The 140,641-nt window shown below is 56.9% G+C and overlaps 1 protein-coding gene across 1 annotated transcript; it reads left to right on the top strand.

Moving 5' to 3' along the window:
• The first annotated feature begins 44,031 nt into the window (after positions 1 to 44,031).
• On the top strand, positions 44,032 to 139,957 carry SDK2 (sidekick cell adhesion molecule 2). Its single transcript, XM_045569978.1, has 43 exons — positions 44,032 to 44,121; positions 53,272 to 53,419; positions 59,266 to 59,399; positions 66,021 to 66,132; positions 67,332 to 67,522; positions 67,662 to 67,745; positions 69,177 to 69,371; positions 70,637 to 70,753; positions 72,253 to 72,420; positions 73,373 to 73,475; positions 78,394 to 78,570; positions 78,920 to 79,056; positions 79,987 to 80,134; positions 81,875 to 82,015; positions 84,066 to 84,247; positions 84,803 to 84,918; positions 93,043 to 93,238; positions 93,395 to 93,493; positions 93,908 to 94,099; positions 95,465 to 95,586; positions 96,319 to 96,428; positions 96,558 to 96,708; positions 98,962 to 99,199; positions 99,932 to 100,047; positions 100,690 to 100,879; positions 102,277 to 102,375; positions 103,269 to 103,463; positions 104,506 to 104,707; positions 105,618 to 105,721; positions 106,217 to 106,287; positions 107,732 to 107,867; positions 109,447 to 109,503; positions 110,845 to 110,946; positions 111,106 to 111,221; positions 114,364 to 114,550; positions 116,781 to 116,918; positions 119,328 to 119,489; positions 122,094 to 122,219; positions 126,226 to 126,390; positions 128,039 to 128,179; positions 128,457 to 128,595; positions 130,011 to 130,137; positions 139,283 to 139,957. The coding sequence occupies exons 1-43, from the start codon at positions 44,079 to 44,081 to the stop codon at positions 139,634 to 139,636; spliced, it is 6,231 nt and encodes a 2,076-aa protein (XP_045425934.1). The 5' UTR covers positions 44,032 to 44,078; the 3' UTR covers positions 139,637 to 139,957.
• Positions 139,958 to 140,641: the final 684 nt, after the last annotated feature.

Raw genomic sequence — 140,641 nt, 5'->3', positions numbered from 1 at the left:
GCCTCTTCCTGCTGCCGTGTTGTGTTTGGAAAGTGATGAATTTCAACACCAGCTAATTAGTCTCTAATTAGCAAGTGGAGTGTAAACAATCACAACAGATGGGGGAGAAAAGGCATTAGCAATAATGACCCTTCTTTGGGGGCAGAGTCTCAAAGAGAGGCACTTCCTTGGAGGAGCGGAGGGCAGGCTGGAGGGGCCTGCTGGTGACAGGGAACCCGGCGGGGGCTGCGGGGAAGGTGCTGTTGGGTGCCCACGTGGGCTCCCCAGCTTGCTAGGGGGGAAGGGCTGTTTTTGGAAAGCCTCACTGGCACATCTGTGGCTGGGTGTGGCCCAAGTGGCAGTGCAGAGCATCTTGGAAAGTGAGTCTTGTAGGTGGAGAGGACCAACCCCCACCCGGCCCAGGGATAAGGCAGTGGGCTGTAGTGATGCCCTGGAGCTAGGGAGTGTCCCCTCGGGGGCCTCGGAGCCTGTGTCCAGGGACTTGGGGAATCCCAGGCTGTGTGCACTCTTGCTGAGACACAAATCCGCGTCACTGGCCACTGCCCAACGACCAGACAGGCTGCCAGGGGATGTGCTCACCTGCCCCGGGGATGTCCTCCCTCTGGGCTTGGCAGCCTGGCTCTGAACCCAGGCCAAGCCACTGTGCCAGTCGGCCCCAGGGCCCCGAGCGCGCCCTGGCTCCACGCCTGCCTCGACCTTGGCTGCAGGACCGGGGTGCGGAGGAACAGGACAGGGGTGAGGTTACTGGCACATCTCCGTGGATGCGCACCCATCAAAGGGCACCGACGGGACTTCCACGGGCCTTGCTTGGGGGAACGTGCTCTGCTCGTGTCCTGTAGGGGCACAAGGGCTCCGAGAAGGGCGGGAGTGGGAGGCTCCAAGACAGGGAGGCAGCCGGAGCGGAACAGGGAGACGGCAGCTACACGGGGAGAGAGGCACTTTGATGTTTATACTCATCTTTATTAAATGTCTTTATTAAGCGTCTGCCTGGCAAACCGCTGTGCTGAGGGCCATGGGAGAGTTCCCTGATCTGTCCCCTGCCCCCGGGAAGCCTGTGACTGAAGACAGGCCCGGGTAACCACCCTCTCGGGGCTGTGGCCATGGTGGCCAAGGGTCTCACACGACCCTTCCTTCCTCACGGCCACGTGACACAGCCTGGCCCCAGACCCATCTCTGCTGGGACGAGAGCTCCCGCTCCCTGTTTCCTGGGACAGTCGCCCCCTTCGTGGCTGCCACGCAGGCCTAATTAACAGGCCTGTTTGTCTCATCAGCCCGCAGTCAGCGTGGGGAAGGAGGGCATTTCATTGTCTGGCAACGTTATCACAGCCCTGGCAACTTGTTAGCTAAATCAGTCGCATCCGCCCTGGCTCCTAGAGGAAGCAGCGTCTCTCTGAAGGACGGTGCTCTCAGCTGCCACCTGACTCGGGGGCCTGGGGGACAGCCAGCAGCCTTGCTTTGCAGCCCAGGCCTCCTGTTTGGAGAAGGAGTGATTGGATTTCACGCTAGGCCTAGGGTAGAGAGTAGGGATATTCACTCAGCACACACGTAGGGAGGCCTCCTACCTGACAGGCACAAGGCAAGGCCCTGGGGCACGGGGACAGGTAGATATGGACCTCGATCACATCTGGACCAGGCTTTCTCAGCCTCAGCACTGGTGACATTTGGGGCCGGGTCGTGCTTTGAGGTGGGGGCCTGTCCTGTGCACTGTAGGATGTTGAGCAACACCCCAGCCTCTACCCACCCGATGCTACTAACATCCCCTCCCCCAGCTGTGACAGCCACAAACCTCTCCAGACACTGCCAGGGGTCCCCTGGGAAGGGCGGGGGTACAGAGTCAGCCCCCTGAGAACTGCTGGTCTCCAGAGAGAGACAAGTGCATACAGAGAGCATTGTGATGTGACACGATGGGGATTCGAATGCACCGGCAGAGGCAGGAGCCTCGGCCACGGCGGGGCTGGATTGGCAGCGTCGGGGAGGTGGGTGCACAGGAGGGAAGGCCCGGGGGGCGAGGGGGTGTGATTTGGGAGGAAATCACAAGTTGTCAAGTTCTTCCATTTAACCAACATTTCCAGAACCTCCACCGTGTGTCTGGTTCAGTGACAATAGGGGCCATGTACTCCCCATTAAGGAGCATTGTCCTGTCTGCAGTGGGTGGCACTGAAGGTGGCATCTGGATCAGAGATGAAAGGACATGGGGGAGGGGGCTTGCCAGTTTAAGGAATACTTAGGAGGTAAACCCAGCAGGACTAATTTGTTAGCTCAAAAAAAAAAAAATTATTGAATGCCGGTCATGGACCAGACACGGTGTTAAGTCCTGGAGCTGGAGCAGGCAGCACAGCATCGCGGCCCAGGTGAGTGGTGGTGGAGGTGGGGAAGGGAGGAGAGATCAGGGACGGCCACCGTTGTGTCTGGCTCGGATGACTGGCTGAGCAAGACTACTAGCCCTACTAGAGAATTAGGGAAACTTCACAAATTTGCAGCGACCTGAGCTCAGCTTTGGATATTTTAAACTTTTGAGCATCCCGGAGGTCATCAAAGTACAGTTGACTTATTCAGGCAAGAAATCAGGGTTAAAGATCCTGGAGGCATTAGCATCCAAGCGATAGCTAAACCTAGAAAGGAAAAGTGACTGTTCTCTCTGAGAGAAGTTTCCAGGAATGGAAAGGATCAGAGCAGATCGCTGGAAACGCCAACGTCTCAGAACCCGGCAGGCAGGGCAGGCGGGGAGGGAGGAGCGGCAGGACCCAGAGAAGGTGATGGAACCCGGGTGGGAGTGCTCCTTCCTGGAGGGAGTTATGGGCAGAGTCGGACGCCCAGAGAGGTGCTGTGAGCCTCCGTGGGGCAGGTGGCTAGAAGGAATTGGATGCCCTTTAGGACACTCCTCGGGGCACCTTCCCCGCGGGTCCTGTACAGTCCTGCCAGCCGTGCCTGTGCCGCAGGGCTGATGTGTCCCGGGCTCCCCGCTCTGCTGTGTGTTTGCCCAACTGCCGAGCAGCTCCTGCATCTCCTCCGGGTGCCTGCGAGCTCCTCGAGGGCAGAGGTTTCCTTCTTGCTCACCACGATAGCTCCTGGCACAGGGCAGATGCTCAGAAAGCATTTGCAGAGTGAGTGACTTGAGCTTTGAAGGAATGAAGGAATGAATGAATGAACGAATGAAATGCATACTCTGCGTCATGGCTGAGGGCAGAGAGCATTTGCCCAGGATGGAATCAGGGGACTGGAAATCTAGGGGCCAAAGTGGGGGGCCTCCTGGGTAGATGGGGATGGAGGAGCCCATGGAAAGAGAGCGGCACGTTCTAGGAGGGGAAGGGGGCCTGCGGGGCATTTGTAGAGGAGGCCCTGGACCCAATGTGGGTCCGAGAAGGGGCGGCGGAGGAAGGGCAGGGAGCACGGCTGCCCCCCCCCCCGCCTCCGCGGGCTGCACTGGGAGCCTCCCGTCCCCGCTTCCCCCCTCCACCTTCCCTTCCCATTCATCCTTCTGACAATCTCACATGGGGCTTTTTTGGGCCACATGTTTTATCCCTTGTCACCAGCCAAGCAGCCCTATTATATTAATTTATTGTCCTTTCTGGTAACTTGTAGCCTTCCTGTAAACTCTCCCTTCCCAAGCTGGCTTTGTCCACTGCCAAACCCCAGCCCGGCCCGCCCTCCTGCCCCCAACGCCTGGGTCTGGCTGGAGTTAGCCAAGGTCTCCTGGGACCTCCTGGCCTTCACCCCTCCAGGGCTGCTTGTGCGGCCCTCCCTCTGCCTGTGCCAGCTCCCCTGGAGAGCCTGTCTTGGTCTCACACAGCCAGTGACAAGACCCTTACTTCTCCTGGCTTCTTGACTCAGATGCCATCTCGCTTACTCATCTGTGCCCTGGGGAGGGGTGGGCAGAGATGAGCCCCATTGTGACCTAAGCGGAACCAGGCCCAGAGGAGTGGCCCGGCTGCCCAGGGCCACGCAGGGCCCAGGGGAGGTGGGTCTGTGCACAGCCACCCACAGCCTCACCTGTGACGTGCGTGCTGGTTTGGCCTCTGCTGGGGGCCTGGGCCTGGCCCTTCCCGGGAAACTCGAGGCCCGTGGGAACAGTGTGCCCACCGCAGAGATGGAACTCGTGTTCCTGCCTCTCCGAGTCTCCCGTATGGCTGGGGACGGAGCACCCAGAGACGGCTGCATTGCCTTCCCAGCCTGCTCCGTGCAGTACTGTGTAAGGAGTTGGGCTCTGGAAACCCACAGCCCCATGTTCCAGTCCCAGAGCCCACACTGACCGTCGGCGTGACCTGGGCTAAGTCACTTCATGCCTTTGAGCATCAGTTTCCTCATCAGTGCAGTGGGCTCAGGGATCACACACAGAGCACAGAGCTGTCCGGCCCTACGCAGGGGGCCTCTGGCTGAGAGCCCTTCTGCAGCCACACCCGAGGGGAGGGGGACAGTGAGCGTGTGACTGTCACTCTCTTTGGATGGGGTGTCCTGCCAGGGAAAAGGGTGGCACAAGCAGCCATGAACACCAAACATTCCTTCCGCCCCCATCCCCAGCCCCCCAGGGAGGGGCGAGGGCTTTGGCTCTGGGAAGGAGACGACCAGATTGAAGGGCAGTGCGCTCGGGGGTGGGGGCCACGCTGCTCTCCTTCCCAGAAAGCGCCGGCTCCCGGGGAAGGGATTGGAGAGGGCCTGTCGGGGCGCAGGGCCATCAGTCACACCGTGCCTCCTGCCAGCCTGCCAGTCCCACTGCCGCAGGGCCCTGCCGAGCAGGACGCCGTCAGTCACGTCAGCTGAGCTCGGGCCCAACTGCGGAGCAGCTGCCACGGCGTGGCTGGGGGGCGGGGAGGGCACGCGGGGGCCGGCGTGGAGAAGCGTCAGAGGGCCCCGGACACGAGGAAACCCCTTTAATGTATTCCTTCGCTCGATGTTTATTGAGTTCCTGCTTCATGCAGGATTAGGGACTGAAGGGATTAGAAACCAGATTAGGGACTAAAGGTGTAGAATGACCCCCATGGAGTTCCACGGAGAGAAATGGGACTTACTGTGGAGACAGAGGGACACGGTTGATCAGAGGGGTGGAGGTCCAGAACCCCTTCCTAAAATGGGAGGGGAGAGAGAGAGACGGTGGCCCTGAACTCAGCCCAGGAGGGACAGTGGGCTGCCAGGCCTGTGGGGTCTCTGCTGCCCACCAGAGCCAGCAAAAGAGGCCAGGAGGGTGGTCAGGGCGGGACTGGAGTCTAGCGTCCCAGGGTGGACAAGGGACTGGTTCCCTCTACCTCGGGCACTGCCCCCAGTGGGTGACACCAGGATACAAGGGGGACCCCTTGGCCCCTGCGAGTGACTGGGGAGGGGCTGCGAGCAGCACGGCGTGAGCCCGTGGGCAGGCGTGTGCGGGCCTCTGTGTGTAATCCAGCTTGTAAATTGCTCGGGGACTGTGACTGCAGAAAGGGCCGTGGAGCCGCATGGTGTTATTATTTATGACAAAGCGCAGAGGTGCCTGCCGGAGACTGGAATGGGCTGAGCGCTGCGTGCAGGATGGACGGCAAATTGAACTCCAATTTTCTGCTCGGCAGTCTTTGTTACACACCACAAAGCGCCGGTACACCGGGTCACCAGCCTGATGAATGTCTGTTCTTCTTCCGCGGCGACGGGTTCCGTCTCTCAGCCTCTGCGCCAAGAGCGACTCACGCTTTGCTCTTCCCTCCCCCCGGCCCAGCCACGGGGACTCCTTTCCTGGGATCCAAACACAGCCCTGACCCAAGGGGAGGTCAGAGGCCTTGCACGGAGGCAGGGGTGGGCGGCCCTGGGTTGGAAACCCGTGTGACCTGGCCCCTCTCTCCCCTGAGCTTCAGATGACAGCAGTAGGAGGGCAGTGGCCGTAAGGCGCCCCGAGTGATTGGGAGGATTAAATGAGTAAACATGAGGCGCTCAGCATGGAGCAGGCCTCAGCAAATACCTCCCTTGCTTTTTCCTTCTCCCCGGGCCGAGCTACCCGGCCCTGACACCAGGGAAGGGGAAGTGGAGAGAAGCCCCTGAAACCGGGTGGAAAGCCCCCATCTGGGGTGGGGAGGCCAAGCCCCTAGAGGCACCAGCTGTCCAGCCCAGCCCTCTGCCTTCAGTGTGAGGAATCCACGCTGGTGTTGAGTCCGAGCCACCCCCCTAACCCCCGTCTTCCCCCCCACTTCTGTCTCTCCCTCCTCTTAGGAGATGGCCCTGCTCCCAGGGTGGCCAAGGAGAGCAATGGCGGTGTCCCCTGCGAAGCAGGCCAGCCCAGCCAGAGCTCTGGGACTGCTGTGCATTCCTCACTGCACAGCCTTCTGTGCCCTGTGTCTGGTGGCACCACTGTTGGCCAAGGGGGTAGACACTGGCGACCCCCAGGCTGTGGGTTCTCAGATGCATCCCCCGGGCCTATGCACCTTTGCTCTGGGCTCCCCCAGGCCTGTGGGAGGCTGACGTCTGTCTGTCACTAGAGTCCCCAAGCTTGGGGCATGGGCTGAGGAGTGGTACCCATGTGGTGGAGGGAGCTCACCTGCGAGGAACCTTCAAGAGCATCACCCGGAACAGTGACAAGGGTAAGGGAGGGCCCAGTCTCCACGGAGCCCCCTGGGCCTGGCCAGGCAGCTGACCCCCAAAGCCGACCTTTATCGATTTCCCAGGGTCTCAGCTCTCAGCAGTGAAACAGAGAACTGCTCCAAGCGTGCCGTCTGCCTCGGGGTCACCGAGGGGAAGAGCACTGTGGTCCGTGCGCATAATGAAGTTTCTTGGGAGGAATTCCAGGAGTTGGTGAAAATTTTATTATCGGCGCTTTTATAGCTCGAATGAATCTGAATACACTAAAATGATCATAGCACCATCAGGCACAAACATTCTAATCAATGGTGTAAGTTTAATCTCTGGGCCCTCCAGCTGAAATGTGAGAAAGGGCTGCCTTCCCCTCTGTTAATTGCGGAATAAACCCACTGGAAATGAGAACCATCTTTCTTCCACGCACGGCTGGGGCCGCTTTGGCGTTACTTACCTGTGCGCTGCCAGCGGGAGGCCGTGGCTGTGAGTCGGCTTTGCGGAGGTTACGCCAAGCACAGATGAGCGCGTGGGCTCCTTCTCTGGGCTGGGCACCCGGCTAAGCACGTGCCCGTCTCACCAGGCCCGTGAGGCCGGCTCTACCAGTCCCGGTTTCCAGGAGAGGAGACAGGTGCAGCGGAGTTACGGAGAGCTGCCCAGGGTCACATGGCTAGTGAGTGGCAGAGTCCCCTGGATTTGAGCCCAGGGGGTCCATGCCAGGCCCAGTGGTCATCCCCACACACAGCCACCCAGATCCTGCGGCGTCAGAGCTGGACAGGAGCGTAGAGACCCCCCTGGATGGTCAGTCCCCAGGAGAGGAAGGACCTGGCTGGGGTCCACGGCAAGTTTGTTTGTCCACTTTTTCATCTCTGGGGCTGGGGAGAGGAGGGAGCCCCAGTCTACCATCCGGGGATGACATACTGTCGTGGGAGTCACCACACAGACTGTGAGACAGGTGACCTCAGGAGTCGAGGGACAGGAGGGAGGACGTCAGGGACAGGACGGAGGACGTCAGGAACAGTGTTACAGGGGACGTGGCATTTGAGCTGTGAAGGGCTGCTGGACAGGAGCCAGGATGGATCAAACGCCTACGTTTTCCCCACCAGCAAGGAAAGAAAGGGCACGAGCAAAGGCCCTGGGGCATGGCGGATATGGCACGTCTGGGAAGGACCATCCAGCAAGGCAGGACGCGGGCTCCAGACTCACGTCCCAGTGCTGTGGGTCCCTGCCATGCTGGCTTCTGTGGGATGATGGACAGAAGGTTCCGTAAGGCCCCGTGTGAGTTTCCCAGGGCCGCCCTAACAAAGTACTTCCAACTGGTGGCTTTAACCAACAGAGACTTATTCTCTCACAGTTCTGGAGGTGCGAAGTCTGAAATCGAGGTGACAGCAGGGCCACGCTCCCTCTGAAGGCTCTAGCAGAGCCTCCCTCCTGCCTCTTCCCACCCCAGGTGGCTGCCATGGCTTGTAGCTGCATCTCTGCCTCTGTCTTCCCACAGCCGTCTTCTCCTCACCTGTCTCTGTCTCTGTTTCTTCTCCTCTTGTAGAGACACCGGTCACATAAGGCCCACCCACTTCAGTATGACCTCAGCTTAACTAATTACATCTGTAACGACTCTGTTTCCAAATAAGGTCACGTTCTGAGGTCCCAGGGAGAACATGAATCTGGGGGGACACTATTCAACCCAGTGCAGACATCATTGAGTCTTATCCCAGATGTGACACTAGTGACATCCCTTGACTTCTATGCTGGGCTTTATTGTCACTCATTCGCCACATAGTTCCTGAGCATCTCCTCTGTCCCAGGCCCTGTGCCCAGTGCCAGGGCTGTGGAGAAACAGGAGGCATCGGCCTGGACCTTCCAGCATCCGTGTGATTTGTTCTTCCCTTCTCTGTGACTTTTTGGCCGGACATACAATGGGCCGCGTCCCGGGGAGGCTGGGTGGAAACTCGGGCACATACCCTCCTTCCCGGCTGGGCCCCGCCACCCGGCTCATGAGTCCCCAGGGCCATGTCGAGGCTCAGTTGCGCTGCCCGCCCTGGTGGCCAGCCGCCCCTAATCAGATTAGATGTGTATTCAAACAAATTGATGATCCGTTCCATTAGATGCTTTTCGAACACGCTTTTCTGAGCAAGAAATCCATTCGGCGGCAGCAGCTGTGGGGGCCGTGGCATAATTCATTGCACCCTCCCAGGCCCCGAGTCGGAAGGAGCCTGGCTCCTGAAGGTCACGGGCGGAGGACCAGATTAAGGAGGGCGAGAGCCTTCCTTGCTGGCTAATGAAGCACTTGGCATGCAGGCGGGGCCGTGCGGGGCCTGGCATCTGCCAGGAGATGGGGAGCTAGGGGAGGGGCATAAGTTAGCATCTCATTAGTGGGAGCAGCAACAGCAGGGGGGACTCCATGGGGAGGGGCTGGGGTGCCGTGGGGCCCTGGCCGGGGGGGGCAGGAGCAGTGGGCCGTGCCAGGCATGGAGGTGGGAGGGATGGGGAGCATCGGGGAGCAGCTGGAGGTGCCTCTGAGCCCCACAGCACCCTGTTCCTGAGCCCCCTGCCCGGGGTTTTGCATCCCTTCCTGCGGCTCCAGCCGTCTCTACCCCAGTCCTGAGACTTTGCTCGAGACCTTACGAGCCATCCTGGGCAGAACCCGGTTTTTGAGCCAGCGTGGAGTGGCCGTGAGGGAGAAGAACTCATAAGTCTCAGATGTGGAACATTCAGGAGTCTGTGAGCTCCTTCAGGGGACGGTTCTGAGAAGCAGGAAAGGGGTGGGACGATCAAAACCACCCACCCCCATCCCCTCATCTCTTCCCATGTGGTCACCCCCAAAGGGGCATCCCTGAGGCACCGAGCTCCTTGGCTGTGGCTTCACACCCATTAGCTCGTTCAGCTTAGATCCTCCCGGCAGCCTCTGGGGCAGGGGTTTTGCTCTGTTGCACCCATGAAAGGAGAGGTGAGGCCTGGGAGGTGAATTTGCTGGAGGGCAAACTTGAGTTAGCATAGGAAAGGGATTTATTCCCAATTTATCTTCTCCCACTGGGACCTTCAAGCCAGATTCCTGGAAGAGGTGGCTCCTGGGGGCTTACATGGTGAGCAGAGCTGTGGGGTAGGGTCCCCAGCGCAGCCTCTTCTGCCCAAAAAGCCCCCAAGGCTCTGGCCTCTGCCTCATTCTACTTGGCACCTCATGCCCGCATCTGTTCGTCTGCCCTACTGTTTACGTCCTTCATCTTCAGGCTTCTTTCCCTGCAGCTTGTTAGCTTAGCCCTCTGGAACCCTCTGGAACTCTCTGGAACATTCACCCACCCCCACCGGGCGGACCAGTCTCTCCTTGGGATGTTCTGCGGCCGTTATCCTTCCAGCTAATTCCCAGCCAGGCCACCTGTTTCACCCTCACCCCCGGGGTCATTGCAAGCTGGAGTAGGAATGCAGCATGACCTCTGCTCGTGACTTCAACACCAGTGCCCCGAGAGAGGCCTCCGACCTCGGTGGACGTCCCCCATCCCTCACCCGCCACCTGTGGTGCTCCAGGTCGGGGTGTGAAGGGTGAGGCAGCTTCGGGAAGTCCTGTGTCAGCAACAGAAAGATCTGGGGCTCTGGAATCCACCAGATCTGGGTCTATATCTGGATGGCAGAATCCAATTACAGGGCCTTTCTGAGTGTCAGTCTTCTCATATGTCAAATGGGGACAATGACAGTACTTTCCTTGACAAGTGCTCGTGACTCTTAACTGAGATGATGGATGTCAAGTGGATGGATGTCAACATTTCTATATCAGGAAAATTAGCTCTTGGCCCACGATATAGAAAGTTCCATGAATAGTATGGAATAACGGTGGCAGCAGGAATAGAAGTTCGGGGAGAAGTGAGGTTTGGTGACAGCCCTGAGCCCCTGCTGCTCTGACGCAGGGTCCGTCCTGCTTGGGTCTGTGGACAGCCAGGTCTAGGGAGCTGGGCTTCCAGGCACCTGTTAAGAGGCCGTGGTGATCAACCGGGACAAAGGGGACAGGGCCGAGACTAGGAGGTGGCAGGAGAAGAGTTTGCAGGTCTCAGAACCCCAGGCTCCCACCTCGTTCCCAAGCATTCCAGGGAAGCTCGGATGACCCAGCCATTGCTGTGAGCCTGGAGAGGTACCACTAAGAGAGAAAGGCTCGTGGATGTTTCAGAGCCGGGAGGGAGTTTGTCCAGGCTCCGTACCCCTTTGCGCTTGCTCTGGAGGCCAGACGGACGTCTTTTGGCCAGGAGGTGGCTGGCGGAGGCCTTCACCTTGGCTTTCTTCTGCCGCCGGCTGGCCGGCACTCCCAGCAGGCACGGCTGGCTCCATGGGAGGTGCGGTTCCCAGGGCTGGGCTGGCTGGGAGGAGGTGGAGGGACCCCGGCCATGCTGGAGAAAGATGACATTATTTTGCAGGGGGCTGCAGGGAGGGGAAAAGTTGAAGTTGAGATTAGCGTCTGTATGGGGCCATGTAGCTGGAGCCCAAGGGTGACAATGGGGGTATTCAGTGGGAGTATCAAGGGGAAATGGCAACCAGTGGCCCCTTGACCTGGATGGGAAATGAGAAGGAAGCCCTGGGCTGCGGCCTTCTGCCTGCCTCTTCATTCAAGGGGCTCAGGCTGTGGTAGTCAGGGACCTCCAGCCATGTGACATCCTGGAGTCACACACATAGGGCCTGTCCTTTCCCCTGTCCCCAGCAGGGCTGTCCCATGACTGCTCACCCTGCACACTTACATACATGGATGCACATATCTGGTCATAAATGAGTAATTAATACCTGTGGTCTATAATACAGAAGTTACACAAAGTGGCAAGGTAACCCCCCCTGCCCCACCCGAGTCCCCCGACACCCAGTTCTCCCCAGAGCGTCACCGGACCAGTTTTTCACATAGCCACTAAAAGAGCCTCTGCCTATACAAGCAAATAGAAGAAAAAACCTTCTACATAAATGGCAGGAGATTATCCCTCCCCGCCCCAGTCTGTACCTCGCTTTTGTCACTTACCAGTAGTTCTCAAAGACTGTTCCAGCACCACCTACTGCAGAGAATTCTATTGTTTGGAGGCACGGTCATTTCTTTAACCGGTGCCCTCTTGGTGCACATTCGGGTCGTTTCCGAGCTTTTGCTGCTGCAAGCCGTGAGGTTCTGAAGTGCTGTCATTTCGCACATGCACAGTGCGTCTGTGCAGGGCAGATCCCTCGAAGAGCTGGTGAATTGGAGGATGTGTGCATTTCAGCTCTGATGGAATCGCTGAATCGCTCTCCGTAGACCACGCCACAGCCCCGCAGCGCTGCGTGCGAGCGTGCCCGTCTCTCCACGGATTGGCCGGCCCGAGCACCGCACACCTCGGCTGATGTGATGGGGGAGAAATGGTACCTTACAGGGTTTTAGTTTGCCTTTCTCCCGGCGTGAGGCTGAGCGTCTTTGTACGCGTTCCAGAGTCATTTGTGACTCTTTTCTGGGAACTTCATATCCTTTGCCCATTTTTCTATCGGTTTGTTAATCTTTTTCTTATTGATTTGTGGGAACATTTTTATATCAGGAAAATTAGCCCTTTGCCCGTGATAAGAGTTACAAGTATCTTCCCCCGGTCCGCGGTTTGTCACTCCTTTTTGTTTACAAGGCTTTTTTTCTCCCCCAAAGCGGAATTTTTATGTAGTGGAAGGTATCAATCTGTTCTATGACCTTCTGGAGTTTGTAGAGTACTTAGAAAGTACTTGGCAAGTACTTTGCCTCGCCAAGATTGTATATTTTTGAATCTCTGAGATTTTTTTTTCTAGTTCTTTTAGAATTTCATTTTTCATGTTTAAAACATTGATCCATCTAGCATTTATTTTTGAGGTAGAATCTCAAGAAGAGATTCAACTTTATTTTTTATCCCCAAATGGCTCCCTAGCTGTTCCAAAACCATTTGTTGAATAATTGGTCTTTTATCCACTGATTTGAAATTCTACTTTCATCATACATTAAATATCCTCATATGTATTTGGGTCTATTTGTAGACTTCTAGACTATTCCTTCATCAATCTATTTGCACAAGAATACATGTTTTAACTATTGCAGCTTTTTAATATAGTTCAGTGTCTGTCCATGCTTGTCTCCCATTTGCCACTCTTTTTCAGAATTTTCTTTTTTTTTTAATGTTAACTTTAGGATCAACTTTTGTAATACTTAAAAAATCTTCTGTGTGTTTTTGAAGTGAAGAGAAATTTAAGAGAATTACATCTTCATAATGTTTATTCTTTCTATCCAAAATCCTCCTCCATTCTCAGTTATTCCCTTCCCACTGAGAGCGTGGCTAACAGGACTATCATGTACAGTTGCACAGGTTGTATACTGCACCATTCTGGGACTAAGGCTGAAGGGAGCTGCTGACCCCTGCCAATATGATATGAGTTCTTCTCTCTGGGCTAGTCTGCCCATCTGCATAATATGATCAATAGTAATAATGGCCACGCTTCCTATAGCATGTGTCAGGCTCTGCTCTAAGCACTATATATTTATTAATTTATTTAATCTTCACAGCAAACATATCCCCAATTCACAGCTAAGGAAACTGGGGTGCAAAAAAGTTAAGTGATTTTTCCCCGGGTCAATCAATGATTTGTGTTACCCTCCTATGCATTCACAGCACAAAAATCTGTCCCCGCACACACACACACACACACACACACACACACACACTCACAGATATGTCTACACACACAGATATAACAGACCCGCAGACACACATACTTGAACACATAGACATGCATACACAGATGTGTGTAGACATATTGACGTTCCCAGATACGTGGACACAGCCACAGACACACATGCACACACATATGAACACTCACAGACACATACACACACTATTATCCCACCAGCATCCTGTCCCCTCGTGTGCCCTTCCTCCTACACGACCCTGGGTACTGCCTCCCTCCAGGGTCCCCTGCATCCAGAGGGTAGGGGGCCTTTGGGGAGGGGGTGACCCCACCCCAGGGGCTTGGGGTGAGGAGCCTGTGAGCATAACATGGGATGAGGGATGCGGAGCACCCACCCAGGGCCCGGGACCCCGCAGAGCCTCGGGGAACGGTCTCCCTCCCTCTCCTCCTCCTTGGAGCCATTATCTCCGGCAGCCACCAGAATCAACCCATCCGAGCAAAAGTCATTCGGCTGCAGGCTGGCGCCCCTGGGGGGGCCTGGGAATGAACTGGCAAACGCAGACCTGGGAGCAAATTGCCCAGTGAGCAGGTTCGCAGAGGCGTGTGTGCGCTCTCGCGTGTGCACGCGTGTGCTTCGCAGACGCACACACCGCCCGCCCCCGCTGACGGCTCTGGCTCTGAGTCAGCCCCACATCGAAGGGATTTAATCACTCGGGGGCTGGGAACGTTATTGTTTTAAAACAAACGAGTGATGACAGCAACGAACAGAGGGTTTTTAAAAACGCGATTCAAAGGGCTCTTGAAAGCTGCTGGAGAATATGAATGCGCCTTTGAAGTGAGAATGTGCCCATTTGTTAAGCTGAGAGCAGAGCTGGCTGCCTGGCAGGCAGCTGGCGGGAGTCCTTTTCCTCGGCAAATGGGTGCCCACCACCCTCCCTGCCATCTGGCCAGAGGTGGGCCAGGGCCCCAGAGGCACAAGCGCCCCTAGGAGGGACCAAGGGCTGGTGGTCACTCCACCGAGTCCCCACTCTAAAAGAAGCGCCTTCTCCACCCGTTTTCAGACCGTGTGTTCGCCTGGCGGCTGTTAAGAGCGGTGGAAGGATGAGCGTGAGAAATGCGCGACTGGAAACATCCACTGTCAGACAGGGAGACGCAGGGAGCGGTCGGGGTGGGGCCTTTTGCTGCACTTGCCCCCAGCCATCATCAGCCCACCCTCGGGTTAGCCCCCACCGTGAGGGTTGGTAGCAGGGGTGAGGGTTCAAGGAAGACCCCCCCAAAACCATCCCACGTTATACATTCATAAGGGTGAGCCCTTGGGCTGGGCGGTGGGGCAAGGCTTGGGGGCGCCCTGCAGCAGAGCCCCTGATGGGCCCCGCACGTACACTGCGGCTTCTGCTGAGCTGTAAGTCTGTGCTTGAGCCCAGAGAGAGGCCTGGAAACAAACGCTGAGCTTGTCCAACGACCACGTTCGCCTGGCGGCCCACTTCGGGTGTAGGAGGGGCCTTGCGCTCCCTGCCCCGGCTGGGGCCAGCCTGAGTCCACTCCCTCCTCCTCTTAAGTCACCCCTCCCACGCTCTACCTCTTCTTCCTCTGGTTTAGTCCATTTCTTAGGCCGCAAGAAGGATCTGGTGGTGTCCCACCCACTGGGCTCATGGAGGAAAGTTGGCTCAGGGACACCCACACTTCAGCATGCAGGAAAGGAATGACCATTTGCAGGACATCTACTTGGGGCCAGGCACAGGGCCAGCATTTTCACCATCACTGTCTCCTCCAATGCGTAGACGTGCAGGGAGCTATTGCTCTCTCTGAAATGTGGGTTATGATCCCCTCTAGTCGTGGGATTGCCATGAGGATTAAATGAGCCTGTGGTAGAGCCCCTAGAACAGCCCAGAACACAGCAAGTAAGTGCTATATAGTCTCTGTCAATGTTGTCACCAGATAGATGCTGGCTCCCACCTCCCAGCCCCACCCAACCCCAAAAAGGCAGGTGCCTCAATGTTGGGCTTGAGCCCCTCCCTCTCTTCGCCATCCTCTGTCAGCTGCCTTGTCCACTTTCCCTCCCCGAGTCTCTCCCACTGGCCAGGAGGGCAGAAGCCTCCACTCCGTCCTTTCCATCTGAAGCAGTTAGTCTGAGCATCTCTTGAAGTCCAGGGCCGAGGCTCATTGTCCCTGTCGAGGGGCCTCATTGTCCCTGTCAAGGAAATCGTGGGGGAGGGGGTCTGGTCTGCCGGGCTGAGCGAGGTCACAGGGTTGGGGGGACTCTGCTGGGAGGTGTAGCAACCTCTCGGCCCCACACCCACAGCCTGAACATCGGTGCTTCCCCTCTCCGGGCAGCTGACCTGGGGTGTGAACCGGCAGGTGGCGGCAGGCTGGCTCGGGACAGAAGGATCCAGCAGCCGGGCAATGGCGGGGCCCACTGGCTGGACTCTGTGCTTGAGGCCTTTGAGGGGCTCACCCAGCCTCGGGCAGCAGAACTCAGGAGACCCCCATCCTCTGTGGCTTGTGTCAACCAGGCGCCTCCCTGTTATCCTTGTGAAATGTGTGTTCCCTTTGGCTGGAGCACAGTACGAGCCCTTCCTGGCTTTGGCCCCGGAGGGAGAAACCTGGGAGCAAAGAGGATGGAATGGACAGGATCCCGAGCGGGAAGGGATGGAAGGCGGCAGCAGGTCTGTGAGCCTGGCGTGGTCTTGAGGGGGGCAGCAAGGCTCTGCTGGGTGCGCGTAGAACTCACTCTGAAGACCAAGCCTCGGAGTCAGACCGACCCAAGTTCAGGTGCCTCCCAGCCAGGTGACCTTGGGCAGGTTACCTGGCTACACCTGCTCCGTCTGCCCAGGAGCCTCAGGGTTCTACATGAGCTGGGGCATGTAGGTGAGCAAGTGATAACCGGTGGCTTTGTTTCCCGCAGATGACGTGTCCCCGTATTTCAAGACGGAGCCCGTGCGGACGCAGGTGCACCTGGAAGGGAACCGCCTGGTGCTCACCTGCATGGCCGAGGGCAGCTGGCCGCTGGAGTTCAAGTGGCTCCACAACAACAGGGAGCTGACCAAGTTCTCCCTGGAGTACAGGTAAACTGCGCCTCCCTCCCTCCCGGCCGCCAGGGCCGCTGCCCTGCAGAACCTGAGGGCCTGGTGTTTGTGTGACAGTGCAGGGGCGGGGCTGGGCCTCTGGCTCCCACTCCAGTGCTCCTGGGTGGCGTGGGCAGCCCCACCCTGCTGATCCCAGGAGAAGAGCAGGGAGACAGAATAGGGTCTCGGCCAGAGAGGCTCTGGGGCCAGCAGGGTGGGCCTGAAGCAGCCCGGCCTCCCTCCCTCCTGCTCTTATCCTCCCATCTCTGCCTTTTTTATTGGCTCCAACCCTGTGGCTGGTGATTAATTCCCGGGCCTGATGTGCATAATCGGTTTTGTTGGGGAAACAAGATTGTCTTGCCCTGGGGATGTTGATACAAATCTGCCACCAGGGACAGGAATGCAAATGAGGGGAGGGGGGTTAATTGCTTGAGATTCGGTCCTTCCCACAGACCACATCCTTTGGGATGTATGAAGGCCAGAGTTTGGGGTGACCCCCACCCCCAGGGTCTTTCTGCCTGGACTGGCTGGTGTAGTGTGGCCCCGTTGGCGGAAGAGAGCCCAGGGCAGGAGGACCACCCGTCCCTCCTGCAGATCGTGAAAGACCTGGATCAGGGAGCCAGAGGCCCTCCAGGGCCGGCCACTGTCAGCCTTGGGCTCCCCAGAAAGCCCACAAGGGGACCAGAGGGGCCTTCCTGGGCAGTCCCTGTGACGGTTTTCAGCCAGGGGCCCAGAGCTGTTCCTGACTGCCACCTGCTCCCCTCAACCCCGCCAGCCCAGGGTGCATGCGGATGGATCTCATGAGTACAAGTGGTGCCAGGGCTCCCGGCCCACCCTTGACTTCTCCTGGCAGGGAGCTGGAGGCAGGATCCAGGAGGAGGAGAGTCAGTTCTTTCTCTGGTTCAGAGCCGCTCTTCTGGGGCCCTGGCACTGCTAGGACACGAGGGCAGGTGTAATCAGAAGCAGGTTCCAGCTCAGCTGAAGGATCAGACTTGCCCAGCAATGGAATGGGTGACCTCTTGTCCCTGGTGGCATTCAGGTAGCAGTCAGGGTCCAGCTGTTGGTGATGATCATTGGTAATGACCAAGAATGTATTATAGGGTAGACGTTAGGATGTGCAGTCTATAATTATCTCATTGGATCCAGCCAGCAACCCTATGAGTAGTTTCAGTTAGTTCCTCCACTTTACAGATTAGCAAACTGAGGCTAAACAAATCACCCAAGGTCAGATTGTTGAGCTGGGCCTCAAACAAAAGTTGTCTACCTTCAGAGCTGGAATTTTTTACTGTCTACCACACTGCCTCTCGCTGAGGAAGGATTGCAGCAATTGCTTCCTTAATGTGTATCCTAAGAGATCTAAGTGCGTTCTGCAAATTCTAGAAAACAAAGCAGTGGGGAGAATGCAAATATTCCATTTTATAGTTGTGTTGGGTGGAAGTTATTCGGGGGAAATAAATGAGCTTGCACTTGGAAATTCATCCCTTTTCTTGGGAAACTCCTCGCCCCAAGAGTGTTGGCTCGTATGGCATGGTGACAGTACTGTGCCTAAATGCAGATCTGATCAGGATTTTCCTCTGATCAAACACTTGCTGTGCCCACAGGGTAATGTCTGTACTCCTTAGTACGACCTTAGAACTCTTCCAGGTCTGTTTCAATCTGGGCTAACACATGCCCACCAAACCAGACCATTATGGGTCTCAGGATAGTTCCCTGCCCATTCCCTCTTCTTTGCCTTTGTCCAAAGTGTCCCAACCCCTCCAGATGGACTATTGCCCCTTTTAGAACTTTCTCTCTCCTGCAAGGCCCAGCTCAGATGCCTTCTCTTTTAGAAATCTTTTCCTGGTAGTACATGTGTCCTCAATCTCTGTGTCTGCCCCTCCACCACCCCCCCACAAACACACACACTTCTCTCTCTCCTCTGTCCTTTGTGAATGTCCCTAACACATCCCCTGACACCTTGGCTTCTCACCATTTACATAGGACACTGCAAGTACACCACAGAACTGAAATCAGAGCTTCCAGAACCTTGGGACCCCAGGACTTAGAACCAAGAACTTGATACTGCCAAGCCCTCTTCCTGCCAGGCTGCCCAGCTGTGCCCACCTCTGGGTTCATACTTCATTCTTGTAGTGAGTGACACTGAGAAGTTCAGGGATCACAGGCTGCAGCTGCCATATTGCAGAGTAGAAGGAACTTCCCTGGAAGTTTCACTTAGTGGTCCCAGGGAAGAATTCTGATTGGCCCAGCTCACATCATCCCTGACCAATCACAGTGGGCAGTAGCATGGAGCACCCCAATTGGCCTGGCCTGTGTCACGTGTCTGCTTCAGGGCATAGGGCACACATTTGGCAGCCTCCACACTAAAGCTACGTGGTAGGGAAGGAGGGCAAGAGCTTTTAGCAGAAGGGGAAAAGGGAGGTGGGCAGATAGGAGCCATGTGTGTCCACAACACCACCCTTGTCCCCATTAAGGGCCTGGAGCATAGCAGATACTTCCTCTCTTGCTTTTCCTTCTTTCTTTCTTTTTAATTTTGAAAAGTTTGAAATCTTAGAAAAATTGTGAATATTATACCACAAACAATTGTTGACATTTTGCTCATTGGCAAGCTCTCGCTCTCTCCGTACACATATATACACAGGTACTTTTTTCACTGAGCTATTTAAGAATTTGTTGTAGACCTGTCATTTCACTCCTAAGTGACATTTCCTAGGAACAAGGCACTCACCTACAGAAACAGAACACAATTTTCACACTCGGGAAATTTCACATTGATACGATACTGCTGTCTAATGCACAGCCCATGTTCCTATCTCTCCATCCTTTCCAGTGGACATTTATTTGTCCCAATGTCCTTTATGGCCACTTTTGTTGTTGTTTGCTACAAGATCTAATCAGGGACCACACATTGCTTTAGTTGTCATGACTCTTTATACGCCTTAAATCTAGAACTATTCCTCATTGCTTTTCTTTTCTTTCATGGCATTGATATTTTTGGGAGTCCAACCAGTTTTGCAGAATTGCCCTCAGTGTGGATTTGTCCAGTTATGTCCTCATGATGAGACTCACATTAAGCCTTTTGGCAACAGTACTCTGTAGGTGTGTGTCCTTCTTGATGCTTCCTACTAGAAGGCACCTGACCACAGTTTGCCCCATTTTGGGTGGTGTTAGATTTGATCATCTGGTCAACGTGAATCTACCAGCTTTCCCCACTGTCAAGATATCGTCTTCCCTTTGTAACTGAGGGTTTCCTACGGAGTGATCGCTGGGAACTGCGAGAATATTCTCCTTCCCAGAAGTCTCCCACCCAGTGGTTTAGTACCCATGGATGAGTCTTACCTAAATCAGTTGGTACCGTGGTGGCTGTGATAAGGAGATTGTCTATCATTTCTTTTACTTACATTAGTTGGCGTTCTTTTGTAAAGAGCTTTCCCTTCTCACCCCCTTTAAAATAATTTAACATCAGTGTCAACTCATGGATTGTATTTTGTATTCGGTGTGTTTTAATCTATCCATGTCATTGTTCACCTCAATGCGCATATTAACCCAAATTTGGCCAAGGGAGCTCCTTCAAGCTAGACCGTGGGTCCCTGTGACGTGTCCCCATTAGATTCTGAGCACTTCCTTGTTTGGGGCTCAACAGAATGTTCCAGGTTCCCCTTTTACATCAGTGCATACGGAAAATCACATTACACAGGAGGTCGGCCAGCTGGGCATCCTGCGGCCGTCTGGCCACCGCTTGATGCTGAGGACTTCCCAGTCTTTTACAAACCCCAGGCTCTGAGCAGGGTGATAATATCCAATTTCAGGCAGGAAAATGGCTAAATTTACTCAACAAGTTGATAGAAAATAAGATTAGAAGTGCTGCCGTAAATTTAACTATGTCTCCAAAGGCAGGAAAGTTTACATTTATGTCCGGTCTCTGAGAGTCTTTGTTCTTGGAGGGATCTGTCACTAAATGGGTCTGGGGTGTGTGTGTGTGTGTGTGTGTGTGTGTGTGTGTGTGTGTGTGTGTGTCTGGGTGGCAGCTGCATGAAGGCCAGCCTGTGCATCCTTCTGAGTACCTGTAACTACGGCACAAGTGTGCGGGTCCCTGTCCATCACTGGGGTCAGAGAGGAGAGAGGAGACTTTGGAGAGGACCCACCTCAGTACGATCACACCCCTGCTAGCTCTGTGACCTTGGGCAGAATTAGCTACCCTGGATGTATTTTCTCTTCTTGGAATCGGGTGCAGTAGTACCTACCTTCGAGGGTTATTGTAAGGATCACCTGAGATTCTATGGGTCAAGCCCTGTCCCTCATGCAGTAGACCTAAAAGTAATGGTGCTTGTTAGGATGATTCGACGTGTCTGTCTCAGTAGAATCGTGCGATGAATCTGAGAACAAACCCACCAGAAGTCCCGTGTGCAGATGAGCCTGTCTCCTCCAAGAGGTCACCTGGGGCTCTGTTCTCCCCTGCCAGTGACAGTGCCATGGCGCAGGACCCCTTCCAGAACTCCTCTTTGGCAAGTTCTATGAGAGGCCCTTGTTGGTGACAAATCTTCACCCATTTTGAAACTGGCCTTGAATTTCCAATTTGAGAAGTAACGTGGCTATAGCAGTTGAGGGGGCGTTAAGTCTAGGGTACAAAGCAAAACCTGACTCTAAAGAAGTAAGATCCTTTTCCTCATGTGAGCTGCCCCTGCCTGGGAGACCTTCCCCAGGGTCTGGGCACTGGTTCCATGGCCGGTCCCTACCCTGGAATAGATGTGCAGCTTTGCAAAGTGACTACCAGGGGGTAGGGGGCACGGAGGCTGAACACAGCACTCAGTGATGTATTGGATCTAACGTGTCTGTTAGAATTTGCGTGGGAGTGTGTGATTCCCCATGGCCATGTGTACAGTTTAACAGTATGAGCCTGTCTGTGCGGAGCACATAGGTGTGTTTGTGCAACTTGTCGACCATGTGGCGTGGCAACGCACGTAACAGCCCCCTGTGTGGCTGCTGGAGCCTCCCCCTCCACTTAGCTCCCCTCCCCGCCTGGGCCGTCTCCCCAGGTTGAACCTGCTCAGCCTCAGTTTACGTCCATTTCACCAGCAAAAGGGCCGTGTGGCTGGGGACGACCGCACCAGCTCTAGAAAACAACAGGACGGGTGGCCACGGAGCAGGAGGGAGGGAGGAAGGATGGAGGATGGACAGTACCACCCGTCCTGTGACCATGCTCTGGCGAAGTCATCGACCAGATGATTTTGTCCTGCCTTGGTAATACCTCCTGGCAGAATTATTCTCACACTTCAAATCAAATAGACAAAAAAAAGGTGAGGGAGGTAGATGCCACACACACACACACACACACACACACACACTCACTCTCTCTCTCTCTCTCTCTCTCTCTCTCTCTCTCTCTCTCTCTCTCTCTCTCTCTCTCTCCCCTGCACCGCCAGGCACGCACACCCCCAAAGGAGAACTAATGTTTATCGAGGCTCACCCGCTGCCGGTACTTTACATACATCATCCCACAACCACACTGCCAGGCGACTGTTATTACCCTCATTTTGCAGACGAGGAACCTGAAGCTCAGAGACGTTCTGGAATCTTTGCCTGGGGTCATGCAGAGAGCAGAGCCAGAGGTCCGTGTTATCTTTCTGCACAGACACTCACAGGTCCCACCTGGGCCTCGCTGTCCCTGCGCCTCACCACTGTGGGTGGTTCTGCCCCAAGGGGCGGGAAGGCGGGGCCCCTCCCAGGAGGGGTGGAGAGGAGCAGGTGTGTGCGTCTGGCCGGCCCCAGGCCAACGTCCTTGCAGGAGAGCTGGTGTCGGGAACTGCACAGGCTCGGCCTCCGGCCGCTGGATAAGAAAGTCCGCCTGAGACAGAGAGCATGTGATGGCCATGGCGGGGGGGCTCAGGCAGGGGACACACGCAGAGCCGCTGGCCACCTTTGAAACTCCTCAGAGGAGAAGATGAAGAGAAATCCCCGAGGCCAGCTGCTTTGTCCCTCCCCCTCTGGCCCTCTCTCTGCCAGCCCCCTTAGAAGTGAGCGCAGGCGGCAGAGGCCGAGGGCCTTCCCCGCGGGCACTGGAGCACACGCCGGGCGGGTGCCAGCAGCCAAGCCGAGCTCTTCCTGGCAGCAGTTCCAGGAGCTTGGTGCTGTTATCATCTCTGCTTCATAGCTAGAATCACAGCTCAGACAGGTTCAGCAACTCGCCCGAGGTCACACAGCCAGTACCTGGGAGACGCAGGACACTGAACTGAATGGATACGATGAGAGAAGGGGGTGCTCCCAGCAGAGACCCCGGCACCAGTGGGTCTCCACACAGATCAGACCAGACACTGGGTGCTGGTGACGCAGCCCCATGAGTGTGTAAGCACAATCGAATAACCAGGCAAGTGTTGATGGACTCTCGTTCACGTATGTGCTTTGCAGGCAATGTACGAGTCAGGAAGTTCCCACTGGGGAAGCTGAGACCTAGGGAATGAGCAGAGGCAGCCAGGTCGGAGGTGCGAGAGGGGGATGCTGAGGGCGTGGTGTGCACCCTGGGCCAGAGGAGCTGGAAGAAGGTCGGCGTGGCCAAGGCAGTGGCAGGGCGCAGGCGCCAGATCCAGTGGGGACTTGCAGGCCATCTTAGGGACCTGCATTTTCTGCCAAACGCTACGTGGAGCCCTTGAATGGTTTTTTCCAGGGAAAGGACCCGGTCAGATGCACGTGTTTCAAATCTTCCCTCAGGAAGCTGGGCGGCGGGTGGCCTGGGGGAGGCCAGCTAGGAGCCGTGTGGGTCGGTCATGGTGGGAGGGAGGGACGAGTCTGAGACACGTTTAGGAGGGAGAGTCGGCAGGACTGACCAGATGGTCAGCTGGCCGTGGGGCAGAGGCAGGTGTTGAGGCACTTGATGAAGGAAACCCTGGCAGAGAGGAGCTTTCTGCGGAGATGCTGTGCTCAGTGTCAGATGCTGGGTGAGACGTGCAGGCAGAGATGTCCAACAGGCAAGTTGAGGAAAAGCCTGAAGATACTAACTTAGGAGTCACCTATGTCAACGTGATAAGACGAGAGAACAGATACAGCATCAGAGGAAAGGGCTCTGAGGTCCCAGCAGCTCATGATAAGGAGAGAAAACCAGCCCAGCAGAGCACAGCCAAGAGCTTGGAGGGAGGAGGGAGAGCTGGAGACCACAGTGCCACAGAAGGACCACATGGTCAACCGTGTCGGCCACTGCTGGATGCTACAACTGTCAGCTAGATTTAGGGACGTTGACATCTGGGGGCCTTCAGGAGGTGGGGATGGGGCAAGTGAGGGAGGGGTGAGTGGAGGGATCCTTAGAGGAAAATAGGATTAAAGAATGAGGACAGGGAGGAGCACAATGGGATGAGCCAGCTGCCCTGGAAGTAGGGGGACAGTGGCCCAAGAAGGCAGAGGTTGGACCTGGAATGCCAGGAAGAAAGTTCTGGGCTGCATCCCGCAGGCCATGGGCAGTCTTCCAAGGACTCTGTGTAACCTGGTCCTACCCCTGTCTCCAGCCTCCTCCCTCACCAGCTCCCTTCATAAAGGGCAGAGTGACTAGTTCACCGACAGTCTCTCTGTCTAATGCCTGCGCATGCCTGTGCTCACCTCCCTTCCACCTGTGCTGTCCCGACACCTGCTGCCTGACAAACCCTCGCTCATCCTCCAAACCCAGCACCAGCAGCCCCAGTGCGATTCCCAGTCCTGTCTCTGACTCACTGTGCACCTCTGAGCAAATTACTTAACCCCAGCCTCAGTTGCCTAGTCTTTAAAATGGGAATAATGAGACGTAGCTACCTCCCTGGGTGGCTGTGTATGTCACTCGAGACCAAGCGCATGGAAGAGTGTCTAGTCATTGTTTGCTCTATAGATGGACAGGGTGATCTGAGAGCCACCCAGGAAATGACACCGGCCCCCGCCCACCTTCCTCCTCCCAGCAGGACAGGCTCCCCCACCTCATTCTTCCTGGCGGCTGTCTCGTTCCTGCCCGCCCGGGAAGTCAGACCCCAGCCACCTGGGACCAGCCTCTTTGGAGAGTTACTCCAGTCCAGCCGTGAGTTTGGACATCTTGTCTGAGAATTGAAGGCTGATGGTGAGAAAACTGAAGTGCAGGAATTAGTTATGATGGGCATAAATTGAATTTTAATAGAGATGTACGTGGCATGGAGCCAGTGTACTCAGGCAGAGGGAAGGTAGTAATTAAAAGTTAATGAGTTTAGAAATGTCGTAATCCTCAGGGAGGGATGGGGAGGTGGGCTGGGAGGAGGAGGAGGCTGTCCTTCCCCTGACCCGAGGCGGGCTCCTCCCACTCGCGAGGATCCAGGGAAGCTCGCGAGGCCCAGGAGGAAGACAGCCACTAGCGTGGGGCTTCTCAGCCCAGGCACTATGGACATCAGGGAATGGAAAATTCTTTGTTGGAGGTGGGGACTGTCCTGTGCATTGTAAGGTGTAGCGGCAGCCCTGACCTCTAGATGCCAATAGATGCCCCCTCTGGATGTGACAACCAAAAATGTCCCCAGGCTTTGCCAGATGTGCCCTGGGGCAGCAGCACCCTCTGCTGAGAATAGTGTCCTACTGTGAGGCACTGGCATCCCCACGATTCTCCCAGCTGGAGACAGAGCACCCTCCGTGCCTAGGGGTCCTGCCGTGCTGGGGTCAGGGGCTGGCTTGGTGTGGGCACAGACGCCTGGCATGGGAGGAGGGCAGGACAGAGCCGACTGGCCACCCTGCAGTCCCTGCTGGGGGTCCCTCCAGCCCCTCTGCTTTTCATAGCAATGCAGGAGACGGCGTTTCCTGTGGCACAGGGTTGCCTTCCTCAGTGCTGCGTCTGCTCCTTGGTGGGGGGGCGGGCAGGGCAGGTGTAACATCCCCATTGCACAGAGAAGTCCAGGCTCAGGGAGACCGACAGCCTGGCCCGAGACCATTCTCCCAGGAGCACAGGAGGCCTGCCCAGCTCCCAGAAATGTAAACAATTCACTCCGGGCAGTGCTGCTCAAAGCACAGAGGTTTGGGCTGCTGGCAGAGGAGAACATGGGACCGTGGTTATGGATCCTGGTTACCCATGGCGCGCTCCACCTGGTCCCCAAAGATGCCCAGAAACACCGCCTAACATGGGCCTGCGGCCCCGTGCTGCCACCAGGCCCACCCACGCTGGGGCAGGGCCTCCTCCTGATCCAGGACAGGCTTTTCCTGACTCGAGGGGAGCGGGAGAGGCGGCAGGAGAGCCCCTGAGGGTCAGGTCCAGGCAGGTGGGGGACAGTGAGTGACACGACCATCTCGTTGTGCCTCCGGCTGGCCATGTTGCAGTAATTGTGTCAATTAAGTCTAATAAGTTCAAAGTGCAAGGGGAAAAGGGAAAAAAGAAGCAAGAGTCTCTAAAACCCTGCCTGGCTCAGTTTCCATAGCAACCTGTTTCCTCACACGCTCCGTGGTGGGTGCTGGCTTGGGGAGGAAGGGGCCCCCCACTCCCGAGGAAGCTGGAGATGGGTGGTGGGTGTCACCTCGCTGGGCCCAAGCTAAGGACGGCAGTCAGGGGAGGGGGCACAAGATCGGGAGTCCAAGGGCCTTGAGAGAGTCACACGGCCACGGAATGGCTCCACTGGCACCTGGGCCAAGCCCCCCGTCTTACCACTGGGACACCATGGCTCAGAGTAGAAGTGACATTCCCAGGGACAGGGCACAAGTTAAATTCAAACCCAGGCCCCCTGAGTCCCCTCCCAGTGCTGCTTGGACCCCAGCAGCATTCTGGCATGATGAAAAGCAGAGACACCAAGATCCAGTTTGATTTGGTGGCATTTCCTTGATCAGGCTGGGCACCTGGGGACACAGGAGGGACTCACTGTGTTGGGGTGAGGGGCCCTGCCAGGTCTGGCCCCCCAGAACAGAGGCTCTGGCCTTACCTCTCTCTCCCCTCTGATGTGCTGAGTTCCCTCGGTGTCCCTGCGTGTTTGCAGGATAATGCCAGGGCCTCACCGAGGGTGGGTGCGGGAGACATTTCCATGAAGCGTGGGCTCCCTCTGAAGCTGGGGCAGGTAGGGAGGTGCTGCTGTCTCAAAGGCATCCGTGTGCCCATGCACAGCTCCGCACATCCATCACAGCAAGGTCTGCCGGGGGTGCCCAGCGCCACCCCAGCACCCAGCCATGCACAATGTCCTTCACTGGTGTTAGCACATCTGGGAAGTCCACAAAGCGGCTGTCATGCTTCCCTTTTTATAGATGCAGAAACTGAGGACCAGAGAGGTAAAGTGGCATGTCCAGGGTCACACTGCAAATTAAGGTGGAGCTACGGATGTGGACCCGCCACCCTGTGTGCGGAACAGTCTGGAACGCACAGGTGTGCAAAACAGTCTCGAACGCACAGGTGTGCGCCCCCAGTCGCACCCCCGCTTCTCCCCCCCCCCATCTCCTCCAACTAGCAGCGACTGATGCATTTTCCACGGCCAATCTCGGCAGCCCCTGGACGGCGGCATCATCCGCTCAGACTCCCTAGTGTGCGGCGCAGAACATGCAAATGAAGCGCTCGCTGCCGCCTGTAGTGAAAGGCTCCCGGGGAAAGCTCTTCTCTGGTGAACTGAGGCTACTTATTTCCACCACGAGGAAGTTTAACATGCAAATTAGGAAGGGTTCGATCATTCATCACCTGGAATTGACATATTTGACTGTGGCCCAAATCCCTGGTAACCAGTGCACGTGGATGGGCGTGGGGCGTGCGCGGCCCGGCCCGGGCGGAGGCCTCTATCAGAGGCACATATGTTTTTTATCGGGGATATTTCAGTGCATGGAAATGAGGTGTTCATTCTTCTCCCCACACAGCTGGGCTGGAGACCCCGGCTAGCCCTGAGAATCCCCCTCCCCTCGCCCCCTCCCAGGTCTTCCTGCGCCCGCCTTGGCGCCCAGCCAGGGCACAGAAACTAATTAGATCTTGACTCAGCTATGCGCTCAGGCAGGCAAATGGTCTAGACAGATGCCTGGGGAGTTGGTAATGACCCTGCTTCCTGGGGGCTGCCTCTGTGCCTGCCGAGCCCCTCTCAGGCCCGTTCAGGGATTTCTCAGCGTGGGAAGGCTCAGGTGTCTTTGTCCCCGCAAGAGGAGTCCCTGCAGTGGCCCCCTTTTCTGCCCTGATTTGTAGGGCAGCTGGGGTTTCTGGGACTCTGAACTTCCCAACTCCCAGGGTTCCCCAAGTCCCCAGGGGTGGCAGACACTCCTGGGGTTTCGGCTCTAACTACCAGCCCCTGGGGGCTGGGAGATGCCGGAGTGTTCCCCAGCTCAGGGTGAGCAGGGAGCACGGGTGGGGGGCTGGGCACTGGTGGGCCCCAGGGGGCTGGAGGAAGAAGAGGCTGTGCTAGCTGCAGAATGGGGACAGTGGCCAGGAAAGACAGTCTCCCCAGAGGAGATGGGGCACAGGCCCTGGAGGCCAACCCAGGGCACGTCTAGAGGCCCCGGCCACTGGCAGCTACTCTTGGCCTTTGACCTCAGGGAATGTACAGACCACAGGAGCGTGCCCAGCCTGGCCCTGGCCCCGGCCTCTGGTCAGCTACCTGTTGCTACACAGAAAACCACCCAACACTTAGTGACTTAAACAACTACGGCTTATTATTTCTCTGCTGGTCTCTCCTGGGCTCCCTCATGGAGTTCTGTTCTGGAAGTCAGCACGGGCTGGGCTCAGCAGGGAAGGCCGGGGCGCTCATCTCTCTCTTCACGTGGCTTCTCTTCCTTCTTGGCATGGTGGTCTCGGGCTGTGATCTGAGAAGGCAGAACAGACGTCCACGCTGCAAGGCCCCTGAGGCCTGGGATTCGGAGTGGTCCACCTTCTGTTGGCGAAAGCAAGTCACAAAGCCAGCCCCGATTCCGGGAGGAGGGGAATGGACTCCACATCCTGACCGAGTCACTGCAGAACCTCGGGGCCCAGTCGGTCCCTCGCCTCCACCCAGATCTGGCCTGTGCCAGCGGCCTGCATAGATTCCCTTTTGCAGATGACGGGTCCCCCAGGCTTCATTAGCGCAGCTCTGGTCTGATTCTCCTACGACAAGGTGTCTCTGAAGTCAGCTGCAAGGGTGGCTGCGGAAAGCCCAGAGGGAAAGGGCAGGGTTGGAGCCGAGTCGTGCAGGGCGAGGACCAGGAAGGTCAGAGCTGGGAGGATGACTCGGGCCCAGCTGCCCAGGGTCTGAGCAGATACTCAGAAGCTCTGGGACCTGGGCTCCCGGCAGCCTCCATCACAGCTCCTGACACCTGGTGCTGAAAGTCCCCAGGTTGGCTAGATGAGGGGGATTGGGCCGGTGTCAGGGGGCTATTAGGGGGGCTGAGAGCAATGCTCCCTCCCCCCGGGACAGATGAATAAGCAAATATTAATAACACTAATAATAGGAGCGGCAGCTGGCTCTCGTAGAGTGCTTGTTACGGCCTATGCCAGGCACACTACATGTATTATCTCACTTAATCCTCACAGACCTTCAGGTAGGGGCTATAGCAGGGTGGTTAAGAGCACAAAATCCAGAGGCAACGTACTGGGGTTCTGACACTCACTGGCTGTGTGATCGTGGGCAAGTGACTTAACAGCTCTGTGCCTTGGTTTCCTTATTTTCTCCTGCCAAATTTGGATATAATTAATTCTGACCTCAGAGGGTAATTAATGAGGAGTAAATGCATCATCACATGTAAAGCACTTGGAACAGTGCTTGCTTGGCCCGGATTCGTAGCTATTGTTATTGCCTCTATTTTATAGATGAGGAAATGGAAGCACAGAGACCTTAGGCAACTTGCCCAAGGTCACACAGCAAGAGAAATACATAATCAAAAACCTTCTTTCTCCACCTGCACCCACCAACTCTCCAAGGAGAGCTCCTTTGGCAGAGCAAAGCGGAGTGGTTTGACTTGGGACCCCTTCGTGCTGTGTGTTAGCGGGGTGCTCTCCAGCCAGGCAGGTGGTCGGCCCGCCCAGGCTTGGCGAACACCCGCCGTGTGTTAGGCAAAGCGTCAGGTACCGACGGTGCCGCAAGAACATGCAGAGCTCGCAGCTGCACTAGGAAGTGAGACAGGCCGCTGGGAAAGTCAGGGCACAACCGGAGGGAGCAGGGAAGCTCCCTGGGGTGGTGAGAGAACGTGCAGGTCTCACTCCTGGTTCTCAGGAGCGGAGGAAGGCCCAGGACGGCACTGCAGCAGGTCCACTGGGAACTGATCAAAACCAGGGCCACGTGGCAGGCTCTCATGACACAATTAAATTCATTCTGTGTATAAAACTGTCGTACGTATTCTTTTGATGTTAAAAAATGTTTTTTAAAAAGATGATGAAATGTGCGTGACAGATTTTTTGGTTTTGTTGTTTCATGTCTTTGTTGGCCAGATTACAGTTAGCTACCCTCCCTACGTTGGCATGGATGTAGGTGGTGTAGACACAGACACAGGTATAGACACAGGTCCCAGAGAGAACTCAGCCACGCCTGAAGCCTCTGCCCAGGACAGGGCGTCTCATCACCCACCTCCCACCCGGCCAGGGCTGCCAGCAGCGGGCACTGCAGGGGGGCCAGGGAGGCCTCTGCCCAGCTGCCCTCGACCTGCCAGGCAAGTTGCAGGGAGCCTCTGGGAGCCTGTGGTTCATCCTCCAGCCTTATCAACATTCGTTAAGCCTGAAACACCTGGCCTAGGAAAATCAGAGGCCTGTTGCAAACCAGAGAGTGAGACTCAGCTGGGCGGGAAGCTCAGGCCGCTGGGCAGAGCTTGGCAGGGTTCATACCATCACAGCTAAGTGCCCACCTGGGACTGCCCCTCTAAGTTAATGCTTCCAGTGCACCGTTGGTACCCAGAGCCTAACACAGAGCCAGGCACACTGTGGGCGCTGCACTCCAGCGATGACTGCATGATTAATAACAATGGGAAACTACATAAAAACACATTGCTTGAGTGCTTCCCGAAGTCGGGCACCACGCTAAGCACTTTGCAGTCAGTTCTGCTATAATGAGATACACACATTCCTAAAAATCACCACGCTATGCAAAATCATGCCGTAAAAACCACAGGGCTTATGGGGAAAATGGGGTGAGGGGAACAGCGCTCAAAAACTTCATTAGTGATACATTAAAAAAGAGGGGAACCTAATAAAGACGGTTGCACATTTTACACGTTAAACGGTTAAGATGCATAAATACAATACACATGGCACTTTGCCTTGGAAGAGGCCTGAGGTTTGCTTGTGGAAGTGGGCGTTGGAAGGATTGCAGCTCGTGAGTTCTTGTTAAGTGGTAGAAGGAAGGTTGTTTGAAATTGAAAAGGAAGTTTAACACCAGCTGTGGGTGGGTAACACGTGCAGTGAACTGAGGACCCTGGAGACGTGTGCGTTTTTTGCATAACTGTGCCTCTCGGTTCAGCTGGGCGCAGTTTCTGAATTTACTCACGTTTCTTGCCGCCAAAATCGGGCACAGCAAATGCAAACTTCACAGATGCTCACGTGGTTCTCCAATGTATCATTCGCACTGGAACAAATGCGTGTTTTCAAAACAAGCGTTGTAGTGAGGTGCCTGAGCTTGTATTTTCCGTCAAGCAGCCACTCTACTGTCGCCCAGCACGCAGACGGAGTGGCCGAGGTTTAACAAGGTTCCTTCCCTCGTCTGAGGCCACGTGCTCTGGGGGTGTCTGAGTGGGAACCAGAGCAGAGGGCTGTCTCACCGACTCTTTGGGGCTATGATCAGCCTCTTCATCATCTCACAAATGGGGAAACTGAGGACTGGCGAGGCAGCACCCTGCCCCTGCCACCACCTGGGACCGTTTCCCGTCTGACGCCCTCATTCCAGCCTCCCTGTCTTCACTCCCACTAGCCTGCTGCTCCGCTGCTCGCAGGCCCTGCACACACCGCAAACTTCGGTGTCCGATACATCACCCGGGAACGTCTTAAATGCAGATTCTGACCAGCAGGGCTGGGGCAGGGCCCGAGATTCTGCGTTTTTCTGACCCACTCCCGGGTGACGCCCAGGCCCCTGGTCCTCACACCACGCTGCAAGCAGCAAGGCTGTGGGAAACCCCCCGCCGTCAGCTCCCTGCTGGGTGGACTTGCTGCCCCGGACGATAGACCCGGCCATCAGCATTTCAGCCTCCCTTTGCCGGTGCCTTTGGGCCCCTGGCATTGGGGCCCCTCTGTCACAGCTTCCTAGAAGGACCCCAGCCTTGGGTCAGCCCAGCTTTCAACCCACGTCCCTCCCTCTGTAAGGCTCTTGAGCCCTGCTGCAAAAAACCAGCCACCTGTGTCAACGGCACCTGTGCAGAGTGGAGGAACTGACCTCACCTGGCCTGAGCGTGGCTTCCCCCTCTGTCACTCGTTCCCTGCAGCTGCGGTTTGGAACCTCCAGCCCCCCCAGCCCTGCCCTCACTGCCCCCTTCCCCGAGGAACTGGAAGCCGCTGTAAGGAACTCCTCCTCCCACTTCCTGCCTCCCTGCCCGGTGAGCCATGCCCCCCAGGCCTCCCCTCCCGCCAGGGACGCTTGCTCCGCCTGGCACAGGTCCCCGGCCCCCAGCCCTCAAGAGCTGGCTCCATCGCTGGCCCCTCTCTTGACTTCTCCTTCTACCAGCTCCCCTCCTCCCACGTCTCAACGTGCCCCAGTCTCGCATCTTTGAAACCCAAAGTCCCTCCTACCGACCTCCCTCTGCCCCACGTTCCTGCTCTAGCCACGATCCATTCTTTTCTTTTTAGCCCGAGGCCTTGCATTCCACCCACCCCCCCCTTCCCCCTCCTCTCCTCAGCCAGCAGTGTCCCCTGAAACTGCCCCGCCCCAAGCCATCAGGTGCCCCCTCGTGCCAGCATCGGTGGCACCGTTCCCCCTCCCCCAGCCCCTTGGCACACTCTCAGGCCTACCCTCTCTGCCCAGGTCTGTGGCAAAGACCGATCGGCCTCCAGCCCTTTGGCCTCTGCTGGCGGCAGTCCCTGCAGGCGGAGTGGGCTCTGTGCAAGTGTGAACCTGCCCGCCTCCCCCGGGGCTGGCAAGCGTCCTCTGGGAGGGGCGGGGTGGCGAGTGTGCCCGGCCTCACACTGTCCAGTCCGCTCTGCCCTGCCAGCACAATGGCAGCCGCGGACGGCACGCCAGCCAGCGGGCGTGGCTGTGTTCCAGGAGCACTGTATGGATGCCAGAATTTGAATTTCATATAATTTTCACCTGTCATGAAACGTTACTCTTCTTTGGATTTTGCTCAACAATTTAAAAATGTAAAAACTATTCTCGATACACCTGTTATGAAGATGTGGCCCGTGGGCTGTAGTTTGCCAACCTCTGTTTTGTATCCCTGCGTAATACCCTCAGCCTATTCCTGCCGTCCTAGGAGAAAGCCCGAACTCCTTAGCCTGGCCCCCCAAAGCCCCGTGGGGACTGGCCGGGCCATGGGTCCCGTCTCTCCCCTGGCCAGGCTCCTTCTCTGGCCAGCGCCACACTCAGGGTCCCCGACATCTCTCTGACATCCACCGTCATGCCCAGCACCCCTCATCCTCCCTTGCCTTCCCCTCCGGACCTACCTTGGACAGCACTTCGTCCCCAAAGCCTGCCCGCTCCCCCAGCCCCAGTTGGCACCTGTGCTTACCTGAGCCCTGCCACCCTGCCTGCACAAGTGCACCCCCAAGTCCCACCTGCCCCCAGTCTCCCAGCCACACTGGGGTCCCAGCCTTAGCCTGAGAACGTTCTTCGTGGTCCCGCCACAGTTAGGCCGCTTGGTTTCTTGAGGCCTGATTTCCACGCAGCCTCTTCATCAGCCTGTTTTGATTTGGTTTTTTCTGATCCCCCTTGGTATGAAAAGAATCATAAAGAATTTCAGTGGGGTGCCGGGAGCCGGGGACACAGGCGCCCTCCTGCGTCCTGGAGTGAGCCGGAGGGCGTGGGAGAAATCCTAGGGCGTGATTATAACCCGAGTGTGAGCAGATGCTCTTCTCGTCGTGTTTTTCTGTTTTCTTGGGGATTTTTTGGTTTTGGGTTTTTTTTTTTTTTAAATAATAACAACACCCCACTCAAATCTCAGGATCTCTTTTTTCTTTCTCAGTCGTCTACACTGACACCTGAGCCTTAACCCCTTGCACGCTGAACGGGGTGTGTCTTCCCTGCGCCTCATTCCTTTCTGCCCATGGTATTAGTGTGTTCCGTCCTGCATTGCTGCTCGCTTTGCAGAGCGACCCACGCTCCCTTCTCTCGTCCCAACCAGGCAGCGGTTCCCTCCGAGGGGCTGAGACGCAGCTCCCAGGGCCAGGCAAGGTCCGGGCAGCTCCCTGGAGGAGTTGCTTTCTGGGGAGCGAGGCAGAAGCAAGCAGAGGAGAAGACCTACCCCGGAGCGGTCCCAAGGGCCCCAGGACAGGTCAGGGGGCCGGCGTGGGGTAAGGACACCCCACGAGCCTGAAATGGAATCTTGCTTTGCTGCCTCGTAGCTGAGTGACCTTGGGCAACAAGCTCGACCTCTCTGAGCCCAGGTCCCCTAGTTATAAAATGGGGAGAGGAGTCCCTGCCCCCTGCAGTTACATGGGAGTAAACCAGATCATGTATGTCAGGTGTTTGGCCCAGAACCTGAGGCTGCTGTGGTGTTTGTTACGGGAGGAGGGTCCCGCCCTGCCCCTTTTCCATGAGGAGCGAGCGCTCTCTCGGCCTCCCAGCCCTGCCCTGCCCTCCTCTCACCCGGCTGCCCACGCAGCTCCCTCCCCTGCTGTCTCAGCCAGCCAGACTCTGTGGGCATCTCGGGGCTGATGGATAACAGTTTAATGAAGTCCTTGTCCTTGTTCATTGAGAGCAGTTAATTGGCCCGAAGGTCACAGGTCTGACAGACACCCTCCTCCAGCCAACCCAAGCCAGGGCTGTCACAGTCAGCGGCCCCCGGCTCGATAGCACAGCCAGCCAGCCCTCACATTGACCACGGGACCTAGATCAATGACAGCAACGGGGGCTCTTCCGGCAAAGCAGGAGACTCAGGGGCGGCAGGAGGCCCTGGCATCTCCTCCACTTCCGTGCGGAGCTGACCACCCCATAACAGGTGGTCATGCAAGCCCACCGCTGTGTCTCCCCTGAGCAGCTTTCAGGCACGTCTGCATCCAGCCAGCTCAGCCCTGCTACTGCCGGATTCCCCAGGGTCTGCAGAGAGTGCCTGGCGCCCACCCCTACCCCACTCCACCCCCACCCTACTCCTCCACCCCCACCCCACTCCTCCACCCCCCACTTTGTCAGCGTCAGCGAGAGTTTCCCGGCTCTACTGCTGACCGGAGTCCACCGGGGCGTGTTCGTTTCCTATGGCTGCTGTAACAAAGTACCACACACTTAGTGACTTAAACAATGCAAACAGCTCTCTTAGAGTCCTAAAGGTCGGAAGTCCTAAAGTTAAGGTGCCGCAGGACTGCATTTCTTCTGGAAACTCCAGGCAAGAACTATCTCCTTGTCTTCTTCAACGTCTAGACGCCACCTGTATCCCTTGGCTTGTGGCCCCCTCCTGTCTCCCTCTTGAAAGGCCCCTGCGATTACCTGGAGCCCACCTGGTTAATCCAGGATAATCTCCCATCTCGAGATCCTTATTCACGGCTGTGGAATCGCTGTCACCTTGCGAGTTAGTTTCCTGTTGGGGCCGTCACAAAGTACCACAAACAGGGGTGCAACAGAAAGCTATTCTACCACAGTTCTCAAGGCCAAAAGCCTGAAATCAAGGTGTCAGGAGGGCCATGCCCCCTCCGAAGTCTCTGGGGGGAGGTCTGTTCCAGGCCTGTCTCCCGGCTTCTGGGGTCGCTGGCCATCCTTGGTGCTCCTGGGCTTGGAGACACGTCATGCCAGTCTCTGCCTCTGTCATCACATGGCCTCTCCCTGTGTCTCTGTCTCTTATAAGGACATCAGTCTTACTGGACTAAGGCGCCTGTGAATGACCTCATCTTAACTTGGTCATATCTGCTAAGACCCTATTTCCAACAAGGTCACATTCACAGGAACCAGGTGTCAGGACTTCAGCATATCTCTTTGGGGACACAGTTCCACTCGCAACACCCTGTAAGGTAACACACTCACAGGCTTTGGGGGTTAGGTCGTGGACATCTCTCAGGGGTGTTATTTGGCTGCCCACAGTGACTATTTCACCCGCTCGTCTAGAAGATGTTCGCTGGGCAAGCATTGCTCTAGGTGTGGTGTGGGGGTGTGGGGTAGTGTACAGACAGGGCCTCAGGGACACACGTGCAAGTAAATAAGACATTAAATTAAATTGTGAGAAATGCAGCAGGTCATGCAGGAGAGGATGATGGGGGGCCCCGGGGGGATTCGAGACAGGCTCCTGGAGGAGCCGTCTTGGCTGACAGCAGAGAGGGAGCCTGTGGGCTGAGGGGCAGCACTTGGAGAGATGAGGAGCAGCTTGTCTCTGTCAGAAACTACCAGAAGTTTGGCAGAGCCAAGGGTGAGGTGACTGGGGGCTCTGCACTTCCTAGAGGTGGGGTGTTCGTGGGCCCCCGATGCCCGGCCGGGTCCCTGCCTGCATCAGGGACCCGAGCAAGTCCTGGCTGCCCCCGAACCTCCCTTCCTCATCTGTATCTCGATGGTGGTCCCAGCGCTCTCAAAGGTCAGCCCCGCATGCTGTGAGTCGAGGCATGAATAGATGACTGGAAAGAGCCTGATGTCTTTGACTAGCATCACTTATGCCCCGTGTTCTATAGTCAGTGCACTAGCCAGAGTTCTCCGGAGAAGCAGAACCCGTAGGAGATGTGTGTGTGTGTGTGTGTGTGTGTGTGTGTGTGTGTGTGTGCAGTTTATCATGGGACTTCCTGTGGTTATGATGTAGTCCGAGTAGTCTCATGAAGTACCATCATGAAGCCGGGGACCCAGGACAGCCAGGGGTGTAATTCAGCCTGAGCCAAAGGCCTGAGAAGGAGGGAGGCCACCCGTGTAATTCCCCGAGTCCAAAGGCCCAAGAACTAGGGGCTCTGACGTCCAAGGGCAGGAGAAGATGGACGTCTCATCGAAGGCAGAGCAGACTCCTCCTCCCTCCACCCTTTTGTTCTCTCCGAGCCCTCGGTGGATGGGACGGTGCTCGTGTGGGTGGGTGATCTTCTTCACTCCATCCACGGCGTAGATGCTCATCTCTTCTGGAAACACCTGCACAGACACACCTGGAAATAATCCTTTACTGGCTGTCTGGGCACCCCTGAGCCCACTCAGCACAGAGTCCCAGGTCTCTCCCACCTGTCCACTGCGGGGACTACCCTGCACCCTGCAGTCCTCTAGGCGCTGGGGGGATCCCACTGTGCCCAAGTCCCCACACCTCCGACGACCACCGTGTCCTTTACTATCCAAATGTCCATATCTTCTGTGAGGGGACAAGTTCAGGGCCCTCCCCAGCCTTCCAAGGGTTCTGGAAAACTGTGCTTCCCTTGCCCGGGCTCACCTGCCAGCTCCCCAGTCCTCTACTCCAGAGCCAATTCCAGATCTTCCCTGGACCCCTCCCCTCTCGAGGCTGCCACCCCCTCCCGGCCAGGCGCAGAGCATCCTTCCCCAAGCACCATCCGCAGAAGCCAGAAGCCGGTTGTGCCTGTCACAGACTCTCACCGAAGATGTGGGAGGGGAATTACAGCACAGGACGGAAACCGCTTAAAATAGAAGAGCAGAAATCACTGCTCCCGCCTTGCCCTGCCAGTCCTCACCGCAGGGTGTATCCGAGTGCTCCTGGGCGGGTTGATGCCACTCCGCAGGCTCCCCTGCTTCCTGTGCACCAGGGCTTTCACCTCCCGGCTCTCTCTGCCTGTCTCTGTCTGTGTCTCTCTCTGTCTCCCTCTCTCTTTCCCTCTCCCTGTCTCTGTCTGTGTCTCTCTCATTCTCATTCTCACCCCCAGGAGTTCCGCAGGATCCTTGGGGCTGCTGCCAGAGGAGGTGCAGCATCCCGGTGACGTTATACCCATCAGCTTGGCTCTCAGCGCCTCCCATCCCTGAGCCCCTGTCCATAATCAGAAAACCCACCACAGGGCTGGCCTGAGCCGTCCAGCTCCTTCTCCCTGGGCCGCTGCTGTTACCAGACTGGCTGCTACTTGGCAATAGCTTTTGATTAACGTGGCCCAGATCAAATCCTCAGGCCCTACTCAGAAATACTTGTTTCTCTCCATCATCAACAGTTTCTCCCTGCAAAGGGGGGAGAGGGTAGACAGCAATACTGCCCTTCTTCAAAGTGAACCCCAGGAATAAGAGACCCCAAACCATCAGGCACATATCCATATCGATGTTCATGCTCTCTACGTGCTAGAATGTCCCAATATGCTAGGTACTTATTAGCTGTGTGGCTTCGGGTAAGTTACTTACTCTCTTTGGGCCCTAGTTTTGTCATCTGTAAACTGAGGTTTCATTTTGTATTTTTTTAAGAGACAGGGTTTCGGTCTGTCACCAGGCTGGAGTGCAGTGGCACAATCATAGCTCTCTGCAGCCTCAAACTTCTGGGCTCAAGCGATCCTCCTGCCTCGGCTTCCCAAGTAGCTGGAACTACAGGTGCCTGCCACCACACCCAGCTAACTTTTTAATTTGTTGTAGAGACAAAATCTTGCTATGTTGTCCAGGCTGGTCTCAAACTCCTATTCTCAAGTGATCCTCCCACCTTGGCCTCCCGAAGTACTGGGATTATAGGCCTGAGCCACCACACCTTAAACTGAGGTTTACATTAGCACTGCCTCCTACAGTATTGTGAAGATTAAATGAGTTGATATATGTTAAAGCCCTTAGAGCAGTGATATCTCTTATAATAATAATAGCTATTATTATGTTAATTGCAGAGTGATACCTTATTAATATCTACCACCTGGTGCATATTCTTTTCCCTTTTAATCACCCTGGACAGAGTTTTGCCTTCTTTCCTGAAGAATCTTTGCAAAAGCAAACCCACAGTGTGGAGTCAGTCCATTTCTAGCGGGCCACCAGCCTTGTGTCCAGTTCTTTGAGCACCGCCTGCGTCTCCCTGCCGTGGGAACAGGCTCGGTGTGTGCTCACAAGTGTCTGAGGACACACACGTGCACGCATGGGTATGCACATGCCCCGGCACTGCTGCCTGTCTCCTGCCTGTTGCCCAAAAGCCCACGGGAAGAGGGAAGGAATCCTGGGTCTTCTAATTCAGTTGCCCACGCTTTCCCTGGAACCTGTGTCAGCCTTGGCTGTCTGCAGTGACATCTGCAGGCGGCGGACACAGAGAGTTCCTGCTGACCCTGCAGCAGACATGGTGACCCAGCTGCCTGCTCTCCCTGACCACATTTACTCAAGGAGAGAAGAGCTAGTGGGAGCATGTGTGTGCACAAGTGCATGTTCATGTGGGTATGTGTACACACGTGTGTGCAGGAGTGTGCATATGTGTGCGTTTGCACAGGTAGGTTGCATGAGTGTGCATGTGTGTGCATAGCAATGTGTGCATGAACATGCATGTGCACATGGGTAGGAGCGCATGAGTGTGCTCTGTGTGTGTACACAAGTGTGCATGTGTGCACGTACGCACTCACCCGTCCTGCGTGTTAGCATCGCCACGTGCATCTCCAGGCGTCTGATTTATTAACGAGGACAATACAAGGAGAGTGTGCCTATTATTTCTGGTGTCCACATCAGCTCCTGACAGCTTCGTGGAATTGAAATATCTTATTTAATGCGAGTAAGAATCATTTTAAATATCAACTGTGACACTCAAGGACTCGAACCAAAAAGGGCATTGTGTGTTTCCCCGTGTGCCGGAGAAGATGCCACATCTGTTAGGCAGTTATTTTCTCCCCTGCTCTTCTCTTGTCTCTAAAAATGCAATTATCCATCCCGGCTCTTCCTCCCACGGTCGCCTTGTGCCCTCCACCCCAAGCCCAACTCGTCATCTCGGAAGAGTGGAAGGAGCCTCGGGGTCCTGCCGGATTAAAATCAGGACGCTCTGTGCCTGGGATAACAAGAACGGGTGCAGGTTCTTGTCGTGTCTTGTTCGCCTCCCTCTTTCTGCCCCGGCCCCAAGCCAGCCCCTAAGGCCCTCTCTGCACCGCCTGCTCCTTTTGACCACATAATGGGGAGAAAGCAAAGCTCCATCCATCCAGAAGATTCTTCCATACTCTGCACCTGTCAAAAAGCCCAAGGAAGCTCTATGTGCAACTATGGAAAGATCTCCAAGATATACTGTCACCTGCACAAAGCAAGGAGCAGAACGGTGCATCCAGGAGGCCGTGTGTCTCTTGTTTATAAAAGGGAAGGGTTATAAATTTGGATTTGCTGGCATTTACATAAAAAAATTTGAAAAGATACTCAAGAAACTATTAACAATGGTTTCCTGCCTCCATGTGCTGGGGCGTCAGGGATGACAGACCAGCTGGACAACAAGATCTTTGCTCTGTAGTTTTTCTTTCATTCTTTGAATTTTGAATCATGCGAATACAGTTGCTGTAATAAATAATAAATTAATAAGTAAGCAGTCGTTTGCGGGGACCCGGGGTAGGTGGATCCAGGTGTGCGCCAGCTCCCAGAGGCCACACCCCCATGGCTCTTGCTCACTGGGTGGAGAGTGAGGTTGCAGTCGCCCGGAAGAGGCTCTGCTGTGCACCAGCACTGCTCCTCAGCCTGGAGCAGCCCGGCTCGGGCCTTTGCGCCTTGCGGAGGCAAACAAGGTGGTCGGGAGGTTAGAGGCTGGAAGCTGAGGAATGTGCCAGGCAGGGGACTCTGTGGTCCCCTGGTGCTTGGCATGGAGTCCTTAAAGGAGCCCTACTCAAGGGCGAGGGCTCCTGCCACGCCCTCTTTGTCCTCCTCTCTGAGCCTACCTACCTCTGGGGAGCAGTACCTTCTGCTCCCCAGTTTGTCCCCTCATTTGACAAGCGTCTGTACAGCACCTGCCACATGCCAGGCATTTATATCCAAGGCCTCTTGGAACGCTCACATCAGAGTTGGCCGTCATTGTCCCCATTTTACAGATGGGGAAACTGAGGCTTGCAAGGTTCCATAATTCGCCCAGGCCATCCTCCTGAGAAAGAGCAGAAGTGAGAGTCAAGCCCAAATCTCCCCGACGTGGAAGTCTTGGTGCTTTCTCCAAAGCCACGTTTCCTCGTGGGTGGATGGGGTGTGGGCCATGCTGCACGGGTCCTCCCTCCTCCAGAAGCCACTTCATCCGCCCTCCCTGACGGGGCTGGACTCAGCCAGTTCCCCGCTGGCTGGGCTGGCAGCCACGGGTGGGAGGGGCGGGCAGAGCTGCGGCTGAGTGTGTCCTGGCGGTCCAGGAGGGAGCAGGATGGAGATAATGAGTGCTGTTACTGTCATTATCAGGGATGCTTACAGAGCGCTGGATGTGCAAACCGAGATGCTGGCCAAATGCCTCTTCCACCCGCCTGGGAGGCGGAGAGACAAGAGCTGCAATTTGGGTGGAGTGAAGTGGGCTTCCCTGGTAGGAAAGGCAGTGGGCGGAACTGTTACTTTAAATAATGTTGCCTACAAGCCAGAAATAGGTCTCCCAGGCAGGGAGCACCGAGAGGCAGCCCGGGGAGCAGGCGGCAGGAGGAGCGAGAGAGGGCCTGCTCCCCGCACTGCCGGGCCAGGGGGCACCTGCTCTCAACCACAGCGGGGGACAGAACGGAGGCCTCCCTGCCCGCCGGCCTTCCTCATGGCCCTGGTTGGAGCCTGGGGGTTCTTGGCTGAAACAAATGGACATAGAGACTTCTGCAGAAATTGACTTTTATTAAAGTTTAAATTTCACCACACTTCACTGACATCAGCAAACAAATCCAGATCCAATGAGTCCCCGGTGCCTTTTTTTATAATGTACACTTAAATTATATGCACAAAGTGCATTTTTTTATTTTATTTTTAAAATAAAAGCAATATATGCATACGATAAAGAAAATTCTAATGGCATAGACAGACATAAAATCAAAAAGTAGCAGTTTCCCTCCCTCCCCATCCTGGATACCTCTCCCCAAAGAGAGATAACACGTGCTAGAGTATCCAACTCGGAAAATTTTTATGCACATATCGGGGTGTTTGTGTGATTATGAGTGTGTGTTTGCACATGTGTATTTATATACACACATACACAGAGAAATATATCAATATTTCAATTTACCCAAATGGTGTCACACAATCGTATCATAACACTATTCTTTGATATTTTTTTTTGGCAACAAACTTAAATTTTTTTTATTGGTTCAACTTGCATGATCCAAAACATTAAACTAAGGGTTTGGTAGCCTGTATCAATGAACAGCAGTGGATAAGAATACATTATCATTGTTGTCCCTAACGGTCAACTCTGATATTGTTTAGCATCTTGCTACCTCATGTTTTTATTCACAAAACTCCCCTCTGCTCCCAAGCTTTGATTTCTTTTCCAAGCTCTGTGTATCTCTGAGACCTTCCTCCTCCGTCCCATACAGGTGTTCTCCATTCATTCCGCGGCTGTGGCGTCATTTATTGATCCAATTCCATTTTGATGGGCATTTAGATTGCTTCCAGTTTTTGTCTATCTCTGCAATTAGAAGCAATGCTACAGTGAACATCCTTGTACATATTTTTTGGCACACAGTTGCAAGTACGCCTAAAAGGCTGGATCCCAGGAGTGCCACCTCTGGGTCACAGAGCTTGCATATTCTAATTTCGATAGATTTTGTCCCGAAGGCTGGACCCTTTCACGGTACCACCAACAAACCTTTCCTTCCCCCTCACTCTTGCCAGCACTGGATTTGACCATACCTGAAACTCCTTGACAGTGTGATAGGCAAACCTCATCTTGTCGTTTTGGTCTTAGTTTCTTTTGTTACGGCAGACATTGAACATCCTCCCGTGACTTTATCAGCCAATTCTATTTATTTTCCTCTTTCTGGTGCTTTTTAGTAATATCTGATTCCATTTCCAGAGGTAGCGGGCTTTGCCCACCCCACTCTCCTTCCAAATCCTCTCTTGGGTCAGCCCATCGCTTTAGAGACCCAGACAGTTTCCCCAGAGCGGCCTCCCCTCACCTCGGGAGAGACAGGGCGGCCGGCAGGAGGCAGTGCCGCCAAGGGGGTGAGGCCGAGGTCAAACAGGAGCAGAGATTTGCCAGGGCTCGGGCACTCACTGTGTCTCCCGTCATCATGCTGTGCACAGCAGCAAAAGACAGATAAGAGCTGCAGCTGGTGGCAGAGATAAGAGGCTCTGGCATCCAGAAGGTTCTGGGTGATGGGGCAGAGTCAGAGTCAGGCCTGTGCAGCCCAGGACGGAAGCTGGGGCCCTTTGGGGTGTGATCACAGTGTGGAACCGCTTCATGGCCAGGCTGGGAGTCAGAAAGGCTCTAGGGGACCCTGGCCCTGCTTCGTACTATGTGGGAAGCTGTACATCAGTGACAAGATATTTCTGGAGTTTACCTTGCCCACCTCTTCGGTGGGGTCCGTGTGGAGATTAAGTCAGAGGCTCTCAGAAGCTGACCCAGGACAGTCTGCAGCAGTCCCCGTGAAAGGAGAAAATCAGGCTAAGGCGGTGGGCTTTGCATAAAATTTAAGTTTAAAAATTTGCCGAAATTGCCTTTATGCTGAGATTAGGTTTCTGTTTTCTCAGAAATGTCCTTTTAAAATAAGATGCTGACCACTTCTATTTATTTTTCTCTTTCTAGCACTTTTTAATATGATCCTTTGTGTGCATGTGTGTGTGTGTATGTGCGTGTGTGTGTTGTTGCATGATTGTCTGTTTGCTTTCTGGTTGGCTGGTTTTAATAATCTTGGCAAAGGAAAAAGTTGAGAGTCTTGTGTCGCCATTTTTTTAAGTGTTACTGGTCCATGGTATCCAATATGTGGAAATTTCTGTGCGGAGAGAAGACATGTTGGAAAAGTACTGTAGTGTCTGATGCAGAGATGGTGCTCAGAAAGAGAGCGCTGTCGTTTCTCCATTGGGAAGATGATGATGATGATGGTGATGATGGTTAGGCCCTGGCCAGAGCTCGTGTAAGACAAAACTGGCAACTCCTGGGGATAAGGCTGCCCCATGCCAGGGTCGGTATGTTGTTGGCATATCCCAGGGGCAGGCGGCAATGAACTTGTCCACCAAGTCAGTTGGGCAAACCCCAGGACGCCCAAGGACTGTGGAGAGGTATCTCAGGCACAAACCCCTTGTTCCTCTGAGGGCCCTGCTGGACTCTTGCCTGGGGACGGGAAAGGTGACCACTGAGGGAGAACCAGCGGACTAGCCCTGGCCCCAGCGCCTCCACCCAGGCCCCCCCTCTCACTGCCCTGCCTCTGGGCCAGGTGAGCACACCACATACCTGCTCTCCAGCTGCCTGCCCTGGACACTGCACTCTGCTGCTCTTTGGGGAACAGGTGTTCCGGGAGCGGCTCCCGAGGGGCCGGCTGGGAGCAGTGCATCCTGCCCACACCGACAGGCCACCGCCTGGCTCACTCAGAAGGCCCTGCCTCCCCCTCAAGCTGCGTGGAGCTGTCTGTGATTCTAAGGAAGGAATGATGCTGAGCACTTGGGGAAACACGTAAATTTCCCTGCCTCTGTCACCTCCGTCCGTTTCAATTAATATTTACAGCACAGTCCTGTGCAAGGCCTAAAAACAAAGCCCCCACGTTTCTCGGTCACGTGAGTCACAGGCAGGGGAGGACAGCAGTGTCTGGCAGAGCCGACACGGCCCCGGGAGGCCAGGCCACGGCAGGGTCAAGGACTCGGACACAGCACCTCTGTCCCTGGGAAAGTGAGGCCACTTCCTGTGTGGCTGAGCAAAGGCCTCGTTGCCTTTGGGAGGGACCCTCCTATTGAGAAGGATCTTTCTGTGACCCCGTGACACGGCCAGAGAGTGAGGAGTTCTCTGGTGCCTGGCGACCCCTGACCTCTGAACCCAGTCTGACCTCTGCCCCCTGCAGCTGCCTGCCTTGCTCACCGGCTGTCTCGTCTGTCCCCCAGATACATGATCACCAGCCTGGACCGCACGCACGCTGGCTTCTACCGCTGCATCGTGCGTAACCGGATGGGGGCCCTGCTGCAGCGGCAGACCGAGGTCCAGGTGGCCTGTGAGTATGACGGGGGCCCGGGCAGGGGGCGGGTGTGAAGCAGGAGAGGGCCCGCAGGGTCCACACTCTGGGTACAGCCAGATCCGGCCACGGCGTCCACACCCGCTGGGTGCCCAGGGGGCCCTTCCCACCTGTCTGGCCAACATCCGCATTTTATAGTTGGTAGAACCAAGGCCCAGAGAGGCTGTGGGCGCTCTCCAAGGTCACACAGCAGACAAATGCCATGAGTACCTGCTGGCCTCATGACTCCATGAAACAGAGAGTTAAGGGCTCCATGGTGCTCTGCATCCCCCATGAGGGTGACCTTTTTGGTGCCCTTTAAATGGGACCAGCTGACTCATTTTTCAAAAGGGAGCCTTGCCACCTGCCTTGACACCTCCTCTGGGGTCTGCCTCACACTTGGGGAGGGGGGTATTGAGAACGGCCACCCTGAACCTCTCCACTCTTCTCCGCAGACTTCCCAGGGCCCCCACGGCCTTTACTGTTCTAACTTGCCCAGCCCTGGGATGACAACAGCCTGGGGGTCCCCATGATCTTCAGGGGGTGCTGGGGGTGCCTCACAGTGGGTACTGCAGCTGCAAGGGGGAGAAGAGGATGGTGAAGGGGCATTCCCAGAAGGGCTGGTGGCAGAGAGTAAAGTGGGGGACCCTCACTGGGGCCATGAGGGTCACAGCCACCAACCCCAGCAGATCCTCCTCCGATAAGGAAGGGAGGGCATCTGCAGAAGGACCCGGGGCGTCTCAGGGACCAGGGTCTGAGAGCGCCCACTGACACCTTCCCCACGGCCCAGTGTCCCTTCTCAGCCCTGTCCCCTTCCTGCAATCCCTGCCCCCTTCCTGCAATCCCTGCCGTCTGCTAGAAATGAGGCTCGTTGTGGGCTATTTCATTCTGGGTTTTCTCAGGGGGATAAGTCCGAGGTTGCTCCATGGCACGTGGGAATGTGGGGATCCTTAGAGAACCCTGAGTTTTGTTTTATTACAAAAGGACACCCTGTCATCTGGAGCCCTCAGGGCACACCTCTGAGTTGGGGTAGGAGAGAGCTTGCTACTGGAAGAGAAATGCAGTGAGAAATCTAAAAGAAAATCTCAAGTGAGGCAAGGAGTGTTTATAATAATTATGGAAAACAACCATAATCAAAAGTGGAGGACGGGTTGTCCCCATAAATCAGCACTAACGGCAACTCAACTTACTCCAAGGAGCAGAAAAGCCCTGAATTAAAATGATGGATTCCAGGCAGCTGTCAGCGGCTGCAGGACTCCCTCAGAGCTTCCTTCAGCCAGCGCCAAGAGTCCGGGGGCCGGGGGCTGGGGCTGGGGCTCTCAGCAGACTGCATGCGTGTGTGTGTGTGTGTGTGTGTGTGTGTGTGTGTGTGTGTGTGTGTGTGTGTGTGCAAGGGGCTGTGCAAGTGTGCGCGTCCGGGTCGGTCTGCCCTTTGTTCACGTGTGTCTGGGAGAGAATGAGTGTGGGTGTGCAGTTTGTGCACGTGGATATTCGTGTGTGTGCACGCATGCATGTGTACTCGCATGTACATGTGCTCGCATGTGTATCTGGGTCTGTCTGCCTCTCACCTGCGTGTTTGAAAAAACCGACACCCACCCGACCTGTGTTGTAAGTATGTGTGTGAGTGTGTGCAGATGTGTGCCCATGCATTGTGTATGTCCATGTGTGTGCAAGAGAGTATGTGCGGGTGTGTGCATATGCATGTATTGGCTATGTGTATGGATGTGCGTGTCTGGGTTGTTCTGCCTCTTTGCTCACCTGTGTGCAGGAGGGAACACACATGTGTGTGTGTATGTGCACGTGTGTGTGCAATTGGAAATACCATCCAGAGCACCATTTAGTCCAGGTTGTGGGGCAGGGGGTGAAGGGGTCTGTTCCAAGCTTACAGGAAAACAGTAGGAACCTTCTGGAGTTGAGGTAACAGCTCCTGGGTCGGCTCTGCTGACCAAAAGAAAGGAAGGCAGGTCAGTGTCCGCGTGGCTGTGACAGGGACTCACGAGCCCTAGACTCACCACTTCTCCTGCCACCTTGTACACACGCCTTCCCACATACACGCAGGCCCGGCGTGGAGGGCACTGCCTGGAAACCAGGCCAGACCCACAGTGTCCTCCTGCCCCAAGCTGGGGGAGGAGTGCGACCAGGCCTGTATCAGGGTGAGCAAGGGGCCCCGATGGTGGGCAGAAGGCCTTGGATAAGGACCCTGGCGCATGGGCACTTCCAAATCCCTCCGGCTCCGCCCCCCGGCTACGTCTGCCTCTAGGGTGGGAGGGCGTGTCCCAGGCTCCAGAGCCGGTTCTCCAAGGGGATCCTGGAGCCGGGCTGGCCCCACCCCAGCCCCCAGCCCCCTTCCCAAAGAAGGGCCATGAGTCGGGTTCTAATGAGAAATTAATAAGGCAGCTGTGCTAACAACTAATGATAATGGCAAAGTCGTTAGAAAAGGATCCTTTACATGCTTTTAATTACAGCAATTAAGGGGAAGTCAATAAAACATCTCCCCCTCCCCAGCCCTTCCTGCCCCTACCCCGGGAGTCTCTTTATATTTTTTAAGTCCCCATAAATTTCTGGCCTTCGGCAAGCGGGATATAGGGTGCGGAGTGTTGGGAGAGCCTTGCAGAGGGGACAGACTCCCTGGGCCAGCGTCTTCCCGCATCCAGGTCCTGCGGGCATCTCTGTGCTCCCCTCACCTGGGCAAGGCCACCCGCCCCAGCCCTCCTCCGTGCGGCTCAGACTTGGAACCGCCAACCCCAGCACCAAACCCACGCACCTGCCGCAGGGCCCGGGAGGCTGGCGGGCTTTCCTCCCACCAGGCAGCTTGGCTGCCACTCATACAAAATGGAACTCAAGGAGATGGAGCCCATCGTCACATAGGCTGGGGTTGATGCCTGAAATGCCACCCATAGGCCTATTTTTCTTACCTCTCAATCCAAGGTGTCAGTGTTGAATGTGGAAGGTTTAGGGGCCATGCGGCAGTTAAAGATAACACTATTGTGTCTTTCTGGAGCACTGATTTAACCTGAATATTGAAATCCCTCGTGAAACGACTATTATTTGTCACGTCCCCTACACGCCGAGCTCTGTTCCGGGTAGTGAGGACACAGCAGGGCACAAAACCCAGACACACGTCCCTGCCCGAGAGGAAAGCAGCAGGAGACACAACAGTTAAAAAGTGAACATATAATATAATATGTAACGTATAAGGCCCATGAAGAAAAATTAAGTGTTATAAAGAGAAAGGAAGGCAGGTGAGAGGGATGCAGGGGTCTTACTGGACACGGCGGTGGAGGGTGTTTGCTCAGAGCTGAGGTTGAGCAGAGTCTCAAAGGAAGCTGGGGAGACAGAGGGCAGCTCATTCCGGGCCAGGGAGCAGCCAGTGCAAAGGCCCTGAGGTGAACTTGGGTGTCTGTCTGAGGCCAGGTAGCTGGAGCAGAGAGTGGAAGGAGGTGAGGTGGAGGGAGCTTGGGGACAAATGGCAGCATTCTGAGCTGTGGTCAGCGCTTTGGATGTTACGCAGAACAAGACAGAAGTCATGGACGGGTGAGGGCAGAGGCATGTTGGGACCTGGTTGCAGGGAGGAGCCTCGTTTCCGTGATACACAAACACATAAAACCACGATGAAATACCATCCCGTGCCCTCCAGGTTAGCAAAAACCAAAGAGTCTAACAAGACCGGGTGTTGGCGGAAACTCACATTGCTGCTGGTAGGGGTGTAAATTGACACAAATTTGGAAAACAGCTTGGCATTATTATTAAAATTAACATGTGCACACCCTACACCGGCAATTCCATTTTTAGGCACGTACCCTAGAGCTCTCTTAGCCACGTGCGCGGTAGCACTGTGCTATTATGATCCGCAGAATTCCAGGCAGCCGTGAAAATGACTCAACTAAGTGCGAGGATCTGAGTAGAGCTCCAAGAAACAATGTTGCATAAAAAAACAAATCACAGAAGACTACAGATTACATGCAGAATAATCCCAGGTATAAAGGGTTTAAAAACAGACTAAATTTACCGTAAAGGACGCATGGACATGTAAGGAAACTTGAAACAGTGGCACCATTGCCACAGTATGCGGGACAGAAATGACCTCTGGGGGGAGGGGTGTGAGTGCAGAGGGGCATGGGGGAGGGGGACAAGGTGTGGTTAGTGTTCTAGTCCTTAAGCTGGTGGTGGGTACAGGAGTGTTGATTTTGTTCTTCTTTTTTAAACTATACATATAATTGTATTTGCTCTTTTGTATGCATGACATATTTCATGATTTTAAAGTGTTTTTTAAATAAATACATAAAAGCAATGAATATATTCTGAAGTGGAAGGCATACTTTACACGGCCTTTTAGGATATGACAAATTCATCAGGAATAATTTTTAGGCCACATCCAGCGGTGCCCCAGGCCCCCTTCTTTGTTCTTGGAGGAATTTATTGGGAAAGTCAGATCAGCTCTGCAGGGCAGGCCGTGGTGTATTGGCAAGCACGTGCTTTAGGGAGTGCGTGCAGTGAACCCTTAGCTCCTCCCACCTTCGGAGGGATGAGTTTTCCCCGGGGAGCCTGGACCCCCCCGTCTCGGTCACTAGGGCCTCCTTTCCTCTGGCCTGTGCTCCTGCGCTGTCTGGCTGATGCAGTTTAGTACATACATGGCTGTGTGTGTGGCACATGTATGTATACATACATACACATACATGGCGTGCTCGGGCTAAGGGCTCCTTGAGCAGAGCCAGGAAGCACGTTTGAGAAAGTAGACTGGAGAGAATGGGAGGGCCTGGGGGCCTGAGAGCCACGGTGAGGTGGGGACGTTGTGGGAGGGAGCAGAGAAGGAAAGGGTCAAGTGCAGAACTTGGACTGAGGCCAGCTGTGCGCTTCCTGCCTCCATCCATCCCACCATGCAAGCACACGTACCTACATGCCTCCATCCATCCCACCATGCAAGCACACGTACCTACATGCCACCAGCCATCCCACCATGCAAGCACACACACCTACATGCCACCAGCCATCCCACCACCCAAACATATATAACCTACATGCCACCAGCCATCCCACCACCCAAACATATATAACCTACATGCCACCAGCCATCCCACCACCCAAACATATATAACCTACATGCCACCAGCCATCCCACCACCCAAACATACATACCTATATGCAACCAGCCATCCCACCACCCAAACATATATAACCTACATGCCACCAGCCATCCCACCACCCAAACATACATACCTATATGCAACTAGCCATCCCACCATGCAAGCACACGTACCTACATGCCAGCAGCCATCCCACCACCCAAACATATATACCTACATGCAACCAGCCATCCCACCACCCAAACATATATAACCTACATACAACCAGCCATCCCACCACCCAAACATACACACCTACATGCCACCAGCATCCCACCACCCAAACATATATAACCTACATACAACCAGCCATCCCACCACCCAAACATACATACCTACATACAACCAGCCATCCCACCACCCAAACATACATACCTATATGCAACCAGCCATCCCACCACCCAAACATACAAATAAATATACATCCATCCATCCCTTCCTCCATCCATCCATGCCTCCATCTCTTCCTCTATTCACCCATCCATCCTTCCATTCATCCAACCATCCATCCCTCCATTTATCCATCCAAACATCCGTCCATCTACTGAACAAACCCACAACCCTACCCCATTAGCCTTCTTTTATTTCCTCTGACTACTCCTTCTCCCCGCACCGGCCTTCACACAGCTCCGTCCCTCCAGACCATAACACCCCCGCTCACAGCCCTAGCTGACACCCACTGTGCCTGCATGTCTCAGCTCGACAGAAGCCTCACCCACCTCCCAGTCCCGAGTAGGTCCTCCTGCTCCTGCCCTCATGAAGAGCCCTGTTCCTTCCTTTCCAACAGCTGTCACAGTAGGTCACTGGACGTTTGCGTGTGGGGTGGTTTGCTTATGCCTGTCTCGCTGACCAGACTAGAAGCTCCAAGAGGACAGGGACCAGGTCTTCCTTCAGTGCCCACCACAGAGTCTGCCCGGCCCAAAGAGGAGCTCAGGAAGGAGACGCTGAATGACGGCACTGGGGGATTTAGAGAGAAACTCCTGTGTGCAGAGCGTGGGGCCAGGTGTCTTGTAAGATTTGCTCAGGAATATAACTGCCTCTCCCACCGTCTATTAGAAGAAGATAAAGGATGTGCGTGCAGAATGTTTATGCAGGATGTGAGTCACGGAAGAGGCGGGAGGAAACGCAAAGGCAGGGTGGGCGTGAAGGCTGCCCTGGCCTGGCCTGACTGCATACTGTTAGATAAGCCCCTCTGTCTCCACGAGCCTTCATTTCCTCACCAACAAAATGGAGTTAATAAAACTAGAGAGAGGAGAAAGAAACACTATTACCATAAAATTGATTTAAATTGTTCAAATATATCTTCTGAGTTCTGTGAAAAGTTTTTTTAAATAGATAAAATTATTTTAAGAACTGAAATCAATGTGATTCATTGATGTAATTTTTTATAGACAGAGCCGAGTAATAGAAATTTTAAAACAACCGCAAGTGTATATTTGTTAAAATGGAGCCTGTCATGTTATTGTGAGGATTAAATGAGGTAATGCATGTGACGTCTACCTAGAAAGAAACTTGGCGTAGGGCGAGTGCTCAACAAGTCTTTGTTTTTTAATTCTATCTGCATGGTTTGGGGTAATAGCAGTTGAGGAGGTGATATTTAAACTAAACTGTGAAAAATGTATAGGATTCTAATATTTTAATACCACAAATATTAGATATATTTTTTAGCACTTTTACATACTCTTCCAGTTTCCATGGCTGTGTAACAAATTACCTCAAAATAAAATGGTGCACTGGAGTCATTTATTAGGCTCACAGATTCTGTGATCATGGAATCCAGAAAGGATACAGCAGGGACAGCTGTTCTGTGCACAGAGCCTCTGCTCTGTGATGACTGAGGCCTCAGCTGGGAGACTCCAAGGCTGGGGCTGAGGTCATCTGAGGGCCCATGTGTTTGTTCCCATGTCTAATGTTGATGCTGGCTGTGGTCTGGGGACCTCGGTTCCTCTCCGTGTGGGCTGTTCCCGTGTCTGCTCGGCTTAGATTGAGCTTCCTCACAACATGGCGGCTGGGTGTGCAAGGGTGAGTGCAAGCCAGGGAGAAGCTGTATTCTTTTGATGACCCAGCGTCGAAAGTCACATAGCGTCACTTCCAGCACATTCTATGGGTGGAGCAGTCACAAGCTCCCTGGATTCAAGGGGAGGGGACATAGGGCCCACTGCTCAGTGACAGCAGTGCCGATCACACTGTAAAAAAAGCAGGTGGGATGGTAGCAGAATATCAATGCAGCCGTCTTTGGAGGGATACAGCCTGACACACACATATTGTCTCATGAAATCCTGCATACAACCCATGAGAGAGGTACTCTTCTTAACTTCCTTGTACGGAAGAAGGAATTAGAGCTCAACAAAGTCAAAAGGTTTACCCAAGGTCATTGTTGCTGTAAGTAACGAACTAGGATTTGAACTCAGGTTTCAAAGACTCTAAGGCGATACCATCACACTCACGCTGCCTGCTAAGTTTAGAACAAGGAGCTAACAGCAGATTTGGTTTTCTGAGACACTTAACTAACTGTATCCTTCCAGGATGCTGTAGAATCATGGTGCATTGGTGACTCACGGCTTGTTCTGCTGTCATTCCAGGCAAGGGCCCAGCAGACGTAGGCCCTGAGCGGGCAGGCGGGTGTGAGTCACTCAGGGTGGCAGGATGTGGTGTGGGCATCCAGGCAAGAAAGGCTGGTTGGGGTCAGATTGGGGAGGGGCCTGGAATCCAGGCAGGAGAGTTTAGGCTCTCCCGGGGCAATGGGGAGACACCAGAGGCTCCGGGCAGGGCAGCCTGTGGTCAGGAAAGCTGCCCGAGAACAGGTGTCGGAGGGGAGGGAGGGGATCCGGTGCAGGAGATGTGCTGGAGGTCTGTGCAGCTGGGGTGAGGGGCAGCTTATTGGCAGGGCCTGAGGGGACAGAGGGGCCTCTGTAAATGACAGGGACAGTCCAGAGGAAGAGCAGAAGGACTTTGTGGGGGACACAGAAGGGAAGTACCTCCAAAGATTCTGAGGATTTGGGCTTAGGTGATTGGGGGTGGGAAGGGGCGCTACTAACAGAACTACAGATGCAAGAAGCAGCTCACGCCTAAAATCCCAGCACTGTGGGAGGCCGATGCAGGAGGATCACTTGAGGACAGAAGCTCAAGACCAGCCTGAGCAACATAGTGAGATCCCATTTCCACAAAATAAAAAAAATGAGCCAGACATCATAGTGCGCACCTATGGTCCCAGCTACTCAGGAGGCTGAGGCAGGAGGATCGCTTGAGCCCAGGAGTTTGAGGTTGCAGTGAGTGATGATGACACCACTGCACTCCAGCCCAGGTGACAGAGCGAGACCCTGTCTCAAAAAAAAAGAAGCTTGGCAGGGAAGTGACAGAGGACACTCCTGGCAGAAACGCCCAACGAACTGTTGGAAATTGGGTCTCAGAGCTGAGAGCAGAGCCCGAGCAGGAGACGTGAGCGTCATTTACACTGAGACCGTTAGGTTGGGCAAGGCCACCAAGGCAGCAGAACCTGCGGGTCCAGAGCATGAATCGGGGACTCCGAGCCAGGTGTGCTGAAGCAGGGCCTTCCCGTGCCCAGGGGAGGAGGGGAGGTGGGGCCCCGCTGGGGGATTGCCAAGGCCCAGGGCATCCTGAGACCCACCCGAGAATAAGAACCATGGGGCGGCTGGGCAGCGAGGAAGCTAAGGCCTGTGAGTCAGGGTCTGAAAGCTCACCGCATGCAGGGCCGGCAGGCCAGGTGCGGGCGCATCCTAGGACGGGTTGGAGGATGGCTGAGGTGGGGTGGTCGGAAGCCTTGGGGGTGCACCTCCCATCAGCATTTTTTATCTCTGCAGTTGATTCTGACACACAGTCCTTTGGACATGGACACACTTTACTTGCTATAACGCCTGTTCTGATCCACTTCCGAGCGAGGTGTCCCCCTTCCCCACGGTCATCCTCTCTGCCCCGAATGTTCCTTCTGCAGCCACCATTCCGTTCCTGAGGCTGACCTTGAGGCTGACCTCCAGCCCTGACCCCTGCCTGTGCTCTCTCCCTGCAGACATGGGCAGCTTTGAGGAGGGCGAGAAGCACCAGAGCGTGTCCCACGGGGAGGCAGCGGTCATCCGCGCCCCGCGCATCGCCAGCTTCCCCCGGCCGCAGGTGACCTGGTTCCGGGACGGCCGCAAGATCCCGCCCAGCAGCCGCATGTGAGTGCCCACTCTGCGAGTCGGGAGGGGGCCTCCCTGGGGGAAGAGGTGTGGGGCCAGATAAAGTCCCCCAAATTCATAAGAGGGCCCTTCCTGCAGAAGCCTCCATCAGCCTTTCTGGGACATAGCCGGATGGGGGACTTCCCAGGGTGGCGACCGAAGCCTGGTTGACAGAGGGGCTCTCTTGTCTGCGAGGGCTTGGGACCTGCCACCCACACTCAGTCCCCGTCTGGGGAATCCCAGGGCGTTGCCTCCACACTCAGCTGGAGAATAAATCTGCTTCCCAGAGCACTTCAAACCCACACAGGCACATACAAAGGCACCGTCACCATGGCTACAGGCCCAGGACTCAGGCCAGCAGTGCCAGGGGACATGGAAGGTGCTGGCACCTCCCGGGCAGCCAGGCGGCCCTGGCGTCTCCCTGGCCGGGCGTGTGCTGGCTGGGAGGGCTGTGTGTGTCTTGGCTGCAGGGAGGAGGTGTGGCTGGGGACATCCTGGGGCAGGGAAACACACGGTCCTTTCAGTGTTCACAAGGACCCCTCTGTGTGCCCCCCGGGGTCACTGTGGCAGCCAATACCCCACACCTCTCAGAAGGCAAGGGGCGAAGCATTTCCTCCCGGGATACACCCACCTGCCCCTCCCTCCTGAGCCCCCTGGGTCGGGAGCCAGCCCGGGCTTTCCTCCCGACTCCCGCCCCCCCTGCTCTCAGAAGACCACCTTCTCCTGACCCACTCGGGCTGCCTGTAGGCCGGACGGAGCAGTCCTGGTCTCTGTGAAGAGTGGAGGAGTAGATGCACAGTTCTTGCCTGTGGGGAACATTAAGTCTGGCAAAAAAATGTGTAACGACAACAAGGTAATAATAGCACAGTAATAATAGCAGCTGCCGTTTATTGAGTGGCTGCTCTGTCCTGCAGACTGCGCCAGGCACGCTCGCCTCCCCTCCCCTCTGGGACAGCTGTGTGCCACGAGGGAGGAGATGCTCTCAATCTCGTTCTCTTTCCTGTCCCCAGAGCACCTGCTGAAAAAGTGGTTGTTGAATGAATGACCTCACAATAACCCTGTGAGATGGCTGGTTTTATCCCCATTTGGCAAAGTGAGGCTCCCAAATGTTTAACTCCTTTGCCAAATCCTACACAGCTGGTAGGTGGGAGAGCTGATTCCCAACCTGCCAACGCCAGAGTCAGAGGCTTTGATTCTTGTTTACGGGAAAAACACCTGAGAACAGGCACACAGACATGATGAAGTGATTGTACTCGTGCAGAAATTAGTCCTGGTACAGAGACTCTCAACCTGGCTACCTGTTGAAATCATGTCGGAGTTTTGAAATATACTGATCTCTGGGTTCTATCCTAAGGCACTCTGTTTTAATTGAAATAGGGTAGAATTTGGGCATCAGAGGTTTTAAAAGCTCCCCAGGCTATTCCAATGCACAGCCAGAGTTGAGAACCACTGTCCTGGTGTGCATCGGTCATCTACGGCCACAGCAATGCTGCATAACAAAACGTCTCCATAGCTTAAAGCCATAAGCACTGATTTTTCTTATGAGTCTGTTTCAGCTGGGCTTGCCTGGGTGTTTATCTGGTCTGGGCTGGCTCTCACTGTCTGGGGCTGGCTGGCCATTGGCTGATCCAGACAGGCCTCGTGCTGGGTGACTGGGGTGATCGCTGTGCTCCACTTGCCCCATCCTCCTACCAGCTAGACCTAGCACATCCTCTCGGCAACTGCACAGGAGCAGGAGAGGAAACAGAAACACATATTTTTCAAGCTTCTGCTAACATCCCATTGGCCAAAGACGTGGCAGAACTCAGAATCACGAGACAGGGAAATAGCCTCCACCCGTTGCGTGAGAGGCCCTGCAAAGCCACATGGCAAAGGGTGTGGACGCAGAGCGGGGTGAAGAACTGAAGGAGCGCCCGAGGTGAACAGGTGGGCTCAGGCTGTGTGAGTCATACCGTGCCCCCTTAGGCCTAAGTAAGGTTCAATAAAAACAGCAGAGAATGGTTAACCTTAAACATGGGTATTGAGATTATGTCGTAGAAGCGGAATGCTCTACCACACAGGTGCTGGGACAGGTAGACAAGTCCTAGCACCCTCCTAGCTCCCTTGCTGAAGTTATCTCATGCCCTGTTGCAAGCCAGTCAATTGGTAGTGCCTGGAACACTGTGTTGAGAAGGATTCTGAGTCCCTGTCCAGACTCATGAGAAAGAGCACCATGATCGATTGGCAGTGCTGCCACGGCTGCAGGCTGGGGCATACTGGCACTCATCTCCCACATTTGTGGGCTTTCCCTAGCCCACTCTCATCACCCCTTTCCTAACACCTTTCCGCTTCTCTTCTCATTCCCAGCCTCTGTCCTCACCCTCTTGTCATTCCCAACACCCTCCGGCACCAGGCACCAGGACAGCACAACCCTGGCCCGCACAGTCGTACCCCTTCCCGGCCACACACCCCACTCCCTGCCCACCACCACAACACTCCTGCCAGATACGCGATAAAGCACGGTGGTGGTTTTATCTCGGCAATTACAGCAGATTAATATGCATAGCTGAGTGCAAAGGGCCGCTGGAAGCGAAGTCCCTGGTGTGTGCGTGTCACAGATACGTATCTGACGAGCAAACTGGGCTAGAGGGGTGCGCGGGGCAGGAAGGCCCGCTATCTACCAGGGCTGCTCTCACTGCCGGGCGGGGCGGGATTAGCAGCTCGGGGCTCATTGTTGAAAAGGAGACAAGATTCCTCATAGAGATGCATGCTGGGGGCTTTGTACACATTCTAGGATGATTTATTTTATTTGTAATTAAATTATACTTGGGGCCTGTGGAACCAAGGAAGCAGGGCTGCAGGTGGAATGGGGTGGGGTGGGGCCAAGCAGAGGGTTGCCAGGGCCTGGTCAGGGAACCGGGTGCGGCTGAGACACAGAGCCCTGGCTCTGCCTGGGAAGTGAGCCCTCCTGGCCACGCCACCCCAAGAATTCCCCCTCCACGTCTTTCAGTGCGAGGCGCAGCTGGGGTGCAGCAGGCCGGGAGCCCTGCTGAGTGCCAGAAACAGCCGTGTGCACTTAGGCAGTGACGTAGGGTATTGTTCCCCTGCAGAGGGGGACACCCAGCAACCATCCCTAACCACCCGATGGGGTCACAGGGAGGGCAGGTCACGGCCTGTCTCCTCCTGCCCCATTCTGCATGGGGAACACGAACCCAGGCCCTGTGGGTCCCCGTCCAGGTGCTGCTCTGCAGGAGCTGATTAAGCTGTGCTGGCCGCGATAGCAGATAGACCCCAACCCTCAGTGACTGAACACTGCAGCAGTGGATTTCTTGTCCATTTCAAGTCCTGCCCCCTCCACACAGCACTGAGGGGCCCTGGCTGATGGGGGCACAGGCCTTGCACGTTGTCCCGCTCTGACAGAGGGAGAGCAAGGACGTGAGGCTCGTGCAGGAGGTGCTCACGGCCCCGGCCCGGAAGGGTGCACATTCCCTCCTCCCTGTCCCTCCAGCCTCGCTGCCCCAGCGTGGCCCTGGCTCCCCTGTGGCTTCCCCTCTACAGAAGGGGAGCCTGAGCTGCGGTGGGCACTGGGCCACCTGCCAGCTCGAGACGCCACTCCACCTGGGACGGGCTGTCTCAGCCACAGCCCGCTTGATGTTTGGGGCCTGATCACGCTCCCCTGCAGGGTGCAGGGTGCTCACTTAGCCCCAGCCCTGGACTTTACTGCTAGCTGTTAGTAGCATCCTCACAGCTGAGGTGACCAAAAGTTGTCTAGACCATTGTCAAATGTCCCCTGGAGGGCAAACTCACCCCTGGTTGAGAACCACTGACCTAGAAGGATCAACCATGATACAGCCACAGTATCACGTTAAAGGGGAGATTGGGGGTGAGGAGCATTCCCGGTCAAGGAGAGAAGAAAGTGGAGGTGGGGCCTTCCTCAAGGGGCCAGAAGGGGCCCAGGACAGGCAGGTGACCTGGAACATGGGCCACACCGTGCCCAGGGAGCCCAGCAGAGGCTCCTTCAACCTGCTCCCCTGTGCCATGGCAGCGCCGTGGTCCCCGTGCGCTGCCACCCACGGGGTGCCCCTCGGTGCTGAAGCTGGCCGTGTGCCAGGGCAGGGTTGGGGGATGGTCAGCCGGGTGCAGGGCTGCCTCGGGCCAAACAGGGAAACAGAATCAGAATCCCTCGCCCTCGGGGCTGGAGGAAACCCCAGCGAAATTCCCCTTCCACCCTCTCGCGGGTGAGGAAACCGCAGCCCACCACGGAGGAGGCTGCTCGCCCCATTCCAGAGCTGACCCCTGACCTGCCAGAGCCCTGCCTAGGGGGACCCACAGCCCAGCCTCCCCCCATCCCTTGGCCACCCCCACGTGCTAAGGACGAGGGTCCCTGCAGGAGACTCCCACATGAAGAAATGGTCACTATCCCTGTCCCATTTTGCAGCTTTTAGAATATTTTAGCTGCCTTTGCCCCCGACCTTCTATCTCCTCCTTAGCTGGAAGTTAAAAGAACTCTCCTGAAAAACAAAAAACTGGACGTGATTAGGGTGCCCAGGGGTCGCGGGCGGACGGCTTGCCTTCCTGCTTCCCAGAGCCCCGCGGACGGTGTATGTGTCTCGTGTCTCTCGTGTGTGAGGCACCAAAACCAGAGCGGGGAACAAGCCAGCGCGGCCGGGCTGGGGGAGAGCGGGCTGGAGAAGCGTTAGCGGGATGTTTATTTGAGAGCCTGTTTAAAACTCTGAGACATTCACCTAATGGGAAAATTTGAAAAGAATTCAACTGGATTTGTCCTTGTTAAACTAACATTAAGGATGTTTAACAGCTGTCTCGGGCACATCACATTAAAATCTGGAGATAGACTTGACAAACTAATGGTTTTGTTTGTCATCGGGAGAGTGGGGGGAGGAGGGGACAGGCAGAGCCGGCATGGGCGACGCTCTTGGAGCCGTTGCACCCGCATTCGGTGGGGCGCCCAGCTTCCTGCTCAGACAAGCCCGTTCTCCCTCCCGGGTGACCCGGCCTGTGTGATGGGATGCCAGCAAGGGGACCGGCTGGGACAAAGGCCCGTCCCTCCACCTACCAGGCACCGGCCCACTTTGTCTCCTCGCCAGCCCGACTGGGCCCACACTGGTGACGGTGTCGGAAGTGGAAACCGACACCGGGAGGGGGGACTGGAGGGAGACAGGCCCCCAGAAGTCCGTGTCGTGACCTTTGAATCGATCTAAGCAAGTTTAGGGTTAGGGTTGGGGGACCGATTCTGGGATGGCCCCACTCATTTCTGTATCCATTGCCACCCATTCATTCATTCACCGTCATTCATTCCTTCCTTCTGAGAACGTTTCTTCGATGTCTGGACACTCATGACACAGCCAGAGGTGACCACACACAGCCATGGAGGCAGGACATGGCAAGGGCAGAACTCCGAGGGGTGCGTGGCAGGCTCCTGGCACAGCCTTGGCGTAGGGCTGGGGAAGCCTCGCGTGGACAGTCTCGACCTCTGCGAGTGAGCGAGCTATACTTGGGCCTGGCTGGCAATGTCAGCATCACGTTGGGGACTCCCTGCAAACTGAACGTGGTGACAATGTAGGCCAGGGTGGGGAGCCCTCGGCCTCAAGGCCACTTGTGGCCCTCCAGATGCCCAAGTGTGGCCCCTTGACGAAACCCGAACTTCATTTAAATCCTTCATTAAAAGGACTTGTTTTGTAAGATTTGGATCCAGTCAAAAGGCTGCACTGAAGGAGAGCAGTAGGAGGCTGGGAGGAGGTGTGGGCAGGCCGAGGGGCTCCGGGACTGGGGAGGGGTGGGCAGGCCACCCGCCCTGGGTCCCTGTTCCCCTCGGGCCCCTGTCAGAGGAATCCTCTTCCTCTTCCCAGAGCCATCACGCTGGAGAACACCCTTGTCATCCTGTCAACCGTGGCTCCCGACGCCGGCCGCTACTACGTGCAGGCTGTTAACGACAAGAACGGCGATAACAAGACCAGCCAGCCCATCACTCTCGCCGTGGAGAGTAAGTAAGCGGCAGGGCCTGGCACCCGTCACCGAGCGGGCCATTAAATCTCGGGAATGGTGCTCCAGGGGGCTATCGGGAAGACGGAGCGGCAGGCGATGGGGGGCGGGAGGCAGGGGCCCTCCCAGGGCAGAGAGGACGAGGAGGGGCTGAGCCTGGAACCCACGACAGGTCTGCGGTCCTGCATCGGGAGAGGGGCGCTTGGCATGACTGTTGGCAGGGCCACCGGAGACCGAGGGCTGGGACAGAGCGAGAGCCTGTGCGTGGTGGGTTCCAACCACCCCGGGTGCTCAGGTGCCGACCGGGAGAGCACCGGGGTGATGGGGAGACGGAAGCTTGTTGTTAAAGAAATACACTAACTGCCTCTACGCGGCTGACACATAAAAAGCGCCGTCTCTACTCAGAGCCAGGCGGTCCCCACTAATGGGAACACCGTCCCTCCTCTGCCTAAAAGTGCCCCCCGCCCATCCTTGGACACCCCCAGCTCCCCCGGGAGAGGGAGGCAAATCTCTCCCCAGGAGAACTCGGGGCCCCGTGAGACTCACATGAAGGGGTGACTCCTCGAGTATGCTGTGACAAAGAGACATTTGTCCAGCTAAGACTTAAGCCAGATTCCTCTGCAGTGATGAGATGCTGGGATGTCCCCCCACCACGGCCCGGTTCTCCCTGCCGGACTAGACCCTCCCCCCACGCTCCATCCCTGAGACAGAGAAGGTGGGGCGGGGGGCCCGGGAGGGAGCCCAGAGCGTCCTGCAGCAGCTGAGCTGCCGCTCGAGCTGGGGGAGCCAGATGTTCACGTCCCTCCACAGCTGTACAACGCCCGCTCCCAAAGCAAGTCTCATTTACCATCCCTGATCGCGCTGGTAGGCGATCGTCAGCGGCAAGATGAGGGTGCGGACAGCATGGGGACTTCCTGTGCCCCTCCTCTGATCCCAGCCTCTGTCTGCCAGTGCCTGGAAGGCAGCCTCTGTCCAGCCTCTGTCTGCTAGCTGGCCCCAGGGGGGCGGCAGGGCCCTTCTGCCCCTCTCCGTCCACCCAAGCCTCACCCACTCATCTGCTTCTCCTGCCCCGATACCCCGGCTCCTGCTCTCACGTGGTGATTTGTACAGAATTGAGAGCAGAATCCGCTGATTTTTAGCTCGTTTCTCTTCCCGAGAGTGACTGCACTTCACAACCCTGTTCCTCTCCCTGACACGAGTCCCCCAGCCCGCCTGCCTGCCAGCCAACCTGTGAGAGCAGGTGCCACTGCACCCACCCTCGCCTCCTTCCCCTCGCCCCTCCCTCTCTTCCCCCTCTGCACCCCTCCCCCCACCCCTCGTGCCCTTCTGAAGTGGGGAAGGAAGGAGCAAGCCCAGTGACCCCAGGAGTTGCCCTCCGCTCAGGGTGACCCTGATGACCTCACCCCGACTGTCACAGCTCCTGGAAACTCCATACCCAGGTGGTCACCCCACACCTGGAGGTGGCACTGTCCCATGGAAATAGAATGTGAGCCAGAGAAGGAATGTTAAGTTTTCCAGTAGCCCCATTTTTTACAAAGTAAAAAGAAACAGATGACATTCATTTTATTAATATATTTTATTTGACCCAACGTAACCAAAATATTATCATTTTAATATACAATCAGTGTAAAAAATATTAATGGAGTATCTTACATTTTTTTCTTTTTTTTTTTTTTGCATACTAAGTCTTTGAAATCCTGTGTATTTCACACTTACTGTACATCTCAATCCGGATGTTAAATTTTCTTCTGAAATACGTGATCTGTATCTAGATTTCATAAAATTTATAGCTGAAAAGGTAGAGTCTTGTACGCAAGTTGTTCCGCACATACTTAAAGGTGTTCTAATAACTGAATTGGGGATCCATTCTTAATTAAATGTAAATTAGCTAAAATTAAATGACACTAAATCAAAGGGGCAGCAGCCACAGTCCATGAGCACAGCAGGCACGTGTGGCCCATGGCCTGATGTTGTGAGGGGAGGGGCGTGGCTAACACCCCTGCCCCACCACTCTGTGGCCCAGGAGAGTCACGTGGTCCCTAAGCCTCAGTTTCCTCATCTGTAGAGGGATGCCGAGGTGATTCACGGAGAATGGCTCACGGTAGATGTCCCTTGTGGCTTTTATGCAAAGCTTCCAGGGGCAGCAGGATCCAGCTTGGTCCCCATGTGGGGAGCGCCCTGTGCTCCCTCCCACCCCGGGGCCCCGTCCGTGGCAGGAGCTCCCAGGGAAGGTGCCCCCCCTTTGCTCGGGCTTGCCTGGGATTTTCATAGCTTGACCTTTGGGGCCCCGTTCGCCCCAGTATCCCACTGGGGCTGGAGCAAGCTTCACTCACCCTGTGCTGGCTTCAGTTCAGCCATGGCAGGGAGCGGCTGAGTCACCTGAGTGGCCTCCTCCCAGGCCCCAGATCTTGGCCACCGGCTCAGGCAGGGCTGCCAGTCCTAGGGGCCACCCGTAGGCATGAGCTGGGTAGAGACAGTGTCCCCCAACCCCTCCCTGCTGGCTGCAGACTCTTTTATTCTAGGCCATCCTGTCTTTTCCAACTTCAGGGACTGTCCCTGCTTGAGCCTCTGTCCAGGGCATGGGTTTAATGAGGCTGTGTCCTGTGTTTGGTGCCTGAGCCTGGTCGGGCTGCCCCCACCCTGGCCGGTCACCAAGCGACCTGGTGAGAGCAGGAGACCCCTGAGCACTGTGCTCCCCAGCAGAGCACTCCTGACTGTAGGCGTGTCCTGTGGAGGGAGGGTCCATGCCGCCTCCGGCCGTCTCTGCCATCCTCCGTCTACCCCAAGCTGTCCCTTCTGCCTCCAGCTCACACCAGCAACCCGTTCCGTCAGCGCCCCCGTCTCCCTCCCCCACTGCCCTCTCCGTCTTCAAACCCGGATCTGGATCCACCGGCTGCCCTGCCCCCTGGATGCCCAGCTCTGCTGGCCCCATGCCAGGCAGCCCCTGTTCCCTGAGCATCCAGGACCTGCCGCCACACTCTCTGTCCCCTGAGGTTCTCCCTGCCGCCGTCACTTCTTCCTCCCCCCGAAGTGATCAGGCCCCCGGTCTAGTTCTCGGCCCTCGGTTCTCCCCCGTTCCCCTGGCTCCCCGGATCTCGCCAGCCTCCTGCTCTTCTCACCTGGTGCCCCTGCCCGCAAGGCTGCAGGTCCCCGTCACCAGCGGGCCCCCGCCTCGCATGTCCTGCCACCATCTCTCCCTCAGCGAGACAGAATCCAAACTCCCCTCCCTTCTTTGAAAGCCAGTTCCCCTTGGGCTCCTCTTTTTCTCCTACACCATCTCCAAACCGTCGTCACCTTCTGTCTCCCTCCAGCCCTAGACTGGCCCCACGCCCCATTGATTGTCCTCCGATCTGACCTCCGTTCCCACTGTACCCACCTGGGGCGACTTCCAGCCCAAAGCCGGACTTACAGATCCTCTGCAATCTGGCCCTGACCTAACCTCTCCCAGTGGAAGTGGGTTTCCTCTCACGTACCAGCTCTGGTCTATGGTATGCACTGTGTTAAGAAAGATTCTGAGGACACATCTGGGCTCAGCCAGGAAAAGGCTTGTCACCAATCAGCCCTTTCTCCTGGAAGGGGCAGCATGTGGCCAGGACCCATCGCCTCTGCCCAGCGGATGTCCTCCCTTGTCCATCCTAGTGCTCTGCGGGCCCCACGGCATGGCACCCACACCCTCACCACGTAGTGCTCCCATTGTGCAAGCCCTTCCTCCTCTCACTCCGCTGAGTCTGGCATCTGCCAGGAAGCCGTCCCCACACCCAGTCCTGGGAAGTGCCTGAGGCCTTGCCTGGCCCCTGGAGGGCTTAACCTTGGCGTCCCTTCCCTCGGTCACGAGGCCCCTGTGGCCTGTCACCCCCCCCCCCAGTGGCCTCTGGTTCATCACCTGGTCTGGGGATGGTGGGGAGAGCTCACCCCCGCACAGGCAGACAAATCCCCAGGAGGAGAGATTGTCATTTATTGAGCACCTACTGTGTGCCGGGCACTCTGCACTCCCCCAGGCCAGCTTAGCCACCCCCACCTGGACCCTCCCTCCCAGCACCATCACAGGCATCTTTAATTCCTCAAGCCCATCAGCACTGACCTGACGTCCTCCCGGAAGGCGCTCTCTGTGAGGACAGACCCCTGCCACCGCTCCCAGCGGGGACTCTCCAGTACCCAGCCTGGCACGGGCCAAGCACTCACGCAGGAAAGACTTGCTGAGCCGGGGCTGAACTCACACAGCCCCGAGAGGTCGTGATTTTTAATCCCGTTTTGCCATTGACAAGACTGAGAATCAGGAATGAAGTGACCAGGACACCTGGGGCAGAGCCAGGCTTTGAACCCAGGCCTTCCTGACCCCTCAGGCCCCTGTAGCACCCCTGCCCTGGGCCCTGCAGGCTCCCGCCTGGGCCTGGGCATGTGTTCCGGTCCCTTGCTGGCTGTCAGCCGCCATCCATCCCTCCCGGAGCCAGCGAGCCGCCCGAGCCCGGGGCAGCCCTCGTATTTCTAACCCGGAGCTCACCTTCCCGAGGGCTCTCTGTTTACCTGGCCGTGCCGGGCAGCGCTCCGGCTCGGGCTCTAACTGTCTGTCTCCTCCGTATGCCCCATTAATCTGGGCCGCGGTACCTGCGCGCCCCGCATGTAATAAACAACTTAGAGCACACTTTTATGGATTCAGCTATATCAGCAGCTTTCAATCCGATCGCTCTTTATGGCACCTACATGAGGCTTTTATATTGTTGCAATTATTTTGCTTTATATGCTTCCTTTCTTTCCCCTTCATTTTACTTTATTTTTCACATTTTATTCCCATTCTTCCCGGGCCTTTTCCAGCAGGGCCTGGAGTCAAGGCAGGAAAACCAGCCTGGATGCTGACTGAGGGGGTCCAGAATTCCCTCTCCCCACCCCATAAAGGATGTCCCATCACTCTCACTCCTGGGCCCTGCATGTCCTTGTGGCCTGCGACCTCCAGAACCTTCTGGAAGGGTGCCAACAGGACAGATTTGTCGTGAGAGTAAAAGCCCTCGGAGGTTGTATTTTCAGGAGCCGTGGAACAGGTGCTCAGACAATATTGGAGTTTCTGCCAATACTGGACCTACGCTGACCCGCCAAGATAAAAACCTGGCCACTTCTTAAAGATCTCAGAAAGTATAAAAGGAAATGCCACCACCTCTATTAGAAGAGTTTGGGGTGTTTGTTTTGTTTTCTTTTCTCTCCTCTTTTCTCTTCTCTTTTCTTTTCTTTTCTATTCTATTTTTCAATAAAACCCACTCGTGGGAAGTTCTTATTAGCTTTGGTCATTGATCTTGGGAGCTGTATGATGGCAACTCTAGTCCCACTCACTCGTCCACTTAACACCTGTCCGTGAGCACCTACTATGAGCCAGACGTTGTTCGCGGTGACCGTCTGCGTCAGCTCGGGCTGCCGTAACGGTGCCACAGGCTGGGGGGCTTGAGCCGCAGACGGTTAGGATCTCACAGTTCTGGAGGCTGGAAGTCCGAGGTCAGGGCTCCTGCACGGGCGGGTCCCTTCCTGGCCTACACACGGCTGCCGTCACTGTGTGCCCACGTTGCAAAGAGAGAGAGCAAGCTCTGGTCTCTTCTTCTTCTTCTAAGGACACTAATCTTATTAAGGGAGGCCCCTCCTCCGGCCCCGTCACGATGTCATTTAAACCTAACGGCCCTCCCCCAAAACCCCCCTCCTAATACCATCACGTTGGGGGTCGGGGCTCCCACATGTGAATTAGGGTGGGGGGTACAATTCAGTCCGCAGCGAAGGCCCATGAGGTTCCTGCCTCAGGGACTGTGGCGGTCTCCTAGTGCCACCGTAACCAAGGACCACCCAGTGGGCAGCGGATTAAACAGGAGTTTATTCTCTCACGGTTCTGGAAGCCGGAAGGCTGAGATCAGGGTGTGGGCTGGCCACACTGTCTCTGAAGGTTCTGCAGGGGACACTTCCTCGCCTCTTCCTGGCTTCCGGTGTTGCTGGCCGTCCGTGGCATCTCGTGGCCTGTAGACACATCACTCCAGTCCCGTCTTCCCGCGGCCCCCAGCTGTGGGTCTGTGTCTAGATTTCCCTCTTCTTATAAGGACACCAGTCCTATTGGATCCAGCGCCCACCCCGATCCTTGCGACCTCACCTTAACTGATGACATCTACATCACCTTCTTTGCAAGTGAAGGTCACACGTGCAGCTGCCGTGTAGACTTGAATTTGTGGGGTGGGAAGGACATTATTCAACCTGGCGCGGAGAGTCTGTCCTGGGAGAGGGGGCAGACGGTGAAGAACTGAACCAGCACAGTAGACCAGGCGGAGGGAAGGATTTGGAAGAGAACAGGACAGGACGGGGTGGTGACGGAGGGACGACGTGGCTGCCTTACAGGAGGTGTGGCGTGGCCGTCGGGGTCAGCAGTGTGTCCAGTGGGCTCTCCCTGGACACTCGTGTGGCGACTCGTCAGCAGAGGAAGAGGAGGGATCAGATGGTCCCGGGGTCAGCGTCTGGAGGTTCAGCTCTGGCGCTGCCCCGTGGCCACCTGCTCCACTCCATGAGGTCAAAGGTCTCCCGTGGCATCAGCCTCTAATGGGGCCGGGCAGGAATGGGGTTTCTGACCTCTGCACCCAGCTAACATCTGACCTTTCCCCAGATGTCGGGGGGCCTGCAGACCCCATCGCGCCCACCATCATCATCCCTCCCAAGAACACCAGCGTGGTGGCTGGGACCTCGGAGGTGACCATGGAGTGTGTGGCCAATGCCAGGTGGGTGGTGTGCCCCACCCCAGCTTCCATCTCTCCTAACTCCGCTGCTGCCCCCGACTGTGGGCTTCAAGGAGAGCAGCCGCAATCCAGAAAGGGCAGGACGCCGTGTCACATGAGGACACGTGGAAGGGGAGGAGGGACGGCAGAGGGTGGCTGTACACAGCAGGGCTGGCTCCTGCTCTGCGCCCCTGGAGGCCGGGCCCTGGTGAGAGTTCCGGGCAAGCAGATGTCAGCCCGGGACCTCTGGGGCCCGGGGAACAGCCCAGAGGGGGACAGGCAGCCTCTCAAAGCAGAGCCCTGTGTGCACGCGAGTGTGCAAGAGGGAGTGTGCGAGGGGGTGAGAGTATGGGCCTGGCAGGAGGGACGACCTGGGGTCAGGCCCACTGCGGCCCCTTCCCAGCCGTGTGCAGCCCTCACCTGTCCCACACAGGAAACAGTTAAACGATCCCTGAGCTCCCTGTGCAGGCACGGGGCACAGCGCCTTCCCAGACAACCTCCTGTCTCCCAACAACCACGTGGCATATGTGTCACCCCAAAGCCCCGAGAGGGCAGGCAGCCCACAGCAGAGTCGAAACGCAGCTGGCCGCCCTGAGGCCCATGCTCACTGCCGTGCCTGGCCTCGGTCCCCTCATCTGGGAAATGGGAACGAGCTGAGCACCAGCCTCCCTGTAAGGCGTGTAGCGCTGACCCCAGCCTGAGCTGGCACTAAGTGCTCAGCAAAGGCAAACTGATGTGACAGGTGGAGAGCTGCCCAACTTCATTCAAGCCAGTGTTTCCAAACTTACATGACCACGGACCCTGTTCCACGGGACCCCGCTGGACACCCTGTGGAACCAGCACAGGCCCACTTTGGAAGAGCCGTCCTCTGGGGTCCCCCCGGTGCTGCACAGACATGCCTGGCAGACCAAACCTCAGGGGTTTGGGGGTGCAGAGGTTGGGAATGCAGGGAAGTCTCTCACTGCTGAGCCGAGTTGTCCCCCTACAGCCGGCCCTGTTCCAAGCGCTGCGCTTGCTTTAATGCCTCCGTCTTCACACCCACCCGGTGGGCAGGCACAGCCGCGTCCATTTTCCAGATGAGGACACCGAGGCCCCGAGATCGTGCATCTAGAAAGTGGCCGGGAGCCGTGCAACTCCAGGCGGGCCCTCGGGCCTCCGGAAGTCCCTGCGGCTGAACACCCACCTCCCCTTGCCCCCTGCAGGCCCCTGATCAAGCTGCACATCATTTGGAAGAAGGACGGGGTGCCGCTGTCAGGCGGCATCAGCGACTACAACCGCCGGCTGACCATCCCCAACCCCACGGGCAGCGACGCCGGCTACTATGCGTGCGAGGCCGTCCTGCGCAGCAGCAGCGTCCCCGCCGTGGTCCGGGGAGCCTACCTCTCTGTGTTGGGTGAGGCACGGCGGGGCTCCTGGGGCCCCCCTGAGGGTTAGGGGCGGCTCAGCTAGCGGCCTGCTTAAGGGTGGCCCCCACAGTGGCCGGATCAAAAGGAGCGTGGCTCTGATCCCCTCCCCGGCCCTTCCTCCTGCAGAGCCGCCTCAGTTTGTCAAGGAGCCAGAGAGACACGTCACCGCGGAGATGGAGAAGGTGGTGGACATCCCCTGTCGGGCCAAAGGTAAGGCCGGCGGGGCACAGAGATGCCAGGCCTTCAGCCTCCCCCGTCCCTGCCGCAGACATTTCTAAACCCCACCCCGTTCTCAAAGCCGCACCGCCCGGCAGAGTCCGTCTGCCTGAGAGCGGGCACCGGGACCCAAACCGGCCAAATCACCATCATCTCCGCCTGGAAATCAGCCCTTGCGTTACCATAACTTGAGGGGTACAAATGAACCCAAAGCACTGTAATTTCAGGGCAGGTGACAGACCCAAACTGCCCATAATGTGAGAGTGTAGACAGTGCCACATTACTGTAATGCCAGCACCAGCGGGCGCCGGGCGCATCTCACCAAGATGTGCCTCTTGAGCTCAGCCTGCTTCCCGGCCATTTTGCACCGTCCCCTCCGACCGCTCCCCCCACTAACCTCCCCTCGTCGGAGCCGCTGAGGAATTTCTACTTTCCCGTCCCCACCCTCCCTCCATCGGATTCGGCTGAGCCCAGAGGCAGCCCCCGCCGGGTGAGATCCAGTGATGGAGGAGCCAGGGCAGAGGGGCAAGTGCAGCTCTGCGGGGGGAGCAGCGTGGAGGGGACACTGATGACCCCCCTCCTGAGACTCTGCAAGGGGAAGGCAAAGATCATTCACTCCTGCCACAAATACTCTTGGAGGCTTCCCGCGTGCCGACACTGCTCTCGGGGGGGGGGGAGAGACAGAGTGAACCAACCGCATGGGCAAATCCCTGCTCGCAGAACTCAGATTCTCGGGAGGGAGGCGGGCAGGACGATAAACAAGTAAAGAGACCTTATTTCATGTCATCGGGAACGCCACGGGTTGGAAGATGCCCCATTATTTTATGTACCACTAGGAAAGAAAAAAGGCTGCCAATTAGATTATGACACGCTGTCGATGGGAAGACATGTCCTGATCCCCGAGACGTGGCGGCATGAAGGGGAGTGGGGGGGGGGGGCGGGTGAAACACGGTGCCGTAGAATGGCGGGGTGGGAGAGGGCTGGGCAGGGAAGGCAGCAGCCTGGGGGGCACAGAGCCACCGTGCTGCTTTGGACAGGGTGTGGCGGACTTCTCAGGGGACGTGACTTTGGAGCAGCCCCCAGAGAGACCAAGGGGAGGCCCCGGAGGGCAGCGTGCCCGGCCAAGGGCATGGGAGCCCCCGGTCACCTCTACGTGCAGTGGGCTTGGGAAACCGTCCCCACTCGGAGGTTCCCAGAGCTCTGCTAAACACTGCAGTAGGTAGTAAGAAATTAGTTTGTCCAATCCAGAATTGCATGCTAAACTGACCCTGGCGGCACCTCTTAGAAGGTTCTAGAGGCCCAGACACACCAGGCATCCCCTCGCAGACTTCCCGCCCCAGCCTTCGCCCTTCACCTGAGCACCCCTCCCGGGTGGTGAGGGAGGGAGGCAGGAGGCGCTGACAGTGGCCCGCGTCTCACCCACAGGTGTGCCGCCGCCCTCCATCACCTGGTACAAAGACGCGGCCGTGGTGGAGGTGGAGAAGCTGACCCGCTTCCGGCAGCGCGGCGACGGCAGCCTGCAGATCAGCGGCCTGGTGCCCGACGACACCGGCATGTTCCAGTGCTTTGCCCGCAACGCCGCTGGCGAGGTGCAAACCTCCACCTACCTGGCCGTCACCAGTAAGTCGGGCCTTCCCTGTCCTGCCCCTGAGCCCTGCTTGCCCAGGACGTGGCTTTCCTGCAAGCCAAGGGACCTTCTGAGAATAGCACGCTCCCTTATGCCGACACGGGATCCCTGGTGACCGTCCCTTGTGCAGCAGCTGGGTGGCACCAGCCGGTCATGCCTACTGCTTGCCCTGAGTCCAGAGCTGAGGGGGCATCTCTAGTCCCTAGAAGTCCTCCCCAGTGTCCTGGAGCCCAGGATGGCTCACTGGCTCTTTGAGAAAAGGACCTGTGAAGCCACAGGTTCCAGCTCTGGCCTCTCACCTGCCCCTGGGGTCCCAGCCAGGGCTGAAGCGACCCTGTCCCAGGCGAGAGGACCTGTTCCCGTTTCCAAAGAAGAGAACCAGCGGTTTTAACTTAGTTCCCCCGCTGGCAAAATCCTTTCCCCTCTTGGAGTCTCTGTTGAGGGTTGGAAAAGCTGCTTCGTGGAGCTGTTTTAGCAATCAGAGGACAGTGAGTGGCCACACTCAAAAGCGCACAGCTCTGTGCAAGTGCAGAGTGCCCGTGTCTCGCACCAGCAGCAAAAGACCGTTCCAGGGCCTCCTCCAGCCCTGCCGGCTTCACACCCAGACCCCCAGAGGCCCCAGACCCCCAGAGGCCCCAGACCAGGCAGCCGCGGGGCACAGGGAGCTGGGTCTGCCCCAAGGGGGCTACTAGGAGCTGCCATCTTGCTTCTGGCTTCTGAATGCAAGTGTCTCCCCCTGCTCCCGCGCCCATCTGGCGAGATCCTTCCTGGAGCGCTGGGGTTAGGGAAGGGGCAGAACAAGGAGGTTGTGCTGACAGCTGAAGAGTCACAACCCAAGCAGGCCGAGGGGAGGTCTCCGGGGCTCTTAGAAAGGGGTGAAGTCCCCCTGTTGGCCACAACTGTTTCTCTTTTAAGAAGCCAGAGCCTTCATTTCATGTTCCCTTCAAGGATGAATCCACTTACCTTGTCGTGGAGGATTGAGCTGCCCTCTGGGGTCCTCTGTTTCCCCCACATGGTGGCCTGAGAATCAAAGCAGGGTGGGGACTGGAGTCACCTGGGTCCTTCCGTAGGGCAGGTGATGGGGGGAGCCCTCGTGGGCCCTCAGGGCTCCTCCCAATATGGGGCCCCGGCGGGCCGCCTGCATCCTCACCCACAGCGGGCCCCACACCACAGCAGGGGGAAGAGGAGGGCCTGGCCCTCTGGCTGGGGGGGCTTCACCTGGGGTTTGGCTAAGAAGTTCCACTGTCTCTGTTTGCAGGCATCGCCCCCAACATCACCAGGGGCCCCCTGGACAGCACAGTGATCGACGGCATGTCAGTGGTGCTGGCATGTGAGACCTCAGGAGCACCCCGGCCGGCCATCACTTGGCAGAAAGGTAGATGAGACAAACCTTCAGAAGGTGTGGCCATGCGACAGTCTAGGACAGCCTTCAGAACTAGGTTCTGGAGCTAGCCAGGTTGGGTTCCCCGTGTACAGTTGTGAAGGTTGTAGACTGCACAACCCAAGAGAGCATCTTTCACGTCACAATATGCACTACATCCTGGGCTCAAGGGCCAGCTCTACCTCTTCCAAGACCTGTGACCTGGAGTGAGTCAATAACTCACTCCAGGTCTCAGGTTCCCCATCCGTAAACTGAGAACAGGAATGTGTGTACCTCGGGGTGCTGTGAAGACTGGGCAATAGTGTGCATGCAAGGGTCCTGCACTGTGCTGGGATGCCGTAGGTGTTTGATGACTGATACTGTTCCGGAGGTGGTGGTTGTCAGTGCAGGTAGGAGACTGTCCCTCCTCCCCAGGCAGCTTAGCAAAGCCCAAGCTGACTACCTGAGTCCGTGTGCTTTCCTCTTCCCTCTGTGCTCTGCACTCGCCCTCACAACTCTCCCGTGCACATGCACACATGTGTGCACACATCAGTCCCACACCTGCAAGCCCCTGCTCAGGTGTGCCTTAGCCACAGGACTGCCCTCCCCTCATCCTCTCCCTACTCCACATCCCCCACCTTCGCACACACTCGATCACATACCACTCACCTCGCTCCTCGCTCGCTGCCTGTCTCCCCACAGAGCCCGGGGCTTCCGTCTTGCTCACTGCCATCTCCCCGGGGCCTGGAACAGAGCTTGGCACACAGCAGGTGCTCAGCAAATATGTGTGGAAATAACGTAGGCACACCCAGGCACACCCACCTGACACACGCACTAGTTCCAGGTGCCTGCACACATGTGCGAATGGACACGCTCAATCCCCAGGTGCACACGTAGAGATGCCCCTCTACAGAGGGGGATTCTCTTTAAAATAAAGTCACAGAAACCTACACTCTTGGGCTCACTCCTGCAGGTGCTCAATCATGCGCTCTCTCCCTCTCTGTCTCTGGCCGGGACCCTCCCAGGCCGGGCACGAGGCCTCCCTGGGTCCCGCTGCAGAAGGATGTCTGCCCTGACCAGGGCTGTTGGCAGAGGACACCCGCGTCCCTCCCCACCCCACCCCCATCACTTCCCGCCGCTCCCTTGAAGGTGACTCTCCGGAAGCATCCTGCCGCAGATGCCCGTTGTCACCTTGTCAGAGCTGTCCCTCCCCACCCAGGTGCCAGCTGCCTCCAAGGGCCGTGCCAGGCTGCAGTGCTCGGCCGTCTCTGGTGAAGGGCAGACAGCATGGGGGCTGGAGAAGCATCAGGGGACCTGGGCTCCAGGCCCGTCTGAGACCCTGTGACCTTGTGTCCATCCCCAAGCCAGAAACCCCGCTGGGCCTCGGTCCCCACCCCAGCCCCACCGCAGCCTGCCCCCCTCGCCTTCGGGCATTTCCAGGGGCAGCCAGCCAGGGGAGGGGCGAGACACGCCCTGGGGGGCTGCAGGCTGAGCCCCACCCCTGTCGCCCTCAGGGGAGCGCATCCTGGCCAGTGGCTCCGTCCAGCTGCCGCGCTTCACGCCCCTGGAGTCGGGCAGTCTGCTCATCAGCCCCACGCACATCTCCGACGCGGGCACCTACACCTGCTTGGCGACCAACTCCCGGGGGGTCGACGAGGCCTCGGCAGACCTGGTCGTTTGGGGTGAGTGTGCAGAGCCGGGGGGCTTTGCACGCCCGTGCGTGAGTGCGTGCAGCCCGGCAGGTGCCGAGGACACAGGGCGCCTACGGGCACATTCACACCGCCAGCGTCTCCACACCGTGCGTCTGCCCCAGTCAGGGCTCGTCTCATCCGAGGGACAGTGACAAACTAATTCAGGCTGGGGACCAGGAAGGTGAAGGTTCTGCCAACGCTGCCACATGAGCAAGAGCTTGCTCCACGCTTGGCTGAGTCAAGAGAACATTGAGGTTACAGGAAAGCTGTCTCCATATATTTTAGGACAGAAATTGGCAAAATTTTTCAGTAAAGGGCCAGAGAGTAAATATTTTAGGCTCTGTGGGCCAGACAGTCTCTGTCACAATTTCTCAACTAACTTCCGTCGTATCTCTAGAAAGCGGGCACAGACGGTACGTCATCCAATGGGTGTGCTGCGTTCCAGGAAGGGTTTATTTACGCAAACAGGCCACCTGCCGGGTTTGGCCCCCCCGCCCTGCTATAAGGGAACTTCTCCAGCCCCCTCCAACCTGGGACCCACACCCAGCACACACACACCTGCGGGCCACCCCTCTGGGCTGAGCCCAGGGGCGGGGGTGGCTGGCGGGCCAAGCCCTGGGCTGGAAACCCGAAGACCCTGTTTTCACCCTGGCTGGCCCCCCGATTACTGGGAATATGGCCCTGACCGTCCTCAGACGTCTGGGTTTGTGACAGCAACATTACATGAGCCCAGAATGCGAACACACCTTCCAAGGACTAGAGGACCAGGGAGCACATGGTTCTTTTTAACTGTTCTGGGCCCTTCACTGCTCTGCCTTCCTCCGCCCGGAGTCCAGCCCCGAAGCCCAGATCCCCTGCAGACGTCCTTCCCACACGCCTGCAGCACGCGTGTTGCCCTGGAACCCACCCCTGCTCACCACCACCTCCACGGTGTCTTTTCCAGCCCGGACCCGGATCACCAGGCCTCCCCAGGACCAGAGTGTCATCAAGGGCACGCAGGCCTCCATGGTGTGCGGGGTGACCCACGACCCCCGAGTGACCATCAGGTACACACTCTGACTCTAAGCAAGCGGGAGGGGGACGGGGGAGGGGAAGGTCATCGCTGGGAAGTGTCAGTACCAGGGAGGTGAGTGTCACCCGTGGGGCCAGGCCTCACCTAGGGGGACCATTTGCAGGGCTGAGTGCAGGGCTGGGAGGCAGGGGGTGCAGAATTGACACCTGGGAGCCGGGCTACCTGGAACTGAGTCAGGGCAGAGTGCAAGTGGGGGGCAGGGGGGAAGAGACAGGAAGGGACGAAGAATGGGGAAGGGCGGGGACGGTGAGAGGCAGGTAGGTTGGTGAGAGGTGAGGAGTGGCTCCCTCTGGGCATCTCCCACGCCAAGGCTTAGGCCCTCCGGCCACCAAGTGGGCCGCAGAGGGGTCTGGGCAAGCATACATGGCATCAGCCAGAGGGGGGACCTGGGGGTGACCCTCCAAGACAGCCACGTGAGGGAAAAGTGTCCAAACCGAGCTCACCCCACCCCGCCCCCATCCACCACGGGGAAGCCGGGACTTGGCCTCCAGGGAGCTCAGTCCCGCTGGGGAAGCCACTGGAAAGACTGGGAGGAGCAGCCAAGAAAGACATAGAAGCCCAGGCCCCTCCCAAGCTTCAGAGGGGGACTCCTGGCCCACCCTCCCAAGTCCCACCCCCTCAGGCTTCGGGAACTAAAACCCGAGGAGGAAATTGTCCCTGCAGTCCCTTCCTCGAGCTCCAGAATGCTCAGGGAAAATGCAACTGCGTGCTTAGAAATAAGCCTTCCCTACGTGTGGCTTCTCCACGTTATGAGCAACATCACGGTGGGAGCGACTGGCCTCGCTCTGGGAGGCAGCTGCGTCCTGGGGCGCCATCTGGTGGCCACTGGGCAGATGACAGCCCATGCAGCCACACCGAATGAGACCCCCGGAGCCCGGCCTGGCCCAAGGGCTCTAGACTTGGCCACCCGACCCTCAGAGAACACATCGCCCACCCCAGTGTGACAGACACCTCATGAGCATTGAATGTTGACCCTTTAGACATTCATCTTGTGGTGCTAGCACACGTGCAAACTATGAGCCTCGAAATCGCGTAGATGTAGTTAGAACATTGTCAGATAATCAGGAATTTGCTTTTCTGGGTTTAATAGATTTTTCTAAAAGTAAATTTACACCAACTGTGAAAGGGTCCACATAGAATGCCGCTGTGCGTCTCAGACCCGTACATTATGTAGTAGCTATACTTTCATTAATTGAAAAACTCTATAACAAAAAGCTATATTAATTCAGTAACACTTTAAATCGGTATTTTGTTTGTAAAAATGCCATCTACTTATATCTGGGAAATACTTGTATGTTTTATTCATTCTCTAAGCAATTATTGATGTGCAAAGGGATTCAGGGGTCTCTTGCAATGCACCTGCAGACCCACTCTTTAGGAACACCCAAAGACCTGCAGGTGGGGAATCTCTGTTCCAGTTCACTGGAGGGGTCCTCACCTAAGTGCAATTAACCATCTAGGACAATCGTTTCACAAGGGGGTGGGCTGGGCGTGGTGGCTCACTCCTGTAATGCTAGTACTCTGGGAGGCCGAAGCATGGAGGATCACTTCAAGTCAGGAGTTCGAGACCAGCCTGAGCAAGAGTGAGACGCCCCCCCCCCCACCCTCCGGCCCCACTGCCCCGTCTCCCCTAAAAATAGAAAAAAAAATTTAGCCAGGCAACTAAAAATGGAGAAAATTAGCTGGGCGTGGTGGCACATGCCTGTAGTCCCAGCTACTTGGGAGGCTGAGGCAGGAGGATCACTTAAGCCCAGGAGTTTGAGGTTGCTGTGAGCTAAGCTGATGCCATGGCACTCTAGCAGGGCAGCAGAGTGAGACTCTGTCTCAAAAGGAAAAAAAAAAAAAGATGGGGAGGGCAGAATTAGTCCCTCATCTCCCAAATTGGCAAAATCTATTGTCAAGGCCACCCGTACATCTCCCACCCCAGTCTGTCTTCCTTGGACTGTGGGGCAGGGGCTTCCCTGCTACCCTCCACCTTCTTGAGGTCAATGTTGGGGGTGGGGGGGCCCAGACCGCAGCATTTTTTAAAAACTCCACAGGTGATTCTAACGTATCACCAGGATTGAAAGCCCCTGTTCTAGGTGCAGAACACAACAGGGTTCCCTGAGCAGACAGACTAGGAAGGATCCAAACAACCAAATCAAACTACAGCTGTGGCCACTTAATCCTGAGTTCCATGTTCTCAGAGTAGAGCCAGGGTCCCGGGGTAAGGGCCTGGGCAGGTGCAGGCTGCCAGCACAAAAAACCTCCAAAACTGTTCTAGAAGAAAACAATTTTATGTGGTATCTGAGCCCAGATTTAGACCAAGTCTGAACAATCCACTTTTAGCCATTATTAATATTAATAAAAATTTTTATTTTTTCTTATTATACAACTAATCCATTCCATTTTAGGAGAAACACAGAAAATGCAAATAAGCAAAAAAAATGAGAGAAGAAGAAAAGTAGAATTACCTATTCCCCTCAATTAGAGACAGTCAGTAATCATATCTGGGTGCCATTTTAAACTAGAAACATGCTGTTTCTTCATCTGTATTTCCCTTAAGAACCTCTTGTGACAGTCTTCTCCCCATGTCAATAAATATTTTTGTATAACTAAAATCACATGATTATTCAGTAGTGCATTATATGGATATAACATGATTTATGTTACCAATCCCATGTTGCTGGATATTTGGATTATTTCTAAATTTTTGATAATATTTAGAAACATCATTATGAATGTCCTCATAACTAAATATTTTTGCACATCTTTTATATCCTGAGGACTATCTATTATTACTTAAAGCCGAGAAGACCCCTAAAAATCACTCATCAATATTGTTTAACAGCCAGTTACATAATTGCAGATTATTTTGGAAAATTTCTGCCCTATCTGAGTTGAATGGACTCATGACTGCTCAATTCTGTGTCTGTAGCGCAAAAGCAGCCACAGACAATACAGAAACAAATGGGCATGTCTGTGTGCCAATAAAACTTTATTTACACAAACAGGCAACAGGCCATAGTTGGGTGACCCCACCATAGGCTAGCCCACATTCTGGATTTGACTCGTTACTTTCTCATGGTGTTGTTAACTTGTTCTTCTATCCCCCATATTTCTAATCAGATTGAAGTAACTGCTAGTTAGACTCAAGTTCAGGTGTTTTGGTACAAATACTTCACAGGCAATGATATATACCCCCTAAGCAGGGAATGTCTGCTCGCCACAGGTTGCTGCTTACGTGGGAATTATTCTCTGCAACTAGATTTGCTTTGAAGTAAAATTCTGCCTGTCCTGTGAATGCCGGCGAGACTGATTCTTTCCTAGATAAACAGATGACTTGAAGGTCATTACTGTTGTTGATTTGTCAATAGGTATTAAAAGCCTTAAAAATTAACTCAGCAACTTCACTGCTGAGAATCTGTCTGTGAGGAAGTGTTTGGAATGCGTGTAAACATTGTGCCGTAAGGATGCTCAAAAACATTGTGCCGTAAGGATGCTCATCACGGCATTAACTATAATATCAGAAAACAAGGAGCTGAATCAGACATCCAACACTATGGGATCATTTAAATTACAGAGCAACCCAAGTGAAGCAGCTTGCATCCGATAAAAAACCCTAGCATGGAAATGTCACATTAAAAAGAGTTTAGGATATTTTATTGAGGGGGGAAAGCAGCTTTAAAAACAGGGTGGATGGATTGCTAGGTATCATTCGTGAAAATATACTGTATCATTGACAATATATAACGATGGCCAATGTTTATGAGCCTCTTACCATTGTTCGAGCACCACGGGAAATGGCCCATAAGACCCTTACAGCGAGGCTCTGAGGCGGGTGGTGTTGCAGGTAAGGAAACTGAGGCACCGCGGAGTTGAGTAAACTCACCCAGGATCCCAGAGTGGATGAGGGCAGAGCCAGCATTTGACCAGAGTAGCACAGCAGCACCCTGCACCCCTGGCAAGGGAGAAGGGTCTGGAAGCTGTGTGCTCAGATGTTAATCATGGTTCCCCATTATTGGAAAACTTTTGAGTTTTCTTTTCATTTTCCTTTTTTTCCCCCCTTATCTGTACTTTCTACCATTCTGTTTGTTCTTTCAAACCTTAGGTTAAAAACATGACAGACTCACTCTCCCTAGCAAGCTTACATTCTCCAAACCCAGACAGTTCCAGGAGCCGGCACTCAGGCCCACGGCCCTGTCCCTGGTTCACTGGGGTTATGTGCAATCATCTCGGTCACCCCTGTGCTGAGAACCAGGGGGGCAGGGTGGCATCCTACCCACGAGAGCTGGCATTCCCAGCACGTTGACGACAGCCATCACGGTTGTATTTCCTCAAGAACAATGCCAGAGCAGATATTTCTTATTGTCAGGCGCTGGAGTGTGTGTAATTTCTCAAGTCCCCTTCGTACTGACTGACCGAAGCTAAAGTGATTTTTTGGACACTAAAGTCAATTTGTCACAGTGATGCATCGATCTAATGATTTCTCTCATAAAACTAATTCCGCAATGTAGTCTGTGTGGAAATTTTAATTCTTTTTCCAGCTGTAATCTTTTAACCTCGTTGGAAGAATACCTTTTGCTGGCTCTTTCGTGCTGGCTGCTTCGAGGGGGCCTCTGGCCAAAAGCAACACGCTTTGACCAACCTGAACGGCAGGTGTAAATGGCCATTAATGACTTAATGTGTGACTGTCCTGGAGCAGGAACGACGGGCGTCCAGGCTGCTCCGACTTGCTCAGCCCTCCCCAGTCTGCGTTTGCTGCCCAGCCAAGGCCAGCCCCAGACAGCCACTGTGGCCTGGGCCCTCCCCCTGCCTGCCTTCGTACTGTCCTCTCAGGACCAGGTTTGGGCTGAGCCCAGCCCCGGGAGCCGTCCCTGTGTGTCTTTCCTTACTGTGCTTCTTACTCTCAGACACGTCTGGGAGAAGGACGGGGCCGCTCTGGGCATGGAGAACAATCCCCGCATCCGCCTGGACAAGAACGGCTCCCTGCACGTCTCGCAGACGTGGTCGGGGGACATTGGCACGTACACCTGCCGGGTGATCTCGGCTGGAGGCAACGACTCTCGCAGCGCCCACCTGCGAGTCAGGTGAGGGCGGCCCTCCCCGGCCCAGGGCGAAGGAGGCGCCGGCAACAGTGGCCACGGGAAGGCTCAGAGCCAACCGCTTCCCTTTAGTCGGGCCACCAGCCTCGTGTGTCCTAGACCTGTTCACCCTCTCAAGAGCCGGGGGCTGGGGACGGGGTCTGGGGATGGCTTTCGATAGGTGGGCTCCAATTCCAGAGAGAAGAATCTCCAGGTAGTGGCCCGAAGGCCGAGTTTTGTGTCTCAGCACAAGGTGTCTCGGACTTGCACAGCCCACACGGCCTGAGTCCCCAGTGCCCCTGTCACCTGCCTGGGGACCACACAGGGCAGCCCTGCCACTGTCTCTCTCCTCCAGGCAACTGCCCCACGCCCCTGAGCACCCGGTGGCCACGCTCAGCGCCGTGGAGCGGCGAGCCATCAACCTGACATGGGCCAAGCCCTTCGACGGCAACAGCCCCCTGATCCGCTACGTCCTGGAGATGTCGGAGAACAGTAAGGTCCCCGCCACCCCCTGCACCCCCACCGCAGCCCAGACTGAGGGGTCAGCCCGGGGCCACGTCCTAGCTCCCATTTCCTGGGCCTGGGCGTTTGGCAAACCCTTCCCCCAGCAGCCGCGGCTGCCTCTCCTGTCAGAGCAACGCTGGCATCTGCCTGTCAGGGCCGTGGGACAGCCGAGCGAGATGACCCAGGAGAGCGTGAGCTGCTGCTCAGGGCCTGGCACGGCAGGAGCCTCGAAGAAATGGGCTGATTTTTTTGTTTGTTTTTTGGTTTGTTTGGTTTTGTTTTTTCATTCTCCAAGTCCCCTAGTAGGGAACTCCAAACTTAGCGGGCATAATTGAACAGTGTTTTTTTTCTTTTTGAGACAGAGTCTCGCTCTGTCGCCCTGGCTAGAGTGCAGTGGCATCATGATAGCTCACTGCAACCTCACACTCCTGCCTCAGCCTCCCGAGAAGCTGGGACTACAGGGTGTTCCACGATGCCCAGCTAATTTTTCTATTTTTAGTAGAGACGGGGTCTCACTCTTGCTCGGGCTGGTCTTGAACTCCTGAGCTCCAGCAATCCTCCTGCCTCAGCCTCCCAGAGCGCTAGGATTACAGGCGTGAGCCACCACGCCCTGAATAGTGTTTTAAACAGTTTGCATGGACCTCGTCAATTTTTGGGGAGGGGGAGACAACTGCGTCTCACTTTCCATGAGCTCTTGCATCCTCCCAGCACCCTCCCCCGGCCGCCCCCCCCCCCCCCGACTACGTAGCTGATGGGACCTAGAAGATGACAGTGGTGGGCCTGTGCTGGACCTAGCCGGGGAGGTCCTCTCGCCAGCCCAAGCAAGGCTGGACCCCTGCTGGGAACGGGGCATCAGAAGCATGCACTATCCCCCACACACACATAAGATGCCCACTTCTGCCCCCCCCATCCCTGCAGATGCCCCCTGGACTGTGCTCCTGGCCAGTGTGGACCCTGAAGCTACCTCAGTGACTGTCAAGGGGTTGGTTCCCGCACGTTCCTATCAGTTCCGTCTTTGTGCCGTCAACGATGTCGGGAAAGGACAGTTCAGCAAGGACACAGAGAGGTGAGGGGGCGTCACTCTTCCAGGGGCATCTCCGTGGCTCCAGCCGGGGGAGGGGGCTACAGCCAAGCCAACGCGGCGGGCCCCCAGCTAGGTTTCAGCCAGGGAAGGGGAGTGACAATCCCAGATCTCAGGGCTGTTGCAAAGAGGAAGTGAGACGATGCCTGCAGAGCACCGTGGCGCCCAATACACGCTAACCCCGTGAGCCGTGCGGGTTCAAAGCCTTCCCTCATTCTGCTCTGCCGCCCCGTGGGCTGCCACGGTTGTTAAGTGGCCGCAGAGTTCCAGAGGGACGCCAGATCCACACGCATCTCCATACCCAGTGCCTCGCACAATGCCAGACTCTGTTAGGGTTCCAGCAAAGCTTTTTTTAAAATGATGGAAATTGAATAAAAACAGCAGGTGGCCCCTCTCCGAACATCATGCAGAATACTCATTTGTGTAGAAGGCAAATTCCATCCATCTCAGCCCGGTCGAACAGGCAGCCGCCTCTACTGGGAAAAAAGACGTGGGAGAGATCAGAATGGCTGTGACACACGGCACAGGTGCCAAAGCTGTGCTCTTTAAGAACACCCTTGGGTGCGTGCGGAGAGGCCCCTGGCTTAAGTCCATCACTGTGGTTTTGCCACAGTTCCAATAAGTGCAGGTCTCTGGCTTTCACGAGGGTGACGCCACTGGGGTCAAGGCACTCTCACCAGAGGGAACAGTGACAGGTGGCAGCCCCGTGTGGAAAGCAGGCACAGGGGAATTAAGTTGCTCACCGTGGGTTGAGCACCCCCTGTGTGCCAGGCCGCGTCTGGACCCCTGGAGGTGGTGCCGGGACTGCACAGACATAGCCTAGACCTTCTGGAGGCTCAAAGTCGCAACAACAGAGACTGCCGTGGGGGGGAAGCCGCCCTGTGACTTGTCCCGCCCTGTGACTTGTCCCGCCCCGCGCTGCCCCGGGCAACACTGATCCCTCTTCCTGGGGGATCTTCATCCTAACAGCCCTCAGTTATCAAGAAAAAGGCTAAACCACCCTCACTTCCACCTTTAAGAAAACGTGGCAGTGCGTGGCGTGTTTTGGAAAACTATCCATCAGAAAGCAAAAACATAAAAATAAACAAAAAGGGGAAGACATCCATCAAAAATAATTAACTTTTGTTTTTAATGGATACATGTCAGTGATGTGAAAAATACACTTGGGCAGAACACTGCGTTCTCTAGCTATGCCAGAGGAAGAAATGTCACAGCGCTGGGCTTCCGGAGGCGGGTGGGTGTCCTTGGCTGCCTCACCCCACGCCATGCCCAGCCCACCCCGGCCGGGGCCCGGCAGGTCAGCAGAGGAGGCTTCATTAAGGTGCACCGCCAGCGGGCAGCTGGGATGTGACCGTTTAACACTCCAGCTTCTAAAATACTTGTACACTCATGACCTCGTCAGCCCAACAAGCGGCTTCTTTGATAAATGGGAAACTGAGGCCCACATCCCTTGGTTGCACCAAAAATACACACGCGTGGTGTTTTATAGTGTTTTTAAAAGACCCCTCTATATGTTGTATCATTTGAGCCTCAGCCAGTCTTGTAAGGCAGGCAAGTAGATCTTTATTTAATTCTTTTACAGAAACAAGCTCAGAGAGGCTAAGTGACTTGCCCCAAAACACACAGCAATTGTGCAGAATTATCAAGGGACTGGGCAGGGCCCATATCCCATTAGACTCCTGCATTTGCCCCCGAGACTAAGAGCACTGGTGTTTTCTGATCCAGGGTCTCCCTCCCTGAGGAACCCCCCACGGCCCCTCCACAGAATGTCATCGCCAGCGGCCGGACCAACCAGTCCATCATGATCCAGTGGCAGCCGCCTCCTGAGAGCCACCAGAATGGACTCCTCAAGGGCTACATCATCAGGTAGGTATCCACCCTGGGGACAGGAGCCCAGAGCCAAGGGGAAAGGGGTGGGGGAAGATTGGGACTGAATTGGAGAACAGTGCAGGTCCACGGCAGGCCCTTCTCCATCTAACAAGAACCAGGCAACAAGAAGTGCCTACACTGTGGTAGGAAGGAGTTAGGTTAGACACCTAGAAGAACTTCCAGCCGCGAGAGCCTTGGAGGCCAGCAGGAAAGGTTGAGAGAGGAGCTACCACATGGTCACCTAAGGCCACGTGGAAGGACAAGTCTGCCGTATGTCAGAGCTGACGTAGGCAAAGATCTACAGGGAGACGGGAGAAGAGAGAGGTAACTATCGCAGGGCCAGTCACCTGGGAAGTGGAGAATATTCCACCGCAGGCCAGATTTCTCTCAAGATGAACCGTGGGTGGAGAAAGTAATTAGCCAAGAATTGATTGAAAAATGACAGTTCTTTCTTCGGTTCTTACTGGAAGTAAAGCCCAGTTATATAGACTTTTACCTTTATGCTTAACTGAGGACTACGTACTAGCAACCTAAAAGAGAGTTGTTAAGGGTCACTAAACTGTGGTATTCAAGAATTCAAATTTGCGTGTTATTCCAAGTTTCTGAGACTTCTCATCAATATTCTGGATTCTGGCTGCTGCTTGTTCCTGCATGTGTACATCTGCTTCACCCGTACATGTCCTACATGTGTACATGTCCTGCACACACACATCTCCTGCACACGTACATCTCCCAGCATGGGAATTCCGCAAATGTGGAAGGCGCTACTGTTGATTGGACCACTCCATCGTCTGCTAATTTTGTTGTGGGTTTTTGGTTAAGCCTGAAGGGTGGTGATTCTCCAAGCATGGTCCCCAGACCAACAGCATTGGCATAATCTGGGAACTGGTCAGAAGTCCAAATTCTCAAGTCTCATCCAAGACCTACTAGACTAGAAACTTTGGGTCAGGGATGAGCCCAGCAATCTGTGTTTTTAAAAAGCCTCCAGGAGATTCTGATGCATCCTAAGGTTTAGAGAACTACTGCCATGGAGTATTGTAATGCCCCAGAATTTGGGGCCCCTAATTTTCCAATAATTAGACTCAAAGGTGTATGTGCATTGTGGTTCCCATGTGGTTTCCCATCCTCCTGTGTGTTTGCTTGTACAGATCCCACTTCTTTAGTATCACGAGTTCTTTTTTCCAGTGGGGGTAGAAATGGCAGAGTAGGTACCTCCAGGTGTTTCTCTCCACCTACATGAGTGACAGTCAGAGAGAGAGCCGCTGTCCTGGAGGGAGAAAGAGAATAGCCCAGGCTTTGGGGACTGATGTCCTGTCAATGACCTCAAAGGCTGAGACCTGTGAGATCTGCCATGGGGCTCTCAGCATCCCTGGGTAGCCCGCCCACCCTGTCCACCTCCCCCATCAAAAGGAATAGTCCAGACACATCCTCTGCACCTGTGCTGTCTTGTAAGGTAACCAGTAGTCACCTATGGCTATTCAAACTGCAGCCGACCCTTGAACAACATGGGGGTTAGGGGTACTGACTCCTTGTGCAGTTGAAAATCTCTGAATAACTTCTGACTCCCTAAAAACTTAACTATTAATAGCCAACTGTTGACCGGAAGCCTTACCAATGACCTAAACAGTTGATTAACTCATATATTTTATATATTTTATGCATTCATGGCCTACTTTTTTCTTAACTTTTGCACTATGTCTAGGCTATGTAGTTTGTCTGCAATTTTTTCAAATTGTCAGAAATCTCCAAAGACATTTTCCAATATATTTATTGAAAAAAATTCACGTATCGGTGGACCTGTGCAGTTGAAACCAATGTTGTTTGCGGGTTGACTGTATTTAAAAATATACCAAACTCAAATTTAGCTCTCCAGTTGCACTAAGCACATTGCAAGGGCTCAATGGCCTCGTGTGCTAGTGGCTACCCCCGTGGGCAGCACAGAGGTGGGCCATTCCCACTGTCACAGAAAGCTCTGCTCCAGGCAGTCCCCCGGGCACGAGGCGGAGCAAGCTGACCCCAGTCCACTGCGCCCCTGCCTCTTCCCCAGATACTGCCTGGCCGGGCTGCCTGTTGGGTACCAGTTTAAGAACATCACGGACGCTGATGTCAACAACCTGCTGCTGGAGGATCTCATCATCTGGACCAACTACGAGATCGAGGTGGCCGCCTACAACAGCGCGGGCCTGGGCGTGTACAGCAGCCAGGTCACAGAGTGGACGCTGCAGGGAGGTGAGCAGAGACAGTGGCCTCGGGGGAGCAGGTGCTTCCCCTTCTCCCAGGCCCTGTGCCTGCCGGGCCCCGGGAGGCTCAGTCTACGTCACCTGTCTTAACCGGGCCTCACTGTTGCACTCTGGGGATGGAACCACCGCATCGTGCCCAGCTGCCCTGGAGGGTGGCAGGACAGAGGGGAAGATGAAGAGGCAGGTGGCTTGGACATGGTCAAGGGCAGAGGCTTCAGGGATGTGGGGACCTTCCACGAATCTCACATTAACTGGATCACAGAACAGCTCACATCTAGCATTCCACCTGAAAACCACCCAGAGCGTTTTCATCTTCATTCCTTTTATTTATCGGTACCCTGTGTGGTGGATCCGGCAAGTTTTATTAAAGCCAAGCTAATCCAGAGAGAGTAAGACAGCGTCTTAAGTCTACACAGCAGGGGAGGAGCAGGGGGGCAAAGCAGCGTCTTCAGCCCCCACCCCTGTGTTTTCTCCCCTGAGCGGGGCAAGGCGGGTGATTGGGCTCCCTGCCCACCCAAACCCTGGCCTCTCTCCTCTCCTCTAGTTCCCACCGTCCCTCCGGGCAACGTGCACGCAGAAGCCACCAACTCCACGACCATCCGCTTCACCTGGAACGCCCCCAGCCCCCAGTTCATCAACGGCATCAACCAGGGATACAAGGTACTCGGGGCCTCTCCTCGCCACAGGAGGAGGCTTGAGGTTCTCCAGGGAAGGTGGAGGCTGGGGAGGCTGGGAGCCGGCCAGGGAGGCGGGGAGGGGTCCCCCTGTTTCTGACATCATCAGCTCCAACCAAGCCAAGAACATGAAATAAAAGCCAAGGGCACAGGAGCTTTCTCCAAGGCCACATGCAGGCCACGGGGAGTGTAGACATTGCCCCAGCTGCCAGCCAGTGCAGGGGCCCTCCTTAGTGAGACTGGGTTATGAACAAACTCAGCTCACTGCAGGCTCTGAATGCCTACGTGTAGCCACGGCCCCATCGGAAAAATCCAGCATTCCCTTCTTAGAACCGCCAAGTCGTGGCTCTGACAGGTCTCCTGGGGCCATACTCGACCCCACGCGGCGTGTGGTTAAGGGCACCGGATGAGGACGCAGACAGCTTTGGGTTAAAATCTCGCTCTGTCTCTTGCTGGCTACCTGGACAAGTTCGTTAACGTGTCTGAGCTTCCGTCCTTCCATCAGTATGGACGGAGCACCTACTGTACGCACTGCTCGTGCTGCTGGGGAACTAAAATAAACTCGGTTTCCCGTTCGCAAACGAGGATGACAAGACCTACTCTTTAAGGTCACATCAGGATTAAGCGAGATAATATTTGTAATTTGGTCAGCACAATGACAAAATGTAATCAGCGCTCAGAAAATGGCTTTCGTAGCGGCGGTAGCAATGCATGCGTTTGCTAGGGCTGTGCAACAAAGGGCCACAGACTGGGTGGCTTAAACAACAGGAATTTATGCTGTCACAGTTCTGGGGGACTGGAGTCTACGATCCAGGTGTGGACAGGGCTGGCTTCCTCCGAGGCCTGTCTCCTCGGCGTGTAGACTCGGTCTTCTTCTCCCTGTGTCTTCACAGGGTCTGTCCTCTGAGTGCGTCTGTGTCTTAATCTCCTCTTCTCATAGGGACGCCGGTCATTGCGGATTAGGACACACCCTAATGACCTCATTTAACTTTATCTTCTTAATGACCCTATCTCCAAGTACAGTTACACTCTGAGGTACCGGAGGTTAGAGCTTCAACGTATGAATTTTGTAGGCACATAATTTAGCCCATAACAAATAATAGTAATAATAGTAGCAGCCATAGTGGGAGTGGTAAGTTTGCTGTAATTGTAACTGTGCTAAAAGTCAGGACTTTTCAATCCTCCCATCCTGGAGCACAGACCCTGGACCCCAGCCCTGGGTCTCTGCTCTCAGTCCCCGGGGAACACCACGGCTGTCCTCCCTCAGGACTGAAGCCAGGTCACAGAGTGGAGGATCGACACTGCCTCGGCAGCTTGGGGCAGCTGGAAGGATGCCCTCCACCCCCTCCAGCCATGGGCACAGAGGCAGAGCACTGGAGCGGCAGCCGGCTGTGAAGGGGGAAGAACTGCAGGCTCAGGGGTCTGGTGACCTCAAGGTGACCGCTGATACATCCTGAAGGTTCCTGCATCCCCTCTGCACCGTGTTTGCATGTGTGCCACAGCCAAGACTAATTCTAGTTCTAGCGGCCTTAGCCACTCTTACTGCAAGTTGGGGGAGGCTGGAGAGGAAGGGACTGAGGTTAAGTCACGGAGAGAATTTTCTGCTCGTGCTGCAAGCTAACAACAGAGGGATGGCCCAGAGGAGGATCTACCCAGCCTCAGCCCTCTCACTCCCAGGAAGCCGGCAAAGCCAAGGCCAAGCAGAGCTTTCCAGGGCAGGGAGCTGCAGCTGAACACTTGCAGCTCTAGCTGGCTGGAAAATCTCCTAATTGGGACTCTGGGGGGGGCGGGAGGCAGGGGAGGGAAGGGGAGGCCCGCATTGCTGAGGAGCAGAGGAGCTGAGCTGGGAACAATTAGCTTCTTGCCACCAATTCTAAGCACAAGTTTTATTCTACATATGGGAGGACTGAGCTACAAACTTTTACGGCAAGCAGCCCCCTCCGTGAGGGCCAGGAAGGCCAGCTAGCCAGGACAATTAGGGCGATGGCCCACAGTGACCCAGAGCAAGAGGCGGCTGCAGAGGCCTCCAGATTCCCAGGTCCACTCAGCGCCCAGCGGCTGCTCAGTAAAGGTCAGTGGGAATGAACTGCCCAGATGTTTCGAGCACAGGAGCTGGTGGAAGAGTAAGAAGAGCTCACACCGTGGGACACTCCCACACGCCAGGCAGCACGCTAAATGCTCCACTCGCATTCTCCTCTCGTGCATGCTGCACAGGAGCCCTAAGAAGTATTATTATCACCCCATTTTCTGGGCAAAGAAACTGAGGCATGAGAGGGAAGTCACTTGTTCAAGGTCAGACTGAGTGGCAAGGTCAATGCAAAGCTCAGATTCAAACCAAAGAAAACGTGTCATATTATGTTTTTAATTGTAAAATAATCACTATAACTTAATTTTTTTAAGTAGAAATAAATAAAAGCAGGAATTTTTTTCCTGATTCTTTGGCTTCCAGTGTATCACAGAGAGGAAAAAACAGCAGTGTTTGTCCCTCATATACCTCCACTAAGAATGGACTTTTTCCCCTATTAATTGTGCACACTTTCAAGCATCTACACAGCAGAGGGAAGACTCTAATGAACACCTGTGTACCCAACCCCAGCTTCGACAATTACACTCACGGCCAAACATGGTCCCTCTGTCCCCCCACCCTCCGCCTCTGCCCTGGAATATTTGAAAGCAAATCCCAGGCATCGTATCATTTCATTCTTAAATGTTTATACAGAGAAATATCATATTAATAGATGAGGTCTCTATTTAAAACAAAGCCACAATAACCACATTGTCATTATCATGCCTAAAAAGATCCGCAGTCCCTTTAATGTCATCAGATACCCAGTCAGCCTTCACATTTCCTTGATTGCCGTATAATTTCTGTTACTAGTCGGCTTATTTGCTTCCAGATTTAAATGAAGGTCACACTATTGCAGTCAGTGGGGGGGATTTTTTAGGTCTCAGATGATTTACGGACCCTCTCTGTGTGTCTCTCTTTCTCTCTCTTCTATTTCTTGTAATTTATTTGGTGAGGAAACTTAGTCATTTGTCCTGTAGAATTTTCCACAGTCTGGACTTTGCTGATTGCATCCCCGTGGGGTCCTTGCACACGTTCCTCTGAACACTGTATTTGCGGAAAATTGGAACTTAAAGCTAGAGGCTAATCAGATGCAGGTTTGATGATTTTTATTTTTCGAAATATGACTTCCTGGATGGTGGTGTTTATTTCCACCAGAAGGCACGGAGTCTGGCTGTCTCTGTTACCGTGACGTTGCCGGCCTCTGACAGTCCTTGCAAGATCTGTTATTTCAATATGGGTTGTAAAATGCGAATAGGCAAATATTGTCATTTCTTCTTGATTTATTAGCTGAAATGCTTTTTTTTTTTTTTTTGAAATCCTTTTTAAAATAAAAAATTTCCCTTTATCAACTTTTTGGTTGCCTGAAGGTTCAGTGCATGTAGGGAAAGCCGGGCAGATGCTCAGTTTTTTCCCATTACTGACCAATTTCCAGTATAATGAATTAGTTCCTTGGCATCTTCTCAGGTGACAGGTAAGTTTGGGTGGCTGGGGGTGGGGGTGGGCGGATCTTTTTGTTTTGGTTTGCTTTTGGTAGTGTTATTGTGTACCTAAGGATTTTTTGAGACACATCTGATGTGTTTCAATCCACTACCGTTATTATTCTTACTGATGCCAAATCAACCCATCACTGGCCGCTTCGACTTGACCTGTGTCCTCTCTGCATAGTCCCTGTGGTCTCTGCTTCCTGGAAATCTGGTGTGACAAGATGTTCCAGGCTATACATGTTTCCTGCACCGTGCCAGGGATGAGCCATTTCTGCAAGGAACTCTCATTCCTTGTAGCAGGAAATGATAGTTAGACACCACAGTCTGGGCACAGGGGGTGCTCCTTGTTTCATGGATGGTTTTGTTTCTAGGCCCTGTGAATCAATAGTTAGGAAATACTTTTTTAAAAGATAAAATAGATACTGATGCTTTCAGTTCAATTTCATGACTACAAGCCTTTTAATAATTTCATGTGCCTTCTGTCTGTATCTTTCTCCAGACTGAAAATCCAGTTCCTACAACACCAACATATGTACCCACCTGCTTTTTCCCCCACCCACAGAACAGTTTCAGAATAGTCATGTCAACACTATGATTACTGAAAATGGTTTCTCATTTCTTGAAGTTCTTTTTATTCTGGGGGTACACCCCTCTAGGGATATACTTCACATGGCTACGCTGCAAAGGCATTTGAACTAGTTTCTCTCAGTAATTTTGCTACAACTCAATACATTATTAGATCCATTTGCTTCATTTTGTTTTCGATTTTTAGGGATTGATTTTTTAATTTAATTTTGTTCTATAATTATGCAGAACATTTACATGGTTCCAAAGTCAAATCTACAAAGGAAATTTGGAAAAAGTCAGCTTCAGTCTTGGTTCTCTTGGCCCTTGTAGATTCGATTGCTTTTTGTTTGTTGGTTTTTCCTTCCATTTCTTTACTATAAGCAAGAATAGCCAGCCCTCCTTATCCATGGGTTCTGCATCCATGGATTCAACCAAACTCAGATCAAAAATAATTGGAAAATAATTATACCTGTACTCAACATGTAGAGACTTTTTTTTCTTGTCATTATTCCCTAAATGCAGTATGACAACTATTTACATAGCATTTACATTGTGTTGAGTATTATAAGTAACCCAGAGATGATCTAAAGTATGCAGGGCAATGTGTACAGGTGATTTGCAAATACTACACCATTTTATATCAGGGACTTGAACATCATTGGATTTTGGTATCTGCAGGGGGTCTTGGACCCAATCCCCATGGATACGAGGGATGGCTATACATGCATGTACAAATGTGTACCCTCCCCTTCCTAGATAAAGGACAATGCGTTCTCCACACTTTCTCCATCTTGCTTTTTGAAATTGTTATTATTTACAATATATCCTGGAGATTACCCCATAGAAGTATAGAGAGAGATTCCTTGTTCCTTTCTATACTCATCTCAGACTTTATCATGTGGATCTCCTATAGTTTATCCAACTGGCCCCCTAGTGATAACATTTTGGTTGTTTACAGTCTTTTGCTACAACCACCCTTTCTGCAGTGAGGAGGTTTGTGCATACGTCTTTTTCTCTTTTCACGGTAGAGCTTTGGACTAGATTCCTAGACATGAGATTGTTGAGTCAAAGGGTAAAAATGTATATAATTTTGCTGTTATTGCCAAATATCCCCCCATCCGATTTACTTGTTTATTTTTATTTAATTTTTTAAATAGGAAATATATTTATAAGATTCAAAAACCAAAAAAAAGTTAGAAAAATAAATATATAGCAGAAAACCATCATCCCCACCCCCAAACCCCATTGCCTGGTTCCAGTCCACCCAACCCCAACACTCTCCCCACTCTAAGTAACCACTAGCATTGGCTGCATACATATCCTTTCGAGCTGTTTTACGTGACCCATGCATGTGCAAAGAGATAGAGAGACAGAGAGGGAGAGACAGAGAGAATTTCTCCTAATTTTAATTTTTCTAACTCCAGCAGCTAGAGACCATATCCACTGTCCTACACTCTCAGTCCCATAAAGTGCTGTCTCCACGAGAGCAGGAGGCACGTCACCTCCTCTGCTCCTCACTACAACCCAGGAGGCAGCTACTACTACCTCCTAGAATAGGAGGCTCAGAGAAGTTGGATGACTTCCCCTGAGTCACACCTTAAGTCACAGAGCTTGGCCAGGTTCAGGTGTGCCAGCCACAAGACCGTGTCCCCTTCCTCTCCCTGTTGACTGCTCATTCTGTGCCCCCCACACCCCACCAGCAGCACCACGTCCAGTTACAAGGTTTGCCTCTCTGGGCCTCTGCTTCGTGGGGGGAGCTGCCTGTCCCATCAGACCTGTCCTAAGGCTGGTTTTCATTGCCCAAAACACACCCCAGCCCTGCACAGGGGAGCCCAGTCTGCTTAGAATCCAGAACTAAGGACCCAATAGGGAAAATCAACACGGACTCCATTTAATAAGGAGAAACCACGGAGACATTGCAGAGAAACCTCAAACACTCACCTAGCAGCTATGTGGGCCTTTGGGAGACAGAGGTCATCATGGACGGTCTCAGGGTCCACAGATCTGGAGCCAGCTCCTGGTGGGTCCCTGTGCAAGCTGCCCAGCCTTCCTGACCCTCGGTTCCCTTTTCCATAACAACATGGGACAGTGATTTCCATCTAATCCTCATTGTGATGATTACTTGGGACCGGTCAGTGATGGGCTTACCCCAGTGCCAGGCACATGGTAAGAGCTCAACAGGCTGTAGCCCCAGAGTGTGTTCACCTGAGCTCCAAGCTCCTGTCCCACGGCTGCCCAGAGCCCAGCCGCTGTAGGGCAATAAATGACTCGAAAGGCAATTCTACTCTCTCTCCCCAGCCCTGAGGGGAAGGCCTCTTGTCCCTAAGCCTCCTGCTCTTCACATGCAGCCAGAGAACAAGTGGCTGGCATCCCAGAGGAAATGTTTGGAAACAGCCACAGGAAGCCATGCCCTACCGCCATCTTGGGCTCCAGGTGTGGACCTGTAAGATGATGAAGTCAACATTGTGACTCCACAGAACCACACTTCTGTGACCCTGTGCACTTCTTCTGGGTCATTTTTGTGGTCAAGGCCTGGTGATATTGTTCTAAGGCACCTATAAAGACACACTTTTTCCTTTATTTTTTTTTTAAATCGTAGTGACTATAATTGGCTTAAGCCCACTAAAAAAAAAAATATTTACCCAGACTTTATACTTGCTACGGAACACACCACACAATTAATTCTAACAGCATAATTAATTCAAATTTGCATTAATTAAATTAAATTAAAACATTAAACTTGTTTCTTAATCTACTCCAAAGAAGTTCAGCAATTTAATTGCTACGAAACAACTGAAATCAGGAGGATATTTAACATACTTATTAAATGCCACTTAGTATTTCTGTTTAGTATTTTTAGGGTCTAATTAGTGTCTAATTAACTTGCTATAGGCCATCTTTCCACAATACCAATTAAATTTCAAAACATCCTTTATAAACACACGGCCAGGAAAAGGAGAAGATTAAGCATTGTTACAGGCATGAGTTAATCAGGAGACATTGGCGTGGTATTGTTTTATATCTATAAATACCCGTGCTTATTAAAACTCATCAAGTGTTGCTTTTCACCATTAATTGCAATTTAATCAACTTCAAATAAATGAGGAAATCTCTGAAACCAGCTGTCATTGTTGTAGACAGATGAAGGGCCCGGAAAACAGGCGTACGAGGTGAGAGAGCAGGTGGCAGACATGAAGGAGGTGAAAGGGGGGGTTAGATAACCAATGGGTGGAGCGTGCGGGGGTGGGGGGCTTGGAGAGGAAGCACTGGGCTTCCAGATGGGGTTTTCCGGCCGATGCCCTGCCTCTGGGCAATGTTTAAGGTGGAAATCCCAACTTGAAAGGAGCGTAAGAGGATAACAGTTACCCACAAACTAAGGTTCCCAGCTCTACAGGAAGGGACCCTCAGAGGTCTCCAAGGTGGCCCAGCCGGTGCGGAGCAAGATAGAAGAGCTCAGGGCTTGGAATCCAAGCGCCAGCTTCCCCCAGCTGTGTGAGCCTCAGTTTCCTCATCTGTAAAACACGGGGCCGGCGTCATGGGCGTGCCATCTGCACAGCCGTCCAGGGCTCTGCACGCAGAAGGGCCCCGCACTTGGTTAAAGGTTCTGCCGCTGTCATCTTGAGAGTCTTAATAAGTTTTGAACAAGAGGGCCCTCCGTTGTCACTGTACACCAGGCCTGTGACATGATGTAGCCCAGTCCTGGTAAAATGCCTCCCGATGGGGCCACCATGAGAATTGGGTGGGAGACAGCTCAGGAAGCCCCCAGCACAGAGCATTCCACAGTCAGTGGCTCAGGAAGTGGGACAGCGCCCCAGAGTGAGCCCCAGTGGCCTGTGGGTCTCCTGCACAGCCTGTCCCTTCCCTGGGAGGGGGCACCACAGGGACCTGGGCTCCTGGACACTGCCCATTGGTTGGCCCAGCCTGTGGGAGAGAGCCTGGCCTCTTCTGGAGTCTTCTTGCTGCCCTGCCTGAATTGCTGGCCTCTCCCCAGCTGATTGCCTGGGAACCGGAGCAGGAAGAAGAGGTTACCATGGTGACCGCCCGGCCTAACTTTCAAGACAGCATCCACGTGGGCTTCGTGTCTGGCCTGAAGAAGTTCACGGAGTACTTCACCTCGGTGCTGTGCTTCACCACCCCCGGAGACGGGCCCCGCAGCGCCCCGCAGCTGGTGCGCACCCACGAGGATGGTAGGCAGCTCCCCACCCCACGCGCCCTCCGCGGGCCGGGCTGGGGTGTCTCCATGCTGGGGCACCCCCGGCGCACTGCGGGCTGCCTTGCAGATGGTGCTCTCTCTCTGGCTCTAACTGGCATTGGGCGGGGTGGGGGGCCCTTTCGGGGTACAGTGCCTGGGCCGGTGGGACACCTGAGCTTCAGTGAAATCCTGGACACCTCGCTGAAGGTCAGCTGGCAGGAGCCGGGAGAGAAGAACGGCATCCTCACAGGTAGGCGCCTCGCGTCTCTGGGCCAGAGGTGGCGCGGGGCTGGGATGGTCAGCCGGTCCCTCCCCTGCCTTCCAGCTAGTTTTCCTCCAAACCCTCCCAGTCGACCCCCCTCCCAGAAACTCAGAGGAGGCTCCTGGCACCTCCGCTCCTTACCATATCCCAGATCTTCAGCCACAGACCCAAGTGGCTGCACGGTGACTTGCTCTCTCTCCTGCAGTCCCCACCGATGGTGGCATCCCCTCCAGGTTACACCCAGGGCCCCGGCATGGTGCCAGCAGCTCCCACCTCCCTTGGTCCCGTGGCTCCCAGTGGGGTCTAACTGCCGACCTGGGGAAGGCGTGGGAAGTGGGGCGGAGGGTCAGGCCGACTCACGGTCACGACCAAGCTCACGCCACCATGGGGGGCTCTTCCCAGGCTACCGGATCTCCTGGGAGGAGTACAACCGGACCAACACCCGCGTGACGCACTACCTGCCCAACGTGACCCTGGAGTACCGCGTCACAGGCCTCACCGCGCTCACCACCTACACCATCGAGGTGGCCGCCATGACCTCCAAGGGCCAGGGCCAGGTGTCCGCGTCGACCATCTCGTCTGGGGTGCCTCCGGGTGAGTGCCCATCCTCAGGGCAGGACTCCGGCCTCGTGGTTCTCCTGGGCGGCATCCCATTCGAGATGCCCTTGTCTTTCAGGGACATTGGCTTTCTTCCCGCAGAGCCCTCCCCTCCCCTTGCTGGGTCCTCCCAGCGCAGGCTGAATTCCCATGATACCGGTCTCTGACGGGGGGGACCACGGCTCACTGCTGCTCCCTCCCTCAGCTCGCAGGGGAGCAGAGGCCCGGACAGCCCCGCCCTTGTCTCCTCTGCCCCACCAGCCCCCCTTCACCCCGTCTCACACGGCCCCACGTCAGGCAGTGGGATCTGTCCTTGGGGGGAAGAATTCCCACTGTCACCCAGAAGGTCCGAGTGGGATTTAGTCGGCTGGGAGGCAGCAGGGCATGGTGGGAGCCATCTCAGGCCCTGCTGGAAGAGCAAGCTGAGGTCTAGTCCCAGCCCTGCCACCCTGAGCAAGTCAAGTGTCTCCTCTGTGCCTCAGTCTCCCCCTGCTGTACATATGGGGAGTTAGACTAGATAACCACATGGCCCCTCCAGCTCAGGGGCCCTGGGCATGGCTCATGCTTGTGTGACCTGCCCTGGGCATGGCTGGGGCACCTGAGTTACGGTCAATCCTCAGTGTCAGTGACAGTCAGACTGACAAATATCTGTGTGGTGCTCACTGGGTGTGGAGCTGAGAGCCTTATACACACCAGCTCGTTTAGTCTCACAGCAGCCCTGGGGGAGGTGTTGCCATTGTCATCTCCATCTTACTAAGGAGGACACGGGGGCACAGAGAGGTGGGGAACTTGCCCAAAGACACACAGCCTCTAAGAGGTGGCGTTGGATCCACACTCAGAGAGTCCGACTCCGGAATCTGTGCTCTTTCTGGACATCCTGAGCCCCAAGAGCCACAGGGTTCCTGGTTGGAAAACAGGAGCTGCCCCCTGTCCCCACCTGTCCTTCCAGGCTCCCCCAGCCATTATCGGGCTTGGGAGGGGCTGCGTGCGGGTGGAGGGGAGGACTGGTCCCACCTGGTCCTCACTGAGCCTGGCGTGGCTTTGCATGACTTCCAGCCCCCGTGAGCATCTCACTCCCATTGACACTGCCAGGAGGAAGCCCCTGGTACACCCAGCCCTGTTCCCTGGCCCTGGGGGACCCCCTCAGCCCTCAGGTCGGTCTCAGCCTCCCGGTAGGAACGAGATGTGCTGTAAGACACAGGAACGAAGACTTGGTGGGATGAGGCCTTGGCTGTGGCTCTCCTGGGACATTTCCAGGAAAGGTGTTGGTGACACACAGCCCCCTCCACGCCCCAAAGTCCTGTTCAGTGTGGAGGGACATTCTCACCCCGTCTCCTTTCCCACCTTCTTCTCCTTTTCCAGAACTCCCAGGGCCCCCCACCAACCTGGGCATTTCTAACATCGGTCCCCGCTCCGTGACCTTGCAGTTCAGGCCCGGCTACGACGGGAAAACCTCCATCTCCCGCTGGCTGGTGGAGGCCCAGGTAAAGCCTGCTGGAGGGTGGCCCTGGGGCCTGGGCACCCCGTGCTCTTGAGTGCAAAATCGTATGTGTATTTCAGTCTGTGAATTTTTATGTGTAACTATCAATGGTCAAGTGTACCCCAAATGGCTGAGCTTTCCAATAGCATCCCCATCCCCACCTCACCTTTGCATGTGAAAACACACACGCCAATCCCTGCCTGGTCCCAGGGGGTGACTGGCTGGTGACTAGCTACCCAGTTGCAGCCTGCAGCCTTGTCACCCCCTGGTTCTCAGCCTCAGCTGCACCCTGGAATCATCGGGGGAGTGTTCAGAAGTTCCAGCACCTGCATCCCACCCGCAGAAACTGGTCCTGATTTGCTGGTTTTAGGGGCAGTCTGGGTTTTAGAAGCGCCGCAGGGTGTTTAGCAGAATCAGCTGGGAGCTTGTGCAAAGCACAGATTCCGGGGCACCATGCCCAGCGGTTCCGATGGGTTGGATCCAGGGCAGGGGCTGGGAATGTGGCTATGACAAGCACTCCAGGAGGCTCTAACGCAGGAGGTCTCAGAGTCACACTGCAGGCATGTTTAAGGCCCTGGAAGGACGGTGGCCCCATTTGGTGCCCTCCAGGGGAGGCCTGGGATTCGAACCAAGAGCTTCCCTGGGCAGGGCTTATACCTCTTAGAAGCCGGGGCTCAGAGCACCCCCGTCTCAGCCCTGGAGGCTGGACAGGCCTAAGGGTCCCTCCCTTCCCCAGGTGGGCGTGGTCGGGGAGGGAGAGGAGTGGGTGCTGATCCACCAGCTCTCCAACGAGCCCGACGCCCGCTCCATGGAGGTGCCGGACCTCAACCCCTTCACCCACTACAGGTAACGTGACGGAGCAGGGGAGGGGGTGCTGGCCCAGGGCCAGGGAGGGCTGCCCACCCTGGGACAGGGTTTGGCCCTGGGGTCCAGCCCTTACCATCCTCTCATCCCTCCCCCCGCCCTCCGTCCTAGCTTCCGCATGCGCCAGGTGAACATCGTAGGCACCAGCCCACCCAGCCAGCCTTCCAGAAAGATCCAGACCCTGCAGGCACCTCCCGACATGGCCCCGGCCAACGTGTCTCTGCGCACGGCCAGTGAGACCAGCCTGTGGCTACGCTGGATGGTGAGGCTTCCCCGAGGGCACCAGGGTGGGACGTCTCCTTGACCCTCACCGCCGAGGGCTCGCGTTGCCCCACGTGAGAGGAAAGAGCTAGAACATAGTGTTTACTGAGCATTGCCAAGTGCTGAGTGCTTTAAATTTTTTATCCCATTTGATCCTCCCAGTAATCTCAGCGCACGTTATTATCCCAATTTACGGCTAGGAAAACTGAGGCTCAGAGAGGTTAGGAACTTGCTCGTGGCCACACAGCTCCTGAGCGGTGGGTCTGGGATTCAGGTGCCAGGTGTCCCCCCACACTAGGTCAGAGGGTGTGCCACGGACCAGGGGAGTACTCGGAGGGTCATTACCCCTGGTGGCCCTGCATGAGGTTGTAGTACTAACATGCTGAGGCTTCCTTCCTGCCAGGCAAGGCCTGAGTGCTCTGTTCAAAGTCAGGTGTTGAATCCTCCCTACAAGCCTGTGACAGCAGCATGTTCCTCGTCCCCGTTGTGCAGATGAGGAGACCGGGGCAGAGAGATCAGATAACTTGCCCAAGGACCCCTGCATCCTCCCACACCCTTCAATTAACAGCAGGGCTGAGATCACAACCCAGGGAGTCTCTACCCCCAAATCCACAGCCCTAACCCCCGAGCACACTGCCGTCTTGCCCTCTGGGCAGCAGGAGAGACCGCTCCTCCGCAGGCCTTGGGCCAGCATGTCTGAGCACAGGTCCCACAGATCAGCAGTCCCAAGAGGTGCTTGGAGCAAACAGGAATTCTTGAATGAGTGTGGGGGACAGCACCGCATGCCAGGGCTCCTTAGAGGAGGAAGTTCTCTTTCTGGTCGTGCAAAACACAACTTGCAAAACGCACTGCGCCGGGGCAGGTCCACTGAAGCCACGTGCCTTTCACGTACGCTGTGAGAGCAGGCAGCACTGTCAGCCCTCGACACACATCAGCGATCAGTCCTGCTTCCCCTCCCAGAGAGGCCGGCACTGGGCAGAGCTACCCCGGCCCAGCCCGGCAGCCAACAGCACCGCGACAGGCAGGCACCCCCTGCACGGGCATCCTCTGTGACCCTGCAGTCTCCTGTCCCCTGTCTCCCAGGCTCCCTTGGCCACCCCGAGCTGGCTCCCTTTTTCCCTCCCAAATCTCACTCTGAGGTGTCCAAATACTAAAAGGTTAAAGAGCCCAACATGGAGGGCGGGGGCAGGAAAGGGAACAGAAAGGCGGTTGCTCCACGGTGCAGGGCCCCGGGCACCTCTCAGGCCGCGCTAATGTCCTGTGGTAAGTTACCTTTCCTTAGCAGGCGAGGGAGCGGGCACAGGCCCATCTCCACTCCTAGGCCCATCGATCGCTGTCTTAATGGGCTTCGGTCGGCTTCACTAAGTGTCTGCAGGAGCAGTTGGGCGGGCAGAAGGGGGTGCATGGTCAGGAAGCAGGCAGGGGCCGAAGGGGAGGGATGGGACAAGTGGTCAGCACGTGGTCAGCCCGCAGAGCCCCTGGGGGGCAGCATGGGGGAGGTGGGGGCTGAAGAGGCCCCGCTCCAGCCCTGTCCCCTTCAGAGGAGGAGCACAAGGCCCGGCCCTGGGCTCACACCTGCTTCCAGCCACGGGCTCCTCCTACGTGCACACCCCTCCGCTGCTCCCCAGCCCTGCCCACATTCATCCCAGCAACCTTGAACCAGTGACCACAGCCCCCCAGCCTAGTCCTAAGGCCTAGGAAAGAAGTCTGTGTTTTGATGAGACTCAAATGAGGAGGCTGAAAATGCAGCAGGAGAGACTGAGGTTTGCTGCACAGAAGGACTTCCCGCCCTCTCCCACTTGCTCCCCCAAGGGCAGGCATGAGCCAAGAGCAGGTGTTGCGGGCAGTTCAGTCCAGTGTGTGCTGGCAGCCTGAGTGACGCAGCTGAGCAGTGGAGACAGCCAGGGCCGAAGGCGGCTGTGCTCATCAGTGTGTTAGACAGACAGCCCCGTGGGTCTCCTTCAAAGGCCTGACTCCCTTGGCAGGGTAATGAGTTTGTCACACGCACGGTAGAGAATGGGCGCTGCTTCTCCATCCTCCCCAGGGAGACGGGGACCGTCAGGGACACAGCTACACAGCCTAATCCACGCTCGGCAATAGCATCTCACATGACACTGGCAGGTTGACGGGGGGCTGGCTAACCCTGGTGGCTCCCTGGAGGAGGGGACACCCAACTGTGCCAGGGCAGTCGTTCCCTGCACGTGACGTGGGATCCTGGCCTCACAGCACCTCTGCCCCCCCTGCCTTGCTGCAGCCCCTCCCGGAGATGGAGTACAACGGGAACCCCGAGTCGGTGGGCTACAAGATCAAGTACAGCCGGTCAGACGGCCACGGCAGGACACTGAGCCACGTGGTCCAGGACCGCGTGGAGCGGGAGTACACCATCGAGGACCTGGAGGAGTGGACGGAGTACCGCGTCCAGGTCCAGGCCTTCAACGCCATCGGCAGCGGGCCCTGGAGCCAGACGGTGGTGGGCAGGACCCGGGAGTCAGGTACGGCCCAGTCACACCCGCCACCCTGCTGCCCACGCTCCCTGTCTCTCTGCCCTCGGGGCCACCCAGGGGCAGCCGGGCTGAAGCTGCTGTCCAAACACAGCCTGAGTTCATTTCCTCTGTGCTCGTCACGGCCAAGCGACCTGCCGGGACTGCCCCACTGTTCCCCAAGGCCGGTCTCGCCATCCAAAGTGCCCACCTCCCTGACCTCAGCCTTAACCTTGGGACCCAATGGTGCCTGAAAGAGCTGAGATGGAGGATTGGGGAAAGGGTTCACCCTTGGAAGGTTCCAGAAACACAACCGGCAGCTCCTACGGGCCTGGCCAGGGGTCACCGCAGAACGTGAGCCCAGCGTGCAGGCAACCCTCGTTCATCCACATGTGGGCCGCCTCCCTGTGGCTCTTTCCTAGCACTTCATAAATGACAGGCGGCATTCCTGGGCCGGGCCCCTCAATGCTGCGCCAGCAGGAAATGCAAGTTCATCTAACCTTAGCCCGAGGAGGGTTGGGGGAGGCACATCTGACATCAGAAACAGCGTCTGCGACATTCCAAACCCAAAAGACATGGTAACGGGATCACGTGCTCTTTGGGGACCATCTGTGCCACGTGTTCCTCTGTGGAGCGGCATGTCCAGCGGGCCCCACCCCTGGCCGCCCTCCCTCCTTCCCTCCCTGCCACCGTGGGCTCGATGTTGGCTCCTGAGTTCCTTCTCTGCACCCCGTCTCCCCCCAGTCCCCTCCTCTGGCCCCACCAACGTGTCCGCGCTGGCCACCACCTCCAGCAGCATGCTGGTGCGCTGGAGCGACGTCCCCGAGGCCGACCGCAACGGGCTCGTGCTGGGCTATAAGGTGAGTCCTGCGGGCCCAGGGGGTCCCCAGCCGGCTTCCCCAGCCTCTCCACCCAAGATGCTTGTCCTCGTCACCCTCTGGGACTCTTCCCCCTGGAGTGGGTGCCGGGGTCTGCCTGGCTTCCTGTCCACCTGTCACCTCGGCACCCAGGGTGTCCTCCTCTGGTGGGAAAGAGTCCAGCGAGGGCTCAGGGTCCTTGGGGCGGCTCCACCTCTCCCAGGAGGCCACACCTGTGCTCCCAGCCTCACTGGCAGCTCTGACGGACCCAGTTGCAGTTTCTGTTACCTCCTAGAATCCGTCTTAACGCTGTGCCTGGCCGCATGGTGCAGCCCTGGCCTGGAAGTTGGCAGTCGTGGCTCCGCCAGTTCTAGCCGTGTGACCTTGCACAATTCACACCTCCTGTCTGTACCTGTCTTCCCACCTGGATGCTCCCCTAAGGAGCCCTCCAGCGCTGTGGCTGAGTTCATCTTTGTGTCCCCAGCCCTCTGGGAACACTAGCTTTACCATTACCCCTCCCCCTCGGGGCCAAGCCACCCCAAGGAGCCCGAATCTGCGCACCCCGCTCCTGGGGCTGAGACTCAGCAGAGGTGCTGGCGGGCGAGACCCAGGCCCGAGGCCCTCACGTGTGCTGGGCCCTGGCAGGTGATGTATAAGGAGAAGGACTCGGACGCGCAGCCCCGGTTCTGGCTGGTGGAAGGCAACTCGTCCCGCAGTGCCCAGCTCACGGGCCTGGGCAAATACGTGCTCTACGAGGTCCAGGTGCTGGCCTTCACGCGCGTCGGGGACGGCAGCCCCAGCCACCCTCCCATCCTGGAGCGGACGCTGGACGATGGTGAGTGCAAATCCCGGCGAGCTCGTGGAAGGCTGCGGGGGGCCGTCCTTCCTCCTGACCTCCTGGCCTGGCCCCTCTGGGGTCACCCTCTGCCCCACAGGGAACCATGGCCTCAAGCCCCTGCTGTGGGGATGGTTCACCCAGCGGGACGCTAATTACAGCCCGCGTGTCCCTGCAGACGACCCGAGGGCAGTTTGACATCTGATTTGGTCTCTCGCTCTCTCTCCAGGAAGAGTGTAGGGAACAGGGACTCTGCCAATGTTCATTTCTCTTTCGCCTGGGGCAGGTTCACTTTGAGTAAAGGTCTGTGGGAGAGAAAGTCTTGATTTTTCCTGGGCACGAGCCTCCTGGTTCTGTCTGCAAAAGAGTGAGCCCAGTCGGGCTCCGGGCATTCGTCCCTGCAGCAGAAGGTCCCATCAGAAGCTGACCGATGTCCTTTGCCCCCTCCTTTCCCCCCACGAGGTGCTGCCCACCCCAGACACTTGCAGGGTCCAAGCAAGAGTACAGAAGGAAGCCCAGTACCATATGTCTATAGAGTCCAAAGTTATACATCAAGCTAATGAACTGTTAAGTTAAATATGTTCTATCCTCCTGCATTGACAAATATATCCTTATAATGACCTAAAAGGCCAAGTTCAAGTTTGGAAATCTCAGACATCTTGGCGCTCTGTGCTAGAATGAGGTGACACGGGAAGAGTCCCCACCCCACTCTCCCCACACTCCCACCCCCATGCTCTTCCACCCTTACCTTTGGCCCACACCGTTCAGTCTCCATCCGTGCCCCTTGCCCCTTGGCCAACGGCTACCCCTTGGCCATCGCTGGGCCCAGGGGTGCACAGTCTGCCCTCAGGAGTAGACCCCGGAAGCAAGCGTGTGGCTGTCTGGAAAGGGAATTCCAAGAGCCCGGGACCCCAGAGCGAGGTTTAGAGAGAGGATTGCTGCAGGCTCGGGGGGGGGCGTTTCCCTTTGCCCCATGGCCACCTCGCCCCACGGGTGGCAGGAAGTCAGAGCGGGACCTTCTATAGCACAGACCCAGGACAGGGTGACGGGCCTGGGTCTAAGGGTGGCCCGGTTGCGGGGCACGTGCACAGACTCTGAGCCACAAGAAGCCGGGGCCTTGGCTCCCTGCCAATAACACCTATTCTGAGGCTAGAAACCTCATTCTACCTTCTAGTTCCTGCCAAACGACACTCCTTTTAGAGTAGACACCTCATTGATTGCATTTTCGCGTCGCTGGCTCCTCACACAGGAGTGTGGACACAGGGCAGCGCTCCACACAGAGCCACCGAACTGAGCAGCCCCTTCCCCTGCGCCCCGCCGGCCGCTCCGCTGGAGCCGGGCTCAGAGGGCCGGGCGGCAGCCTCACAGATCAACCTCTTTTCCTTTGCCACCTCCAGTCCCGGGACCGCCCGTGGGCATCCTGTTCCCAGAGGTGAGGACCACATCCGTGCGGCTGATCTGGCAGCCCCCTGCGGCCCCCAACGGCATCATCCTTGGTAAGTCCTCGCCCTTCCCGGGCCCCGGCTGCGGGGAGCAGAAGGAGCATAAGATGTCCACTCCCCCTCCAGGGTGGGATCCGAGTCTCCTGTCTCTTGCTAGAAGTTTTAGTCTGTAAGATTACCTGCTGGAGGCCACGGTCAGGGTTCAGGTCCCTTAAGGACCACTGGTTGTGCCCCCAAATGTCCCCATGCCCCAGCTGACTGGCCACCTGGTAGACCTCAGCTGCCATTTCTCAGCATGACCAAGCGAGGGCGCGCTGGCCGGCTCTGCACAGCCGCGCCACTGCTGGGGGTCAGGGCCCAGGGCACAGAGCAGAAGCTCACTGCACACTCAAGGTTTCCCGGCCTGCCCTGCTCCCCACCCCCCCAAACACACACACACCCCCAGGGCTGAAGTCAGCAGCTGCGTGAACTTGAGCAGGTCGGCTGCCCTCTGCGACCTCAACCCCCTCCCTTTGAAAAGGTGGCTTCTTGGACTACCTGTGCCTGTCCCAGGGCCCCAGTCCCGACCCCACGCAACGCCTACCCCAAACAGATGCCAGCCACACCCTGAAGACAGAGCGGGGGTGGGGGGCAAGTGCCTTAGACCAGAACAACCTGGGCAAGAGTTCCCACTCGGTCACTTACCGGCAGGTGGTCCGGCCTCTCTGAGCCTCAGTTTCCTCACTTAGGGCTGTTATGGGGGGTCAGAGACACTGTGCCCCCCACAGTCCACACCCCCCAGGTGGCAGCTCAGGACTGGAGAGTGACCAAGAGGCCTTCAGACAGCCCACAGCCAGGGTGGCCCACCCGCAGACGCTGCTGTGGCCAGGGGAAGGGTGACCCTTTCTCGGGGTTCTGGGGGCGGCTGGCCTTGCTGGCCAGCACGGCCGTGTCCTTCCTCCCCGCAGCTTACCAGATCACACACCGGCTCAACACCACCGCCGCCAACACCGCCACGGTGGAAGTTCTGGCGCCCAGCGCCCGCCAGTACACGGCCACCGGCCTCAAGCCAGAGTCTGTCTACCTGTTCCGCATCACGGCCCAGACCCGGAAGGGCTGGGGAGAGGCCGCCGAGGCCTTGGTGGTGACCACGGAGAAGAGAGGTGACTGCTCGGGGGCTGGGGACCTGGGGGGCCTGGGGGCAGCCACGTTTGCACCCCCAGCTAACCCAGGTGCTTGGAGCCTCACCTAGGGGATGGCTGGGGGCAGACAGGTGTGGTCTGGAATGGAAAGTGGGCTCCCATCTTTGAAGTCAAGGTCGGCGAGAGCCCGAGCAGACTTCCAGAGCTGCGCTGGGAGCTGCCCTCCCCAGAAGCCCCCTGGTTTCCAGAGGGAAATTGGTGACCTGGTGACTAGCTTCCCCTCCCCCATCACACCCCACTCTTACCGGGGTGGCTGGAGGATCAGGCTGCCCTGACCCAGCACCTTGCCCAAGGCTGGGTTCCCCTGAAGGGGGCCTGAGACCCCGACTGGTGTGAAAGTGATGTATTAGAAAAGATTCTCAGGAAAAACCAGCAGGACAGTGGTTCTCAACTGGGGGCGACTTTCGGTTGTCACAACTCAAGGGCTGCTACTGGCATTGGGTGGGTGGAGGGCAGGGATGCTGCTAAGCGTCCTACGGTGCCCAGGACAGCCCCCACAAAGGCTCACCCATGCCAAGTGCCAGCAGCGCTGAGGTTGAGAAGCCCTGCTGCAGGGGCCGGGGAAGCGGGGTTGGGGAGAGCAGGAAGCCACGCCAGAGTGAGATGGAAAGCAGAGTGCCACGGTGGGAACCGTGGGCTCCATCCCGCCCCGTCGGGGGCAGTGCAGGTCCCGTCCCAGCCTTGTCACGCAGGAGCAAAGGAGCTGGGCGGGGCGTTGGACCTTCTCACTGGCAGCCCTTGGTGAGGGGCTGCCCCAGGGAGACGTAAATTCACAGGCAGTGGGGCTCTAGGAGCGTGAGGGTGGGGCTCTGACCAGGAGACCTAGGTGTGGGCTGTGCACAGGTGTGAGACCCTGCAAGGACCCTGTGTGCGTGGGAATGAGTGGGGAGGGGGGCCCAGGCCAGACCCCAGAGCACCCGCTTCCCTCCCTTGAGAAAGTCCAGCCCTCTCGGCCACCACCTGGCCCCGGCTCACCTGCTCCTCCCCTTCCACTGCCCCCCAGACCGCCCGCAGCCCCCCAGCAAGCCAGTGGTGCAGCAGGAGGACGTGAGAGCCCGCAGCGTGCTGCTGTCCTGGGAGCCGGGGAGCGACGGGCTGTCCCCTGTGCGCTACTACACTGTCCAGACCCGCGAGCTGCCCAGCAGCCGGTGGGTGCTGCACTCGGCCTCCGTGAGCCACAACGCCTCCACCTTCACTGTGGACAGGTGAGGCCTGGGGGCCCGCCGGCATCTCCGCTCTGCCCCTCCCAGCTGGGACAGCACCAGCGGTGGTTCCCCAGTGTGGGGGGCATGGTGGGCCCTCTGAGAACACCCCCGGCCTGCCCACCGCCTCTCTTCCTCAGCCCGCACCCCCTGTCCACTCTCGCCCCTCCAGAGCTAGCTCCCTCCTAGGCCCCCGCTCCCTTTCCCCCAGAACCCTGGTAGGGAAGGTTGTCGCTTAGTCGTCTATTTCTGGAGCCCAGAAGTCCCCTCCAGTGAAGTGCTTGTCATCCTTCATTAGCGATTCTTCCAGCCAGGCGGCATCTTCCTCTCCAGCTCTAATAGGGCAGTGGAGCCACACTCCGAAATTCTGGCTTCAATTTCATTCCCAGTGGGTTGTGGGTTTTATGTGCTAGCGATGTGACCGGGAGTTTTGAGCAATCCTTTCCTCCCCGCCTCCCCCACCCCCAATAAATCCAAGAGAAAGATGTTTGCTTGGAGAAGTGCTGGTTTAACTCTTGAGAGCCTCCACCCTTCCCAAACTTGCTAAGTTTAAGAGAGAGATGGCAGTTTGGGGGCAGGGGGGAGAGTTGTTCAGAGAGGGAGGTGTTGGTGCTTTCGTGGCTGCGTCGTCCTCTGAGGTAGGAAATACGTAGACATTTCTTTTTGGGGACCGATGGCTTATAATTGGGGCTGAAGGCACCCCGAGCTGGCGTGGTCTGGGGGGCCTGGCCTGGTCCTGGCTTATCCCCTTTGTAGCAGAGCTCCTTGCTCAGCCTCGATGTTCCCTCCTGTATACTGGGTCAGCACGCCCAGCCCCTTTCCCAGGCAGGGAGAGCTCAGTGAGACCCCGTGGTGGGAGCATGGGCAGGTCTTCAGGGAACCCCTTGGCTCATGGGACCCAATTCCTCCACAGGCTCAAGCCCTTCACGTCCTACAAGTTCCGAGTGAAGGCAACAAATGACATTGGGGACAGCGAGTTCAGCGAGGAGTCGGAGTCACTGACCACCCTGCAGGCCGGTCAGTGCCCCCTCCCCATGGTGGCTTTCTCTTGGCCCACTGGCTACTTCCTGGGCACTGGGCATTCTCCTCTGGGGGAGGGGCCTCCAAAGACGGGGAGCACCAGGCCCCTTCAGCACCTGGGGCGGAGTCCCAAGGAGGTTTGGGCCAGAGGGGCCTTTACCAGGGGCTCAGGGTCCCAGAGCCTGCCCAGCTTTCTAGCACATTCTTTCTCTGACGCCCTGGAAGGCTACCAGTGAACGGGGCCTATGGCTGTGCTACCAGTGAATGGGGCAGAGCAGAGGGGCCTCTAGGACCCTTGGGTTCAGCTGGGGTCAGGTCATAGCACCTCTCTTCCTCCGCACTGGCCGTTGTTCTGCAGAATTGGGCCAGTGGTCACAGAGGGTGGCTTGACCTTGACCCGCCCTGCAGTCTGGGGTCGGCAGACTGTCCCCATGGGCTCCTGGGGACCTGAAGCTGCGGCCCCCGAGCCCACATATCCGCTTCTCTCTACAGCCCCGGACGAAGCCCCCACCATCCTCTCAGTGACCCCGCACACCACCACCTCCGTGCTGATCCGATGGCAGGTACGGCCCGGCCGGCAGAGGTTGCACCAGGACTCAGCTAAGCTCTGCACGGGGACCGGAAAGCCACAGTCCCCACCTGGGCTTGCTGGGGTCCCCAGGCTCTCTGCCCCCAGAGCACCTGGGGAGGCATGAGAAATCCAGGGTGTGCGTGTCACAGAACATTCCTATGCACACACGTGCACACACGGACATCCATGTACACCTCATGCCACTCTCCAGATACTCATATCGGTAGGTGTCATCCTCCTCTTCTGCAGGTGAGGACCAAGTCTCAGGGAGGGGACGCGAATGGCCCCAGGTCACAGCTAGCAAGCAGCAGGGCCAGGCTTAGGTCTGCTGAATCCTCGGACAAAATAGTGCTTGGGGCTCTCAGGGCCCCCAGAATGTCCGTGAAACCCAGACCCGGTAGTTAGTGAAGGGATTCTTAAAAGAGACATGTGTCCGTCACCGTGAGCAGAAACCCACTGTCCAGGGAGGGAGGAAACGGCCCCTCTCCCCACACCTGTCTCGGCTGCGTGCCCCCCGGGGCCTGGGGAAGGCCGTGGGCAAACTCAGAACCCAGGCTGCCTGTGTGTCCTGCCCTTCGGGACCCTCCTGTGCCCCGGCTCAGCAGGTCACCCACAGAGGCCCCAAAGCAGCGAGCTCCTGCCCGCTTCTCGGATGCGAGGGACGGGCCCTGCCCTTTCCCTCTGCGGCCCCCAAAGGGAGAGCCCTCGGAGACAGAGCCAGGAGGGCGCACGGCCTGGCCTTGGACAAAGATGACCTGGTGTAGCTGTGACCAGGACGAGGCTGAGCAGCTTGGGCAACATGGCAGCGGGGGCGGGGAGGCACCCACAGCAGCCAGGGAAGTAATTAAGGAGCTAATAAAAGGCTCAACCGTTTCAGTAGGTTTTTAAAACGAGATATCGTAAAAGGTAGTTCCCGCCTTCTCCCGAAGCCTTTCTGCAGCTAAGCTGGGAGTGGAAGCAAAAGAGGAAGTGAGGGGTGCACTGGCCCCTGTGTGTGCTGACGAGAGGGGAGGAAACGCCGTCCAGGTGGCCCGGCGGGGACCACCAGGCCAAGGAGGCTGGTGATCAGGGGCGGGAGCACCGGACAAGGAACGGCTCCATGAAAACGCTGTGTGTCCAGCACCATGTCCAGGCCCCAAGAATGCTGTGTGATCTTGGGCAAGTTCCTTAACATCTCTGAGCCTCAGTCTTTTGCTCTGTTCGAGGGCAACCGCATGATTCCTGCCCTCCCCTGCCTCACGGGGAATGCTGCAGTGACGAATGACCTCATTGGCAATGCTTTGCAAATTAAAAATGTTCCACATTACCTTGATTTCTTCTCCTGGTTGAGGCACAGTTCCTGCTCTGTGGCTGCAGGAGTCGTGATGGGGAGGGTGGTGGGGCGGGGTGAGCCGTGCTCCACGTCCCCTCCCCATCCCCTCCTCTCTTCCCTGCAGCCGCCAGCCGAGGACAAGATCAACGGCATCCTCCTGGGCTTCCGGATCCGGTATCGGGAGCTGCTCTACGAAGGACTGAGGGGCTTCACACTCCGAGGCATCAACAACCCTGGGGCCACCTGGGCTGAGCTTACCTGTGAGTGACACCTGAGGGAGTCAGGGGAGGGACACACTCACCTTCCTGCTCTGAAGCTCTCAGTTTCCCGGGATCTCTCTAACCGGGAGCCCTGCCTCCCTCCCCAGTGTGCGCCTCCGCCCCGTCCCATTGGTGTACTTACTGAGCACTTTCTGTGTGCCCCGAGACACTGTGGGGACACCACTGAACAAGACAAGCTTGCAGGCTCGAGGAGGAGCCAGGTGTTCCAGAAATAACCCTGAGTAGATGTCTAAGGCCCGTTGGCCAAGCACAGGGGAGTATTCCGGGAGAGCCTAAAGCCAGGGTCGGAAGAGGCTTCCCTGGCATTGGCTTGGGTGCTAGGGCTGAAGGATGAGGCCAAGTTAACCAGACAGGAGGGACAGGGACAGCCCAGCATGTGGGAAGGAGCACGCTGCTTTTGAGGCACTGAAAGCCTCGGCTGGTCACCCCACTCCCCTCCACCAAGCAGCAGTCCCAGACCCCCTTGTTCCTCGGGGTCCTGCCTGGGGGTCCTGCCCTGCCTGGGGTCCTGGGAGTCCAGCTGGCCTCCATAGCAGGAAAGATAGCGAGCAAGGAGCCAGGTGGCAATCCCAGGAAGAGAGGATGCCCCGGGGAGCCATAGCATGGGAATGACGTGGCTGGACTCTTGCATGAGGAGGGTCACTTTGGTGGCCTGAGGGTGGTGGCTTGGCCAGGTGGGGAGGGGACCAGAGGCAGGCAGGCCAGCTGGAGGCTGTTGCAGAACCAAGGCGGCAGGGTCGGGACGAAGTTGGGAGACGGAGTGTCACGGGCGGGGACTCCACCGGGCTCCATGACTGACTCACGGAGGGCGGGAGCAGCGGGGAGAGGGAGGCGCTCAGAGGAGTGGGGACCCCAGGAAGGAAGGGGGGCACTCACCAGAGACCAGTGGGAGGGGCAGCAGTCTGGGAGCCTCTCCATTGTGACGTTTGCTCCCGTAGTTCTCTCCAACCTTGTGCCTTGTCTGCTAGCGACTCAGCAGAGGACAGGATGATTGAGTGGATAGCAAAGGAATATTAATAGAAAAACTCGGAAGTAGCTGATCCAACAGCTTGCGTTTTGGGCGGTGGTTTTTGTTTCTCCTTTTTTGCCGACATGTGCCGTGGTTGTGATTTTATATTGCCTGTGTATAATGCAGTCATATTTCTTGGTAGTAAAGTGTTTTCTGGTTCATATGAAGACATTAACGACGCCAGTATTTCATGGTGGTTTCTAGGAGCTCTGCCTTGAAGCAAGGGAGTGAGTTGGGGCTTGAGGGTCCCCCAGAGCTGTCCCCAGGGATGCCAGGCTCCCAGGGGCTTAGGATACCCTGTGACCTTGGGCCCATGCACAGCGGCGTGGGGACAGCACTGTCCTGGGAGCTGCCTTGTCCCCCCACTCCCATCCTGGCCCCTAGCTCAGCCTCAGGAGCCGGGAAACTCTCTCTGTGCCTGTTCACCTTGCCAGCCCCCGCCTCTCTCCCATCTGCCCCCCCGCTGGGGTCTCTTTGCGGGGTGGGGGATGCGTGTGCACTAACCTCCTCTGTCTGCTGTCTCCCTCCGGCCCCCGCCCCCACCCGTAGCCATGTACTCCGTGCGGAACCTGAGCCGGCCCAGCCTCACGCAGTACGAGCTGGACAGTAAGTCTTGCATGGCGGCTCCCGCCGCGGGCCCAGGCCTCGCCCAGGGCCGGGGAATGGGACCTCGAGGACGCCTGACCACAGGCCGAGGGGTGTGCCCACCCCAGGGTGCTTAAAGAATGGGACCACCCTAACAGGCGTAATCTCTCCAAATACACAAGAACGAAGGCTGTTACCAGGGAAGGGCCCCCCAGGCTCGCCCTCTGTGGAATTCGAGATGGAAAAGGAAGGTCTACAGCCTGGTGTTCCAGTGGGCAGGGGGTGTGGAGGGGGACGGTGACCGCAGGGCCGCAGCAGGAGCTGTGGGATGTGGCTGGGCAGGTGGGCAGGCGTCCGCGTCACGTCCAGGGCACTTCTTGACCCAGCTGGGTCTTGCAGTCTGGGGCCGGCTCCTGAAGGAGCAGGCAGCGGTTTGTCCACCAGCCCCCATCTTCCCTCCGCGGCCCAGGCCGTGTTCCTGCGGGTTGCAGGCTCCTGCCTGGACGTTTTTCTAAAGCCCCAGCCACAGTTCGTCCCAAGCGCAGGGCCTTGGGCAGAGGGCCTCGTGCTCAGGTGAAAACGGCGCTAGTGTTGAGTCTAAATTGTCCTCGTCCTTCCTTCCTCAGCCAGTGGCCCTCACGAGCTGCATGGCCGGTTAGCAAGGCTGGCTCCCCACCCCACCCCCAGCCCTGTCGCAGGGGCGAGCCCCACCCTGGGGGACAGAGCATGGGGGGAGCCCAGAGGAAAGAGTGGAGGGGGTGGGGGGACCTTTCAGCCCCCCCAGCAGGGACAGCGGCTCCACCAGGTGACTGAGCCCATTTCCCTGCAGCTGCGCTCCTGTCCCAGCTTCTGCCAAGCATCCTCACCCCAGCACCCCAAACTTGGCAAAAACAGGGGGTTTCTCAGCCCAAAATTCACATCCAGTAAGCGCCTCCCCCCAGGCCGAGCCTCGCTGTGGAAAGAGCTGGTGGGCAGGGCCCGGGACCCTGGAGCTGGGGACTGTGGGCGTTTGTCCTGGAGAGGAAAGAGGACAGGTGGGGAGGGCGTGACCCTGCAGCCCGGTGTGCCCAGGACAGCTGTGGTTTGCACCGGTCGTCCCCGTGTGAACGTTCACAGCCTGGAGAGTGTCCAGTTGAGCAATAAATTGTACGGCCAGCATCATCCTCATCCAGGGTGGCACGGAGGGAGACGGAGCGTCCGGAAGCCCCACCTCTGACCTGCTTCCTCCTGAAGCCTCACACAGGGGACTAGAGCTACAGGGGCACCTCCTCGCTCCCCTACAGCCTCTGCCCGCCGTGGGGGGCTCCTTCCCGGCAGGGACAGTGACGTCAGTGTGTGCCCCTTCCCCACTGTCACCCACAGACCTGAGCAAGCACAGGCGGTACGAGATACGGATGAGCGTGTACAACGCCGTGGGCGAGGGCCCCTCCAGCCCCCCGCAAGAGGTCTTTGTCGGGGAGGCAGGTGAGTGCCACCTGCCCTGTGCGGCCCCAGAGTGCCTTCCCCACCCCAACCCAGACCAGCCAGAGGAGCTGCGGATCTGGGGGCCCCATCCCACCCTGCCCACCCCCCTCCCCCAGTCATCTCCCTCGCACACTCACTCCCCACCTGCACACCCTCCAGTGCCCACGGCAGCGCCCCGCAACGTGGCCGTCCACGGTGCCACAGCCACGCAGCTGGATGTGACGTGGGAGCCACCCCCACTGGACAGCCAGAATGGAGACATCCAGGGGTACAAGGTAGGGGTGCTCCGGCAGAGCGAAGGGGTGCGTGGGGCAGGGGGCCAGCTGGGGGTTGGGGAGCCATCCATGGGTGGAAGGTGGGCGAGGTCCCCAGGCCCTCCCTCCTCCCAGCCAGGTGTGCGCCCCTTCAGGCTCTGCTGCGCACCTGCCACCTGGGCTATTTGCACCCAATTTGTGGAAATATTGTACAACTGGGGCAAAACTACATCCACGCCCTCCAGCATCCCAAGGGCAGGCTGAGCTCAGGTGCAGGAATCTCCAGCCACGTCTGGTGAGGCCACACGGAGAGCAGATAGCAAAGAATCTGCCGGCTCTCCCCCCAAGGGCTGGAGAGGAAGCCCTGGCCAGGCAAGCGCTAGAGGAAGTGGTTTCAAAAAGGAATGTGTCTCCCTGGTGGAGCAGCTGGAACACGTAGCCCTTGGCCGCATCTGTGGTTGCCTCCCGCACAGGTGCCCAGGGGGCTGGAATTCATGGTGGTCGGATGTTATTCCAGAGAACAGCCCCAGTGCCACAGCCCGGGGTGGGACATGAGAGCCACAAGGGACCTCATGGTCTACCTGGCCCAGCCCCTCCTCCTGCAGGTGGAAACTGAGTCTTAGCCAAAGTGAAGAGCTTGCTGAGGTCACCCAGCTTGATAACGCAGGTGGCCCCGATTTAAGACAGAATCCTGCATGGGAGTCGCTTTCCATCTGGGGTGACGGAGGATGGGGAGGAGGAAGGGCGTCTTGCCAAGGAAGCTCTAAAGACGGATGACGCCCCTCACATCTCTGCCCAGGAGCGCGAGCTGGGAAGACTAAATATTGCGCCCCTAGCATGTGCCTCCCCTGGAAGGAAGGGCCGGTGGAGCCGCAGCAGCTTGGCAGGCTGTCGAGGTTCGGAAATTGCGAGTTAATATACAGACCCAGGAAACAGCGCAAGTAATACAGCAGATGTCCACGTGTCCCAGAAAATAGTGCCCCGCCCCCGAGCAGCGGCTGTGGCTGTGAACTGAGAAAACAGGGAACTGCCGCCTGTTCCTAGACACGTGCTACCACACGCATTAACGTCAACATCCACGAACACGGATGATGCATTAACATCATCAGCCCGTGCGTGCAGCTAAGCCCGTCCCGCACTTGGGTCAGGCCGACCACAACCTGCGCACGGGCACATTCACGCACGTTCCTAGAGCTGAGGTCTCTCTGTCGCGCACAGACACGCCTTTACTGAGCAGTTATCTCGTGCCCAGCATTGTTCTTGGGCTGGGAGTAAAGCAGTGAGCAAAGAGTTGACATGAGCTTAAATCTGAGGGGGAAAGACCAACAGCGTAGGAAATAAATAACCCCGCCAGGCGGTGGTAACTGAAGCCGGTTAGGGCAGAGCTGGAGCGGGGCGGGGGCATTTGGAATTTTAAATCATCACCTAACACAGGCCTGCTGAATTCAGTGCACGCAAACGAGACGCACCTGCTGAGGGCACCAGGGTTACATACTTACGCCACGCTGGGTCCTAGACCCCAACCCACTCCGCTGCTCCAGCCACTGCCCCCCCTCTCTCCAGGGGATGTCTCCCACAGGCAGGGCATTCCGGAACATGTTTCCTCTTTCAGTGCCTTTTCCTGACCGCATCTTTGGTTGGTCCCTTTGCAACAGAATTCTGCACTCACACCTGCAATTCCTCTCCTCCCGGAGTGTCTCGAACCACTCCAGGTGGGTTCTCTGCGCCATGGCCCCACCTGAGCACTTCCTGCCCAGGCCACCAGCAACTCCGTGCCGCCTTCACGGCTCAAACCTGAGGCCTCACTGACTATGGGCTGAGCGGCAGCGGCGTCTGGCACGGCGGATGCACCCTCCTCTCAAAACGCTTCCTTCTCTCGGTTTCCCTGCTGCCGGCCCTCCTCACTCTCCTCCGCTGCGCCGACTCCCGCCCCAACCGCTGAGTGCTGGAGGCCCCCAGGAATCAATTCCTGACCCTCTTCTCTAAGAGAACCCCTTAATCCTCTTGGTGTGCCGTGGCCAGATACCACCTGTGTGCCAATAACACCCAGACTTTTAGCATTAGCCATGGACAAAGGAGAGAATGGATGAGTGATTTAATGACTGGCTACAGCTGGCACCCATATGAGGCGAATCCTTTTTTAAAGGGGGTAAAGGGGTTGGAGAAAGGGATTTCATGGTAACAAGATGTCCTAACCGCCACTCACAGGTGCGGGGGCGGCGGGGCGGGCAGGGAGCAATTTTATCAGCGCTTTCTCACTCCCAGGAACCGAGACGTGGAAAAGCGGGCAGAGTGCAAAAACCGTGTCGGCCAGCAGGTGGTGCCAAACGACCTCCAATGCTCCGCGGGGTTTGGGGCCCGGCTTGCGACTTCTGGATGGGCTCCGTCCTAGAACTAGTTTAAGAATCTTCCATGCCTCGCTAACTAGCAGTGTCCTCTACCACCCGCGCTCGCTAAACATGCAATAATCGAAAACGCTATCGAGCATCTGCTGTGTTCCTGCCCTAAAACCTTGCACAGCCACGAGGTGCCTTAGGAAACTGGCCCCGCACCTGAGGGAAAATCTTTTCACCCTCGGGCCTGGTGCTGAGCCTGGGAAGGGGGTGGCTCAGGGAAGTCACCTGGCTGAGGCACACTGCTAGCGAATTGCCACCTGAGCCCCGGCCTTCCTCTGCAGCCGCTTTGCAGTTGCAGCGTGCAGGCGCGGCGCCGAGGTGTTTGCAGCTTCCCATGGAGCACGCTCGGGGTACACCCCCCCCAGCCCCAGCTCCCAGGCGATGCGACGCTGCCGCCTTCGGACCCCACTCGGCCGGGGTGGGCTCTGCGCTGCATTTCTCTCCCCAGCGCAGGTTCCTGCGGGACATATTTGGTTTACTCCTCCAGGATCTATTTTCCGAGTGCTGAGGTCCCAGAGCTGTGCGAGATCCGACAGGCCCTGCCATGAACCAAGGTGCCCTCACACTGACAGTCTAGCAGAGTCTAGGGTCTTGGCTATGGGAAGGAAGGTTCTGGAAGGGTTTCTAAATCCGCTTTTCAAGACTTCTATACCGTTTCCCAGGTGACTCCCAACAAGGAAGGTGTCTCTCAGCCCCTGGGTCGCTGGAGCAGGAGGGAAGCCCGAGGTCGCTGTCACCCTCACTCCCACAGCCCTCTGTGCCCACAGATCTATTTCTGGGAAGCCCAGCGGCGGAACCTCACGGAGCGCGTGAAGACACTTTTCCTGGCGGAGAACAGTGTGAAGCTCAAGAACCTGACCGGGTACACGGCCTACATGGTCAGCGTGGCGGCCTTCAACGCCGCTGGGGACGGGCCTCAGAGCGTCCCCACCCGGGGCCAGACCCAGCAAGCAGGTGGGGCAGGGGCCCTGGGGAGGGGTAGGTCTGCCGGGCGGCGGGGGAGGGGGCGGGAGGACCCGCCTGCCTTCCCCCCCCCCCCGGAAATGCCCTCCAGAGTGGGCAGCCATGCTCAGGCCTTGAGTGAGCCTATCTTGCAGACAGGCAGGCAGCCCACCCCCAGCCGGCCCCCCTGGGCCCCTGCGCTGCCCCCACCTGCCATTTTTCTATCTCCCTGGCTTTGTTCATTCTACGGATAATTATTGAGTGTCTTTTCTGAGGCCCCACTGTGTGGGGCACGGCAGTGAGGGAGACCACCAAGCTCCCTGCCCTGGCAGGGGACGGGTCACAAACAAGCAGACGGATGACTGCAGATGGTGGCCAGGACCGGGGATCCAAGGGTGGGGCAAGGGGTGCACGGGGGGCTTTGGGTAGGTTCGCCCACAAAGGCCTCCCTGAGAGGGTGAGATCTACGCGAGGAGAGGCCAGCGCGGGGCGTCAGGAGGAGGGGGTGGGGAGGTAGGGCAGGGTTCTGGACAGAGGGGACAGCAGATGTGAGGTCCGGAGGCTGGAGGGGATTAGGGGACCAGAGAGAAAGCCAGGTGGCTTGCAAGAAAATGGGGCAAGAGCAGGTCACAGAGGGTCTGGGGGAGGGGACTGGGATTAGTTCTAAGTGCCACGGAGGCCGCTGGAGGTTTGAGCCGTTGGGCGGCAGGATCTGGTTTCTGTCTGAGACTCGCTCTGGCCGCTGTACAGAGGCAGCCTGGCAGGTCAGGGGCTGGGGCAGGGCGGCCGGGCAGGAGTGGCCCATGGCGAGGATCCCACGCCCACGTGTGCAGAGCGAGCCCGGTGGCCGTGCCCAGAGCTCCTTTTCAGGCAGCATCACACGTGACCCTCCCAGAAGCCCTGGGGACGGGTGGGGTGGTGGTGGCCAGCACCCCATTTTCAGGAAGAGCAAGAGGTCCCCCAGGAAGTCAAGCTTCTTGCCCAGGGTCACCCAGCTGCTCAGCAGGGGAGCAGAGGCTGGAACCCAGGATTTCTGAGAGAACCAAGAGTTGTGTCCTCGTGGATTGGACACCAGCCTTTTGTCCCGGCCCGCCTTGGACATCTTGTCCAACCTGCCGCTTTCCATACTATCAGTGACATTTGCCCTTAAAGAGCTACAAAGGGCATGCTTGTGGAGTCAGTTCCCGTTATGACCCTCTGGGGACAAGCCCTGGCCCCGGGGACAGCCTTTCACTCTGCTGGCTCCGGGGCCTGGCGAGGCTGGGCCGGGTGTGGGCACTGGTGTGTGCACGTCTGTCTGCTGCCTGTCCCCCACTCTCTGTCGGTGTCATCGGCCAGATGGGAGCCCCTGGGGAGCCCGAAGCTTGTGTTGCTATGACAGCAGGACAGAGTGTTCTGTCCCATGTCCCTCCAGCCCAGGGGAGGCAGGAAAGGCCCCCTGAGCTCACCTCCCTTCTTCAAAGACGCTGGCTAGCTCTGCCTCCTGGAGCTGGAGCCGGAAGCAGGCCCAGATTAGCTCCGGCTTGGTGGGAGGCGGCACTGGACAATAATAGCCTGGTCACCCACCCGGGCCACCCGGGATGCCACTGAGTGGGGCGCTTCCTTCCCTTCCTCCGGCCCTCCCCCTCGCAGGAGCCCCCGCCCCGTTGCTTGCTCCAGGGGTCTCAGGCCAAGAAAACATTTCTTCCGGAGAATTCCACCGTCCTTGGCTCTGGCTCCTCCTGACAGCATGGTGTCTCTGAGACGAGCCCCGGAGCCTGGGGCTGAGAGAAAGGCCACGTCTGTCCACTGCAGTTCTGGCATCTTCTTGTTTAGTGCCCAGCTAATGATCCGAGGCCAGACGCCCACTATCTTCTCTTCCAGGGACGCCAAAAGAAGAACCCCACAAAGCCAGGAAATGGCCTTGCCCCACGGTGACCCTGGGGTGTAACGGCTGATCCCACACTCATAGCCAGGGCTCAGAGCCACTTAGCAGGAGGGAGCCTGAATTCCCCAACTTTAGGGAAAAATAAAGTCTCCTTTCTTCCCAGTTCTTGGGACTCTGATACTGGAAAGTTGAGAGAGGAGGGGAAGGGGACCCGATGATCCCTGGTGACCTCTCCCACTGTCCCCTGGTGCTAAGCCCGGCTGTCTTGTTCTTCCCGGGCCAGACCCGGCACTCCTGCTTGTTCCTTGGAGCCAAAGCCAAGGCTTTGAACGTGCACAGAGGGAGGAAACAAAAACGCTTTGCTGTCTCCCACAGCCCCTAGCGCTCCCAGCTCGGTCAAGTTCAGCGAGCTGACCACAACCTCCGTGAATGTGTCCTGGGAAGCCCCGCAGTTCCCCAACGGCGTCCTGGAGGGCTACCGGCTGGTGTACGAGCCCTGCACCCCCGTGGACGGTGAGTGGGCTCTCCCAGCACAGCCCCCAGGCTCTCAATTCGCAAGGGCCCTGTCTCATCTGGGGTCCCCGTCACAGCCACCGCACATGGGTTAGATGCAGTGAGAGTCTCCCCATCTTATAAACAGGGTAACTGAGGCCCAGACAAAGGAAGGGGAGTTTCCAAGGTAAAACAACAGCAAGTTGAGGGCAAGGTTGGAACAGCAGCCTGGGCTCCTAACTTCTAGGCAGAGAACTTTTAAATATACCTTTCCCCTTCCGTCAGTGAAAATGGGGAAGAGAGGGAGAGAAAGTGGAGCCAGCTATAGTGTCCTAGACAGATAGGGCTGCCGGGCCCAGGAAGCAGGGGGAGTCCCTGAGGTCCCGCCCCTTCCTTGCCCTTTCCCAAACCTTAGGGTTCTCAGCCTTACTCTGGATTAGTCGTTCTCCATCTTTGGGGGTGGTCAGGAACCCCTTTGAGGATCAGATCAAAGCCTTGGAGCCTCTCCCCAGGAAGATGCACAAGATTGGAGGTCACTGCACCCCTGTTGCCATCTGTGGACCTCGGCTCTAGAGCCCTGCTCTGCAGGTGACGTCCCCTGTGTCCTGAACCCTGTTCATCTGAGCTGTCTTCAGAACCTCCCTCGCAGCCCCCCACCCCTTCCTCGGGCCCCAGCAGGGACCCTGTCCCACTCTGGGCTCCCAGGCTGGGCCGTGCTGACCCTGACAGTGGATGTCAGACACTTGCCAGCTTCCTACCCCCAGAGGGCTGTCCAGCCCCGGGGGATGAGCATGAGCTCAGGGCGAGCAGAGTGCAGAAGTCACTGCTGTTTTGTTACCAGCAACCATCTCATGAGGACGGAGACGCAGAGAGACAGGAAGGGGACGAGGCTCCTCGCTGCCTGGGTCTCAGTCCAGCGAGACACTGGGGGTGTGGCCGGCCTCTGGGGTCACCCGCCTCACTCTCACCCCTCCCCCGACAACAGAGCCTGGCAAGAACAAGGGGCGGGGCCCTGGGAACGTGGCTGCAGCCAGCAGTTCTGGGTCAGCCGAGGGAACAATGGCCCTCAGTCTTCCTGCCACCACCTGGGTGCCAGCAGCTCGTTCTGCAAGCGGAGCTGTGTGTTAGGACACCAAGGGGCCACCGGGCCCCAGGAGGAGGTTGGGTCAGGTGCAGGGCCCAGGAACGGGGCAGAGGACAGAGGTCCCGGGGATAGACGCAGGGACCTGAAACAAGCTCCCTTCACAGGGGCCTCCGCTGGGCCCTCCCACCCCGAGTGATGTGAGCACTTTGCCTCCGGGGGCTCAGTCTGGCAGGATCTGGAGCACGTGGCCGAACCCCTCGCCCTCGCATGTCCCGTCTTCCCGCAACAGCCCAGCTGTGCCTGAGCCTGGCCGGCCTGGTGTCCACACCCCAGTTCTTGCCCTGGGTTCACATCAGCAGCAAACCAGCCGCACAGGAGCCCACAGCCCCCTTCCTGTAGGGAACACCCAGGTCCCCACCTCGAGGAGGGGTTTGTTCAGAAATGTCACGGAGCTTGCTCCAGTCCCAGAGTCCCTGCTCCTGGTCCTGGGGGGTCATTGCTTCTTCCAGGAAGCCCCTCCTGAGCATCCGTTGTTCTGTCCCTCAACACTCTGTCTATGCGGTACACAGATCAGGCCCTGGGTGCTGTTGGTTTACTTAAACCTCCAGTCTAGGGTGCTGTGGGTGTCCTCACCCATAGAACAAACTGAAGCCGGGTGAGGGACATGCCAAGGCCAGCGCTGAGTGTGAACCCAGCCCACTGGCTGCAAGGCCTGTCTCAGCGGTGACTGGTACGCTCGGTGGACATGGGACATGGAACCAGTGCTGGCCCTCCGGGAGGCTGGCAGTCGGGAGTGTTTGGACTGGGGAAGCACAGAGCGCGGACTCCTCCTGGGAGCCGTCCCGAGCTCCCCTCTTGCAGCTGCAATTTGGGGGCCGAAGAGCCTGGCGGTGCAGGTGACAGAGGGCCCGGGGCGAGCTCCTGGCTCTCACCAGCACAAGAGGAACAGGCAGAGCCGGGGTTGGGGCCGAGGTGTTGGAGCTGGTCATGAGCATGTCCCCTCCAACTAACTTTTGGTATCTTTACGGCAACACAGCCTGAAATCTTATCCTTAGTGTTCTAGTTCCGTGGGATGTTATGTAGGGGAATAAAAACGGGGATGAAATGAATCTGGGGTATAGTGGTTATGCTAAACAGGATGCTGAGTGGTCTTTCCCCCCAGATGCTAAAGGACCCAGGGCTTGTTCCACAGACACATAAAACACGTAGCTTTTCTCAAACTTAACCATGGAGCCCTTTTCCTGAGAACAGCCTGCAGGACCGTTGTCCAGGAAACACCGCGTGGGCAGCGTTGCTGTGTGGCCAGGGTGGCGTTTCAGCAGCCCCCGCGTGCTGTGTGCCCCCAGGAGTCAGCAAGATCGTGACGGTGGACGTGAAGGGGAGCAACCCTCTGTGGCTGAAGGTGAAGGACCTGGCGGAGCGGATGACCTACAGGTTCCGCATCCGGGCCAAGACCTTCACCTACGGGCCGGAGATCGAAGCCAACGTCACCACAGGCCCAGGAGAAGGTAGGAGAGTGACCGGCCACACGTCCGCCCCCCCCCCCAAGTCAGAAGGGCCCCTGGTATCAAGAGCTGTGCTGGACCCTGGGGACGCAGAGTGGGGGGCGGGGCTCGCTCTTCCCCCCTGGTCCCTGGGGGCCCCTCCCTCCCCCTCACTCCTGTGTCTCTACTTTGGTTAGTGGCATCAGTGTCCTTGGGTTCCTCAAGCCACAGACCCCAGCAGACCCCTCCCCTCAGGCCCAGTGCCCTGGGCCTGGCCTGGCAGCTGCGCCCACTCCTTTCTGATGGTCCCTCCCCCGAGTCGTGCTACCCCCATCACCTCCATCCAGGAGGGACGCAGCTGCAGGCCCCCTGCCTCTGCCCTGGTCAGAGCCATCTTCCCACCCCCTGCAGTGTTTCTCTGAGCAGGTGAGCACGGTGCCGGAGAGTCACCCTCAGCTCTCGCTAAAATCACCTTCCCAGGGTGGCTGCAAAGAGATGCTCATCCCCAGGGCTGAGGTGGGCCCAGTAACCTGCACTGACCCCCAAAATCCCTGGAGGTTCCCACGAAAGTGGCACCTTGAGAAACCCCTGATGGAGCAGCAGCCTCTCCAGGGCCAGGCCCACGCCCCCCACCTCACCACTAGCCCCCACAGATGCCCCCTGAGCTTTCTTCGCCCCTTCATTTAACGCACCCCACTTCCCAGGCCACACTGCTGCCTCCCTCCCCAGGCAAGGACACAGCCCCTCCCCACATCCCCTAAAATCCGTCTCCTCCTCCACCCCCCGCAGCCAGGAGTGCATGGAGGCCCCTGGGGGGTCCGGGGTCTGGGAGCCTGCCCTCCTGCCCCTCCTGCCTGTCACCGCCCTGCGGCTGTCACTGCTGGTGGCTCAGGCCGGCCACTCTTCACTTTCCCTTTCTGCCTGGTCACTTTCTACTCCTCACAGTCCTGTTCTGCAAGGAAGGGGCAGGGCTCCCTAGAACAAGCTTGCAGGAGGAAGCTGCCCGGGAGGGAGCCGCTCCCACAAGACGCACACACTGCACACGCAGGCACAGGCCCTGCCCTTCATCTGCCCGGGCCCCAGCCCAAGCTGCTCTCACCTGAGCCGGCTTCCTGGGAAGCAAAGGCAGGAAGCCGGAGGGAGGGCCAGCCGGCGAGCAGCTCAGGGACAGGAGAGGGCTGTTCTGACCTGAGCCTTGAAGTGTCCCAGGTGGGGGGTGAGATGGGGGTGTGGGGATGGAACGGGGTACAGGAGAGGAGGCGGAGGGTTCTCTGAGACTGAGTGGAGGGGTCTGCAGGAGAGAACATGCAGCCAGGCAGGGGTTAGACTCACTGGAAGCTTCTGGTCCAGGAGGAGATGATGGCTCCTCCCCCAGCCCTGATTGCTGTTCTGTGCAGACTGAGAATGGGGGTCCTGGGCACGGCCCACCCTCCACACCTGCTCGGGCTGTGTCCCCCACTGCTCCTGCTCCCTGCTGCCTTTGCCCTGGGGCTGCAGGCAGGATGCCACTCAGGGAAGGAAGGAAGGAAGAAAGGAAATGAGGCCCCCGAGGCCACGGGTCGGGTCGGGACTGGGCGCAGGGCCGGGCAGGGCTGCAGGCTGTGTGGGCGGGTCTGGGCCTCCTGTCCGGCCCGAGGGCTCCCTGGGCCATGGAGGAGCTTCAGCGTGGGGCTGGACTCAGCTCTCTTCCCAGCAGGCGTCCACAGAGGCCACTCGGCCAGCCTGTCGCACACCCGCTCTGCACCCGCCTGTCCCCTCATCCCCCAAGCATGCAGGAAGCACCTACTGTGTGCCAGGCTCTGGAGATGCAGAGCTCCCCATCTGGGGGGATGGGCCTCTGGACAGGCACCCCCAAAAGAAGAAGGGGCTCGGGCCCCTTGTATTATAGGCAGACACCTGGCTTATTCCTCCCACTGCAGAAGTCACCCCCTCTCCTGCTCTGGCTCCTACAACGTGCCGGGCTGCTGCCCTGGTGACCTTCGTGCCAGGAGAGCCGGCAGGGAGCCCAGTCCTCCCTCCCCCTCCTAGCAGCAGAAGCCCAAGCCCTCCCAGGCCCAGCCCCCTTCTCCTCGCCTAGGCTAATGGCAATGCCACTGGGGCAGGGGGATTTCAGGCAGGAGGTGGGGAAGATGTCACTGTCACACACCAGGGGAGAGGTTGGGGGCTCTTCAGCCCCCCTAAGCCACCCCCCTCCTCTCACAGGCCCCTCCACCATCATCAAAGTACCTCTGCTGATCCCATGACACAGCCCTTTGAGCCTTGTCTTCCAAAAGGCCCTTACAGATGGGGAAACTGAGGCACTGGAGGGCTAGGTGAATTGATCAAGGTCACCCATCTAATAAGTTCTGGGCTAGAACTGAAAGCCCAGGTCTCCTGACTCTGCTCCAGGGAACTTTCTGGATCATCCCCTACGCCTTCTCCTGCCCTGGGGTCTGGAGTGTGGGGTGGGAGGTGGCCAGGAGACCACAGCCCCCGCTGGCAGGCCCGGCCTCGGCACTCGCAGGGCTTCCCTGAGGCTCCTTGGCCGGGTTGGTCTGGGGGCCCAGCCCTCCTCCTTGAGCCCAGGCTGACCGGCGGTGGTGACTGTGGTTTCCACACGTCCCCTTGTCCTCTGTGTGCCGTTTGCAGGTGCGCCGGGGCCTCCTGGAGTGCCTGTCATCGTGCGGTACAGCTCGGCCATCGCCATCCACTGGTCCAGCGGAGACCCCGGCAAAGGGCCCATCACCCGCTATGTCATAGAGGCCAGGCCTTCAGGTGCGTCCCGCCCCGCCGGGCCCAGACTCCACAGTTCGTTCTTCCCTGCACTCTGGGTCCCTCCCCCGAGGCACTCGTGTCTGTCCTCCGTGTCTGTCCTCCGGCTGGGAAAGCACCGGTGCCTCAGCAGGTGCCCCTAGCCGGGCACTACTGGAGAGTGGAAACAGGAGGCGCTTCCTCAGAGCTGCACTCGTGGTTAGGGAGCACCCAGGGGCCCCCAGAACGGCTCTTAGTGCCAGTGAGGACCCGCTTGGGCCGAGGACTATTCGAGGAGCCAGAGGGGTGAGCCCCGGGCTCACACGGGTTAAACCGCACCCTCCACGCGGCCTCCCCGACCTCTGCCCCAGAACGAAGGAGACCCCAGCTGCCTCCTCGAGCCCGATGTCTGCCATCAAGGCTGTCTCGGCTGCTCCTGGAACTGTACCCACCTCTCCCGTCAAGCCTGAAATCGAATCACAAGAACTTCCAAAGCCATCAGCAGACGAGCGCCTGATAAGTCGCTGTGGGCCACCTCCACTGCTCCTGTTTCACTGTCCTGACACCCGCTTCCCGTTCCGCACCTCGTGGGAGCGCAGGCCCTGCCAGCTCCCGTTGCTAGGTTTCCGAGGTAATGGCAGGCGCCAGAGCCAGCGAGCCAGAGGCCGGTTCTTTGTACGCCGGGATCCGTGCTCAGGTGACTGAAGTGGAGAGAGAAAGACTCTGTTGCTCCAGCCCGAATAGCCAATAATGACCATAATGGGAAGCAGTTGAGCGTATCAGCAGCTCGTCCATCGAACGGGGATATTAAAACATCCCAGTGACAAATCTTTAATGCCTCAGGGTAGCTGGGCGCTCAGCACCCCATGGCAAAAAGTTAATAATTCTGATGGTTCCTGAAAGCCACACCACCCCCTCCTTGCCTTCATCTTATGCTAATAATCGCAGTTGCAAGGAGCTAATACACCTGGCTGCTGAGGTCTCCCTGTCGCCAGGGGATGCACGCGGGGCTGGCTGCCTCCCCACTCCAGATGGTCCCTCCCTGGCCCTGCAGTGCTGGCTGCCAAGTTGGCCACCGCGTGCTGCTCCCAGCCAGGGCCTGCACCTGTTTGTTCCACCCAAGTGGCCGGCCAGGGTGCCGGGCTGTGGAATGTTGGCCCTGCACTTGGGCCCTGCTGATTTTCCAGTGTTCCCTGGGAGGCCCAGTGTGGGACCCTGGTGCTCTAAGTTTGGGGGCCGTGACTTGGCCACAGGTGGAATCAGGACTGAGGGTGAAAGGAAGGACCCAGCCAGGACCCCAGGAGGGGCCGGGACTTAGAGCAGGGCCAGAGAGCTGGGGACAGGGTCAGAAACCAAGTGAGGGGAGGAGAGTGGGCAAAAGGCATGGAGTTCATCCCTGAGACTATTTGAGAGCAGCCTGCTGTCACAGGGTGGGGGGGTGTCTCCTCCCCTGTGTGTCCCCCGCCCCTGCCGTCTTCAGGATGAAAGAGCTCCTGTCCCATGCATGCCTCCCCGGCATGGCCATGCTTCCTGCTGCACAGGGTAACTAAACACGCCACTTTCCACAAGCCAGAGAGCTGCCAGGCCCTGCAGGCCCAGGGACAGATTCACTCACGGGATTTACAAGCCCAGGGAACGGGTCCTGCGCAGCAGCCAGCTCCCGGGGCTGCAGGCCAGAGCCACAGCATGACATTCCAGCAGCTTCTGGCCCAGCCTGGTGGCCTCGTGTCTGCGTGAGGCTAACAGCAGGCAGGAGGCCCAGCTTCTGGAAGGCAGCAGCAGGGCCCTCGACGAGCTGCACCCATCCGGCAAACGCAGATCTGGCTCCCAGCTGTGCAGAGCACCCAGCCTGGGCACCTGGGTGAAGTTCAGTGCCGGGAGTCCGGCCAGCTCTGCCACTTGTGGTGGTGTGAGGTGTGGCCTTGGGAAGAGGAGTTCAGGTCTCTCTGAGCCTCGGTGTCCTCACCTGCAAAATGGGAACAACAGTTCCTCCCTCTTGCCATTGCTGTGGACATGAAAAGCAAAGTGTGTAGACCTGGGATGCTTGACAGAGGAGCAGCTGCCAGCTATTGTCACCATCACCGTCATCATCATTATGAGTGTTATTCAGAGACGAGTGAGAGAATTCAAAGTCCCTGGATTTGCACCCCAGCACGTAAATCCCAAAGCGTGAAGCACCGAACGGGGTGCGTATGCTGTGAAAAGGCCAGGGAAGAAAGGTTTCCATTCATCCATTCCGTAGACACTTGGAAGGTGCCTGTGCCAGGTGCCGGGCTAATGAAGACAAGCCAGGCACGATCCTTGCCCCGGAGGGATTTCTGAGCCTCGCAGGAGAGAGAGGGAGAGAAAGAGAGAGACAGACACTAAACAAGAAGGTGTGATGTGTATTAGGCAGATGCCCAAAAACAAGTATGACCAACAATGAGGCCAAAGCTTTGGAGCCCCCGTGAGGACGGCTCTGAATGCAGACAGGGCCCCGCACGGCCTTCCCGAAACAGGAGGGGTCTATGCTAGAGTGGGGAGGTGGCCCCTCAGCAGATCCTATCACACTCTCGGTCCAAAATTCCCAAAGGATGGTGGGGCGGCCATGGCACCTCCACTGGAGTGGACTTACACGGCCGGGTCTGTGAAAAAGCGCAGTGAGGAAAACAAGTAAACCCACCAGCCCCCGAAGGGGCCATGCTGGAGCCAGGGACTGAGCGTCCGGCCCCAAGAGCAGCTGTGACGAAGGGTCCGGAGCGGGCGAGAATGGTGCTGCAGGAGGGCAAAGCCGGAGGTGCTTGCGGGGGGCCTGCTGGGGACAGCGAGGGGTCCTTCGCTCCCTGGTGGCAGCAGCCTGGAGGACCCCCTGGCTGCAGGAGAAGGCTGTGGAGGGAGGACCTGTGAGCATGGCCCACCAACATCCTTCCACCGTGGAGAGATGCTCTGGCCGGGGCCCACGCGGCTTGACACGCCACTAGCACCATGGGGAGACTCACCCTGTCTCAAGCCCTGGTGGCCCCACACAGAGCATCTGGCCAGGCCCCCTCCTGGCCACCCCACCCACCTACTGGCTGCCACTGGGCGGTGGCGGATGCCTGCCACTTCCGCTGTTCCTTTCTAACGGCATGAGAGTGAATTCTGTCCCACAGGGCAAGGCCCAGAGAGCCAGGGACAAAGGGAGGCCTGAAGGACGCTCAGGAACTCAAGGGATGGGGTGACTGGGGCAACATGGGGTGGAGGACAGACTGGGGACTCCCCCCCACCCTCTGTGGTCCCTCTTTCTCCTCGGATCTCTGCGCCTAAGAGAGGAGGCAGCTGAGAATGGGCCTCATCAAATCTGGGCAACTTGACCAAACCCTCGGGCAACCCAGCTCTTCCCTGCAGCTGTTATTAAAAAGAAAAAGAGAAGTTCTCTTATTTTTGTCTGATGCCGCCACTGCTTATATTTTGAATAGAAAAGGGGGTTGCAGCTACTCGGGAGGCTGAGACAGGAGGATCGCTTGAGCCCAGGAGTTGGAGGTTGCTGTGAGCTAGGCTGACGCCATGGCACTCTAACCCAGGCAAAAAAGTGAGACTCTGTCTCAAAAGAAAGAAAGAAAAGAGAGAAAAAAAAAAAAAGAAAGAAAAGTGGGTTAGAAAAACAGGGGCCCGGCTGAGTAAAGGAGGATGTTCCCGTGTGATAAGATCAAAGGCAGCCACTTAAAATCATGTTTACCAACCGTTTTAACGACCCCAGGACAGCGTGTGTAGACTCTGCCCACGCAAGTGCTAACGTGCTGAGCCTGTTTCTCTGGACAGTGGGATCGGGCTGGTTGTGACGGTACTTTCTGCATAGTACGTATTGTTTAATGGGTTACAGATGTCCTACTAAAAAGAATAAAAGATGTCCTTTTAAAAATCATGGGCTGAGGACCACGCACCGTGTGTCAGTGTTGAGCAGGGTGGTCGGGCAGGCCCGGCCCCCCGGGGAGCACAGTCAGGACTGGGCTGGGAGTGGGATTCTGGGCCGCCCTCACCTCACGGGGGCTCCCTCTCTGTGCCCCTGCAGACGAGGGGCTGTGGGACGTCCTCATCAAAGACATCCCCAAGGAGGTGAGCTCCTACACGTTCAGCATGGACATCCTGAAGCCGGGCGTGAGCTACGACTTCCGGGTCATCGCGGTCAACGACTACGGCTTCGGCACCCCCAGCAGCCCCTCCCAGTCTGTGCCAGGTACCGGCCCGAGGGGTGGGGGGGCCTCGGCAGAGCCTGGTGACAGACGCTGGGCAGTGGGGAAGAAGAGGCACCTGAGTACCAGAGCCATTGGGGTGGAGACGGAAGCACGTTGTCCCCTCCAGGCTCCAAGGCCAAGTCAGCCTTCAACTCCAGAGGCAGCTGGGGCCTTGGATCTCTGGGCTCCCTTTCAAGGGCCCCAGAAGCCCTGGGTAGGGCAGAGCAGTGGGGCCAAGATGTGAGCTTCCGTGAGCTCATTGCCTGGGGGATTCAAGGGTGCCAGGCCATAAACTGTGTTTCCATGGAAACTGTCCTCCAAAGATGACAGGTCGGCAGCCTGTGGAGCTGCAGCTGACACAGGCAGGCCTTAGACCCTGCTGGGCAGCGCCCAGGTCGGGCAGGGCCACCCCCCTCCCCTTTTCCTCTCCTCATTCTTCTTCATGTCCCAGAGCAGCACACCAAGGACTCCAGTATCTAAACCCGGCCAGGCGCGGTGGCTCACGCCTGTAATCCTAGCACTCTGAGAGGCCAAGGCGGGAGGATCGCTTGAGGTCAGGAGTTTGAGACCAGCCTGAGCAAGAGTGAGACCCTGTCTCTACTAAAAATAGAAAGAAATTATCTGGACAACTAAAAATATATAGAAAAAAATTGGCCGGGCATGGTGGCGCATGCCTGTAGTCCCAGCTACTGGAGAGGCTGAGGCAGGAGGATCGCTTGAGCCCAGGAGTTTGAGGTTGCTGTGAGCTAGGCTGACGCCATGGCACTCCAGCCTGGGCAACAGAGCAAGACTCTGTTTCAAAAAAAAATAAAAAATTAAAAAAAGTATCTAAACCCATGACCCCAAATCTAATCACTGGCCCCTTTGAACGCTAAGGCCCCCTCCCCAAGGCAGAAGCACAGCTCAGAATTTCTGCTCACCGGTGAGTTTCCAGGGTCCTGGCCTCCTCCCTCCCCCCACGCAAGTCCTCCTTTGACCAGATTGATAGAACCAAATCATGGGACAGAACCGCTTCGAGAGGGAAAGGGAAGAGCCCGCCCCGGTCAAGGACAACATGGCTAGGTCTGGCTGGGTGCGGAAAGCACAGTAACATGGTCTTGGAAGATGGGGAGCTGTACGTGGAAGAGGCATTCTAAAGACCTCCTCCCGTCCATCCTCCCAGCTGCCTGGCTTCTGCCACCAGGAAAAAAGTCAGTCCAAACTGAACCTTGGGCAAAGCTCTCCTGGCCTCCTGCAGGCCAGAGAGGCACATTTCCCCATACAAAGTTAGGTCTACCTGTCAAGGTAGCCCCTAGGCAAGGACAAGAAAAGAAAGAAAAAGTAGCCAGCACACTGCCACTCCTTCCACCACCGCCGGTGTCCTTGGCAGACATCACTAATCACCCCCAGCACTCTTTCCCAATGAGTGGGAAGGCCAGCCCAGAACCCATCTCATATCAGCCCTCCCGGCAGTCCTTCACCCGCTGGCCAGAGCGGGGACTGAGACGAAAGCATCCTCACCAGGCCTGTCTTAGGTTCTCCCTCGTTCAGAGGGCACGGACGCTGCCTTCCCGGGAACTGCATGAGCCGTGGGAGGGTCCCCGCCAGAGCGGGAGGCTGGGAGGCAGGAGGGGGCTGAGCACCCTCAGCCTGACGCCACCCATGTTCCAGCCCAGAAAGCCAACCCCTTCTACGAGGAGTGGTGGTTCTTGGTGGTCATCGCCCTGGTCGGCCTCATCTTCATCCTGCTTCTGGTCTTTGTGCTCATCATCCGCGGCCAGAGCAAGAAGTACGCCAAGAAGACTGACTCGGGTAAGGGGGCCGGCACCACCGAGCCCCACTGGCTGCACTTGCCTTTCACGTGTCTGCCTCCCTTTTGTCCAGGGCAGGGGGTGGCGGGTCTGTCCTCCCGGCAGCGCACCGGCCGGGTGTGCCAGGTGGGGCAGCCTAGGCTTCCTACATACAATCCCAGTGTCTCATGTTGGTCTCAGATCCAGTAGGAGAAAGAGGGGGCGGCCCAGCCAGGTGGGCGGCGGGGGCTGGGAGAGGGGAGGCCACGCAGTCTAAGGGGCGTCACTCTCCCTCGCAGGGAACAGCGCCAAGTCTGGAGCCCTGGGCCACGGGGAGATGATGAGCTTGGACGAAAGCAGCTTCCCTGCCCTGGAACTCAACAACCGGCGGCTGTCTGTGAAGAACTCCTTCTGCCGAAAGAACGGCCTGTACACCAGGTAATGGGCCATCTGCGTGGGGGGCCGGAGGGTGGGGGCTCGGGGGCCGGGCCGGAGGGCCCAGCAGTGCCCGGGTGTGGAGAGCTCCAGGGAGGGCCACAGCGGCAGCACCTGCCTGGCCCTACCCTGTCCTGGGAAGCAGCGTTCACGCCCCGGGACTGGGAACGGTCAGCGTGAGTCACAGCAGGGCCCAGCAGCACAGCGGGGGCTTCTACCAGCCCCACCAGGCCCAGCCGCAGCCTGGGGCCAGGACACACCAGGGAGGTGGCTACTGAGGGTCCCTGCCAATGACAGCAGAATGCAAATAACTGGCCAGATTTTTTAAACCAGCCCACCGCTGTTTGGAGCCGGCTGCTCTGGAACTGATCCGCAAGTGGTCGCTTGCCCCAAAGGCCAGACAGGCCCCGCCAGGGCAGACTGGGCGAGCACCCCTGAGTGACAGAGCAGGAGCACCCCATCACTGCCGTGCCCCAGCCAGCCTCCCCCTGACAGGAAACCCCCTCCCCGGGGCCTTATTCTAGCTTTTAGAGGACGGTCTCCATGAGGGAAGGACGGGGCTAGCAGTGTGTTCCTGGCTCCTATTCACTCCTGACTTGTCTCTAACCCCAGCCCCTCCTGTGCCCCCTCCCTGTGGCCACTGGGCTGTCCACTTCCAAGGGCGGAGGCGCCCACCTGGGTCCACCCAGGCCTCCCTGGGCGAGACGGGGCAGTTTTCTGCTCCCCTGAGCTGGGGGGAGGTTGGCCGGAGGGGCGCCTGTCTCAGCCTCAGCCCTGCTGACATTCCCGGCAGGCAGGGGAGTCAAGCCGCCCTCAGGGGAGCTCACAAAGCTTCTCTCTGTCTCCGTCTTGGAGGGACCAAGCGACGTGTGTTCATCGGGAGGACAGAGGGAGGGGCTCGCCGGCCGGAGGGGCCGAGCTCTCATCCCCCGCCAAGTCCAGCCTTCCAAAGAAAGAGCCGTTGGAGGCTGCCAGGGCAGGCCCAGCCCGGCCCAGCATGGCCACAGCAGCCCCGCCAGGCTGGCTCCAGGGCCCTGCCGCATGTAACAAGGGGCATTTCACTGGCGGCCGCCCCCACCGCGCCCCTCCCGGCCTCTCCCACCCCCAGTGCGCGGCACACACACCCAGGCCTCCATGTGTCCCTGCACCACTGTGTGCACACGGAAATGCCATTTGCACCAAACCGGCCCCAGGCTTGGAGTCCTGAACCCAGCCACAGACATTCCCCTACCCCAGAGTTAGCCAGGCACCCTGCTTTTCCCTCCTCATCCTCCTCCAGGCTCCTGTACCCAAGGCCCAGGCTCTGGAGAGTGGACGCAGGAAGGAGGAGGAACACAGGGTGGAGGGGCCGTGGTCTCCCGGCAGGGGCGCTGCTCCGAGCGGGCCATCTCTCAGCCTCACTCCCCTGCTCTCTCCAGGTCCCCGCCCCGGCCCAGCCCGGGCAGCCTCCACTACTCCGATGAGGATGTCACCAAGTACAATGACCTCATCCCCGCAGAGAGCAGCAGCCTGACCGAGAAGCCCTCAGAAATCTCCGACTCTCAGGTGAGGGGAGGAGGGCCGGGTGCCCTGGAGAGGGGAGGGGAGCGGCCACCTCCCCGGGTAGCGCAGTGAAGGGAGAGGGCTTGAGCGCCGCTGGGGCGTCCTTCCGCCCTTTCCAGTATGGGCCATGAAGACTAAGGGTCCCAGAATTACCCCAAAGTCATATATGGGCCATCTGCCACCTCCTGAGTTCTGTTCAAAGTCTGCACCCAGTGCTAAGGGGGTCCCTGGAACCTTCATCACATGAGGTCCCCCAACAGCGTGGTCCTCTAGACTTGCAGGAGTCACCCCATGCTCAGTGACTCCGTAGGCCTCGCCTGCAGGGAAGTGTGCTGAGGCTGCAGAGAGGGTGACCCCGAGGAGAAGGGTGACAGGCAGCCCTGCACTGCCAGCCCGTAGATATGTGCCCCTTAACCACTCAGGATCAGAATGGGCCCCAGGAATGAGGGTTGGCTGCCCCAGAGCCCTGAGGGTGGGAAGCAGTGTAGACCAGCGAGGCGTTAAGCTTCATAGGTTCAGACCTGAGTTTGAGTCTTGGCTTTGCTGCCTGTGAGCTGGGGACCCCAGGTGGCCAAACTCTTTGAGCACCAGTTTCTCCATGTGTAGAACGGGGAGGGACGGTGACACTCTCTCATGGGGCTGTGGGGACATCTGCTGAGATGAGGCACAGAAGAGCTCGGCACATGGCAACCGTGCAATGAATGTCAGCTTTTACACTGAGAGGGGGACAGTGTCTCTGGAAGACACGGAGCTGCCATTAGGTGGGTCACTCAGGGACACTGTGTCCCAGGCCGTGGGGAGAGGCGTTGAGCACATTCCAGCCATGCGATGTTGCAGCTTCCCACTTCCCACCCCAGGCCCCTCAGCCTCGGCCAAGCCCGGTGGTTGCCGAGGAAGGGGCCATGAAAGGCCACTGTGTCCCACACTCTGGACCTTTCTGCCCAGTCCTGGGAGAAGAAGCAGAAGAAGGGGTGCCAGCAGGGAGCAGGACTGGTAGCCGGGCCGGAGGTGCCAGGAAGCCTGCGATCTACGCAGGCCTGTGGACTGAGGGCCTCCCACTCGCTGCTGTTTTGTGCAGCCCAGGGTTACTGGGGGGCTTGGCAGAGCCGGGAAGGCTGGACCTAAGCCCCCAGCTCAAAGCTGGCAGGGACAGAGACCCCACCGTAGCCTGGCATACTCGGGGCTCAACGGGGGACAGAGCTGCGCTGAGCTCGTGTGATCCAGGTCATGACATCTTCTTGGGGGTATTTAACTCTTTGCAGCCTCAGGGATACTGGGGACTCACAAGGCCACCCGCAGGGGCCTGTGTCCTTTCCCTGAGGTGTGATTTTTTTCCTTTCCCCCAAAGATGGCAACCAGCATTTAGACTCCAGACACTCCAGGTAGAATTCAGAAGGGTAAAGGAACTCCCTCTGCCCGTGGGGCTGTGACACTGTGACACACCTCCTCTGTGTATGCAGAGGGGCGGCCAGCGGGAGGGACGTCTTGTGTGACGCTGTCGGGCAGCTCTGGACCCCGGCCTTGCAGAGCACACTGTTATTCCACCCTCACTGGCTGGGCGCTGACCTTTCGGGGAATGAGCCCTCTGAGTTTAGAAGACACTGCCCAGGTATCCCACAAGCTTGCTGTCGCCATCCCTGCGTGAATCTGGAGGACCCTTGCAGGGATGCAGAATCGGCCCTTGGCCATGTGGCCCTGCCAGGGCCCCCCAGCCTTGACAGAGTTGCTGGTAGCAGAGTCCCTGTGCTGAAGAGCAGCCTGCTGCAGGAGCCACTGCCAGGGTGGGCAGAGTCGCCTGGAATCCCCTCTCGGCCCCGGTCTGACTTGTTCAGAACAAGCCCATCACTTGAACACTGTTTCCATAGCAACCTGGAACAGTCACTCCATGGAGCACATGCCCTAGAGGGAGGAGGCTTCCCAGGTTCCAGAAGGCTGCTGTCACAGCAGAATGCTCAAGCCCCTTGGTGGGGGGGGGGCAGTTGACCACCACCTAGGTGCTAGAGGCGTTCGGGATGGCTCAGGGTTATTTACTCTGAAAGCCAAGTTCCACCAAGGCAGGAACTCGCGACGTTTTTGATCACTGTTGCATCTGCAGCGTCTTGGACAGTACCTGGTACCTGGGCACTCTGTGTAAACAGGTGTCAAAAGAATGCCGTGTCATTGGGAAAGCAAATCAACCAGAATGACTCGAGACCAAGTGTAGGTTCCCAGGGTACAGACAAAGATTCATGGCTGTGCAGTTCCCACTCCTTCCTGACCAACACCCAGACTCGCACATTCAGAGAAGCGTGGCCCCTTCAAAGCAACACAACAACCGCCCCGTCCCCCGGGGGGCTACGCTCGGCATCTCACAAGCCTCACCTGGCTTTATCATCAAAGAGACCCCCTGAGGCAGGTGTTAGTGTTGTCTTTTTTTATACAGATGGGGAAACTGAGGCTCAGAGAGGTTAAGTGAGTCGGCTCAGCTCCAAAGGACAGAACTTATGAGGCTGAGATCGCAGCTCCGAGTTTCAGAGCCAGATCTTGCTCATAGGCCTTCTGACTGCAGTTGTCTGGCCCCCGGGTTCCACCCTGTCCCAGAGCCACCCGTGGGCCAGTCATGTCCCCCTCACTACAGACCTTTGTGGAAAAGCCTTCAGAACCTGCTGTTGAGACACTCCAGAGGGCCAGACACTCACTTCACTCCTGTAATTTCGTGCACTTGACAAGTAAAAAAAAAATCAAACCCATCCGCAAAGAACAAAGGCACTCAGAGGAAAGTGCTGAGGCACTGGAGTTGTTCCCCAATTGGCTGTGGACCCTGAGGTCACTGGATGACTGTCCAGCCTCCCCCGAGGGCTACTTTGAAGGAGAGACGCTCATTTGAAAAGACATTGTCGTGGTTGGGCGCCAGAGCCCTGGGCTTGGATCCCAGCGCTGCCCCTTAATGATTCTACCCCAGAGGGTCCGTCACGGCCCCTCGTCCATGGGACACAGCCTGTCCGGAAGCTGGTATGGGGAGGACGTTAATGGAGATGAGGTCAAGCCCATGCACTGCCAGCTCATCACAGGGCTCTGGAAAACATGTCCAGGGCGATTTGGGTCTGTTCACCCCAGAATTGTTCTTAAAAACCAGGCACTTGGCTTTAGGGTCACTGTAGGCAGTCTAGGTCCCAGGAGGCTGTTGCCAGGGCACTGGCATGTTCAGAGACCGAAGAGCCCAGGAAGATGCTGAGAAAGTTTGTCATGGGAAGGCTTCGGTCACCTGGGTCCCCCCATCCCAGGCACTGGTATCCCGTACCCACTGTGAGATGCTAAACTGCTTCCACGCCTGCTGGCAAATAGCCACCACCCCTAAGTGTCACCAAGAGTCCCCAGGGGGCTGCTCCATGATTCTGTGATGGCAGGGCTGTGCCACTTGGCTGCCACTCTGTCCGGGATGCTGAGCGGCCCCTGTTGTGACTTCCACCTGGGGCTGACGGTGCTGCTCGTTGGGCCCTGCCTGTGACAGTGCATGCAAGGGCACGTCCCCGAGGCTCAGCAGCCACTCGGGCTTGGGCCCCTGGGTTTCAGCGGCTCAGGAGAACGGCTGCTACCTTTCTGAAGGCTCCCTTCCCCCAGGTCCTCTGAGAGCGAGTTCTGCCCACGCCAGCCTGGTTTCCATCCCACGTCAGACCACCCAAAACGCATGGTCCAAAATTGGCAGAAATCTGCCCAGCCGTTTCCCTGTGATTTGGTAACAAGAAGTCGATCTGACCTATAAACAAACACACATGCTACGGTGTGAGAAAGGCCGCAGTGCAGTGTGGGTGAGGGGCTAGCGGAGACAGGGGCTGGCTCCCCAGAGAGGGCACACGGTGGGGTCAGGGCTGTGCCTCAAGGGGTGCAGAGGGGCACCCGGCAGAGGACAGGGTGCGCCCCCAAACTGGAGATTTACAGAGCCCGTGGCTTGTTTGATGGAACTTGTAAAACTACAGTATGGCTGCATTCCAACTCCATTTTCCAAATAAGAGCCCTAGTTTGGTAGAAAAAAACATGTATTTATTTAGCACACAAATCTCAACGGAAAAGGAAATTCCAAACCAATGGCACACACCTTCTAATCTCGACCTTCAGTTCTTCACCATATCATAGACGGCCCCTTTAAGCACATTATAATAGAATTAAGTTTATATGAGAAAGTAAGAAGAAAATATATAGGGCACATCCTATTTTCGATACTACTTGCTGGGCACTCAGTCCTAACAATGAGCATTTGTGGAGTGCTTTCTAGGAGCCAGAAGGGACTCGAAGGATTGCTCGTGAATGTCACCACTTACGTCTCAGCTTAAGGAGGCAGGGGGTGGTGTTAGAGCTGTTTTCAGGTAAAGACGATGAGGTGGAGTGAGTCAGGGAGCCCCTCACCCTCCTGTTACCTCTGCCCTGCACACCTGCACAGGTGAGGCCTCGTGTGGCAGCTGGAAGGAGTGAGTGCTGGTTTGGCTCTCCGTGGAGCTCATTCATTCATTCCTCGGTGTATTCACTCAGCAACTATTTGTTCCGCACCCAGTAAACAGCCAGGATTTACGCGTGGTGGCTACAGTAGTGGGCAGGACGGACGCTTATGAATATTGCATCACAGTGGGTTGTGATGTACTCGGGAAGACCGCCTGTGTGTACATAATCGCGTTTTCGGTTCTCATGAAAATATTATGGAACCACAAGAACTTCAGGGAGAAAGTGGTGAACAGAAGTCTTTCTGTTTCCTGTGGTGCAGGGGCAGAGAAAGCAGTGTGAGGAAACCCGGGGGAAGGGCCACTCCACCAGGGTCTCAGGGAGGGCTGCCTGGAGGAGGAGGCATTTATTTGAGCTGCGCCTCAAAGTGTGAACAGGACCAGGTCATGCATAGACGGGGGGAGCAGCGTGGGATGGCTGCAGTGGTGGTCAGATTCCGTCATCGCCCTCGGCTGAGTGGCTCTGACCTTTTAACTGTGTGTGCCGCTTGTCTGTCCGGTGGGGCCATGCATCCCATAGGCTCAGCTGAGGCCTCACCTGCTGCTTCTCTGTAGCCCGACCCACACAGACCCTGGCAGCCCAGCTTGTGCCAAACGCGAAACACGCTCCAGGGCAGAGAGAGTCCAGGGAGAGGGAGGCACCTGCCATGTGCTTAGTATGTTCTCATGTAACATCAAACCACCCTGCCATGCAAGTGGGACAATCTCCATTTAACAGGTGGGGAAACTGAGGCTTGGAGACGTCAAGAAGCATGCCCTGGTCGCAGAGCTCAGAAGTATAGGCAGCTTGGGATGGCACAGGGGGAGACTGAAAGAGAGAGGCCTTCACTGCCTCCAGCCCCACTCCAGGCACCTCCCAAGAAGCCCCTGACCACGGACATCTCTGACAGCTGAGGGGCGGTCACTTTACCTGGGAGGGCATGAGTAGCACGCACGACGCTGTGTCTGAGCTGACATTTTTCAAAGGACATTTCTGGGGGATTTCTAGCTGTTGGGAGCCCAGGGCCCCGACGAGATTGTGTCTCAAGGGGGCATCCAGGGAGGTTCTTCAGGGACACCCAGGAGACACTTAGCACATCACCCCCACCCACCTCTAATCCAGAGAGGCCCCTGCGGGCTCCAGGCTGAGGGCGTCTGAGGTCACAGGCCGGAGCACTGTGCACAGACAAGCTGCGGCTTCAGGCTAGAATCCTGCAGAAGAGCCCCTGGGACCATGGGTGTGGGAGGGGGCTCCGGCTTCCAGACCCCAAAGGAGTTGCGCAGGGTGACTTCTCTGTCATCTGGGGCAACACATTCCTCCCAGACTTTACGAGATTCAACAAGATGAGGGTCCCTGCCCGTTGCCTGCTGGGTCCGAGACAGGATCCTCAGGGCTAGCGAGGAACAAAAACATGAAAGGGGTTGGCTTTGCTCCTTCTGCTCTCCGGGGTCCTCCTTCCTTCTGGCCCCCTCCCTCGGCCGTCCCCAGGCCTGGAGAGTCTGTGCTCCCCCTCCCCAGACCCTGGTAATTGCTGACTGAGTGGCTTTGAGGGGCTGTTAAGAGACCGGGGAGCTGAAGCAGTGGCTTGATTGCCTGGCAGCCTGGCGGCGGCCCCTGAAAAGCCCCCTTTGTGCTGGGCCGGTTCCTGGGAAGCTGCATTCAATTACCGAGGCCCATGAGAGTTGAAAGCTGCAATAGGAGCCCCTGGTCCCCCCTCACTTTCTTTCTTCTCTTCTCACCCTACCCCCACCCAGAAAAGAAACAGATGTTCACAGAGAGGGAGGCGGGAGCAGCAGTCGCTGATGCAAAGACCCCCTTGCTGGACTTTGGAGGGCTGGGGGGAGGGGGAAGAGCAGACTCTCCCTGCCCAGCCCCCTCCTGCAGCGGGACTCTGGCTCGCAGCTCCTCCTCCTCCTCCTGCCTTCCACCCTGTGAGGCTGCTGCCCACAGACTGGCACCCAGCAGGTGCTCAGCAGAGAGCTGGTGGCCCAGCGACGGTCTGGCTGCAGGGGCTTTGGGCCACAGAGGCCACTCCCCACTCTTCTTCCAAACCAGACATACCCCACTCTTGGAGGGGGGGTGTGGGGGCAGGAGCTGAACCTTCTTCTCCCTTTCCAGCTGCCTGAGCGCTGAGTCAGCCTCCTCGGCTGGGCTCCCGGCCCCTCCGATCCCTCCCAGGGGGGCTTTGAGGCTTCTCACTCCACCTCTTCCCCCTCCTGTGGAGGCCCACCCTCACTCTCTCCCTAGTAGTACCTCTACAGCAGTCTCTCATGTATTAGCTAATTCCACCCCGTGAACTGTGGAATCTGCCCATTTAACCGACAAGAACACTGAGGCTCAGGGAGCCTGAGTGGTGGCTCCAAACACCCTGCCAGTAGGAGCCGGAACGGGGACTCCATCCTGCCACTATCCCCTCTTACCCCAGAGATTCATTCACTGCAAGATGGGAGCCCCCAGGTCCTCTCCAAGGCTGGGGCCTGGGGCCAGCCAAAATTCTAGAACCTCTGGGGATGATGCTAGCAACCACTCAGGCCAGTTAGTGGGCAGAGAGACCTAAGCTACTGAGAAAACTCCGGTGCGTCCCTCTGGCCCCTGAAACCCACAGACCCCGAGCCTCTCGGGCCTTCCAGCCTCCCGCTGCCGATGGCTCCCACGGCAGGCCAGCCTCGCCCCTGCTGCAGGTCCGGTGCCCGCCCCTCAGCATATGGAGCCCGCTTTGTTCTCCCGGGCCGGCAGCTGGGCAGTGGGCACAGAAAGGGGCCTGTATTGTGCCGCACTGCGTCATGGGGAGAAGGCCGAGGGGCTTTCCATTGTCCTAGACAGCCAGCTCTGGCCGCCACGAGGATTGAGGTGGGGGCGGGGGGGTCTGCTGGGGGTGGTAAGGAGAGTGGCTGGGGTTGTGGAGGGGTGAGGAGAGGGAGGGGAGCAGCCAGAGGACATAAATTAGCAGATCTAGCATTTACTTCCCACGGGGAGGGCGGGGGGCTCTCGTTCCCATCCTGTGGGCTCCAGGCAGGAGTGGGGGGGGGCACGGAGTGCCCTGGGCTTTGAAAGTTGGGCAGATCTGAGTTCAAGCCCAGCTAGATCATTTCCTTGGGCAACACCCTCCCCGTCTCCGCGCTGGTGTTCTCGGCGCTGGGGCAGCACCCGCAGGGCACCGGCACTCGGGTAGCAATAGTAGCCGCGGCACGAAGGTGTGCAAAGTAAACAGGGCCATCCCAGTCAGCGTTTCATGCTGTCTGGCAGGGCACCTGCTCCGGTGACGGGCACCATTGTGGTTGGATGCGTGGTAGCTATGTCTCCCCAGGGTCCCGACGTCACGAAAGACTCTGAGTTCCTGAGAACGAGCTGTGCCTTCCTTTTCCCAGAGCTCAGACCCTTTGGGCAAGGTCGGCACCCCACGTTCTCTGCCTGCAAAGCAGGACGCGGCTGAGCATCTCAGACTCATTGGTCCCGGGCAGGCTGGGGCTCCTTGCCACTGTGCTCCTCCCCTGGCACGTGTTCCTTAGGGTTGTTGTGATCGATAACTGCCCCCCCCCCCCCCCCCCGGCAGGGGCATCAGCAGGGTGAGGCCGGGAAGCCTGGCTGGGGTCCTCTGAGCCGCGTTTCATCGAGCATGTGCCGTTCACTAAAATCCGAGAACTTCTCTTCCGGAGAGTTCTGAGGGCGGCCCCATCTGTTGTCTTATTAATTCTCAAAACATTGCTGGGAGCTTGGGGTGGGGGACGGTGTGTGTGTGTGTGATATTTTTAGCTCCACAATTCAGATCTTACTTTGCAACCCAGATTGACTCTTGTCACAGGCTAATGTCCCCCACAGGCAGATGAAGCCTGTGCCTAGGACACCAAAGTATCAAAAAAATGTTAAGAATAATGTAGTATTTTATATTTCCCCCCCAAAAAAGCTCCGAGATTATCATCGCATGAAAATTCAGAACTTCTGTTGATATTTTTCTCGTGCTTATTTTATAACTGAGTGTTGCTTTTATTTTGGAATGCACATGGGTGGGCACCAACACTTTGTCACCAACTGGCATCTCTAAAAGCCTTTATTCTGGGGCTGGCTTTGTCCTCCAAGCCAGAGGCTGCACCGATGTCATGGATGAACTTTGGAAACATTCCACTACGTCAGAGAAGCCAGGCACAAAGGGCCACATACTGTACGATTTTACTTGTACGAAATATCCAGACTAGATAAATCCCTGGAGAGAGAAAAGAGATCAGAGGTTGCTGGGAAGATGGGACAAGGGAGGCGACAGGGAGTGACTGATTCCCGAGGTTTTACTCCGGGGTGGTGAAATGGTTTGGAACTAGGTAGACATGATGGTTGCAGGACCTTGCAAATGTACTAGACGCCACTGAGTCATACGCTTGTTTAAAATGGTTCACTCTGTGTTATGTGAATGTCACCTCAGTTGAAAACAAAGGTTAGAACTCAGGTCTCCTGACTCACCTGCCGTCTCTGTGCCAGCACTGTGACAGACACTTCACGCCCAGGGTCTGCTCTGAAGGAGGCATAACGTGGCATAAAAGGGGCTTGTTGACCCCTGGCAGTGAGGGGGTCAAGACGCCCGCAGCCCAAGTCTTGAAAGAGGCAGGGCAGGGACTCGAACCAGAGTGCTCTGGGCCTTCAGCCCTGACCACGATGACCCGTGCCCGTGGGGCCATTGACAAACCCTGATTCTCTGTCCTCCCAGGGAAGCGACAGCGAGTACGAGGTCGACTCAAGCCACCAGAAGGCCCACTCTTTTGTCAACCACTACATCAGCGACCCCACGTATTACAACTCGTGGCGGCGGCAGCAGAAAGGCATCTCGCGGGCCCAGGCGTACAGCTACACGGAGAGCGACCCGGGCGAGCCGGACCACGCCACCATCGCCAACAGCAACAGCACCCAGCAGGGCAGCCTCTTCCGGCCCAAGGCCAGCCGGACTCCAACGCCCCAGAACCCCCCGAACCCCCCGAGTCAGCAGAGCACCCTCTACCGTCCCCCCAGCAGCCTCGCTCCTGGTTCCCGGGCGCCCATAGCAGGATTTTCGTCATTTGTTTGACCAGCAGAAGAGGAAAAAGAAAGAAAGGATGAAAGAAAAATGGCACCAAACTCCTCCTTCACCCCTCCTCCCACCGCCTGCCAGAAAACAAAAACACCAAGAAACCAAGTCAACTTTTCACCTCCCGGGTTTATTTGTGCAGAGATTCCAGGGCCAGCAAAGCCGGTGTTGAGAACGGGGGAGAAAACCAGGAAGGATGTGTGCGATCAACCAGCGATTCTTCTGCGAGAGATCGTGGGGCTCCCTGCTCCTCCGGGAATTGCACGGAGCTGGGGAAGTGGCCATGTCCCTGCTGCAGGGGACACAGAGTGGGTTGGGCCCCTGGAGAGAGGCGGAGAGAAGGCAAAGGACTGGAGGCCTATCAGGCAGGCAGGGGTGAGGGAGGAAGAAGCTTCTGGATGTCCAGCCAACTGTCCTCTTCCGGCATGTGCTGACGCCGGGCCACTGCTGGTTGCTCCTCTGCAGAAGGGATGGGCATCCCCAGGGGCAGAGGCTGCCTTGTCTCTCTGCTCCCCCTCTCCCTCGCAGGCAGGTGTCACACGGCCTTGCCTGAACACCTGCCCTGCCTCAGCAGCCTCTGCTGCCCACCTCCCTTGCCCAGCTTCTCCACCAAGCATTTGGTTTATTTAGAAAAAGGAAAAAAAAAAAACCTAAAGGGTGAGAATTTGCTTAGCTACTTCCTTGCTCCTGCATATTTTCTTAAAATTGAGAATCCAAGGAAGAGGGCCCCGAGGGCTGGGGGAGCGCCCCCCCAGCTGAACCCTGCCTCCTGTTGCTGGAATTCACTTTCCTGAGCACGGACAAGGAGAGGTGAAGTGTGGGGAGCAGCGGTGTAAGGAGGCGGCTCAGACACCGTGGGGTACGGGGTGCGATGCGTGGCGGGCAGTCAGGAGGATAAGAGCAAAGCTGTGACTGTTCTTTCTTCCAATCCAGGTACCACCTTCCCCACCCTTAAAGGAGGAGGAAAATGGGAACTGCTAAAGAAAGGAAGGAAATTCAGCTGGG

This window comes from Lemur catta, chromosome 15, assembly GCF_020740605.2.
Source record: "Lemur catta isolate mLemCat1 chromosome 15, mLemCat1.pri, whole genome shotgun sequence".
NCBI lineage: Eukaryota > Metazoa > Chordata > Mammalia > Primates > Lemuridae > Lemur > Lemur catta.
The sequence above is the reverse complement of the archived record's forward strand: the minus strand, read 5'-3'. Positions and strand labels throughout refer to the sequence as shown.

Coding starts and splice junctions, on each gene's coding strand:
- SDK2 (XM_045569978.1), top strand. CDS start 44,079: ATGGGGGCCCTGCTGCAGCGGCAGACCGAGGTCCAGGTGGCCT. Junction 59,400..66,020: donor CATCACTCTCGCCGTGGAGA/GTAAGTAAGCGG, acceptor ACCTTTCCCCAG/ATGTCGGGGGGCCTGCAGAC. Junction 107,868..109,446: donor CACCTGGGCTGAGCTTACCT/GTGAGTGACACC, acceptor CCCCACCCGTAG/CCATGTACTCCGTGCGGAAC.